General features: G+C 46.2%; 2 protein-coding genes across 6 annotated transcripts in view; both read left to right on the plus strand.

Annotated features, from left to right (window-relative positions):
- shisa4 (shisa family member 4) overlaps positions 1-6,187 on the plus strand; it is a 105,880-nt gene extending 99,693 nt beyond the window's left edge. For both annotated transcript variants that reach the window (XM_080210113.1, XM_080210114.1), the window contains exon 6: positions 1-6,187. This exon is cut by the window's left edge and continues 40 nt beyond it. The gene's annotated coding sequence lies outside the window, so the exon portion shown is untranslated.
- Positions 6,188-60,267: 54,080 nt separating this feature from the next.
- LOC145356913 (beta-nerve growth factor-like) lies at positions 60,268-119,652 on the plus strand. Of its 4 annotated transcripts, none has more exons than XR_013889221.1 (2): positions 60,268-60,721; positions 72,888-73,545. XR_013889221.1 is itself a non-coding variant. In XM_080209912.1 (2 exons), exon 2 carries the CDS (start codon positions 118,949-118,951, stop codon positions 119,636-119,638), a length of 690 nt encoding a protein of 229 aa, XP_080066038.1. In that variant the 5' UTR covers positions 60,268-60,721; positions 118,938-118,948; the 3' UTR covers positions 119,639-119,652. The 4 variants fall into 4 exon arrangements, 2 of the variants coding, with proteins under 2 accessions (XP_080066038.1, XP_080066039.1); XR_013889220.1 differs by having other exon boundaries at positions 72,915-73,545; XM_080209912.1 differs by lacking the exon at positions 72,888-73,545 and adding an exon at positions 118,938-119,652.
- The last annotated feature ends 24,527 nt before the right edge of the window (positions 119,653-144,179 follow it).

The following is a 144,179-nucleotide window of genomic DNA, read 5'->3' on the forward strand; positions in this document are numbered from 1 at the left end:
TGGCCCGTCCCTATTGCCATGGTCAGGTTAACTGGGATACCCACAGTGTTGTCTGACACTGGAATACATCAGTCTGGTGATTGTCTTCAATTCCTTGCCTCTGTTAGTTTAATTTTGAACTTGCAATCGTACTCAGTATTCTTTTGCCTGGATCCGCTCAAAGGTTCACTGCACTTTATCTATTGATGTTATTTCACCCTATGCCATTGTGCAGAATTGTTTACCTATAATGTGCCAAGATATTGGAAGTGTTCTGAATGGAGTGTGCAGTTTCTATCGTACAATGTTAATTTCAGGTTTAATAAAATCAAGTACTATTTATTTTGACAAAGCTTTGAGAATGTTGAAGGCAGGCTGGACTTGATGCAAACAATGTGAGAAGGTTCATTCAAAGTATAATGTGTTGGTTGAATGATTGAAGGGTGAGACTGAGGGAGTGTTTGAGTGTGTGTGGATATGACTGTGAGAGTGTGGACATGAGTGTGTGACTGTGTGCGTGTGTGGTTATAAGTGTGTGTGTGGATATGAGTGTGTGAGAGTATGTGTCTGTGGATATGTGTGTGAGAGTGTGTATGTGTGTGGATAGAAGTGTGTGAGACCATGTGGATGTGTGTGTGGATATGGGTGTGTGGATATGTGTGTGTGAGAGAGTGTGTGGATATGAGTGTGTGAGTGTGTGTGTGGATGTGTGTGTGTGTGTGTGGGGATATGTGTGTGTGTGTGGGGATATGCGTGTGTGTGTGTGGGGATATGCGTGTGTGTGTGTGGAGATAGGAGTGTGTGTGTGTGTGGAGATAGGAGTGTGTGTGTGGATATGAGTGTGTGAGTATGGGTTTGTGCGCGTGTGTGTGTGTGGATATGGGTGAGAGAGTGTGTGTGGATATAAGTGTGTGAGTGGATATGAACGTGTGCCTGTGTGTGTGTGTGGATATGAGTGAGAGTGTGTGTACCTGTGTGTGGATATGAGGATGTGTGTGGCTGTGAGTGTGTGTGCGTGTGGAAATGAGTGTGTGAGGGTAGACTGTATGAGTGTGCACATGTGTGTGGACGTGAGTGTGTGTGTGTGGATATAAGTGTGCGTGTGTGTGTGTGTGTGTGTGAAACTGTGTGTGGATAGAAGTGTGTGAGAGCATGTGGATATGTATCTGTGCCTGTGTGTGTGTGTATGTGTGTGTGAGAATGTGTGTGTACATAGAACATAGAACATTACAGCACAGTATAGGCCCTTCGGCCCTCAATGTTGTGCCGAGCTGTGTCCAATCCCAAGATCAAGCTATCCTCTTCCTATAATTCTGGAGTGCTCCATGTGCCTATCCAATAAACGTTTGAAAGTTCCTAAAGTGTCTGACTCCAGTGTCACAGCAGGCAGTCTATTCCACACCCCAACCACTCTCTGGGTGAAGAATCTACCTCGGACATCTCTCCTATATCTCCCTCCATGAACCTTATAGTTATGCCCCCTAGTAACAGCTATATCCACCCGAGGAAATAGTCTCTGCACGTCCACACTCTATCAATCCCTTTCATCATCTTATAAACCTCTATTTAGTCACCTCTCATCCTCCTCAGCTCCAAAAGAGAAAAGCCCCAGCTCCCTCAACCTTTCCTCATAAAACCTACCCTCCGAACCAGGCAGCATCCTGGTAAATCTCCTTTGCACTCTGTCCAATGCTTCCACATCCTTCTTATAAAGAGGTGACCAGAACTGAACACAATATTCCAAATGTGGTCTCACCAACGTTCAGTATAGTTGCAGCGTAACCCTACGGCTCTTAAACTCAAACCCCCTGTCAATAAACACTAACATACTATAAGCCTTCTTCACTGCTCTATCCACTTGAATGGCAACATTCAGAGATCTGTGGATATGAACCCCAAGATCTCTCTGTTCCTTCACATTTCTTAGAACCCTGCCGTTGACCCTGTAATCTGCATTCAAGTTTGTCCTACCAAAATGAATCACCTCACACTTATCAGGGTTAAACTCCATCTGCCACTTTTCGGCCCAGCTTTGCATCCTATCAATGTCTCTTTGCAGCCTGCAAGAGCCTTCCACTTCATCCACTACTCTACCAATCTTGGTGTCATCAGCAAATTTACTAACCCACCCTTCAGCCCCTTGTTCCAAGTCACTGGTAAAAATCACAAAAGGCAGAGGACCCAGCACTGACCTCTGTGGTACACTGCTAGTAACTGGCCTCCAGTCTGAAAATTTTCCCTCCACCACCACCTTCTATGATACAGCCAGTTACTTATCCAATTGGCCAAATTTCCTTCTATCCCACACCTCATCTACTTCATGAACCTACCATGGGGAACCTTATCAAACGCCTTACTAAAATTAAAGTATATGACATCTACTGCTCTACCTTCGTCCACACACTTAGTTACCTCCTCAAAGAATTCAGTCAAATTTGTGTGGAAGGCTTACCCCTCACGAAACCGTGCTGACTATCCCGGATTAAACTGAATCTTTCCAAATGGTAAAAAATCCTATCTCTCAGGATCCTTTCATTAACTTACCGATCACTGAAGTAAGACTAAGTGGCCTATAATTACCAGAGTCATTCCTATTTCCTTTCTTGAAAAGAGGAACAACGCTTGCCACTCTCCAGTCCTCTGGCACTCCTGTGGACAGTGAGGACCCAAAGATCAAAGCTAAAGGCTCCGCAATCTCATCTCTTGCCTCCCAAAGTATCCTAGGATGTATCCCATCTGGCCCAGGGGACTTATCCACCCTCAGGTTTTTCAAATTTGCTAATACATCTTCCCTCAGAACACCTACCTCCTCCATCCTATCAGCCTATATCACACACTCCTCCTCAAAAACATGGCCCCTCTCCTTAGTGAACACTGAAGAGAAGTATTCATTCAATGCCTCTCCGATCTCTTCTGACTCCATGCACAAGTTCCCACTACTATCCTTGACTGGCCCTAATCTCACCCTGGTCATTCTTTTATTTCTCACATGTGTGAGAGTGTGTGTGTGTGTGTGTATGTTTGGATATGAGTATGTGAGAGTGTGGGTGTGTATATGTGAGCATAGAAGTATGTGAGAGTATGTGGATATGTGTGTGTGTTTGTGTGTGTGGATATGAGTGTGTGAGTGTGTGGATGGAACCATAGAAAATTACAGCTCAGAAACAGGCCTTTTGGCCCTTCTTGTCTGTGTCGAACCATTTTTTGCCTAGTCCCACTGACCTGCACTTGGACCATATCCCTCCACACCCCTTCATCCATGAACCCGTCCAAGTTTTTCTTAAATGTTAAAAGTAACCCTGCATTTACTACTTTATCCGGCAGCTCATTCCACACTCCCACTACTCTCTGCGTGAAGAATCCCCCCCCAGTATTCCCTTTAAACTTTTCTCCTTTCACCTTTAACCCATGCCCTCTAGTTTTTTCTCCTCTAGCCTCAAGTGGAAAAAAACTTGCTTGCTTTCACTCTATCTATACCCATCAAAATCTTATACACCTCTATCAAATCTCCCCTCATTCTTCTACGCTCCAGGGAATAAAGTCCTAACCTATTCAATCTCTCTCAGTAACTCAGCTTCTCAAGTCCTGGCAACATCCTTGTGAACCTTCTCTGCACTCTTTCAACCTTATTTACATCCTTCCTGTAACTAGGTGACCAAAACTGTACACAATACTCTAAATTCGGCCTCACCAATGCTTCATATAACCTTATCATAACACTCCAACTTTTATACTTGATACCCCGATTTATAAAGGCCAATGTACCAAAAGCACTCTTTACAACCCTATCCACCTGTGACGTATTCTGTACCTGTATTCCCAGATCCCTCTGTTCAACTGCACTCTTCAGAGTTCTACCATTTACCCTGTACATTCTACTTTGGTTTGTCCTTCCAAAGTGCAATACTCACACTTGTCTGCGTTAAATTCCATTTGCCATTTTTCAGCCCATTTTTCTAGTTGGTCCAAATCCCTCTGCAAGCTTTGAAAACCTTCCTCACTGTCCACTACACCTCCAATCTTTGTATCATCGGCAAATTTGCTGATCCAATTTACCACATTATCATCCCTATCATTGAAATAGATGACAAACAACAATGGATCCAACACCAATCCCTGCGGCACACCACTCGTCACAGGCCTCCACTCAGAGAAGCAATCCTCCACAGCTACTCTCTGGCTCCTTCCATTGAGCCAGTGTCTACTTCAATTTACTACCTCCCCATGTATACCTAGTGACTGAATCTTCCTAACTAACCTCCCCTGAGGGACCTTATCAAAGGCCTTGCTGAAATCCACCGCCTTCCCTTCATCCACTTTCCTGGTAACCTCCTCGAAAAACTCTAATAGATTGGTCAAACACGACCTCCATGCACAAAGCCATGTTGACTCTCCCTAATAAGTCCCTGTCTCTCCAAACATTTGTAGATCCTATCCCTTATTATACCTTCCAATAACTTGCCCACCACCAACATGAAACCTACTGGCCTATAATTTCCCGGATTTCTTTTGGAACCATTTTTAAACAACGGAACAACATGAGCCACCCTCCAATCATCTGGCACCTCCCCCGTGATTACTGACATTTTAAATATGCCTGCCAGGGCCCCTGCAAGTTCAACACTTGCCTCCCTCAAAGTCCGTGGGAATACCATGTCCGGTCCTGGGGATTTATCCACTCTGATTTGCCTCAAGACAGCCAGCACCTTCTCCCCTGTGATCTGTAAAGGTTCCATGACTTCCCTACCTGTTTGCCCTATTTCCGTTGACTTTTTTTTCTGTCCATACTGACGCACACACACATATTCGCACACACACTCATGTATGTCCACATGCTCTCATACACTTCTATCCACACACATACACACACACTCACGTGCATATATGTGTGAGAGTGTGTGAATATGTGTGTGTGTCAGTATGGACATGAGTGTGGGAGGATGTGTGTGTGAACATGAGTGTGTGGACATGTGTGTGAAAATGTGTGTGTGGATGTGTGTGAGAGTGTGTGTATATGTGTGTGTGTGTGGATAGAAGTGTATGAGAGCGTATGGATATATATGAGTGTGTGAGAGTGTGTGAATATGTGTGTGTGTCAGTATGGACATGAGTGTGTATGGATAGAAGTGAGAGAGCATGTGGATATGTGTGAGAGTGTGTGTGAATGTGTGCGTGTGTGTCAGTATGAACATGATATGAGTGTGTAAAAGATTGTGTGAGTGGATATGAGTGTGTGTGTGTGTGAGTGGATATGAGTGTGTGTGAGTGGATATGAGTGTGTGTGTGTGTGAGTGGATATGAGTGTGTGTGTGTGTGAGTGGATATGAGTGTGTGTGTGTGAGTGGATATGAGTGTGTGTGTGAGAGTGGATATGAGTGTGTGTGTGTGAGTGGATATGAGTGAGAGAGTGTGTGCCTGTGTATTTGAATATGAGTATGTGTATGGCTATGAGTGTGTGTGTGTATGTGTGCATGTTGACATGAGTGTGTGAGGATATGGCTTTGTGAGAGTGTGTGTGTGTGGACATGAGTGTGTGGATATCAATGTGTGAGAGTGTGTGTGTGGATATGAGTGCGAGGGAATGTGTATGAGTGTGTGTGTGTAGATATGAGTTTGAGAGCATGTGTGTGGAAATAGTATGTGAGTGTGTGTGGATATGTGTGCGAGAGTGTGTGTGTGGATATGTATGTGTGTATATATGAGTGTGTGAGAGTATGTGTGTGTGGATATCAGTGTGTGAGTGTGTGTGTGGATATGAGAATATATGTGTGTTTATGGACATGAGTGTGTGTTTGGATATGAGTGTGTGAGAGTATGTGTATGGACATGAGTGTGTGTTTGGATATGAGTGTGTGAGAGTATGTGTGTGGATATGAGAATATATGTGTGTTTATGGACATGAGTGTGTGTGTGGATATGACTGTCAGTGTGTGTATGTCTGTGTGGATATGTGTATGTGGATACGAATGCATCTGTGTGCATGTGTCTGGATATGAATGTGTGCGTGTTTGTGTGTGTGGATATGAGAGTGTGTGTGTGGATATGAGTGTGTGAGAGAGTGAGAGTGTGGAAATGAGTTAATGAGCATGTGTGTGTGTGGATATGAGTGCGAGGGAGTGTGTGTGTGAATATGAATGTGTGAGTGTGTGTGTTTAGATATGAGTTTGAGCGCATGTGTGTGGATATAGTATGTGAGAGTGTGAGTGTGTGGAAATGAGTATATGAGCGTGTGTGGATATGAGTGCGAGGGAATGAGTGTGTGTGTGGATATGAATGTGTGAGTGTGTGTATGTTTAGATATGAGTTTGAGAGCGTGTGTGTGGATATAAAGAACAAAGAACAAAATCAGCCCGGGAAACAGGCCCTTCGGCCCAATGAGCCCGCGCCGCCATCTCAACACCACCAGTCCCCCTCTCCCCCTACGACCCCTGTCTAATGTTTTATGGCCATCCAGATTGAGGGAAACTGATTTAGGGACAATTTATTCCTGCCAATCAGCCTAACAGCACACCTTTGGGAGAGTGTGTGTGTGGATATGTATGTGTGTGGTCTGTGTGGATATGAGTGTGCGTGGGTGGATATGAGTATGTGCGTGTGTGGATATGAGACAGAGAGTGTATATGCATAGATATGTATGTGTTTAGGTGTGTGTATATTTGGGATATGAGTATGTGAGAGTGTGTAAGTGTGGATATATGTGTGTGTGGATATGTGTGTATTTGGTTGTGTATGTGTGTGGATATGTGTGTGTGTGTGAGAGAGTATGTGTGTGTGGATACGTTGGTGTGAGTGTGTGTGTGTGTATGGATGGGTATGTGTGTGTTTGTTACTCTTTAACTCACTTTGTTGTTTGTTTTGACTGATAATGTCTGGAAACACCCTGAACAAAGAAACCCAAGAGCGGCAGTGTTATCTGAATTTTGCAGATTGCTGGTTTTTTTAAATTAATTTTCAGTAACGAACTTGGCAAGTGGCAGATGTTTGTGGCATTTTGTACATTTTTCATGAGCTTCAAAATGAATATTGAGTAAATCCCGAGCAGCTGATTTAAATTCCAAATAAAACAAAATCAATGTAATTCCTTCCTGCTTCAGCCGAATCCTATTGTCGCTTTTTTGAAAGACTGAGAAATTGAGACAGGATCTGATGCCTGGCTGCTGCTTCAGGAGTATTAAAACTGCAAACGTTAACTGAATCTTGGTGTGTGAGCATTATTAATGAGGCTCGTATTGACTGCCCATCTGTCCCTGCCCTGGGAATGTGCAAATACACCTTCACCAATGAGTTTCCTGAGCTTGCCCAGCCTGTTCAGAAGCTCAGATTCAAGCACATTGGTATGGGTCTAGGGGAAGACATACAAGCCCGACGTCCTGAAGAGATATTAGTAATAGCAACTGGTGTTTATATAATGCTTTCAAGATGCTTCCCAGGAATATAGAAAGCAGGATTTGGCACTCAGCCCCATGCAGAAACTCGGTCGAAGTAGTAAGGATCATGATGAGGGAGGAGAAAGATGATCAGAGAGGCAATGCCAGAACTTAAGGCTTTGCAAACTGAAGGCACCGCCACCACTGCTGGAATAATTAAAACAAGAGATTAGAGTTAGGAGGAGCACAGTTAACTCCCAGGGACTGCAGGAGGTTGCTGAGATAGAGAGGGACTCCAAGGATGAAAATTTTAGGAATTCAATTGTTGATTATCACCATAAGATATGGCAGTAGAAGTAGGCCATTCGGCCATCGAGTCTCATTACGTCATTCAATGAGATCATGACTGATCCGGTGTGATAATCCTTAACACCATTTTCCCACTCTATCCCCATAACCCTTGATTCCCTTACTGATTAAAAATCTCTGTATCTCAGTCTTGAACATACTTATTGACCCAGCCTCTACAAATCTCTGTGGTAAAAAAATTAGTAAAAAGTCTGACAACACCAGGTTTTAGTCCAACCGATTTATTTGATAATGGACTCACAAGCTTTCGGGTTAGTCCCTTCGTCAGGTGAATGGAGAGTTCTGGCCTCAGACAGAGCATATAACACACAGACACCTGACGAAGGGACTAACCCGAAAGCTTGTGAATCTATTATCAAATAAATCGGTTGGACTAAAACCTGGTGTTGTCAGACTTTTTACTGTGTTTACGCCAGTCCAGTGCCGGCATACCCACATCGTAAAAAAATTACACTGATTCACTCCCCTTTGAAGGAATTTCTCCTCATCTGACTTAAATGGGCACTGAGATTATGTCTTTGGTCCTAGACTCTCCCACAAGGGGAAACAATCTCTCCGCATCTACTTGTCAAACCCCCTGAGAATTCTATATATCTCAATAAAGTCATATCTCATTCTTATAAACTCCAATGAGTACAGACCCAACCTGCTAAATGTCTCTTCATAAGGAGATTCCTCCATACCAAGATTAATGTAGTAAGCCTCTGGTCATCCTCTAATGCCAGTATATCTTTCCTTAGATAAGGGGACCAAAACTGTTCACTATTCTGTGATCTAACTTGTATAGTTTTGACAAGAGTACTCTTTTTTTAATACTCCATTCCCTTTCACGAGCACTGTTGGGAAGGGTTGAAAATAATTTGGCAGGGAGGGGGCAGGGAGACGCGGTTGGATGCACAGCCAAAATTAAGTTTAAATTTATTAGTGTCACAAGTAGGCTCACATTAACACTGCAATGAAGCTATGTGAGAATCCCTCAGTCACCCTGTGCCTGTTCACATACACTGAGGGAGAATTTAGCATAGCCAATGCACCTAACCAGCATGTCTTTCAAACTCCAGGAGGAAACTGGAGCATAGAGTCATAGAGGTTACAGCATGGAAACAGGTCCTTTGGCCCAATTTGTCCATGCTGCCTTTTTTTTAAGACTACCATCTTACTCATGTTGCAGCCTAAACACTTTTTAAAGTCAAAATCGTATCTGCCTCTACTACTGCCTCTGGCAACTTGTTCCAGGCACTCACCACTCTCTGTATGTAAACTCCACCTCTGGACACTTCTATATTTCTCCTTTTTCACCTTAAATGTATGCCCTATAGTTTTAGACTTCCCTACCTTTGGGAAAAGATATTGACTATGTAGCTGATCTATGCCCTCATTATTTTATAGACCTATATAAGATCATCCCTCAGCCTGCTATGCTCCAGGAAAAAAAGTCCCAGTCTATCCAGCCTTATAACTCAAATCATCAAGTCCCGGTAGCATCCTAGTAGATCTTTTCTGCACTCTTTCTAGTTTAATAATACCCTTTCTGTAATAGGGGTGACTAGAACTGGCCTTACCAATGTTTTGTACAGCTTCAACAAGATGTTCCAACTCCTGCATTCGATGTTCTGACCAATGAAACCAAGCATGCCAAATGCCTTCTTCACGACTGTCCAACTGTGACTACATTTTCAAGGAGTTATGAACCTGAATCCCTAGATTTCTTTGTTCTGTAACTCTCCCCAATTCTCTGACATTAACCGAGTAAGTCCTACCCTGGTTCATTCTACCAAAATGCGTCATCTCACATTTATCTAAACTAAATTAAACTCCATCTGACATTCGTCAGCTCACTGGACCAATTGATCCAACATAACCTTCTTCACCGTCCACTATGTCACCAATCTTGGTGTCAGCTGCAAACTTACTAACCATGTCTTCTACATTCTCATTCAAATCATTAAGAAAATGACAAATAACAGTGGACTCAGCACTGATCCCTGAGGCACACCGCTGGTCACAGGTCTCCAGTTTGAAAAACAATGCTCTACAACCACCCTCTGGCTTCTGCCATCAATACAGTAAGAAATCTCACAACACCAGGTTAAAGTCCAACAGGCTTATTTGGTAGCAAATGCCACTAGCCTTTGGGGCTTTTCCCCTTCATCAGATGAGTGGGGAGTTCTGATCACAAGCCAATTTTGTATCCATTTAGCTACCTTAATCTGGATCCCGTGAGAATTAACTGTATGCAACAACCTACCATGCAGTACTTGTCAGAGGCCTTGCTAAGTTGATGTATTCAACATCAACTGCACTGTCCTCTTCTTGGTTATCCCTTCAAAAAACTCAATCAAATTTGGGAGACATGATTTTCCACTCACAAAACACCCAGGAAACTGACACGGGGAGAACGTCCAGACTCTGCATAGACGGTGACCCAAGCCAGGAATCAAACCTGGGTCACTGGGTTCCTGCATTAGATTTTCCAAAGTGCATCATCTTGCATTTGTTCACATTAAATTCCACCCACATTCTGTTTCAAATCATTTACATGTATTATAAACAACTTGAGTCTCAGCACTGATATTTGATTTGATTTATTATTGTCGCATGTATTAGCATACAGTGAAAAGTATTGTTTCTTGCACGCTACACAAAGCATACTGTTCCTAGAGAAGGAAAGGAGAGAGTGCAGAATGTAATGTTACAGTCATAGCTAAGGAGTAGAGAAAGATCAACTTAACACAAGGTAGGTTCATTCAAAAGTCTGATAGCAGCAGGGAAGAAGCTGTTCTTGAGTCGATTGGTACGTGACCTCAGACTTTTGCATCTTTTTCCCAATGGAAGGAAATAGAAGAGAGAATGTCCAGGGTGTGTGGGGTTCTTGATTATCCTAACTGCTTTTCTGAGGCAGCGGGAAGTATAGACAGTCAATGGATTGGAGGCTGGTTTGACTGATGGACTAGGCAACATTCACAGCTTTATACAACCAGAAAGAATGCTTTCTATGGTGCATCTGTAAAAGTTGGTGAGATCCATAGAGGACATGCTGAATTTTCTAGCCTCCTGAGAAAGTAGAGGTGTTGGTGAACTTTCTTCACTATAGTGTCGGCATGGGGAAACCAGGACAGGTTGTTGGTGATTTGGACACTGAGAAACTTGAAGCTGTTGACCATTTAAAATCACAAGTAAGGCTTAGATTAACACTGCAATGAGGTCGCTGTGAAATTCCCCTAGTCCCACAGTCCGTTGCCTGTTCAGGTCAATGCATCTAACCAGCACGTCTTTCAGAATGTGGGAGGAAACCAGAGCACCCAGAGGAAACCCTTGGAGACGTGGAGAATGTGCAAACTCCATACAGACCGTGACCCAAGAAAATAAGAACGTAAGAAATAGGAGCAGGAGTAGGCCATCTAGCCTTGAGCCTGCCCCGCCATTCAATAAGATCATGGCTGATCTGAAGTGGATCAGTTCCACTTTCCCGCCTGCTCCCCGTAACCCTTAATTCCCTTATCTATCAGAAATCTATCTACCCGTGATTTAAACATATTCAACGAGGTAGCCTCCATCACTTCAATGGGCAGAGAACTCCAGAGATTCACCACCCTCTGAGAGAAGAAGTTCCTCCTCAGCTCTGTTCTAAACTGCCCCCTTGAGGCTGTGCCCTCTAGTTCTAGTTTCCTTTCTAAGTGGAAAGAATCTCTCTACCTCTACCCTAGCTAGCCTCTTCATATTTTGTAAGTATCTATAAGATCCCCCCCTCAGCCTTCTAAACTCCGAGTACAGGCCCAGTCTATTCAATCTCTCCTCATAAGCTAACCCCCTCATCTCCGGTATCAGCCTGGTGAACCTTCTCTGCACTCCCTCCAAGGCCAATATACCCTTACGCAAACAAGGGGACCAAAACTGCACACAGTACTCCAGTTGCGGCCTCACCAGTGCCCTGTACAGTTGCAGCAAGACCTCTCTGCTTTTATATTCTATCCCTCTTGCGATAAAGGCCAACATTCCATTCGCCTTCTTGATCACCTGCTGCACCTGCAGGCTGAGTTTTTGTGATTCGTGCACAAGGACCCCCAGGTCCCTCTGCACTGTAGCATGCTGCAACTTTTCACCATTTAAATAATATTCCACCCTACTATTATTTCTTCCAAAGTGGATAACCTCACATTTGCCAACGTTATACTCCAACTGCCAGGTCCTCGCCCACTCAGCCTATCCAGATCTCTCTGCAGACTTTGCGCGTCCTCCACGCAATTTGCTTTTCCACTCATCTTCGTGTCATCAGCAAATTTTGCTACCCTACACTCAGCCCCCTCCTTCAGATTGTCTATGTATATGGTAAACAGTTGAGGCCCCAGCACTGATCCCTGCGGCACTCCACTAGTCACCAACTGCCAACCAGAAAAGTATCCATTTATTCCAACTCTCTGCTTCCTGTTAGATAGCCAATCTTCAATCCACGCTAACACTTTACCCCCAACTCCTTGTACCCTAACCTTCTGCAGCAACCTTTTGTGAGGCACCTTATCGAATGCCTTTTGGAAATCTAAAAACACCACATCTATTGATTCCCCTCTGTCTACCACACTAGTCACACCTTCATAAAAATCCAGTAAATTGGTCAAACACGACTTTCCCTTCATGAATCTGTGCTGCGTTAGCTCGATCAAACTGTTCTTTTCTAGGTGTCCTGCTATTTCTTCTTTAATGGTGGATTCTAGCATTTTCCCAACTACGGACGTTAGGCTAACCAGCCTGTGGTTACCCGCCTTTTGTCTGCTACCTTTTTTAAACAGCAGCATAACAGTAGCTGTTTTCCAATCTGCCGGCACTTCCCCAGAGTCCAGCGAATTTTGATAAATAGCTGCTAATGCATTGCTATTACTTCTGCCATTTCTTTCAGAACCTTGGGATGCATTCCATCTGGTCCCAGGGACTTGTCTACCTTCAGTCCCATTAGCCTACCAAGCACTACCTCTCTAGTGACAGCAATTGTATTAAGGACCTCATCTCCTACCAACCCTCTATATCTTTAATATTCAGTAAGCTATTTGTGTTCTCCGTGAAGACCGACATAAAAAAAAACTTTCCTCGTTTCCTACCCTTAAATCCCCCCTCTTGTCCTCCAAGGGTCCAACATTCACTCTAGCCATTCTCTTCTTTATATATTTATAAAAACTGTTACTATCATTTTTTATAGTTAGAGCTAGTTTAGTTTCATACTCTACTTTTCCTTTATCGCTTTTTTAGTCATTTTGTTGTTTTTAAATCTTTCCCGATCTTCTAATTCCCCACTATTTTTAGCAGCTCTGTATGCATCAGTTTTTAATTTAATACTCTCCTTTATTTCCTTTGATATACACGACTTTTCTTACAGTCCTTCAAGCTGAGAATCGAACCCAGGTCCCTGGAGCTGTAAAGCAGCAGTGCTAACCATGTTACCGTATAGACAGGAGAATGTCCTCCACTGTGCTCCCTGAAGTCAATGACAATCTCCTTCATTTCGTTGACAATAATCTGTCCCCTAATGTCATCGCACCAGTTCACCAGATTCTCTCTCTCTCTTTCCTGTTCTCTGTCTTATCATTGTTTGTGATCCAACCCACTAATGTGGTGTCACAGCAAACTTGAAAATCGAGTTGGAGTGGAATTTGGCCACACAATCATAGATGCATAAAGAGTATAGTAAGGGGCTGAGGACACAGCCTTGTGTGGCAGAATTGAGGATGATTGTGAAGGACGTGTTGTTGCTTATCCTGACTGTGGTCTCTGGGTTAGGAAGTCTAGGATACATAGTCACAGAAGGGAGGTGCCAACCTCTAGGCCATGGAGTTTGGAGATGAGTTTTGTAGGAATAATGGTGTTGAAGGTTGGGTTGTGGTCAATAAATAGGAGTCTGACATAGGTATCTTTGTTATGCAGGCGTTCCAGTGTTGTGTGTAGGGCCAGGGAGATGGCATCTGCTGTGGACCTCTTGTGGCATTAAGTGAACTGTAGTGGATCCAGGCAATCTGGGAAGCCGGAATTGATTTGTGCCATGACTAATCTTTTGCAGCACTTTATAATAATGGATGTCAGAACCACTGGGCCATAGTCATTAAGGCACTCTGCCTGGCTTTTCTTTGGTACCAGGATGATGGTTGGCTTCTTGAAGCAGATACAGAGTAAGGAGAGGTTAATGATGTCTGCAATAATGACCTCAGATACAGGTTTGTCTGAGGCTCCCGGAGTGCAGAGTGTGCTCTTGCTGACCTTTTGGTCAAAATGGGCACAGGATGTATTGAGCTCATCAAGGAGGGATGCATTGGAGCCAGCGATTCTACATACCTTCATCTTGTAGCCTGTTATGTCTTGCAGACCTTGCCTGAGTCACTGGGGGTTCATGTGGGTAGACACTCTAGCTGTGTCTGATACTGTCCATTGGCATTTGTGATGGATCTCTATAGATCATATCTGGATTTTTTGTATAGGTCGGTTTCGTCTAACTTGAATGCCTTAGACTTGGACTTCAGCGAGCAGTGGATATTCCTGTTCATCCATAGTTTCTGGTTGGGAAACACACGGATTTGCTTCTTTGGCATAGTCTTCTACACATTTACTAATGATGTCTGTCACTCTAATGGCGTACTCATTCAGGCTAGTTGCAGAGTTTTTAAATATGATCAGTGACTCCAAGCTGTCCCAGTAGAAGATCATCCAATTCCTCAGACCAACATTGCACAACTTTCTTTATTGGATTCTCCTGTTTCAGTTTTTGCTTCTAAACCGAGAGCAGGAGCAAAGCCTCAGTTTGATTTGCCAAAGTGTGGGTGTGCGATAGAGCAGTAGGCATGTTGGACATTTGAGTAATCTAGGATGTTTGGGCCTGTAGTGGAACAGGAGACATGTTATTTTGGTACCTGGATGTCAGAGAGAGAGAGAGATCGGAGATATGAGAATGAGAGAGAGAAATCAGGCATATGTGGATGAGAGAGAAGGATCGGGGGATATGTGGATGTGAGAGCGAGATCAGGGGATATGTGGATGTGAGAGAGAGATTGGGGGATATGTGGATGTAAGAGAGGGGAGCAAAACTTGCTATGATATATGTCTGGGCACCAAGAGGTATTGATTAGAAGGCAGACCCCACCTCCCCTAGTCTTGCTGTGGTGCTGTACAGTCCATTCAATGGATTGAGAAGTCCTTTGGTGGATGGGCACAGTCTGGTGAAGCAGTAGTGAGCCATGCCTCCACGAAACAGGGGGCACAGAAGTCTCTCTGTTCCCTTTGAAAAGTGAGACTGGCGTTAAGTTTGTCCAGCTTGTTTTCCAGAGATTGAACATTTGCCAGGAGTAAGGTGGGGAGAAGGACTTTGGGATCGCCTGCAGTTTTCCACATATCCAGGAGTGGCTGCTTCTTTTCATGCTTGGGAAACTATGACTAGCATGTGGTATTGAGTGTATTGCTATGTCCAATTGGGCTGTTCACTTTGGTTGGAGTATGCATGAAGGATCTGTTGCCATGGTTGCGGTTCCTGTGTCAATAGTCTGCGCAGTCGGGCATTCTATGTTGTTGTTGGGCTGTGGTTTGGCTTTAGAGGATGTCCAGAACACGCTCCACCGTAGACGGGTCAAAGTGGATGGGGACCCTGGGGTCACAGGCGCAGATGAGTTGATGGCCAGGTCCATATGTTGGGGTCTGATGTGTCACTGCCAGGTCTGGGTCTTCCTTCAGAGGTTGGAGGACCTCTCAACTTGCAAATAAATTTAAAAATGCAGCGTTGTCATTTTCAAGCAGTGAGAGTTGATTTTTTAGGATTGTGGGGCAATTGTCGAAGAGGGGATGGGGATGGAGGGAGTGCTTAGGGCCACAAGGTTGCAGCTCTCCGTGTCAGAGGGGTTGGAGGCCAGTGGAGTGAATGGCAGGGGAGTGAGGGCTCTGATCCCTGAGGTTGGGGGAAAGAGTGAGGGCCCCGGTCCTGGAGATCAGAGGAGCGAGGGCCCCGGTCCTGGAGATCAGAGGAGCGAGGGCCCCGGTCCCCGAAATGGGGGAGTGATGGCCTTGATCCCGGAAGTCGAGGGAAGAGTGAGAGCCATGGTCCCGGAAGTCAAGGGAGTGAGGGCCCCAGTCCTGGAGGTTGGGGAAAGTGAGGGCCCTGGTCCCGGATGTTGTTTATAGAATAAAAAAACTACAGCACAAAAAGGCCCTTCGGCCCACGGGTTGCGCCAATCTTATCTCTGCCTACTAGGCTTCCCTATAACCCTCAATCCTATTAAGTCCCATGTACTCATCCAGAAGTCTCTTAAAAGACCCTAAGGGATTTGCCTCCACCACCACCTATGGCAGCTGATTCCACTCACCTACCACCCTCTGAGTGAAAAACTTACCCCTGACATCTCCTCTGTACCTACTCCCCAGCACCTTAAACCTGTGTCCTCTTGTGGCAGCCATTTCAGCCCTGGGGAAAAGCCTCTGAGAGTCCACCCAATCAATACCTCTCATCATCTTATACACCTCTATCAGGTCCCCTCTCATCCTTCGTCTCTCTAAAGAGAAAAGATCGCGCTCTCTCAACCTATCCTCATAAGGCATGCCACTCAATCCAGGTATCATCCTGGTAAATCTCCTCTGCACCCTTTCAATGGCTTCCACATCCTTCCTGTAATGAGGCAACCAGAACTGAGCACAGTACTCCAAGTGGGGTCTGACCAGGGTCTTATACAGCTGCAGCATTTTCTCCCGACTCCTAAACTCAATTCCTCGATTGATGAAGGCCAGTACACCATACACCTTCTTAACCACATCCTCTACCTGTGAAGCCGATTTGAGAGTCTTATGAATCTGGGCCCCAAGATCCTTCTGATCTTGCACACTGCTAAGAGTCTTATCCTTAATGTTATATTCCTTCATCCCATTTGACCTTCCAAAATGAACCACCACACACTTATCCAGGTTGAAGTCCATCTGCCACTTCTCCACCCAGTCTTGCATCCTATCTATGTCTTGCTGCAACTTCTGACATCCCTCCAAACTATCCATAACACTTCCGAGCTTCGTGTCATTGGCAAACCTATCAACCCATCCCTCCGCTTCCTCATCCAGGTCATTTATAAAGATCACAAAGAGCAAGGGTCCCAGAACAGATCCTTGGGGCACTCCATAACGATTTTTTTCTCAGTATGCAGCTTGAATATATCGCAGCGTAGCATTATTTGTCGAAATGTTTACAACTTTATCGTTATTTTCTTCTGCTACAATTAGAGGACAGAAATGCTGAACCCAGGTTTCATTTCTAGTTGAACGTTTGATCTTATCAACATCCACAAACTGTTCCGTCAACTGCAGAAACAGAAAACAAAACAGGAAAAAGAAACACAATGTCTAAGGCCCAGAGTTTTAGAATAGAAGATTAAAGACTGGCCCAGTGCATAAATGTGCTGCATTTATATATAGAAGAACAAAGAACAAAATCAGCCCGGGAAACAGGCCCTTCGGCCCAACGAGCCCGTGCCGCCATCTCAACACCACCAGTCCACCTCTCTACTCATGACCCCTGTCTAATGTTTTATGGCCATCCAGATTGAGGGAAACTGATTTAGGGACAATTTATTTCTGCCAACCAGCCTAACAGCACATCTTTGGGGTGTGGGAGGAAACCGGAGCACCCGGAGAAAACCCACGCAAGCACGGGGAGAATGCGCAAACTCCCACAGACACCGGCCCAAATCCATGTGTCTGCACAGCAATCGGTGATAGTCACTGAGCTGTCATCTTGCCCAGTATCTTGTCCAGTTTAGGCACACACTAACGACATGAAGCACTAGGCCAATCTCGAACAACCAAGAGCAGCCCCAGTACGACCCATCGCGTGTATGCCCCTCGTTGGACACGAGGTGGACCAACTTAAAACCTGTGACTGAAAAGAGAAAAAACATTATTATCATACTATACCCATTTACATTACCAGGGACGCCCCAATGCTACTGACCCTTATTTAAAAGATTCTCCTATATCCACTCATCTCCAACTCAGTCATATGCCTGTCTAAGTTACTCTTAAAGGACTCTAGCGTGTTTGCCTCCACCACCTTACTTGGCAGAGCATTCCATACCCTCACTACCCTCTGTGTGAAAAACCTCCTTCTAATATCTGTGTTGTACCGCTCCCCCCTCACCTTAAGTCCATGGCCCCTTGTCCTACGTGTCTCTATTATAGGAAATAGCTTACTTCCGTTTACTCTATCTTTACCCTTCATAATCTTATATACCTCGATAAGATCCCCCCTCAGTTGGTATCTTTCAAGGGAAAAGAGCCCCAATTTCTTCAATCTTTCCTCATACCTCAGTCCTTCCATATCAGGCAACATCCTGGTAAACCTCCTCTGCACTCTCTCCAGAGTCTCCACGTCCTTCCGGTAGTAAGGCGACCAGAACTGTACGCAGTACTCCAAATGCGGCCCAACCAACGTTCTGTACAACTGCAACATTAGACTCCAGCTCTTATATTCTATACCCCTTCCTATAAAGGCTAACATACCATAGGCTTTCTTCACCACACTCTCCACTTGCACTGCCACCTTCAAAGACTTGTGCACTTGCACCCCCAGGTCTCGCTGCGACTCTATACTCCTTACGGGCTTACCCTTTATCATAAAACTTCCCCCTACATTATTCCGGCCAAAATGCATCACCTCACATTTATCCGGATTAAACTCCATTTGCCACGTATCTGCCCAATCAACATCCTGCTGTATTGCCAGACACTGCTCCTCACTGCCCGCCAATCCAGCCATCTTGGTGTCATCAGCAAATTTGCTGATCACACCACCTACTCCCTCTTCCAAATCATTTATGTACACTACAAAGAGAAGAGGTCCCAGTACCGAGCCCTGCGGCACACCACTAGTGACAGACCTCCAGCTAGAAAAAGACCCCTCCACTACTACTCTCTGACTCCTCTTAGCAAGCCAGTTCTCTACCCATCTAGATACCTGACCACATATCCCATGAGCTTTAATCTTCTGTACCAACCTACCATGAGGGACTTTGTCAAACGCCTTACTGAAATCCATATAGACGACATCAACGGCTCATCCTTCGTCGACCGTTTTTGTCACCTCTTCAAAGAATTCTACCAGATTCGTAAGGCAAGACTTCCCCTTGACAAAGCCATGCTGCGTATCCTTAATCAGATCGCAACGCTCCAAGTGCGCATACATCCTATCCCCAAGAACCCTCTCCATCAACTTACCTACAACTGACGTTAAGCTCACCGGCCTATAGTTACCTGGGCTATCCCTCCTACCCTTTTTAAACAACGGTACCGCGTTTGCTATCCTCCAGTCCTCTGGGACCTCGCCTGTGTCCAAAGAAGAGACAAAGATTTGCGTCAGAGGCCCAGCAATCTCATCCCTCGCCTCTCTAAGCAGCCTAGATTAAATGCAATCAGGCCCTGGAGATTTATTGGTTTAATGCCCTCTAAGAGCCCTAACACTTCTTCCCTCGTAATCAATAGATCTTTCAATCGGTCTACTGCTCCCTCAATGACCGTACTAGACATCAAGCCCCTCTCCTTCGTGAATACCGACGCAAAGTATTCATTCTGGATCTCCCCCATTCCCTCTGCCTCTAAGCACAGTTCCCCACGTTTGTCCCTCAGAGGACTGATTTTACCCCTAGCCACCCTTTTGTTCTTAAGACAAGAGTAAAACGCCTTTGGATTCTCCTTAACCCTACCTGCCAAAGCCATCTCATGCCCCCTCTTTGCTCTCCTAACTCCCCGTTTGAGATCCCTCCTACTCTCTCTCTGTATTCCTCCAATGCTCTCTCCATTCCCAGCTGCTTAGACCTGACATACGCCTCTCGTTTCTTCCTAACCAGGTCTTCTATATCTCTAGTAATCCACGGTTCCCTAATCCTACCTTTCCCATCCTTTCTCCTAACCGGCACATGCCTTTCCTGCACCTTTTGCAGTTTTCCCTTGAAAGACTCCCACATGCCTAATGTGGTCTTGCCTTCCAATAGCCTATTCCAGTCTGTATCCCTAAGTTCCTGCCTAATCCGGCTGTATCTAGCCTTCCCCCAATTTAGCACCCCCCCCAAGGACAGCACTCATCTTTTTCCATTCGTATCCTAAAGTAGACGGAGTTGTGGTCACTATTAGCCACATGTTCTCCTACCGCAACCTCAACCACCTGACCCGGCTCATTTCCCAGAACTAAATCAAGTATCGCCCCCTCTCTAGTCGGGCTATCTACACAATGTTGCAAGGATCCTTCCAATACACATCTTACAAATTCCTCCCCATCAGACCCCCCAGCTCTAGGCACCTTCCAATCCACCCCAGGGAGATTAAAATCTCCCACTACAACAACCCTATTCTTCCTACACTTATCCAAAATGTCCCTACATATACCCTCTTCCACTGCCCACGGGCTATCGGGCAGCCTATAGTACACTCCTAGCATAGTAATGGCCCCCTTTCTATTCCTCAACTCCACCCACAGCGACTCAATTCACAACCCCCCCCATGTTATCCTCTGGTGACCGACCTCCATGAAGAAAAAGACTCACCTATAACCACGCTCTGCCTTCTGCGGGCAAGCCAGTTCTGGATCCACAAAGCAACGTCCCCTTGGATCCCATGCCCCCTCACTTTCTCAAGAAGTCTTGCATGGGGGACTTTATCGAACGCCTTGCTGAAGTCCACAGAAACCACATCTACCGCTCTTCCTTCATCACTGTGTTTAGTCACATTTTCAAAAAAACTCAACCAGGCTCGTAAGACACGATCTGCCTTTGACAAAGCCATGCTGACTATTTTTGATCATACTATACTTCTCCAAATGTCCATAAATCCTGTCTCTCAGGGTCTTTTCCATCAACTTACCAACCACTGAGGTTAGACTCACCGGTCGATAATTTCCTGGGCTATCTCTATTCCTTTTCTTGAATATAAGAACCACGTCCGCAATCCTCTGGAATCTCTCCCGTCTCCATCGATGACGCAAAGATCATCACCAGAGGCTCTGCAATCTCTTCCCTTGCCTCCCACAGTAACCTGGGGTACTTCCCATCTGGTCCTGGCGACTTATCTACCTTGATGCTATTCAAAACCTCCAACACATCCTCTTTCTTAACATCCACATACTCAAGTATTTCAGCCCTCTGCAAGCCTGCACTACAACCACCAAGATCTCCTTTCACCATGAATACCGAAGTAAAGTATTCATTGAGCATCTCTGCTATTTCTACCGGTTGGCGGAACGAGGGCCCTGGTCCTGGAGGTGGAGGAGTGAGGGCCCCGGTCCCAGAAGTCAAGGGGGCGAGGGCCCCGGTCCCAGTGGTGGGGAGAGTGAAGGCCCTGGTCCCAGCGGTCGGGAGGAATTAGGGACCCGTCCTGCAGGCCGAGGTAGTGAGGGCCCCGGTCCTGGAGGTTGAGGGGGAATTGGGGCCCTTATCCCGGAAGTCAGGGAAGTGAAGGCTCCAATTCCAGGACTGCAGCGCTGGCCGAAAGTCACATGTGATTGGCTGGTGCGAGTCAGCTCCTGGTCAGGATTCTTCTGGGTCCTAAGGATCCCTGCAGAACACCACTCATGTTCCTTCGGGATTTTCATAGTAACTTCATGACAGTGTTAACGTAAGCCTACTTGTGTCATTAATAAATAAACTTTAGATGGGTTACAGATCTCTAGTCAGTAAAACAGCCTTCTACCACTATTCTGTCTTCTATGACCAAGCCAGTTTTATATCCATTTTACCAGCTCACTGCAGATTCCATGGGACCTTGCCAAAGGCCATGATAAAGTTCATGGAGACAACACCCTCCCCTCGTCAATCATTTTTGTCACTTCCTCAATAAACTCAATCAAATTTGAGAGACACAGCCTCCTCTACACAGAGCCATGCTGCCTATCACTAATAAGTCCTTAAGAATCCGCTCCAGTGATTTCTCTACCACTGATATAAGGTTCACCTGTAATTTCCTGGATTATCCCTGTTGCCCTTCTTAAACAAAGGAACAACATTGGCTATCCTCCTGTCCTCTTGGACCACTCCTGTGAGTAAATAGGGTACAAAGATTTTGTACAAGACCCCAGCTTTCGCCTCCCTCCGTATTCTGGAATTCCATTCCAGTCTGCAGATTGTGCACTCAGCCCAGCTTCCGGGATCGATCCCTTCAGGTCCTGTAATGGTTTTCAAAACACCCAACACCTTTTTTATAGCCTTAGAATATCCGCATACCCACTCAGGACTGATCATCTACCATCCACCATGGTGGTTTTTTTAAAATTAGTTAGAAACCGAAAGTCGTCACTAGGACGCTTACCGGTAGTTGTAGTTTTTTTTTAGTTTTATAAGCACCTACCTCCGAGTATCAGCCTCATTGTTCCTGAGGAGCAGCATCGAGAGGCAGCGATTTTTCGGCATGTGAGGAGGTCGCAAGAAAGGTACATTTTCTGTTTATATTTTTTAACGTTTTATTTCTAGTTTAAAGTCGCGAGTAGCGGTGGTTTTTTAAAAATTAGTTAGAAACCGGAAGTCGTCACTAGGACGCTTACCGGTAGTTGTAGTTTTTTTTCTCGGGTCCCTGACCCTATAAATTAGCACAGAGAGGATACCCGATCCTCTACACTGGTAGAGAATCCCACCCTCCCACCTCCTCTAACCAAAATTATAAGTGTGTGGGAAGTTTTTTTTATTTTTTTTTGCTCTGCTGGTAATTGTTTCAGGGATGGCAGTTCAGGCTGTAAGCTGCATCTCCTGTGGGATGTATGTGGTGAGGGACACCAGTAGTGTTTCTGGTGATTTTACCTGTAGGAAGTGTGTTCGATTGCAGCTTCTGGAGGAGCGTGTTAAGGAGCTGGAGTTGGAATTGGAGGAACTCCGCATAATTCGGGAGGCGGAGGCGGACATCGATAGGAGTTATAAGGAGATAGTCACTCCTAGAAATGAGTCTTGGGTAAATGCCTGGAAGAGGGGAAAGAAGCAATTGGGGGGACAATCCCCTAGGGCTGTTCCCCTCCAAAATAGGTTTTCGGTCCTGGAGGCTACAGTTGAGGAGGAATCAACTGGGGATAGCCAAAGGGAGCAGGTCTCTGGTGGTGAGCCTATTGTGAAAGCTCAGGTGGTTAGGGGATGTAAAAGATTGGGCCTAGTGATTGGGGACTCCACAGTTAGGGGGACGGATAGGAGAGTCGGAAGTAATGGTAGGGACTCAGGGCTGGTGTGTTGCCTCCCAGGGGCTGGGGTCCGGGATGTATCGGAAAGGGTATTCAGGACCCTTAGGGGAGAAGGAGATCAACCCCAAGTCATAGTTCATGTGGGGACGCATGACATAGGGAGGTTAAGGGAAGGGGATATTAAGCAGAAATTTATGGAGTTGGGGTGGAAACTAAAGGCCAAGTCAGAAAGAGTGGTTATCTCCGGACTCTTGCCTGTGCCACGGGATAGTTTAGAGCGGAATAGAGAGAGGGAAAGTTTGAACTTATGGCTGAGGGGATGGTGCAGGAGGGAGGGGTTCAGGTACTTGAGCAATTGGGGCTCATTCTGGGGAAGGTGGGACCTCTATAAGAGGGATGGGCTACACCTGAATCAGAGGGGAACCAATATCCTGGGGGGTAAATTTGCAAAGGCTATGCAGGGGGTTTAAACTGATTCGGAGGGGGGGTGGAATCCTGAGTAGAGGGGGTGAAAGTGAGGGGGGCATAGATGGGGACTGCAATGCACGGCATCGTGGGAGTGGGGCGGAGCAGGGTTTGAAATGCATATACTTTAATGCGAGGAGTATTTGCAATAAAGTGGATGAACTTGCAGTGTGGATCAGTACCTGGGACTTTGATGTTGTAGCCATTTCAGAGACATGGATAGAGCAGGGTCAGGAATGGTTGTTGCAGGTTCCGGGGTTCAAATGCTTCAGTCGGAGTAGAGGAGGAGGTAGAAGGGGGGGAGGGGTAGCATTATTAGTCAAGGATTGTATCACTGTGTCAGAGAGGAAGTTTGATGAGGACTTGTCTGTTGAGGTAGTATGGGCTGAGATTAGAAATAGGAAAGGAGAGGTCACCCTGTTGGGAGTCTTTTATAGACCTCCTAAAAGTTCTAGAGAGGTTGAGGAAAGGATTGCGGAGACGATCCTGGTTAGGAGTGAAAGTAATAGGGTAATTGTTATGGGGGACTTTAACTTTACTAATATTGATTGGAATTGCTATAGCTCTAGCTCGTTAGAGGGGTCAGTTTTTGTACAAAGCGTGCAGGAAGGTTTTTTGACTCAGTATGTAGATAGGCCATCTAGAGGTGAGGCTGTGTTGGATTTGGTGCTGGGAAATGAGCCAGACCAGGTGCTGGACTTGGAAGTTGGTGTGCATTTTGGTGATAGTGACCACAATTCGGTTACGTTCACCTTAGTGATGGAAAGTGGATAGTGATAGCCTTTTTCCTCGGATGGAGAAAGCTAGCACGAGGGGGCATGGCTTTAAATTAAGGGGGGGTAGCTACAGGACGGATGTCAGGGGTAGGTTCTTTACCCAGCGGGTGGTGAGGGATTGGAATGCCCTGCCTGCTGCAGTTGTAAATACGTCTAGTTTGGGGGCGTTTAAGAGATCTCTGGATAGGTTTATGGACGAAAAGGGATTGGTATAGGCTAGTGGGTCATTGTTTTTGTAACTGGTCGGCGCAACATCGTGGGCCGAAGGGCCTGTTCTGCGCTGTAATGTTCTATGTTCTATGTTCTATGAACCTCGGGTCAGTAGTTTTAGCTGGGGGAAGGGTAATTATGAGGCTATTAGGAGAGAATTAGGAAGCATAGGTTGGACTAGGAGACTACAGGGACTGGGAACGTCCGAAATGTGGAGTTTTTTCAAGGAGCAGCTACTGCAAGTCCTTGATAGGTATGTCCCTGTCAGGCAAGGAGGAATTGGTCGAGCTAGGGAACCGTGGTGCACTGAAAAAGTTGATTTGTTGGTTAAAAAGAAAAAGGAGGTTTATGTTCGGATGAGACTCAGGTAGTGCACTAGAAAGCTTTAGATTGGCTAGGAGGGAGTTGAAGAGTGAGTTAAGAAGGGCTAAAAGAGGACATGAGGAGACTTTGGCTGATAGGATTAAGGAGAATCCTAAGGCGTTCTATAGATATGTTAAGAACAGAAGGTTGGTTAGGGCAAGATTAGGGCCAGTTACAGACAGCAGAGGGAAGTTGTGTGTGGAACCGGAAGAGATTGGAGAGGCATTGAACCAATATTTCTCTTCGGTGTTCACACAGGGGGACATGAATATAGCTGAGGAGAGCACTGGGTTACAGGGATGTAAACTAGACAGTATTGCAGTTGATAAGGGGGATGTGCTGGATATTCTTGAGGGTTTGAAAATAGATAAGTCCCCTGGGCCGGACGGGATTTATCCTAGGATTCTCTGGGAGGCAAGAGAGGCGATTGCAGAGCCTCTGGCTCTGATCTTCAGGTCGTCGTTGGTCTCAGGTATAGTGCCGGAAGATTGGAGGATAGCGAATGTTGTCCCATTGTTTAAGAAGGGGAACAGAGACTTCCCCGGGAATTATAGACCGTTGAGTCTTACTTCTGTTGTGGGCAAGGTTTTAGAAAAAATTATTAAGGATAGGATTTATAGTTATTTGGAGAGTAATGAATTGATTGGAGATAGTCAGCATGGTTTTGTAGCGGGTAGGTCGTGCCTTACTAACCTTATTGAGTTTTTTGAGAAAGTGACCGAAGAGGTGGATGGGAATAAGGCAGTTGACGTGGTATATATGGATTTTAGTAAGGCGTTTGATAAGGTTCACCATGGAAGGCTTCTGCAGAAAATGCAGATGTATGGGATTGGGGGTAATCTAGGTAATTGGATCAGGAATTGGCTAGCAGATAGGAGACAGAGGGTGGTGGTTGATGATAAGTATTCGTCATGGAGTTCAGTTACGAGTGGTGTGCCTCAGGGATCTGTTTTGGGGCTGCTGCTGTTTGTAATTTTTATTAATGATCTGGATGAGGGTATAGTTGAGTGGATTAGTAAATTTGCTGATGACACCAAAGTCGGAGGTGTGGTAGATTGTGAGGAAGGGTGTCATAGTTTGCAGGGAGACTTGGACAGGTTGCAGAGTTGGGCCGAGAGGTGGCAGATGGAGTTTAATGCGGAGAAGTGTGAGGTAATTCACTTTGGCAGGAATAACAGATGTGTCGAGTATAGGGCTAACGGGAGGACTCTGAATAGTGTGGATGAACAGAGGGATCTAGGTGTATGTGTACATAGATCCCTGAAAGTTGGGAATCAAGTAGATAAGGTTGTTAGGAAGGCATATGGTGTCTTGGCGTTTATTGGTAGGGGGATTGAATTTAGGAGTTGCAGCGTCATGTTGCAACTGTACACAACTCTGGTGCGGCCGCACTTGGAGTATTGTGTGCAGTTCTGGTCCGCACATTATAGGAAGGATGTGGAGGCTTTGGGGAGGGTGCAGGTTTACCAGGATGTTGCCTGGTATGGAGGGGAGGTCCTATGAGGAGAGACTGAGGGATTTGGGGTTGCTTTCGTTAGAAAGAAGGCGGCTAAGAGGGGATCTTATTGAAACATATAAGATGATTAGAGGTTTAGATAGGGTGGACAGTGATAGCCTTTTTCCTTGGATGGAGAAAGCTAGCACGAGGGGGCATGGCTTTAAATTAAGGGGGGGGTAGTTATAGGATGGATATCAGGGGTAGGTTCTTTACCCAGAGGGTGGTGAGGGATTGGAATGCCCTGCGTGCTGCAGTTGTAAATGTGCCTAGTTTGGGGGCGTTTAAGAGATCCGTGGATAGGTTTATGGATGGAGAGGGATTGGTTTAGGTTAGAGGGCATTGGTTTTTTTTAACTGGTCGGCGCAACATCATGGGCCGAAGGGCCTGTTCTGCGCTGTAATGTTCTATGTTCTATGTCCTTCTCCTTTGTGAATACCAATGTAGAGTATTCGTTACAGACTCACCCACTTTCTCCGGCTCCATATCCTTGAGTGGGCCTAGCCTTTCCCTAGCTACCTTTTTGTTCCTTATATATGTATAAAATGCTTTGGAACTTTCCTTAATCCTGTTTTCCAAGGACACTTCATGATACGTTTTAGCCCTCCTAACTACAGGCCAGTCAGTCTTTGTTCAGTGATGGGGAAACCATTGGAAGCACTTCTGAGAGACAGAATTAATCAGCATTCAGAGAAGCAGAGATTGAACAGGAACAGTCAGCATGGTTTTGTTACTTGATTGAATTTTTTGAGGAGATGGCCAGGTGTGTAGTTAAGAGCCCCATTTGATGGGGGTCCTGATTCTCCAACCTTCCCTCATGGCTGGTGAGAATCCAGTTTGACCCAGAGAATGGATTGTCAGCCAAAAAACAGGATTCCTAACAAGCATGAGGACTTTTCCAAATTAACCTCCAAAGGACCTGATTGGGTTCCTATCCAGAATGGACAGCAACCCAATTAATATGCAAATGCATTTGAATATAATTTCTGGGTTTGACAGGCATTCATCAATGTCCGCCACCATTCATTGGCCCCCTGCCCTGCCGCCATTCACCAGGCCTCTCGTCATTCACCAGCCCTCCATCATTCACCAGCAATTCCCTCTCCCCACCCCAGCCACCATACCTTGCAGTTGCTGCCCAAAAGCAGGTCCATGGTGTGCTGGACCTTGAGAGTCCAGGGAAATACTACCCATCACTTGGATCATGAATCACCCACACCTCCCCACTGTGTGGGTGACCTAACCTGACTCTCCCATTCAGTTCCTCCCCTGCCCTTAGATGTACTTCCAGGCCTTGCACCTTGGCAATGCCAACAGTGCACTGCTCCCTGGCCTAGCGCCTTGGGCCACGAGGGGGCTTGAGGTGGTAAGTCAGTGGTCATTTGCCCCTCTGCCAGTGCCAGGTTGCAGAGGAAGGGTCCTTCAAGGGGTTGGGTGGGCTCAGACTGGGGGCAAAGGGTTGAACTCGCCATTCTCACCTGGGATGATGGTCTCATTGCTGAACTGTCCCCTCACCCTGATGACCATTCCTGGCGTGGTAATTTTGGACAGTCCTGTAATCAACATCTGCATCCCTGCCTATCAGCTTTGAAAATTCCAATGTGGCTGGGTCACTTTAAATTCCATGTCCCCTCCCCCCCCGTCACCTGACAAGCTTTTAAATCACTGTAGTACTCCATCTTGCAGCAGAGATTTCTCTTCCTCTCTGTCAGAAGCTGCAGGTGAGAGCAGACCCCTTTGAAGTCCTGACAGAGAGGAGTTGGCAATTTCATCTGGGGGAGGTTTGGAGGTGTGGGGGTTGGGGGCTGGAAATTCCATTCCAGTCCGCAGATTGTGCACTCAGCTCCACTTCATGCACACAGCATTGAGGTTACTCAGGCTTCTTAACAAACTGAAATCTTTGAAACCTTTTCAATTTCATTGGAAAACTTTGATCTCTAACAAAGTAGCAGTGTGCCTTAATGATTATCGCCAGATGGCTATGAAGTGCTGTGAAAAGTTAGTCATGGCATGGATCATTTCCGGCCTCCCAGATTGCCTGGATTTACTGTAGTTCACTTAGCGCCACAATAGGTCCATAGCAGACGCCATCTCCCTGGCTCTATACTCAAGCCTGGAACACCTAGATAACAAAGACACCTATGTCAGACTCCTATTTATCAACTACAGCTCAACCTTCAACACCATTATTCCTATAAAACATTGGGAAAGAGATACATGACCTCAGACTTCTGTACCAACCAACTCAAGAACAGCTTCTTCCCTGCTGCCATCAGACTTTTGAATTGACCTACCATATATTAACACACACTGTGACTGTAACAAACATCTCTTTTCCTTCTCCCCTATGTATTCTATGAACGGTATTTGTCTATATAACATGCAAGAAGCAATACTTTTCACTGCATCCCAGTACATGTGACAAAATTAAATCAAATTCAATGTGCATTACCTTGAAAAAGCCTCAGTTGACAGCTCAATTGTCAATTATTCTCCACCCACCTGTATTTATTTTAATTTCCCTTCATGTTTGAATGCACTTCAATTACCGCAATCTTGACAAAGCCTGCTTGATAATTGTAATTTAACTTCCTCCTCTTTTGCAAACCACAATTGTTCTGAGCTGCACAGGGAGTCTTTCTCAAAGCATCATACATTGAAATTGACAGAGATCAAAGGTTAACATATAATAGACTCTATTTTTCTCAATGACAGATGTTAAGGTAACTGGCCTACAGTTTATATTTCACATTATTTCACTGCCACCACCGCCCCCACCCCCAACTTTTGAATAAGAGTCTTACATTGGCAGTTTTCCAATCATAAGAACATATTGAGAACTAGGAGCAAGAGTAGGCCATCTGGCCCCTCGAGCCTGCTCCGCCATTCAATCACGTCATGGCTGAGCTTTTCATGGACTTAGCTCCACTTACCTGCCCTCTCACCATAACCCTTAATACCTTTACTGTTCAAAAAATCTATCTTGCCTTAAAATCATTCAATGAGGTAGCCTCAACAGCTTCAGTGGCAGGGAATTTCAGATTCACAACCATTTGGGTGAAGAAGTTCTTCCTCAACTCAGTCCTAAAGCTGTAGTACCTACATCCTTTCTCAAGTAAGGAGACCAAAACAGAACAGAGTACACCAATGTGGCCTCAGCAGCACCTTATACAGCTGCACCATAACCTTTGTTGCAAACTCCATCCCTCTAGCAATGAAGGACAAAATTCCATTTGCCTTCTTAATTACCTGCAAAATGTTGCAAATGTTTTAACATTTAAATAATAGTCTATTTTACTGTTATTCCTACCAAAACCCCTCTCTCATCCCATTGTAGACTCCTTTGTTTAAGCACAAGATTTTGGTATTGGATCTTACCTTCTGGCCTCCTTCCTCCCCCTCCCCCCCCTTACCAGAGAATGATCTAGCCTTCCTCCTCTCCTCCAAGGAGGGCTCCCTCCTCCTTCATCCTAGATCGTTCTAGCCAGAGAACGATCTAGCCTCCCTCCACCTCTTCACCTCCGCAACAAGCCATACTGTGATCGCTCCTTCCAAGAGGATCCTGAACTGTAAGAGCATTAATTATTCCCATCTCATTATACAGGACCAGATCTAGGATAGCTTGCTCCCTCGTAGATTCCATTACATACTGTTCAAGGAAACTATCGCGAATACATTCTATGAACTCCTCCTCAAAGCTGCCTTGAACCATCTTTTGACCAATCGACACATAAGGGGCCAGATTTTACCATTTTGATTCTAAATGCTGAATCTGGGTGTGATTCAGATCTGACCTATAATCCCTGTTTTCAGGCACCCCAATATGCACTCAGTCTGAAAAAAAATCAGGGCTGAATTGCACTGTGGGCGGGGCTTAACACACCCAAAATGCTGCTGCTCCAATCGGAGCCTTCAACTGCGCATGTGCAGCAAAACAAAAGTGAAACACGCTCCCCTACCACATCACTCACAGGTCGCAAAAGATGGATAAAGCGGTCTGGAAGTGATGGCCCCCACAGACATTGCCCCACCCCCACAACATAACTATCCCCCTTATCCACCAACCTGCCCCCCCCCCCCACCCAGACCGAACGCAACACCCTGCCCCCCCTTCCTCCCACTGATCGCCTGCAGAGTGGCAGCAGAGCCCTCTGCACCCCCCGCTCTGCCCCCACCCACCAGAGATCCTTCTGGCCTGCCTCCCTCCTCCTCCCCCCCTCCACCAGAGAATGATCTGGTCTCCCTCCTTCCCCCCCCAAGCCAGAGAATGATCTGGCCTTTCTCCTCTCCCCTCCCCACCAGAGGGCAATCTGGCCTTCCTCACTACCAGAGAAGGATCTGGCACTCCTCCTCCTCCTGTTCCCCCCAGCAGAGAATGATCTGGCCTCCCTTCTCCTTCCTCCCCCCCCCACCAGAGAACGATCTAGCCTCCCTCCTCCTCCGCCAACCAGTGATACATCTGGCTTGCCCCCCTCCCCCCCACCACCCTCCCCTCCCCTCCCCACTACCCTCCCCTCCCCTCCACCCTCCCCTCCCCTCCCCACCACCACCCGTCTGAATTAGAGAGCCGCTGGAAACTCTTCAGAAGCTGGAGTGCCCGAAACAGACCTTTGCGGACCATGTCTGTTTCGCGCCGTATCTGGATGGACGATCGCAATGGTAAAGGTCGAAATGCAGGTAAGTTTGGGCATCCAGCCCATTAAGTCAATTTAAATTGATGTCGCACCCCCTCTTGGCCACAGTGCTGATCGTGGCCATTTTTGGGCCTTGATAAAGGGGGAATTGGCACTGAGGTGGGCATGGATCTCACACCTGACTTCGCCAAGTTTTCGCCCCAGAAAATGGGTGCAATGCAATGATAAAATCAGGTCCATGGATTATAATCCTCCATGATAATTGCTGTACCAGTTTTACATGCACCAGTTATTTCTTTGTTTATTGTTCACCCCACTGTGATGTTATTATTTGGCAGCCTATAGACCACGCCTATCAGTGACTTTTTCTCCTTACTATTTCTGATTTCCATCCAAATGGATTCAACCTTTTTCTCCATACAACCTATATCATCTCACTGCTGCCCTGATGTCATCCTTAAATATCAGAGCTACACCACCTCCCTTACATCCCTGTCTGTCCTTTCGAATAGTCTGATACTCTTGGATATTTAGCTCCCAGTTGTGACCATCCTGCAACCACGTCTCTGTAATGGCCACTAAATCAGACTCTTCACGATGATTTGTGGGCTAACAACTGATCAACTTTGTTTCAAATGCTACGAGCATTTAGGTAAGGTGCTGTTATGCTAGTCTTTATATCTTCTTTATGAATCCTATCACCTCCATTAATAATTTCTCTCGAATTCTTCTTTTTAACTTTTCCTGATTTGCGATGCAGTTGAACTCTCTTACCCACACGCTAACCTGCTGCTTTCCTCCCCATTAACCATGATACTTCCCTTCCTCCCACTTGCTAGTTTAAAGTCCTTGTGACTACCCTATTTATCCTTTCCACTAACACTGGTCCCAGATCAGTTCAGGTGAAGACCATCCCAACGGTACAGATCCCTCTTGTTCCAATACTGATGCAAATGCCCCATGATATATTAATGATTTGGATGAGAATATAGGGGGCATGGTTAGTAAGTTTGCAAATGACACCAAGATTGGTGGCATGGTGGACAATGAGGAAGGTTATCTCCAATTGCAGCGGGATCTTGATCAATTGGCCCAGTGGGCTGACGAATGGCAGATGGAGTTTGATTTAGACAAATGCAAGATGATGGATTTTGGTAGATTGACCAGGGCAGGACTTACTCAGTTAATGGTAAGGCGTTGGGGAAGAGTTACAGAACTACATCTAGGTTCATTTTGCTCTCTCTTCCTTTTTATACATTTAATGAAGCTGTCTGTTTTTATATTATGTGCTAGTTTACCCTCATTGTTTCTCTTTTTTTGATCATCTTTTGTTGGTTTTTGGAACTTCCCCAATCCTCGGGGTGAGCACACTTTGCCACGTTATGTGTTTTTTCTTTCAGTTCAGTTCTATCCTTAGCTCCTTGATTAACCATGGTTGATTTATCCCCTTCCTGGAATCCTGCTTCCTCACTGGGATCTCTCTTTGTTGTGAGTCATGAACTATTTTCATAAACACCTGCCATTGCTGATCAACTTTCTGCTGAACTTATTTCCTCGTCCACTCCAGCCAACACTGCCCTCATTCCCTTGTAATTACTATATTGAAGTGTAGCACAGCTGTTTCTGACCCAAGTTTCTCACTCTCAAACTGAATGCTAAATTCTATCATGTAATGGTCACTGTTTCCTAAGGAATCTTTTACTCTGTTTATTAAACCTGCCTCATTACACATTTCCACATCCAGGAATCAGGCTATTTTGGTTGGATCCACAACATATTATCCTAGGAAATATGTCTGTGAACTCTTCCTCATGGCTGCTTTTGCCTATTTGATTTTCCCAAGCCACATTAAGATTAAAGTCATTCATGTACTACCATTTTTACACGTCCTCAAAAAACCAGTGTGGGGTGGCACAGTGGCTAGCACTGCTGCCTCACAATGCCAGGGACCTGGGTTCAATTCTGGCCTTAGGTCACTGTCTGTGTGGAGTTTGCACATTTTCCCCACGTCTGCATGGGTTTCCCCCAGGTGCTCCGGCTTCCTCCCAGTCCAAAGATGTGTAGGTTAGGTGGATTGGTCATGATAAATTACCTCTTTGTATCACAGGGATTAAAAGGGTAAATACGTGGGGTTACAGAGATAGGACCTGGGTGGGATTGTTGCCAGTGTAGGCTCGATGGGCCAAATGGCCTCCTTCTGCACTGCAGGGATTTTATGATTCTATGATCTCCTGGTTTATTGTTCGTTTTACAACACAGCTACCATTCGGGGCTGTATAACAAGGCATGGGAATATACAATGAACAGTTGAATGTTAGGAAGTACAGACAACCAGAGGGACCTTGGGGTGCATGTCCAAAGATCCCTGAAGGTAGCAGGACAGGTAGATAAGGTTGTTAAGATAGCACGTGAGGAAAGTTATTAGCCAAGGCATAGAATATAAAATAACAGAGGTTATGATGGAGTTGTATGAAACACTCGTCAAACCAACAGCTAGAATACTGTGCACAGTTCTGGTCTCCACACATTGCATGCAGACTGGCTACTTTGCTGTTATAGTAACTCTAGCTCCTAACTCTAAATATATGTAACCAAAAGAGAAAATGCTGGAAAATCTCAGCAGGTCTGGCAACATCTGTAGGAACGGAAAAGAACTGATGTTTTGAGTCCCACTGACCCTTTGTGAAAGCTAAAAGACAGAGTGGGGGAGATATTTATACTGCAGGGTGAGGGAATGAAAGATGAGACATTGTCACAGAAACAAGGGGAAAGACTGCTATTGGCAGTCCATAGAGAAAATAGAAGGTGTGAATGGACAAATGGCAGAGAAGCTGAAATCAGAGGGTAAACGGTGACAGATGAAGATGTGGAGGGAGGAGGGAGATGGGTGGGAGAGAGGTAAAATGGAGAAGCGAGGGGGAAAGGGAAGCGATGAGGGAGAAAAGGTAAGAAAAGAGGGGAGAAAATAGGAGAAATAAAGACAAGGAAACAAAAGAAGGAGGGGGAAAATGAAGAAAGAGTAAAGCAATTAAAAAGTAGAGAACAGTTAAAAATTAAATAAAAATTTTAAAAAATTTAATAAAATTAAATAAAGGGGTCAAGGTGGGTAGAGACAACCTTCTGAAGTTGTTGAATTCGATGTTGAGACTGGAAGGCTGTAATGTGCTCAGCCAGAAGATGAGATGCTGTTCCTCCTGTTTGCTTTGAGCTTCACTGGCAGCAGGCCAAGGACTGACATATGGGCATGGGAGCAGAATAGTGTGTTAAAATGGCCAGCAACCAGAAGGTCAGGGTCCTGATTACACACAGTCGGAAGGTGCTCAGCAAAGCGATCACCCTGTCTATGTTTGGTCTCTTCGACATAGAGGAGACCACAATGGGAGCAGTGAATGCAATAAATTGAAAGAGGTGCTAGTGAAATGCTGCTTTCAGTGGAATGAGTATTTTGGACCTTGGACGGTAAGCATGAAAAAGGTAAAAGGCCAGGTGTTATACCTTCTGTGATTGCACGGGAAGGTGCAATGGGTGACAGGAGAGGTGTTGAGTATAGTGGAGGAGTGGACTAGATTATCCCGAAGGGAATGCTCTCTGTGAAATGCTGACAGAGGGAATGAAGGGAAGATGTGTTTAGTGGTGGCATCACGCTGGAGTTGGCGAAAATGGCAGAGGATTATGCTTTGCATGTGGTGCCTAGTGAGGTGAAATGTGAGAACATGGGGGAATCTATCCTTTTTCTGGGAGGGAGGAGGTGAGGGTTGTGGTGCAGAAAATGGACCACAGGCTGTTGAGGACCCTGTCAACAACTGTAGGTAGGAAACCACGTTTGAGAAAGCAGCACTTATTAGAAGCACCGCTTTGGAAAGTGGCATCATTGGAATCAATCAAATGTGATGGAGGCGAAGGAGCTGAAAGAAAGGGATGGAGCCCTTACAGTATGTAGGGTGCAAAAAGCTGCAATCCAGATAGCTGTGAGAGTCAGTGAGCTTGTAATGGATATTGGTAGATAGTCTATTGCCAGAAATGGAGACAGAGGGTCAAGGAAGCGAAGTGCCTGAGATGGACCGGATGAAGGTGATGGAGGGAGTGGAAATTTAGAAGCGAAGTTGATGAATTTTTACAGGTCTGGATGAGAGAATGAAGAGGCACAAAAATAGATGTTAATTACTGGTAAAGGAGTTGTGGGAGGTGACCGGGGTAGGCCTGGAACAAGGTATGTTCCACATACAAAGACAAGCATAGCTAGGACCCATTGCTACAACTTTGATTTGGAGGAAGTGGGATAAGTTAAAGGAGAAGTTGTTGAGAGATAAACCAGGTTCAGCCCAGGCAGAGGAGAGTGGTGGTGGATGGAATTCTTCAGGCCTCTTTTCAAGAAAGATGCAAAGAGCTCTCAGGCTATCCTGTGTGTGATGGCGTTGTTGAAAGATTGCACATCCATGGTGAAAAGGAGGTGGTCAGAGACTGTGAACTGGCTATCAATATGATGCAAGGCATCAGAGGAATCCCGGATGTAGGTGGGGAGGGAATGGACGAGAGGAGTGAGGATGGAACCAAAAGAGAAAATGCTGGAAAGGCTCAGCAGGCCTGGCAGCATCTGTTAGGAGAGCAAAGAGCTGATGTTTCAAGTCTACATGACCCTTTGTCAAAGCTAAACGGCATAGAAAGTGGGAGATATTTATACTGTAGGATGAGGGAATGAAAGATGAGTCATAGCCACAAAAACAAGGAGAAAGGCTCCTAATGGAGTCTATAGAGACAATAAAAAGGTGTGAATGGCCAAACAGCCAAGAAGCTGAAATCAGAGTGTACGTTGTAACAGATGAAGATGTGGGGCAGGGGGGAGATGGGTGAGAGAAAGGTAAAATTGAGAAAAAGGAGAAGCAAAGGGGAGAAAAGGTAAGGAAAGGGGAAATAAAAAAAAGGGAAAGAGTCAGGGGGGGAGGGGAAGAAAAATAAAGGCAATAAAGAAATAAAACAGAACAGTTAAAAATGAAACGAAATGAAAACAAAGAGGTTGTGGTGGGATAGACTTGATCATCTGCAGTTGTTGAATTCGATGTTGAGACTGGAAGGCTGTGATGTTGCCCAGTTGGAAGATGAAATACTGTTCCTCCAGTTTGCATTGAGCTTCACTGGAACATTTCCACAAACGGAGGACAGACATGTGGGCATGGGAGCTGGATCGTGTGTTAAACTGGCAAGCAACGGGGAGATCAGGGTCCTGATTGCTTTGCTGAGCACCTTTGGTCTGTGCGCAATCACCTAATCTATGTTTGGCCTTTCGGATATAGAAGAGACCACATTGGGAGCAGCGAATGCAATAGACAAAATTGAAAGAGGTGCAAGTTAAACATTGCTTAACTGGGAATGAGGGTTTTGGACCTTGGATGGTAAGCATGGAAGAGGTAGAGGGACAGGTGTTACACCTTCTGTGATTGCATGGGAAGGTGCCATGGGTGATGGGTATAGTGGAGGAGTGGACTAGGTCATCCTGGAGGGAACGATTTCTGCAGAATTCTAACAGAGGGAATGAACGGAAGATGTGTTTAGTGGTGGCATCACACAGGAGTTGACGAAAATGGTGGAGGATTTTGCTTTGCATGTGGAGGCTGGTGGGATGAAGTGAGAACAAAGAGGACTCTATTGTTGTTCTGGGAGGGAGGGGAGGATTGTGGCGCAGGAGATGGACCGCACGCTGTTGCAGGTCCTGTCAACAACTGTAGGTGGGAAACCACAGTTGAGGAAGAAGGAGCACATAGCAGAAGCATCACTTTGGAAAGTGGCATCATTGGAACAAACGCAATGGAGGAAAGGAGCTGAGAAAAAGGGATGGAGTCCTTACAGGATGTAGGGTGTGAAGAGCTGTAGTTCAGAAAGCTGTGAGGGGTAGTGGGCTTGTAAGGGATATTGGTAGTTTATTGCCGGAAATGGAGACAGAAAGGTCAAGGAAGGGAAGGGAACTGTCTGAGATGGACTGGATGAATGTGATGGTAATAGTTAGAGGGAATAAAATTAATTGTCTTAAAGTCAGTTTCTCTATGGAATATGCATCAGTGCCTCAATCATTTAAAAATGTTTTCTTACTCTGTGGGCCATGTTAATCACTTCATGTCCACTTATTTGTCAAGTGGCTGAGTGGTTCTGGGGTCAGCTGCATCATTTTAGTTCACAAGATACAAATTCTCCCAAAAAATTCCTCAATGGAATATGTGTCAGTGCCTCAATCATTTAAAAATGTAACTTAATCTGCGGGCCATGTTAATCACTTCATGAGTCAAGTGGCTGAGTGGTTCTGGGGTCAGCTGTACCAGGAACAGTCATGTTAGTTTACAAGTTAGAAATTCTCCCAAAAAGTTCTAAGTGTCGAATTCGTATGAAAACTAGAATAATTCATGTTGGTTTTTTCAGTGGAGGCTCGGAGAAGAATCTCCCACACTCTGTGCACTGCAGAGATCAGCAGTAAGAATATCATTAAAAACTAGTGATCGGAGCCTATTCCCGCTGGAGAGGCTGGTGACAGTGTTCTGTGCAGGCCACTTCGCATGCATTGATCTGTCAGCACTGAGACTGGCGCGTGCGCAGTTGCCCTGTACTAATAGTCTCCCAATTGCTGACCAACCCTATGATTCCTGCAACTCCGGCTCTCCATCCACCCCACGGTCTGATTACTGGCCCCCTGCCATGACCCAGCCCCTCACCAGCATCCCCCACCTGACAGTTAAACAACCCTCCTGCAGTGTTGACCCCCCCACCCCCCCCACCCCCCCAACCCACCCCCCCCACCCCCCACCCCCCCACCCCCCACCCCACCCCCCAGCCCACCCCCCAGCCCACCCCACCCCCCACACCGCCCCCCCCTACCCCCCCACCCCCCCAAACCAACCCCTGGCTGACCTAATCCCTCTAGCCCACCTCGCTCGGTTGCCTCCCTCCCTCTCCCACCAGTCCTGAGTGCAAAGTGGTGGTGGGCCCCCCACACCTATCCCAACTCCACCACCCCTACCCTAACCTCCACGCCCACTGATCATCCCCTAGGCCCCACCCCCTTCAGGCCCCATCCCAGGCCTGCCCCATGTGCCCTGACCCCTTGGCACTGCCCCATGCCTGATGGGTAGTGCCAATGCCCAGGGGACAACCCGCTTCTGGTGGACTCTCTGGAGGCCTCGATTGATCCCCCCATTAGAATTGGACCTCAAGTTCGAAAGGTGGGGAGCTGGTCTGAACCCCGCTGGAGTGAAATACTGGTGGGATAGGGGATGAGTGGGGGGGAGAAAAAGAGTCCCGGCCTGCTAACTGCATTTAAATCACAGACAAAATAAGATCAAAATTACTTCCACACCTCCCTGCCAATTTGTGGAAGGTGAGGGCAGCAGAGGGTTTGAGACCGTGTCCCCCGCGGGCTTGGGACTGGGACTGGGGGCGGGAGAGGCCCGCGGAACCTTCAGCTCCTCACGGTTAAAACCGGGAAGGGGGGGTGGGGGAGGAGAGATCTGAATTCCCATGGACGATTTGGAGATGGATGGGGCAGCGACACATTAGAAAAATCACAAGTACACATTATTGTCGATGGAGTTTGCTGAAGACGGAAAGTAATTCTCACTGACCGTTTGTCTCTGTCAGTTTGTTCTCTCCCCACCCATTGCTGTTTCTTTCCGAAAGAAAGTTTATTCATAAATGCGAAAAATGTCTGTCTAAGTTGTGTATGTTTATTGATGTCTTTTCTTTTACTTCACAGGTGATTCAGTCCGCCTTGTTGACCAACAAGGGGCATACATGTGGTGGGTCGTGCGAGGGCTGCTCTTGGATGTTGCTTCGAGAGTTGCCTAGTGCTTCACGTCGTTAGTGTACGCTTAAACTGGACCAACTGACGGGCAACATGACAGCTCAGTGACTATCACTGTTTGCTGTGCAGATACATGGATTTGGGCCGGTGTCTGCGGGAGTTTGCACATTCTCCCCGTGCCTGCATGGGTTTTCTCCGGGTGCTCCGGTTTCCTCCCACATCCCAAAAACGTGCTCTTAGGCTGATTGGTGTAACAAATTGTCCCTAAATTATTCTTCCCTCAATCTTCCCCAATAGGTGTAGACAAAGGTCATAGGTAGAACAGGGCACTCAACGTTAAAATGGTGGAGTGGGCTTGTTGGGCCGAAGGGCCTGTTTCCCGGGCTGTGTTGTTCTTTTTTCAGCGAAGGCGATTGGCAATTGCAGTTCACATTTGCCTAAGTGTAGTCACTGTGACAAGAAGGTGTCCGGGAGACACCTTCCTGCTTCGAGTGAAGGCAAATGCCTGGGTGAAGGCAGCAGAGTGGTGAAGGTGATTGGAGGTCACGTTTGCATGAGTGCAGTCACTGTGACCAGAAGGTGGTTTGTGGAGGAACTGCTGTAAAGGGACAGTTAAACCTCAACCACTACTTAAATATCTCCTTATCTCCTTCTCTAACCATTAAAAAGCGTGTACTGCCTCTTGGCCAAGATCAAATATGGTATCAACATACTGCACTTGGTGGAAGTCATTGGGTTATGCTTTAGCTTAATTTGAAGCAATTTTTTAAAGTGGCATCTGGGCATTTTGGCTAAGATGCAAATGAGATCGAGCCTTGGAGATGGAGCTATACCTACTTCAAACAGCTTGGATCGTGTAGATCAAACCCAAGACAGGAGGTGAGAGCCCTGTCTTGTCAGCTTGGATCAGGAATGTCCCAACTTGTTGGGTCTCTGAATTGGCTTTAATTTGACTTGATTGGATTGGAATAAAGTTTAAAAAAAGAAAAATAATAAAAAGTGTACTTGGTTGAAGTCATTGGGTTACATTTCAGGATGCCTGGCTGAGTGCCAAGACAGATGAAACAGGGATATGCTGACAGAAATGACTTGAAATGGTTCTATGAAGCTCTTAACACTATGGACCTCAATCTCTCAGGAATTCCCCCCTCTTGAGTACAGACGGTACAACTCTCATTACAGAGAGGGCTCAGATCCTACAGAGATGGACTGAACACTTTGAAGCCGTCCTCAACCAACTGTCATCTATTAACAATGAGACAATAGACGATTCCCCAGGTTGATAGTAGCTGAAGTCACAAAAGCTGTCAGCCAGCTATCCAGTGGCAAAGCCCCAGGGGCAGATGCCATACCCGCAGAGACTTACAAATCTGCTGTTTCTGTACTTAGAGAAGCTCACTGAGTTGTTCCAGTCCTTTTGGAAGCAAGAATCCATTCCTCAGGAACTTAGACGCATCCTATACAAGAGAAAGGGCAATCGGCAAGTATGCGACAACCACCGAGGAATCTCGCTGCTCTCCATCACAGGAAAAGCCCTCACAAGAGTCCTGCTAAATCGTCTGGTCACTCATCTGGAGCTGGGCCTGCTTCCAGAGTCACAGTGTGGATTCCACAAAGGTTGCGGGACTACTGACATGATTTTTGCTGCACGCCAACTTCAGAAGTGTCAGGAGCAGAATCACGAGCTCTACACAATCTTTGTTGACCTCGCAAAAGCCTTTAATACTGTAAGCCAACACGGCCTGTGGAGGATCATGTCAAAGTTTGGCTGCCACCTGCCCCCCCCCCCCCCCCCCCCAACCAATTCATTCAGATGGTACGCCAGTTCCATGATGGCCAGAGTACTGGATGGCAGAGAATCCTCTGAGGCATTCCCAGTCACCAATGGTGTCAAACAGGACTGTGTGCTCACACCCATACTGTTCAGCATGATGTTTACTGCCATGCTGAATGATGCCTTCCAGGACAGTGTTGCTGGGATCAGCCTCAAGTACAGAGTGGATGGGAAGCTCTTCAACCTAAGGAGACTTCAAGCTATTACCAAAGTGAAGGAGACTTCCAAGAGACTTCGTCTTTGCCGATGACTGCACCCTGTATACTGGCTCAGAGCCAGAGATGCAAGTCAGTATGGACAAATTTTCCACAGCCTTGTGACAACTTTGGACCCACCATCAACATTAAAAAGACCAAAGTCATGCACCAACCTGCTTCTCATGCACCCTACACAGAACCCATAATCACAATCAAAAGGCAGAAACTACAGGCAGTGGACCAGTTCACTTATCTTGGCAGCACCCTCTCCCAAGCAGTGACTGTGATACAGAAGTTAACTGCAGAATAGCAAAGGCAAGTTCTGCTTTCGGTAGACTGCACTCCACTGTATGGGAATATTGAGAAATCAGCCCAGCAACAAAACTGATGGTCTACAACGCCGTGGTACTCACTACCCTCCTGTATGCCTGTGAATCGAAGGCATGCAAGACAGCTCAGTCATTTCCACATGACTTGTCTTCGCAGAATATTACACATCAGATGGCAAGACAAAGTACCAGCCACTTATGTTCTCTTTAGAGAAAGTCTACCATCAGTCCACACACTGCTGATTGGAGCGCTGACCCGGTGGGCAGGTCATGTCATCCGTATGCCAGACGAGCGCATAACCAAGCAGCTCCTTTTTGGGGAGCTCTCAGCTGGAAGACGCTCACATGGAGGGCAGAAGAAACATTACAAAGACACACTGAAAGCCTCCTTGAAGTCACGTGACATAGATATGACCATCTGGGAAACGCTGGCACAAAACCGCCCCATCTGGTGCTGCCTCATCCACAAGAGTTGTCAAGCTTATGAAGCAAGGTGCATTGCTGAAGCACAACTTAAGTGCAAGTTGTGCAAGTCCAGAGCAACAACTACAGTGCCTACACAAGTCTGTCCAATATGTGCCAGGACATTCCGTGCCCGAATTGGCCTGATCGGTCACCTTCAGACACACTATATCCAGCCTCGAAATGAGTAATGGTGTCGAGGTCCTCATCGATGATGATGGATGAACAACATAATGGGAAATAGTGCACAGATATCGAAACATGGGAAACAGTGCACAGGTACAGGAAAGGGATCAGTATACAGACATAGAAACAGGCAACATTGTACAGTTATCAAAAATGGAAACAGCATGCAGATATTGAAACAGGAGTCAGACTACTTGTATAGAAAGGAGAAACAGCGTACAGATATAGTAACAGGAAACAATGTTCAGATATAGAAACGGGTAATAGCATACAGATATACAACAGGGGAAACATGAAAAAGTGCACACAGGTATAGGGAAAGGAAGAGCGTACAGATATGGAAACAGGAATCATTATACTGTTCCCCTGACTCTGTACACTTGTCAAAAATAGAAACAGCGTACACTTATTCAGAAGGGGGAAGACCGAATGCCCAGATGTAGGCCCAGGGGAGGGGGGGAACTGAGCACACAGATGTTGAGATGGGGTAACAGTGTAAAACACCTTGAGATCAATGCTCAATTTTTGTGCCTCAGTCTGTTGCTGTTGGACCTTTCCCTCGGGTAAGGATGTTAGAATCGCACCACTTTCTGCTGATGTATCCTCAATAATTATACCCATGCCCATTCACGAACTGGTCTGGAATTGTTTTGTCTAACTGCAATCAGTTCTGGGGCAAAGCTCCCAGCACCATTTTTAAATGCCAGTGCAGCATCCTTGCATCGTGCTCTCTACCCATCTTCACCAGACTGTGCTGGACGTCAGCAATCCAAAGTGAAAGATCTAGCAGCCACAAAACAAAGTCTGTTTCTTGATTCAACAACCGCCCCCCAAGCCCATCAACGGAACCCCTGCCTCCTTCTGACTTCTATCCACCACATCTGTTATCTTTGTGCGTCCATTTCCAGAATACAATATGTATCCCCTTCGACCCCCATGTTTGAGAGCTTTTCGTGCAGTCTTGTCGGGGTCCAGCTTGCTTCCCCTCGGTTTTCCTTTTGCCTTTCATTATTTGTATTCTTCATCCACCTCCTAGCTCCTTTGCCTGCCATCATGAGCCCTCGCTATCCCCAACACCCACCATGCTCAGCCCTCCTTTAGCTGGATGGTGCTGGCTGGATAGACGCTGGTATGTGGCACTGGGGATGGAAATTGCTGTACTCCACAACTCCAGGGGCTGACTGATCTAATTCAGTGACACGGAGGGTCCAAGAGTCCAGCAGCACAGTGCTGTCTGTGAAGACCAGATCTGCATGGAAGCAGGAACTGGTCTGCCCCAGCAGAGTGACGAACAGGAGCAGTGCAGCACCGTGGCAGAGAGTTGCTGCACTCACCGAGGGCTCTGGCATTCTGAGGATCACCTCGTGTACGCCTCAGCACTCAATAGCAATTGGAATTAGCTCTGCTGTGAGTTCGCATGAGTGTGACAGAGATTGAAAGACCTGACAGAATGTCAGCGATCAGCTGTTTTAATGAGCAGTCACGAGATACAAACCAATGCAACGGCATTCATGTTACCAGCCAGTGGCAAGTCCGCCTCACTGTTCATTAACCTGCCATTGGGAGAATTGTTACCTGATTTAAGGCCAATGAGTTTGTGGCTCCAGTTGGATTCTCCAGTCCAGCCCACCACAAAACTTCCCAGGAGAGAGATGGGAAAATTCTGCCTCTTTGTCTGTTGCAGAGGATTACAGCATGGAAACAGACCCTTTGGCCCAACATGTTCATGCTGCCCAATTTTTACTATTAAGCTAGTCCCAATTGCCAGTGTTTGGCCCATACCCCTCTATACCCATCTTAGCCATATAACTTTTTAAGACAAAATTGTACCCGCCTCTACTATTTCCTCTGGCAACTCGTTCCAGCCACTCACCACCTAACAGTTGCTTTCCATAAGCAACTGGCACATTGGTTGTGTGCCCTACACGCAGTGGTTCCCTTGTACAGATCCTTAGTCTTGCCAAAGTCTTGGTTAGGGGTAAGAGTTGGAGTTCAGTGCAAATTTTATTGAACACTATTTCCCCTACCATGGATATGGCTGTGCCTGTGTCGATCTCCATTAAAATCAATCTTAAAGGATAATTTAATAGTTTCCAATTTGGTCATTGCTATGCAAAGTAGTTGTTCCTTTTGGGAGAAAGGTGGAGCCTCCAAGGTGTGCATTCTCCTGTACCCCGATCTACATATCACTTTTTTTGAAATGTCAGTTTTGGAACTTTGTTTTTCTTCTCCGACTCTGAATACTGGCAATAGTTGCAATATCATGCTGGGCCGGATTCTGCAGGGGCTGCTGTCTGTTTAGACCTAATTCAGCTTTGTTTAGGAGCATCTGTGGGCAGACCTGGTTTCCCTTGCATTCAAATTCTTCCTGGGGGTGGCTATATGGTTGCCTACCCTGCAATGTTGGTCCCTCAATGCAGTTGCACTGGTGTGGGTGTCTACCTCCATCAGAATACCCTCTAACTCATGTGCTCTGCTCGCTTTTTCTAAAGAGAAAGCCAGCTGTAATACCTGTGTACAGTCCAGCTAGACCTCTGGCCACAGATGTTTTCATATGGTCATATTCCACTCCAATTCACCTTGAAGCATCTGATTTAACATCAAACTGAATTTGCAAGCCTCTGCCAATTGTCTTAATCTCATCAGAAAACCAGTGATTGCCTCTCCAATTCCTCGGAATACTGAGTAAAACTGTTACCTTTGCAGGATCATAATTATTTTTTAAACCAAGTCCATCAATTCCTGGAGAGTTTGTGTGTCCAGTATCTCTGGAAAGGTTAAACCGTGCACAACTGCAAAAGCTGACGGTCCACAAGTGGTCAGCAAAATCTGAGATTGTCGTTAGCTCTGAAGAAATAACATCCTTTTACATATTCGGCTCATTCTTTCACTGCAAGGTGTTAAACAGCTTTAATTTAAACACTTTCCAAGCATTCCAGTTTAATGAGATAAACAAGGACAGTAATTCAATTATTTCTAATTTAACACTTCCAGTATCAACTCAAATGTAAACAGTTAAAACTCATTAACTCTTTACTAAATTTTTACTCTAACTAAACAGCAACTTTAACTACTTAACTGAAAATAGATACTACCAAGTTTAGAAAAACCTTGGCCAAAAATAGCCTCGATGTAGAATCTATCTTCTTCTGAAGCATTTTTCAGGATACAATTCTTCTTTCTACGGTTGTTCTGAGTTATCACTGCTAAACAAAGAACTCATGTCTTTTATCCACAATTCTCCACTTGCTTCTGGAAGATTCTGTCATCCAGCCAACTGCCACCAGAAACCAATTATATCATTTGAGCATCCAGTGAAACTACTTTTGAACAAAGCCATTACACTGAGTTCAGACTGCATGCTCCATACACAGTATGGATAAATCAGAGCCACACTGTCTCAGTTAATGTAAACAACTTCCCTGATCTGACCAACACGGGAAGCTTCAGATCACAGCCCCAGACCAGGATCTCTTTACAACCTGCATCTGATTTTAATCTAGAAGTTGACCAAAATTCCCAGCATACTTCACTCAGCCAGAATAGCTATTTTAAAAGTCACTATTGCCATTATTGTTGTTAAATTATTGTTGTAGCCGTCCTTTCTCTGTCCACAGTCCCGCCTCTTGACCCTATACTCAAGCACAATCATGGCCATTGATAGTACTCAAAAGGTCAAGGAATTCCAATTTAATTGGATTAAATTGTATTTCAATTTAATCCAATCCAGTTTCCATTTGATTTTAAACTCTGTATCAAACCCACTATTGTAAAATTACAAATGAGGAAGAATATTAAAACATTAAAGCAAACAACAAAAACATCCATGCAATTACTTTCATTATACAAAGATGCACAAATGGAAGCTTCCAGCATTCATTCCACAGCACTTTCTCTCTAATTCAAATTTAACATTTTAAACTGGCATGAAAGTAACATATTGAAAGAAAATAAAGAAAACAGATTAAGACAGTTACTTTCATTCTTCTTTCTGCCAAACTGTAATCAAACTTAAAAACAAAAGTAAGTTCAAGAAATCTTAAATTTTAACAGTTTTACACGCTGCCATGCAGTTGGATCAGCATGCAGCTGTGCAGAGGGATCTGGGTGTCCTTGTGCAAAAATCACAAGGAGTTGGTATGCAGGTGCAGCAGGTAATTAAGAAGGCAAATGGAATTTTGTTCTTCATTGCTAGACGGATGGAGTTTAAAAACAGGGAGGTTATGTTGCAGCTGTATAATGTGCTGGTGAGGCCACACCTGGAGTACTGTGTACAGTTTTGGCCTCCTTACTTGAGAAAGGATATACTGGCACTGGAGGCGGTGCAAAGGAGATTCTTTAGGTTGATTCTGGAGTAGAGGGTTGGCTTAGGAGGAGAGACTGAGCAGACTGGGGCTTCCCTGCCCAGTGAAGCAGTTGAGGTTATCTCATTGAATGTTTTTAAGGCAAGGATAGATACATTTTTGAACACTAAAGGAATTAATGGTTATGGTGAGCGAGCAGATAAGTGAAGCCTATTCCTGCTCCTAATTATGTTCTTATGTTCATACTTTCTCACAACCCTTTGAAGCTAAACCAAAATATAAAGCATTGCAATAAATACTCCACAAGAACATAGCAATGGCTTTAACAACTCCTGCTCTCACTCTAATGCAACAACCATCTACATTCAACAAGCAACCAGACCACACAAACACACTAAAAATACAAAAACTACTTAAATTAACAGCTCAACTTCAGATTTCCTCGAATCAATTTTTTAAATCTTGCCAATTAATTTACAATATTGCCCTAGTAAGGTGAAAGAACATAGTTCCCTTCTCAATTCTGTAACATCACCCTGCACACTCATGCCCTTTTTTAAAGAAATAAAAGGCTCCCTTGGCATTCTTTGTGACATTAGAGGAAGTTTAAGCTCCTTGCCCCACATGATCTGTTTTAATGAGGTTAAAGGCACACCATTTTCTAATAATGCAAGACTATCCATTGGTGGGTATGGTTAAGTCTGCATTCAGAACTGCATACAGTTGTGGGATTTTTTTGAAACATGCATTCCTTTCCAATCAACAGCTCCTGATAATTCTGTGGCCTCCACGCAACTAAAAGTCACAGGATTCATCAGACCAGGGGCAAATTCTAGATTTACTGCGGGATTAGGCACCTCTGGCAAAGGAGGTGGGGTTCTCCAGTCAACAGGCAAAACAGGCATTGTCTTCAGGATACAATCCACAGCACACTCCATAAACAGCATTTCCCTCAGACTCAACTGAGCGAAATACAGATACCATCCCTATCTGCATTGACAACTGAGATTTTAGTGTATTAATCTCCTAGTGGAACTTAGAGTAATCAGAACTTTGATTCACTTCACTAACTTGATATACTTTAAATAGAATCATAGACAATATGGTTACCTCATTCTTTTGTTCCTGCTTTTCTCAATTTTCCACATAACTACTCATTTTCTTCTCAATGAACTCTCAATTTCTAACCCATCTTTTAACTTAATTTTCTTTGATTTCTCACTCTAACTTTTCTAAAACCAATAATTGCAAAAACTTTACTCAATTTCAATATAAATTTCCCTTTTTCTGTTTCTTTCATTAAAAGATCTGACCCAATTAACCTACATTCTCCCCATTTCTCTGCTTAGTCCAAAGGCACGAGGAGTGACTGAAAGGGTACAGCTCCTGTGAAATTACCAGTCCGTCTAAGTCAGTTGGTAATGAGAGCGCAATGAACACCCCCTCTTTACTCCAGAGTTAGGCTTTAGCCTTTCCTATGTTTATCGATGGAGTTCACCCTTCCCCTTGACTAACCTTACTTCAAAATCCCATATCTAGATTAATTAAGGAAGGAAGCCAAGTGCTCAGGAATAATGCTCACGCTAAAAAAATTCCTATTCCCCCTCTGCCTGGCATATCAGGAATGTAAATCAATCTACCCTCCCACAATACTACCGAAAGATAAATCTTTAATCCTCCTTATGGCCAACTATAGGGTCACTATCTCCCCTGTTTAAATTAGTTCTGCTGTTTCATCACACCAGATGAAATCCCTGGATCATTTTTAATCACTTTACAAAAATGGTTCGATCTTGGGGTAACCACTTACTGAGCTCCCATCTGGGTGCAACTCCATTATACAGTTTTAATTTAAACACCTTCCAAGCATTAACGAGACAAGGACAGTAATTCACATTTCTTTATTTAACACTTCTAGTATCAACTCAAACATAAACAGTTGCGACTCATTAACTCTTTACTGAACATCAACTTTACCCAAACATCAACTTTAATCAATTCACTGAAAATAGATGCTACCAAGTTTAGGAAAATCTTGGCCATGAAATATCCTCAATGTAGAATCTATCTTCTTGTCTCTAAAGTATCCCTTCATGGTACAATTCTTCTTGCAATGGTTATTGTCTTCAAGTTATCACTGCTGAACAAAGGACTCATCTGTCTTTTATCCACAATTCTCCACTTGCTGCCAGAAGATTCCCTGTCATCCAGCCAACTGTGTCACCAGGAACCAATCCAATGAAACTACTTTTGAATGAAACCATTACACTTAGTTCAAATTACGTACTCCATACACAGCAGCCATTAAAATCAGTGTCTCAGTTAATGCAAACAACTTCTCTGATCTGACCAACACGGGAAGTTTCAGATCACAGCTCCCAGACCAGAGTCTCTTTACGACCTGCATCTGGTTTTAATCAATAAGTTGACCAAAATTCCCAGCATGCTTAGTTCTCAGTCAGAATAGCCATTTTAAAGCCACTATTGCCATTATTATTGTTAAATTATTGTTGTAGCCATTCTTTTTCCGTGTAAAGGGTCAAAAGAATCCAATTTCCTGAATAGAGGCATGTTTGCCAGGCAGTGGCTTACCCCCACTGTGTAGCAGCTGATAGCAAACAAATTCCTTTCAATCATTCCTTTATCCTCGTCACCATTGTAATAAGTCCTCACAGGCAGAAGTTCCTTCACCAAAAGTTAGCAGTTTACACTACAAGTCCCAGAGGAACTGACAGGCCTGGTTAAATACAAAGCAAGAGGCTCCCTGATTGGCTCATCAATCAGGCCCTTGATCAGGGAGCTCATATTCTAACAGACCCACCTCAATTGCCTGATTAAGTCATTACAAGGAGTCTAAAACCAGAGGGCATAGGTTTAAGGCGAAAGGGGAGAGATACAAAAGGGCCCAGAGAGGCGATCCTTTCACACAAAGGGTGGTGAGTGTCTGGAATGAAAGGTAGTAGTAGAGGTGGGTACAATTTTGTCTTTTGAAAAACATTTAGACAGTTACATGGGTAAGATGGTAATAGAGGTATATGGGCCAAATGCAAGCAATTGGGACTAGATGGTGGTTAAAAAGGGGTAGCATAGACAAGTTGGGCCTAAGGGCCTATTTCCATACTATAAACCTCTGTGCTCTATGACTCTACTTCCTAGGGGATTTTTACTCTAAGGCCATTTATTAAACCTGTCTTATTGCTCTAGAAAACTATCCCTAAAACTCTCTATGAATTAGTCGTCATAGCTAGCCTTTCCAATTTGATTAACCCAATCAAGTGAAGATTATAGTCACCCATAATTACTGCTGTATTCTTTTTACATACTGCTATTATTTCATGATTTATTCACCAGAATTGTATTACCCCGCCCACCACAGAATCAGTGTATGAGGGGCGGATGATGGAAATGTCGGGGAATTTCCAGTCTTGCTCAAGTGAAGCCATAAAATCCTGTCCATACAATTTCCGGCAGTGTGGCTACTGTTTGGTAATCCATATGTTACTCTCTCCCTTGCTCCTCTAGCCAAATCTTCCAAGCCTAGATTATCTCTCACAACTGACCTCATTTCAGCTCTTACTAATAGTGTTACCCAACTACCTTTTGCTTCTTTTCTATCCTGAAAGGTTAAATGTCCCTGGATGTTAAGTTCCCAGTTTGGATCTCCTTTTAACCATGTCAGTAATGGCTTTGCAATCATATCCATTTACCCTGATTGACACTGTCAGTTCATCTGCCTCATTCTGAGTGTTTTGTGCATTAAGATAGAAAGCCTTTTTGCCATTCTTAATCATCCTAACTTTGCTTTGCACTGTGGCATTATTTGTATCTCCCCCTGATTACCCTGTCTGCTGCTTTTGCACTTTACTGTTCTTACTTTTATTACTGTCCTTCTTTCACTTTCCCTTGTCACCCTGCTTAGGTTCCCATCCACTGCTATTCTAGTTTAAACCCTCCCCAGCCACACTAGCAAATATTCACCTGAGGATATTAGTCTTGGTCTTGCCCAGGCATAACCCATCCAGCTGTAGTGACCTCATCTCCCCTAGAAAAGGTCTCAATGTCCCAGAAACCCTTGCACTATGTTTCCAACTACATATTCATCCAATATATCCGGCTGTTTCCACTCTGACTAGCATGTGACTCTGTTGTATTCCTGAGATCCTGATCTTTGAGGTCCTACTTTTCAACTTGTTGCCTGTGAAATATTCTGTTCAGACACTTTGACCAGTTTAATACTCAAAATCCAGATGCTCTTACTTTATGAGACAGACAAAGAACTGGAGCTCTTTGTGGAAAGGGTTTACCTGCTGATTGGCAAAGCTCAGAACGGAGTGAGTGGACCTGACTGGCTTGTCTCTAAAGGCAAATGAATGTTAATTGATGAGTGGGTTCCCAGTGTACCAGGCAGGCGCGAGCGGGTTCCCAGTGTAACAGGCAGGCGCGAGCGGGTTCCTAGTGTAACAGGCAGGCGCGAGCGGGTTCCTAGTGTACCAGGCAGGCGCAAGCGGGTTCCTAGTGTAACAGGCAGGCGCGAGCGGGTTCCTAGTGTACCAGGCAGGCGCGAGCGGGTTCCTAGTGTAACATGCAGGCGCGAGCGGGTTCCTAGTGTACCAGGCAGGCGCGAGCGGGTTCCTAGTGTACCAGGCAGGCGCGAGCGGGTTCCTAGTGTACCAGGCAGGCGCGAGCGGGTTCCTAGTGTACCAGGCAGGCGCGAGCGGGTTCCTAGTGTACCAGGCAGGCGCGAGCGGGTTCCTAGTGTAACAGGCAGGCGCGAGCGGGTTCCTAGTGTACCAGGCAGGCGCGAGCGGGTTCCTAGTGTAACATGCAGGCGCGAGCAGGTTCCTAGTGTAACAGGCAGGCGCGAGCGGGTTCCTAGTGTAACAGGCAGGCGCGAGCAGGTTCCTAGTGTACCAGGCAGGCGCGAGCGGGTTCCTAGTGTAACAGGCAGGCGCGAGCGGGTTCCTAGTGTAACAGGCAGGCGCGAGCGGGTTCCTAGTGTAACAGGCAGGCGCGAGCAGGTTCCTAGTGTAACAGGCAGGCGCGAGCGGGTTCCTAGTGTAACAGGCAGGCGCGAGCGGGTTCCTAGTGTAACAGGCAGGCGCGAGCGGGTTCCTAGTGTACCAGGCAGGCGCGAGCGGGTTCCTAGTGTAACAGGCAGGCGCGAGCGGGTTCCTAGTGTAACAGGCAGGCACTAGTGGGTTCCTAGTGTAACAGGCAGGCGCGAGCAGGTTCCTAGTGTAACAGGCAGGCGCGAGCGGGTTCCTAGTGTAACAGGCAGGCGCGAGCGGGTTCCTAGTGTAACAGGCAGGCGCGAGCGGGTTCCTAGTGTACCAGGCGGGCGCGAGCGGGTTCCTAGTGTAACAGGCAGGCGCGAGCGGGTTCCTAGTGTAACATGCAGGCGCGAGCGGGTTCCTAGTGTACCAGGCGGGCGCGAGCGGGTTCCTAGTGTAACAGGCAGGCGCGAGCGGGTTCCCAGTGTAACAGGCAGGCGCGAGCGGGTTCCTAGTGTACCAGGCAGGCGCAAGCGGGTTCCTAGTGTAACAGGCAGGCGCGAGCGGGTTCCTAGTGTACCAGGCAGGCGCGAGCGGGTTCCTAGTGTACCAGGCAGGCGCGAGCGGGTTCCTAGTGTACCAGGCAGGCACGAGCGGGTTCCTAGTGTACCAGGCAGGCACGAGCGGGTTCCTAGTGTACCAGGCAGGCGCGAGCGGGTTCCTAGTGTACCAGGCAGGCGCGAGCGGGTTCCTAGTGTAACAGGCAGGCGCGAGCGGGTTCCTAGTGTAACAGGCAGGCGCGAGCGGGTTCCTAGTGTAACATGCAGGCGCGAGCGGGTTCCTAGTGTACCAGGCAGGCGCGAGCGGGTTCCTAGTGTACCAGGCAGGCGCGAGCGGGTTCCTAGTGTACCAGGCAGGCGCGAGCGGGTTCCTAGTGTACCAGGCAGGCGCGAGCGGGTTCCTAGTGTACCAGGCAGGCGCGAGCGGGTTCCTAGTGTAACAGGCAGGCGCGAGCGGGTTCCTAGTGTAACAGGCAGGCGCGAGCGGGTTCCTAGTGTACCAGGCAGGCGCGAGCGGGTTCCTAGTGTAACAGGCAGGCGCGAGCGGGTTCCTAGTGTAACAGGCAGGCGCGAGCAGGTTCCTAGTGTAACAGGCAGGCGCGAGCGGGTTCCTAGTGTAACAGGCAGGCGCGAGCGGGTTCCTAGTGTACCAGGCAGGCGCGAGCGGGTTCCTAGTGTACCAGGCAGGCGCGAGCGGGTTCCTAGTGTAACAGGCAGGCGCGAGCAGGTTCCTAGTGTAACAGGCAGGCGCGAGCGGGTTCCTAGTGTACCAGGCAGGCGCGAGCGGGTTCCTAGTGTAACAGGCAGGCGCGAGCGGGTTCCTAGTGTAACAGGCAGGCGCGAGCGGGTTCCTAGTGTACCAGGCAGGCGCGAGCGGGTTCCTAGTGTACCAGGCAGGCGCGAGCGGGTTCCTAGTGTAACAGGCAGGCGCGAGCGGGTTCCTAGTGTACCAGGCAGGCGCGAGCGGGTTCCTAGTGTAACAGGCAGGCACTAGTGGGTTCCTAGTGTAACAGGCAGGCGCGAGCAGGTTCCTAGTGTAACAGGCAGGCGCGAGCGGGTTCCTAGTGTAACAGGCAGGCGCGAGCGGGTTCCTAGTGTAACAGGCAGGCGCGAGCGGGTTCCTAGTGTAACAGGCAGGCGCGAGCGGGTTCCTAGTGTAACAGGCAGGCGCGAGCGGGTTCCTAGTGTACCAGGCAGGCGCGAGCGGGTTCCTAGTGTAACATGCAGGCGCGAGCGGGTTCCTAGTGTACCAGGCGGGCGCGAGCGGGTTCCTAGTGTAACAGGCAGGCGCGAGCGGGTTCCTAGTGTAACAGGCAGGCGCGAGCGGGTTCCTAGTGTAACAGGCAGGCGCGAGCGGGTTCCTAGTGTAACAGGCAGGCGCGAGCGGGTTCCTAGTGTAACAGGCAGGCGCGAGCGGGTTCCTAGTGTACCAGGCAGGCGCGAGCGGGTTCCTAGTGTACCAGGCAGGCGCGAGCGGGTTCCTAGTGTACCAGGCAGGCGCGAGCGGGTTCCTAGTGTAACAGGCAGGCGCGAGCGGGTTCCTAGTGTACCAGGCAGGCGCGAGCGGGTTCCTAGTGTACCAGGCAGGCGCGAGCGGGTTCCTAGTGTACCAGGCAGGCGCGAGCGGGTTCCTAGTGTAACAGGCAGGCGCGAGCGGGTTCCTAGTGTACCAGGCAGGCGCGAGCGGGTTCCTAGTGTACCAGGCAGGCGCGAGCGGGTTCCTAATGTACCAGGCAGGCGCGAGCGGGTTCCTAGTGTAACAGGCAGGCGCGAGCGGGTTCCTAGTGTACCAGGCAGGCGCGAGCGGGTTCCTAGTGTACCAGGCAGGCGCGAGCGGGTTCCTAGTGTACCAGGCAGGCGCGAGCGGGTTCCTAGTGTAACAGGCAGGCGCGAGCGGGTTCCTAGTGTACCAGGCAGGCGCGAGCGGGTTCCTAGTGTAACAGGCAGGCGCGAGCGGGTTCCTAGTGTACCAGGCAGGCGCGAGCGGGTTCCTAGTGTACCAGGCAGGTGCGAGCGGGTTCCTAGTGTACCAGGCAGGCGCGAGCGGGTTCCTAGTGTAACAGGCAGGCGCGAGCGGGTTCCTAGTGTAACAGGCAGGCACTAATGGGTTCCTAGTGTACCAGGCAAGTGCAAGCTTTCGCTATTATGGTGCCATATTAAAGTTCACATGATCAGCCATTACATGACTGATATTCAGCCCAGATACTCAGCCAGATACCTAACCAAATGCCCACCCAATTACCCAGCCAGATACCCAGCCAGAGGGGAGAAACCATTTCCCCCTCTCAATCATGTCAATGGCAGGCCCCCACCCCCTGTATAAACATTGTCTTGCTGCCCCGTTCTTGTCCCCTCGACTGCCACCCCCCACCCCTGCAGCTCTCTGATGCCTTCCCCCACCCCCCTTCCTGTGGACTCCATGGTGGGTAGTGATGACCTGTGCACCCACCCCCACCGCTCCCCCCAATCCCCATCCGAGATGAGCTCGTAAGGTTGCCATGTAAGCTGCAGTGGTGAGATGTCACACTGGGGGCTGGATTTTGCAATGGGTTGGGGGGGCATGGTGATGACATTGGGACAGCTTGCTGATGATATTGAAATTCATTAAAATGAGGTTCCTAACCCTCCTGATGTAAACTGCATTATGACACCAGGTGGTGGGGGAGGGGTGACACAGACACAGACTTGGAAATGTATTACTGTTCATTCACTGTCGCTGAGCTAAAATCCTGGGACTCCCTCCCTAACAACACTGTGGGTGTACTTACCCAGCATGGACTGCAGCGGTTCAAGATGGCAGCTCACCACCACCTTCTCAAGGGGCAATTAGAGAAGGGCAATAAATGCTTATCTAACTAGCAATGCCCATATCCCACAAACGACTAAAAAATACCCCACAGAGCTACGAAATTCATGGAGCAGGATTTTACAGAAAAATTCCAAGTGCTGAACATACAAGATTGCAGGAGAGTTACAGCCCTATTTTTGAGCCTTGATTTTAGAGCCTGAACTCGCCGGGAAGCCGGCTGCTGTACTCTCGGGGCATCATTGTGCAGATGCCCCAATCTCCCAGTGAACTGGGATTTTTCTTGCTATCCCCATACCTGTCCAACTGTGATCCCCCCTCCCCATGCCAATCACCCCTGTGCCAATCTCCCACACCCCACTTGCCCCACAGACATCGCCATCCCCGCCGCACCCTCCTGCTGATCACCACCCCATCTACAGATTTCCATTCCCTCTAAGCCTAATCTTGCCAGGGAAACTGGCTTCAGAGCACTCAGGCACCATTGCGCAGGGCATCCTGATCTCTCAGTGAATGGAACACCTTCTCCCCCAAGTAGACATCAGACCTCCTGCCATCATTGGCAGCATGTTTCACCCCCCCAACACCAACACAGGCCACTGAAATTGGGGTCATCAGGACCCTCCTAATGTGTGCACTGAGAGATCGCCTATGCCCTCACCCCCTGCATCTCCCCTTTGGGAGCAGTGCCAGGCTGCCAGGTGGCTACTGTCAGGCTGGTATTGCCCATTGGGCATTGTCTGGACTTGCCCCTGACCACAGAGGACTTCAATCGCCCCAGTCTGGCCATCATATCTGCTCTCTGCTGGTGGGGAGCAGTAGTGAGCTGGCATGAGAGAAAGCGTCCATGAGGGTGTGAGATACCATGTGGGTTATGTTAATATCATGCAAATTATAACTTAATCTGCTAATCGACTTCTGGCAGAACAGGGCGGGGAGCTATGCGTGCAGTGCCAAACTGGGCCTGAACCCGATTCCTGGCCTCACACGCAATCGGGCGCAGCAAGCTGATAAGATCATGGCCAGTACCTGACATCTTTCCAGCAACCATCTTTATGGCTTGCTTTTCGAATTTCCAGTAAAATGCTTGTGTGCAAAGTAACTTTGCTTATTCTGCTTTCTCCATACTTGTGACATTCATTAAATCATCCTAGAATCCCTATAGTGCAGAAGGAGGCCATTCAGCCCATCGAGCTTGCACCAACCACAATCTCACCCAGGCCCTATTCCCGTAACCCCACTTATTTATTCTGCTAATCCCCCCCGACACAAGGGTCAATTTATCATGGCCAATGCACCTAACCTGCACATTTTTGGACTGTGAGGGGAAATCGGAGCACCTGGAGGAAACCCAGATAGACGCAAGGTGAACATGCAGACTCCACACAGACAGTGACATGAGGCCAGAATTGAACCCGGGTCCCTGGCTCTGTGAGGCAGAAGTGCTAGCCACTATGCTACTGTGCCATGTTCCTCACAACAATTCCATCCACTATCTGAGCTGGAACTTCCTGCTGTCCCCGCAGGAAAGAGTTCTTCCTTTTCCCCACTGTCCAATATGGGAAGGCCTGAGCTACCTCTGCAGTACAAAGCCTCCTCACTTCTCCAATCATTACTCTGCGGCTGATGATTGGCCACTTCAGACCTTCTGTGCATGTCAGTAACTTCTCTCAACATACATAGTTTTGTTCCTCTGACAATCCTGTCTCTAATCAGATCATCCTTCACTTGCTCAAACTCATAGATTCAACTTGACACCGCAATCCAGTCATATCAATGTTCTTTCCTCTTCCTGGGCTGGAGTGTCAAACATCTCATTAATAAATAACAAAGTGATCTTCACAAGGCTGTCTTTTCTGTTCCTTGGTAAGATGTAGGTAGGATGCAATAAAATTTGTAGGCCTCTATCCCAGCATTGGTAACAGAGATACTGCTTGAATTTATTCAGCTTGCTTGTCTAACTCTGCAATCTCAGACTTCTACCATTGAGACTAAAATAATTCTAAAGTAATCTCTTCTTCTCCATACTAATAATACTAGAATATACAAAGCCATACTGACACACCCAGCAGGCAATGTCCCGTACAAAGTTGGATACTGATGTTATCTCTGTTGTTTCTTACATTGGCTGGCTCTCTTCCAGCAACCAAAATCTGTCCAATTTCAGCCGCATATTCCTGACACCAGATGGTTCCCCTATAACCTTTCCTCACAAAGGATGGCATCTGTGGTCACATGATTCAGAAGACCCAGTCCACAACTTACCCAAAGGAAAAGGCATTTCTCTAACAGCATCAACAAAAATACTCTCAATGCTGACCCTAGTTTTCTTGTTGTGTTTGTAACAGCTTCCAGTGATTACGTTTTCATTCCTGGAGATTACAGGACCATTCGTAATGTTAGCAAGTGTGAGGTTATCCACTTTGGCAGGAATAATAGTAGGAGGGATTACTATTTAAAGGGTGAAAAGCTGCATCATGCTATGGTGCAGAGGGACCTGGGGGTCCTTGTGCACGAGTCGCAAAAACCCAGTCTGCAGGTGCAGCAGGTGATCAAGAAGGCGAATGGGATGCTGGCCTTCATAGCGAAGGGGATAGAATATAAAAGCAGGGAGGTCTTGCTGCAACTGTACAGGGCACTGGTGAGGCCGCAGCTGGAGTACTGTGTGCAGTTTTGGTCGCCGCACTTGCGCAAGGATATTTTGGCCTTGGAGGGAGTGCAGAGGAGGTTCACTAAGCTGATATCGGAGGTGAGGGGGTTGGACTATGAAGAGAGACTAAATAGACTGGGTCTGTACTCGTTGGAGTTTAGAAGGATGAGGGGGGATCTTATAGAGACGTATAAGATAATGAAGGGGATGGATAGAGTAGAGGTAGAGAGATTCTTCCCGCTCAGAAAGGATAGCAGGACTAGACGACACAGCCTCAAGATAAGGGGGCGAGGGCACAGTTTAGATCGGAGTTGAGGAGGAACTTCTTCACTCAAAGGGTGGTGAATCTCTGGAATTCTCTGTGGTGGAAGCTACCTCACTAAATATATTTAAGACACGGGTAGATAGGTTTTTGATAGACAAGGGAATTAAGGGTTATGGGGAGAAAGCGGGAAAGTGGAACTGATCCACTTCAGATCAGCCATGATCTTATTGAATGGCGGGGCAGGCTCGAAGGGCTAGATGGCCTACTCCTTCTCCTATTTCTTCTGTTCTTATGGTTGGTCTCTCTATTCTGTAACAAAGCTTTCAAAATGGCAGCCTCAGCTGGATAGTCCTGAGTACTGAATCTAGGCTCAGACTGGACTGTACTGAGCCTGAGCTTGGACTGGACTGGATCTGGGCTTGGATTGGACTGGACTGGACCTGGGCTCAGACTGGACTGGACTGGACTTGGACCTAGGCTCAGGCTGGACTGCTCTGGGCCTGGGCTCAGACTGGACTGGACTGGGCCTGGGCTCAGACTGGACTGGACCTGGGCTCAGACTGGACTGGACCTGGGCCTGGGCTTAGATTGGATTGGACTGGACCTGGGTTCAGACTGGACTAGACTGGACTTGGGCTTGGACTGGACTGGAGTGGAGTGGACCTGTCTTAGGCTGGACTGGATTGGATCTGGTCCTAGACTGAACTGGATGGGGCCTGGGCTCAGACTGGCGACTGGACCTGGGCTCAGATGGGACTGGGTCTGCACCTGGGCTCAGAGTGGACTGGATTGGACCTGGTCCTAGACTGGACTGGACTGTGCCTGTGCCTGGGCTCAGACTGGACTAGACTGGACTGGACCTGGGTTCAGACTGGACTGGATGGACTAGACCTAAACACAGACTGGATTGGACAGGACCTAGGCCTAGGCTCAAACTGAACTGAGCAGGGCCTGGGTCTGGGCCCAGACTGGACTGGATTGGACCTAGGCTCAGACTGGACTGGACTGGACTGGGCTAGGCTCAGGCAGACTGGGTTGGACTGGACCTAGGCTCAGACTGGACTGGGCCTGGGCCTTGTCCTAGACTGGACTGGATTGGACCTGGCTCAGACTGGACTGGGCTGGACTGGGCTCAGACTGGGTTGGACTGGGCCTGGGCTCAGACTAGATTGATTGGACCTGGGTGGCACAGTGACACAGTGGTTATCACTGCTGCCTCACAGCGACCTGGGTTCGATTAGCAGCCATGGGTTACTGTCTGTGTGGAGTTTGCACATTCTCCCAGTGTCTGTGTGGGTTTCCTGCAGGTACTCAGTTTCCTCCCACGCTCCAAAGATATGCAGGTTAGGTTGATTGGCCATGCTAAATTGCCCTTAGTGTCAGGGGGATTAGCAGGGTAAATGCATGGATTTCTGGGGATAGGTCCTGGGTGGGATTATTGTTGTTGCAGACCCAATGGGCTGAATGGCCACCTTCTATACTGTGAGATGCTATGCTTCTATAACTGGGCCTGTCCTGGGCTCAGACTGGACTGGACTGGGTCTGGGTTGAGACTGGACTGGGCTGGGTTTGGGCTGGACTGGACTGGATTGGGTGGACTGGGCATGTGCTCAGACTGGACTGGACTGGAGTAGACTCATACTGGACTGGGCTCAGACTGGGCTGAACTGGAGTAGACTCATACTGGACTGGGCTCAGACTGGGCTGAACTGGAGTAGACTCATACTGGACTGGACTCACACTGGACTGAACTGGAGTAGGCTCAGACTGGACTGGACTCACACTGGACTGAACTGGAGTAGGCTCATACTGGACTGGGCTCAGACTGGACTGAACTGGAGTTGGCTCATACTGGACTGGTCTCAGACTGGGCTGAACTGGAGTAGGCTCATACTGGACTGGGTTCAGACTGGGCTGAACTGGAGTAGGCTCATACTGGACTGGGCTCAGACTGGATTGGACTGGAGTAGGCTCATACTGGACTGGGCTCAGACTGGACACTCAGACTGGGCTGAACTGGAGTAGGCTCATACTGGACTGGGCTCAGACTGGGCTGAACTGGAGTAGGCTCAGACTGGACTGGGCTCAGACTGGGCTGAACTGGAGTTGGCTCATACTGGACTGGGCTCAGACTGGGCTGAACTGGAGTTGGCTCATACTGGACTGGGCTCAGACTGGGCTGAACTGGAGTTGGCTCATACTGGACTGGGCTCAGACTGGGCTGGACTGGAGTAGACTCATACTGGACTGGGCTCAGACTGGGCTGAACTGGAGTAGACTCATACTGGACTGGGCTCAGACTGGACTGAACTGGAGTAGACTCATACTGGACTGGGCTCAGACTGGACTGGACTGGAGTAGGCTCATACTGGACTGGGCTCAGACTGGGTTGAACTGGAGTTGGCTCATACTGGACTGGAATCAGACTGGACTGGACTGGAGTAGGCTCAGACTGGACTGGACTGGAGTAGGCTCATACTGGACTGGGCTCAGACTGGACTGGACTGGACTGGAGTAGGCTCATACTGGACTGGACTCACATGGGGCTGAACTGGGCCTGTGCTCAGACTGGACTGAACTGGAGTAGGCTCATACTGGACTGGACTCACATGGGGCTGAACTGGGCCTGTGCTCAGACTGGACTGAACTGGAGTAGGCTCAGACTGGACTGGGCTCAGACTGGACTGGACTGGAGTAGGCTCAGACTGGACTGGACTGGAGTAGGCTCATACTGGACTGGGCTCAGACTGGACTGGACTGGACTGGAGTAGGCTCATACTAGACTGGACTGGCCCTGGGCTCAGACAGGCTGGGATTGAGACTGAGGCTGCTAGACCTGGGATGGGACACACAGGCTGGGGCCCACTGATGGACCTACCCAGGTTGCTGTTCAGGCAGGGTGAGACGTTCTTATTTGCTTCTGTGTTGTACTGAGTGAAGTCCCAGTGAATAATTTATTCTGAAACTAGTCACTCTGGATCCAAAATCTTGCTGCAGGGTGAGCTTGACACTGGGAACAAAGCAGCACTTCCAGTAACTGTGTGAGTGTCATGGAAACAGGCGCAGGAGCTGACTCCACCCTGCCCAAGAGCAGGCATGGCCCATGGAAAGGCCAGTGCTCCTGTGTGGATCCCTACACCCCAACAAGCCCTGCATGTCCAGACACTCCACCCTTGGGAAATGGTGCAAGAGATGATGGAGACCCTCAGGGGGAGGGAGCAGGGAGGACTGGCTAGAGACCACAGTTACAACAGCAAAGCAAATCAAAGAAAGAATCCTCGGCTGGAATTGTTTATTTGAAAGAGACTTACATTTTTAAACTGTTTAAAATATCTCCGGCACGCAATCAGCACTTGTAGACTAAGCACGTGAGCAAGCTGCCTGTGAATTGACAGAGAGAAAGAGACAGAGAGAGCAAGGCCCCACACAAAACAGGAGACATACTTTTTTAATAAATGGGACTATCGACTGCACTCACTGTGCACCTCGTGTAAAAATTCCCCGGCAGAAGAACCCGGAGAGCAACTTTACCAAGTACCGAAAAGGTGAGTGTTACAATCTGGAAGAGGCACCAGGGGACACAGTGAAGTGTGAGGTGGAGGGGAGATTGGGGTCTATGTGAAGAATTGGGATGGGGAAGCAATGTGATGAGGAAGGTGAGGAGGGGAGCGGGAAGACGTGAAAGGACAATGGGAAACAGAGAGAGGTGGAGATGGAGACAGCTAGACAGAGGCTGGGAACAGAGAGAGAGAGAGAGAGGAAGAGATTGTCAGGTAGAAATGCAGCAAAGTATGCCAGAGGCAAAAGGCAGAGAGACAGACAACAAAGAGAGACAGGGAGAGAGAGAGAGATGGAGAAATAGACAGAGAGAAAAGAGAGACAGAGATAAAAGGGAAGACAGGGAGAGAGGGATAGATGCAATGCAATGGATTGGGGAGATGCTGAGATAGAAAGACAGAGAATGATAGAGGGAGGGGGAGAGCAACAGATACATAGGCAGACGGACAGACGTAGAAAGAGAGAGATAAAGAGATAGTGAGAGTATAAGAGAAGGAGACATAGAGAGAAGGAGAGAAATAGGGTGAGAGACAGAAATAGTGAGAGGGAGATAGGAAGTGGTGGACAGGGAGTAAAGAAGGATCGAGAGTGTGAAATGGAAAGGGAGAAGAAAGGCAGTGAGTGAAAGAGGGAGAAGAAGAAAGAAAAATAATACAGTTAATCAAGGAGCATTGAAAGGGACAGACAGAAATAGAGGGAGAAAAACACAGGTGGATAAACAGACTCAGCTTTGCGGATGGGAAATGATGAATTATAAATTTGATAGAATTTTTTGAAGGGGTGACCAAGAAAATAGATGAAGGCATTGTGGTGGACGTTGTCTATATGGACTTTAGCAAGGCCTAAACAAGTTATTGCATGGTAGGCCAGTCAGTAAGGCTAGATCGCATGGAATCCAGAGAGAACTAGACAAATGGACAGAAAATTGGCTTTCCAGTAGGAAACAGAGGGTGGTGATAGAGGGTTGTTTTTCAGACTGGAGGCCTGTGACCAGCGGTGTGCCACGGGGATCGATGCTGGGTCTACTGTTGTTTGTCATTTGGATGAGAATATAGGAGATAAGTTTATAGATGACATCAAAATTGATGGCATAGTGAACAGTAAAGACTACAATGGGAGCTTGGTCAACTGGACCAGTGGGATGAGGTATGGAAGATAGAATTTAATTCAGATAAATACGATGTGTTCCATTTTGTTAAGACAAACCATGGCAGGACTTACACAGTTAATGTTAGGGCCCTGGAAAGTGTCATTTAACAGAGACACCTAGGGGTGCATAGTTTCTTACAAGTGGCGTCACAGGTACACAGGGTGGTGAAGAAGGCATTTGACACACTTTCCTTCATTGGTCAGAACATGGAGTACAGGAGTTGGACATTATGTACAAGACATTGGTAAGGCCACATTTGGAGTATTATGGACAATTCTGGTCGCCCTGCTATAGAAAGAACATTATTAAACGGGAAAGGGTGCAAAAAAGATTTACAAGGATGTTACTGGAACTGGAAGGTTTGAATTAGAAAGGAAGGCTGGATAGGCTAGGACTGTTTTTCCTGGAGTGTGGGAGATGAGGGGTGACCTTATAGAAGTTTATAAAATCATGAGGGGCATAGATATGGTGAATAGCCAAGGCCTTTTCCCAAGAGTGCAGGAGTTCAAAACTAGAGCACAAAGGTATAAAGTATGAGGGACAAATTTATATGGGACTGAGGGGCAACTTTTTCACACAGAGGGTGGTGCACATATAGAATGAGCTACCAGAGTAGGTGGTAGACGTGGGTACAATTACAACATGTAAAATACATTTGGACAGGTACAAGGATGGGAAAGGTTTAGAGGGATAACAGGCAAATAGGACTAGTTCAGGTTAAAAAATCTAGTCAGCATGAACAAGTTGGGCTGAAGGGCCTGCTTTGTGCTGTATATCCCTGTGAGTCTATGACTGAGAGACAAATAGAATCAAAGATGGAGCGAGAGGCAGAGAAAAATGGAAAAAGAAAGAGAGTGAAATGGACAAAGACAGACAGTGAGATAGAGAAAGAGAGGTAGAGAAGTAGAGAGATTGAGAGAAGCAGAGATAGAGGAAAGAGAGATGGATAGAGAGAGAGGTGATGGATGGCTGTGACTGACAGGTCATTACCCATGGGATTGTTCCGGATTGTGAGAAGAATTGAGAGGAATTGATACGGGTTGCAGTGGGGAGCCAGTGCTGCAGTGGGCAGTAACCTTTCCCAGGAGCTGTTCAGTGAAGTAGGCACTGAGGGCTGAGTATTACAACAGGAAGATGGAAGTCCTATATTCAGAGATATGGCCCCCTCTGTGGAGAATTAGAGTCAAAAGCAGGAGCTGGCAAATGTGAACTGGCTAGAGGGAGAGAGGAGACTTTGTGGGGAAGGAGCTGACACAAAATTGGTAAGAGCATGTGCTAGCCAAAAGGTAGACGGACAGACATAGAAAGAGAGAGAAAGTGCAGCACAAATGGTCTGCCCTTCATGAATGATCAAATTACTTGTGAGCATCAGTGAAGGAAATTCCAGCTGTGCATGTACTGTCCAGGACGTTCCATTATTGAGACAGTCCTAGGTGTGTGTATAGTTCAGGACACTCCGTTATTGAGTGAGTTCCTGGTGTGTGTGTGTATGGTTCAGGACACTCTGTTATTGAGTGAGTTCCTGGTGTGTGTGTGTATGGTTCAGGACACTCCGTCATTGAGTGAGTCCCAGGTGTGTGTGTGTATGGTTCAGGACACTCTGTTATTGAGTGAGTCCCAGGTGTGTGTGTGTATGGTTCAGGACGCTCCGTTATTGAGTGAGTCCCAGGTGTGTGTGTGTATGGTTCAGGGCACTCCGTTATTCAGTGAGTCCCAGGTGTGTGTGTGTATGGTTCAGGACACTCCGTTATTGAGTGAGTCCCAGGTGTGTGTGTGTATGGTTCAGGACACTCCGTTATTGAGTGAGTCCCAGGTGTGTGTGTGTATGTTTCAGGACGCTCTGTTATTGAGTGAGTCCCAGGTGTGTGTGTGTATGGTTCAGGGCACTCCGTTATTGAGTGAGTCCCAGGTGTGTGTGTGTATGGTTCAGGGCACTCCGTTATTGAGTGAGTCCCAGGTGTGTGTGTGTATGGTTCAGGACACTGTGTTATTGAGTGAGTCCCAGGTGTGTGTGTGTATGGTTCAGGACACTCCGTTATTGAGTGAGTCCCAGGTGTGTGTGTGTATGGTTCAGGACACTGTGTTATTGAGTGAGTCCCAGGTGTGTGTGTGTATGGTTCAGGACACTCCGTTATTGAGTGAGTCCCAGGTGTCTGTGTGTATGGTTCAGGACACTCTGTTATTGAGTGAGTCCCAGGTGTGTGTGTGTATGGTTCAGGACACTCTGTTATTGAGTGAGTCCCAGGTGTGTGTGTGTATGGTTCAGGACATTCCGTTATTGTGTGAGTCCCAGGTGTGTGTGTGTATGGTTCAGGACACTCCGTTATTGAGTGAGTCCCGGGTGTGTGTGTGTATGGTTCAGGACACTCTGTTATTGAGTGAGTCCCGGGTGTGTGTGTGTATGGTTCAGGACACTCTGTTATTGAGTGAGTCCCAGGTGTGTGTGTGTATGGTTCAGGACATTCCGTTATTGTGTGAGTCCCAGGTGTGTGTGTGTATGGTTCAGGACACTCTGTTATTGAGTGAGTCCCGGGTGTGTGTGTGTATGGTTCAGGACACTCTGTTATTGAGTGAGTCCCAGGTGTGTGTGTGTATGGTTCAGGACATTCCGTTATTGTGTGAGTCCCAGGTGTGTGTGTGTATGGTTCAGGACGCTCCGTTATTGAGTGAGTCCCAGGTGTGTGTGTGTATGGTTCAGGACACTGTGTTATTGAGTGAGTCCCAGGTGTGTGTGTGTATGGTTCAGGACGCTCTGTTATTGAGTGAGTCCCAGGTGTGTGTGTGTATGGTTCAGGACACTGTGTTATTGAGTGAGTCCCAGGTGTGTGTGTGTATGGTTCAGGACACTCTGTTATTGAGTGAGTCCCAGGTGTGTGTGTGTATGGTTCAGGACACTCTGTTATTGAGTGAGTCCCAGGTGTGTGTGTGTATGGTTCAGGACACTCTGTTATTGAGTGAGTCCCAGGTGTGTGTGTGTATGGTTCAGGACACTCTGTTATTGAGTGAGTCCCAGGTGTGTGTGTGTATGGTTCAGGACGCTCTGTTATTGAGTGAGTCCCAGGTGTGTGTGTGTATGGTTCAGGACACTCTGTTATTGAGTGAGTCCCAGGTGTGTGTGTGTATGGTTCAGGACACTCTGTTATTGAGTGAGTCCCAGGTGTGTGTGTGTATGGTTCAGGACACTCTGTTATTGAGTGAGTCCCAGGTGTGTGTGTGTATGGTTCAGGACACTCTGTTATTGAGTGAGTCCCAGGTGTGTGTGTGTATGGTTCAGGACACTCCGTTATTGAGTGAGTCCCAGGTGTGTGTGTGTATGGTTCAGGACACTCTGTTATTGAGTGAGTCCCAGGTGTGTGTGTGTATGGTTCAGGACACTCTGTTATTGAGTGAGTCCCAGGTGTGTGTGTGTATGGTTCAGGACACTCCGTTATTGAGTGAGTCCCAGGTGTGTGTGTGTATGGTTCAGGACACTCTGTTATTGAGTGAGTCCCAGGTGTGTGTGTGTATGGTTCAGGACACTCTGTTATTGAGTGAGTCCCAGGTGTGTGTGTGTATGGTTCAGGACACTCTGTTATTGAGTGAGTCCCAGGTGTGTGTGTGTATGGTTCAGGACGCTGTCTTATTGAGTGAGTCCCAGGTGTGTGTGTGTATGGTTCAGGACACTCCGTTATTGAGTGAGTCCCAGGTGTGTGTGTGTATGGTTCAGGACACTCCGTTATTGAGTGAGTCCCAGGTGTGTGTGTGTATGGTTCAGGACACTCCGTTATTGTGTGAGTCCCAGGTGTGTGTGTGTATGGTTCAGGACACTCTGTTATTGAGTGAGTCCCAGGTGTGTGTGTGTATGGTTCAGGACACTCTGTTATTGAGTGAGTCCCAGGTGTGTGTGTGTATGGTTCAGGACACTCTGTTATTGAGTGAGTCCCAGGTGTGTGTGTGTATGGTTCAGGACACTCCGTTATTGAGCGAGTCCCAGGTGTGTGTGTGTATGGTTCAGGACACTCTGTTATTGAGTGAGTCCCAGGTGTGTGTGTGTATGGTTCAGGACACTCTGTTATTGAGTGAGTCCCAGGTGTGTGTGTGTATGGTTCAGGACACTCTGTTATTGAGTGAGTCCCAGGTGTGTGTGTGTATGGTTCAGGACACTCCGTTATTGAGTGAGTCCCAGGTGTGTGTGTGTATGGTTCAGGACACTCTGTTATTGAGTGAGTCCCAGGTGTGTGTGTGTATGGTTCAGGATGCTTCATTATTGAGTGAGTCTCAGGTGTGTGTGTGTATGGTTCAGGACACTCTGTTATTGAGTGAGTCCCAGGTGTGTGTGTGTATGGTTCAGGGCACTCCGTTATTGAGTGAGTCCCAGGTGTGTGTGTGTATGGTTCAGGACACTCCGTTATTGAGTGAGTCCCAGGTGTGTGTGTGTATGGTTCAGGACACTCCGTTATTGAGTGAGTCCCAGGTGTGTGTGTGTATGGTTCAGGACACTCCGTTATTGAGTGAGTCCCAGGTGTGTGTGTGTATGGTTCAGGACACTCCGTTATTGAGTGAGTCCCAGGTGTGTGTGTGTATGGTTCAGGACACTCCGTTATTGAGTGAGTCCCAGGTGTGTGTGTGTATGGTTCAGGACACTCCATTATTGAGTGAGTCCCAGGTGTCTGTGTGTATGGTTCAGGACACTCTGTTATTGAGTGAGTCCCAGGTGTGTGTGTGTATGGTTCAGGACACTCCGTTATTGAGTGAGTCCCAGGTGTGTGTGTGTATGGTTCAGGACACTCCGTTATTGAGTGAGTCCCAGGTGTGTGTGTGTATGGTTCAGGACACTCCGTTATTGAGTGAGTCCCAGGTGTGTGGGGACATGAATGTAGCTGAGGAGGACACTGGGGTGCAGGGGTGTAAAATAGAAAGTATTGCAGTTGATATCTGGGATGTGCTGATATTCTAGAGGGCTTGAAAATAGATAAGTCCCCTGGTCCGGACGGGATTTACCCTAGGATTCTCTGGGAGGCAAGAGAGGTGATTGCAGAGCCTCTGGCTCTGATCTTCAGGTCATCGTTGGTCTCTGGTATAGTACCAGAAGATTGGAGGACAGCGAATGTTGTCCCATTGTTTAAGAAGGGGAACAGAGACTGCCCTGGGAATTATAGACCGGTGAGTCTTACTTCTGTTGTGGGCAAGGTTTTAGAAAAAATTATTAGGGATAGGATTTGTAGTTATTTGGAGAGTAATGAATTGATTAGAGACAGTCAGCATGGTTTTGTGGCGGGTAGGTCGTGCCTTACTAACCTTATTGAGTTCTTTGAGAAAGTGACCAAAGAGGTGGATGGGGGTAAGGCAGTTGACGTGGTATATATGGATTTTAGTAAGGCGTTCGATAAGGTTCACCATGGTAGGCTTCTGCAGAAAATGCAGATGTATGGGATTGGGGGTAATCTAGGTACTTGGATCAGGAATTGGCTAGCAGATAGGAGACAGAGTGTGGTGGTTGATGGTGAATATTCGTCATGGAGTTCGGTTACGAGTGGTGTGCCTCAGGGATCTGTTTTGGGGCCACTGCTGTTTGTAATTTTTATTAATGATCTGGATGAGGGTATAGTTGGGTGGATTCGTAAGTTTGCTGATGACACCAAAGTCGGAGGTGTGGTAGATTGTGAGGAAGGGTGTCATAGTTTGCAGGGTGACTTAGACAGGTTGCAGAGCTGGGCGGCGAGGTGGCGGATGGAGTTTAATGCGGAGAAGTGTGAGGTAATTCATTTCGGTAGGAGTAACAGATGTGTTGAGTATAGGGCTAACGGGAGGACTTTGAATAGTGTGGAGGAGCAGAGGGATCTAGGTGTATGTTTACATAGATCCCTGAAAGTTGGGAATCAAGTAGATAAGGTTGTTAAGAAGGCATACGGTGTCTTGGCGTTTATTGGTAGGGGGATTGAATTTAGGAGTCGCAGCGTCATGTTGCAACTGTACACAACTCTGGTGCGGCCGCACTTGGAGTACTGTGTGCAGTTCTGGTCCCCACATTACAGGAAGGACGTGGAGGCTTTGGAGAGGGTGCAGAGGAGGTTTACCAGGATGTTGCCTCGTATGGAGGGGAGGTCCTAGGAGGAGAGACTGAGGGATTTGGGGTTGTTTTCGCTGGAAAGAAGGAGGCTAAGAGGGGATCTTATTGAAACATATAAGATGATTAGAGGTTTAGATAGGGTGGATAGTGATAGCCTGTTTCCTCGGATGGAGAAAGCTAGCACGAGGGGGCATGGCTTTAAATTAAGGGGGGGTAGTTATAGGACGGATGTCAGGGGTAGGTTCTTTACCCAGAGGGTGGTGAGGGATTGGAATGCCCTGCCTGCTGCAGTTGTAAATGCGCCTAGTTTGCGGGCGTTTAAGAGATCTGTGGATAGGTTTATGGACGAAAAGGGATTGGTTTAGATTAGTGGGTCAGTGTTTTTTTTTAAAAGACTGGTCGGCGCAACATCGTGGGCCGAAGGGCCTGTTCTGCGCTTTAATGTTCTATGTTCTATGTTCTATGTGTGTGTGTGTGGTTCAGGACACTCCGTTATTGAGTGAGTCCCAGGTGTGTGTGTGTATGGTTCAGGACACTCTGTTATTGAGTGAGTCCCAGGTGTGTGTGTGTATGGTTCAGGACACTCTGTTATTGAGCGAGTCCCAGGTGTGTGTGTGTATGGTTCAGGACACTCTGTTATTGAGTGAGTCCCAGGTGTGTGTGTGTATGGTTCAGGACACTCCGTTATTGAGTGAGTCCCAGGTGTGTGTGTGTATGGTTCAGGACACTCTGTTATTGAGTGAGTCCCAGGTGTGTGTGTGTGTATGGTTCAGGACACTCCGTTATTGAGCGAGTCCCAGGTGTGTGTGTGTATGGTTCAGGACACTTCATTATTGAGTGAGTCCCAGGTGTGTGTGTGTATGGTTCAGGACACTCCGTTATTGAGCGAGTCCCAGGTGTGTGTGTGTATGGTTCAGGACACTCTGTTATTGAGTGAGTCCCAGGTGTTTGTGTGTATGGTTCAGGACACTCCATTATTGAGTGAGTCCCAGGTGTGTGTGTGTATGGTTCAGGACACTCTGTTATTGAGTGAGTCCCAGGTGTGTGTGTGTATGGTTCAGGACACTCTGTTATTGAGTGAGTCCCAGGTGTGTGTGTGTATGGTTCAGGACACTCTGTTATTGAGTGAGTCCCAGGTGTGTGTGTGTATGGTTCAGGACACTCTGTTATTGAGTGAGTCCCAGGTGTGTGTGTGTATGGTTCAGGACACTCTGTTATTGAGTGAGTCCCAGGTGTGTGTGTGTATGGTTCAGGACACTCTGTTATTGAGTGAGTCCCAGGTGTGTGTGTGTATGGTTCAGGACACTCTGTTATTGAGTGAGTCCCAGGTGTGTGTGTGTATGGTTCAGGACACTCCGTTATTGAGTGAGTCCCAGGTGTGTGTGTGTATGGTTCAGGACACTCCGTTATTGAGTGAGTCCCAGGTGTGGGATGGTCCATTATTGAGCGAGTCCCTGGTGTGTGTATGGTTCAGGACACTCCGTTATTGAGACAGTCCCTGGTGTCTGTACGGTTCAGAATGATCCATTATTGAGAATCACAGTTATATGTATGGTTCAGAACATTCCATTATTGAGACATTCCCAGGTGTGTGTCGGGTTCTTGACACTCGTTGACTTAGACAGTCGCAGGTGTCTGTATCGTTCAGGGAGCTCCAAATCTGAGACAGCCTCAGGTTATGTGTACAGTTCAGGATGCTCCATTATTGAGATAGTCCCAGGTGTGTGTATGGTTTTGGACATTCCATTATTTGGATAGTTCCAGGTTTGCATACAGTTCAGGATGCTCCATCGCTGAGAATACCAGGTATGTGTAAGGTTGAGGACGCTCCATTATTGAAACAGTTATGGGTGGCTGTACGGTTCAGGGAGTTCCAATATTGTGACAGCCCCATGATATGTGTACAGATCCTGATGCTCCATTATTGAGACAATCACAGGTGTGTGTATGGTTCAGGACAATCCATTTTTGAGACAGTCCCAGGCATGTATATGGTTCAGAGTGCTCCAGTTGGGATAGTCACAAGTGACTATACGGTTCAGGGAGCTCCAATATTGTGACAGTCCCAGGATATGTGTACAGTTCCTGATGCTTCATTATTGAGACATTCCCAAGTATGTACGGTTCAAGACACTCCATTATTGAGAAAGTCCCTGGTGGTTCGTATGGTTCAGAATGCTCCAGTATTGAGATGGATCCTGGTGTGTGTATGGGTCAGCATGCTCCATTACTGTGACAGTCCCAGGTGTATGTATGATTCTGGACACTCCATTATTGAGCACATCCCAGATGTGTCTATGGTTCAGGATGCTCCATTTCTGAGACTGTCGCAGGTGTGTGTACAGTTCTGGATGGCTATTATTAAGACAGTTGCAATTGTGTTTACAATTCTGGACTCTCTATTATTTAGACAGTCCCTGATGTGTGTATGCTTCAGGATGCTCCATGATTGAGGCAGTCCCAGATTGGTTTACTGTTCAGGATGCTCCATTATTGATACAGTCCTGGGTTTGTGTACAGTTCAGGAGTATCCCTTTTTGAGAATGTCCCTGGTGTGTGTACGGTTCAAGGCGTTCCATTTCTGTGACAGTCCAAGGTGTATTTATGGTTCAGGATGCTCTATTATTGGGCAAGTTGCAGGTGTATGTACGGTTCAGGACACTCCAGTTTTGAGATTCTCAGGTATGTGTATGATTCAGGATGTTCCATTATTGAGACATCCCAGGTATGTGTACGGTTCTGGATGCTTCATTGAGACAGTCCCAGGTCTGTGTACGGTTCTGGATGCTGCATTGAGACAGTCCCAGGTCTGTGTACGGTTCTGGATGCTGCACTGAGACAGTCCCAGGTCTGTGTACGGTTCTGGATGCTCCATTGAGACAGTCCCAGGTCTGTGTACGGTTCTGGATGCTGCATTGAGACAGTCCCAGGTCTGTGTACGGTTCTGGATGCTGCACTGAGACAGTCCCAGGTCTGTGTACGGTTCTGGATGCTGCACTGAGACAGTCCCAGGTCTGTGTACGGTTCTGGATGCTGCATTGAGACAGTCTCAGGTCTGTGTACGGTTCTGGATGCTGCACTGAGACAGTCCCAGGTCTGTGTACGGTTCTGGATGCTGCACTGAGACAGTCCCAGGTCTGTGTACGGTTCTGGATGTTGCATTGAGACAGTCCCAGGTCTGTGTACGGTTCTGGATGCTGCATTGAGATAGTCCCACGTCTGTGTACGGTTCTGGATGCTGCACTGAGACAGTCCCAGGTCTGTGTACGGTTCTGGATGCTGCACTGAGACAGTCCCAGGTCTGTGTACGGTTCTGGATGCTGCATTGAGACAGTCCCAGGTCTGTGTACGGTTCTGGATGCTGCATTGAGACAGTCTCAGGTCTGTGTACGGTTCTGGATGCTGCATTGAGACAGTCTCAGGTCTGTGTACGGTTCTGGATGCTGCACTGAGACAGTCCCAGGTCTGTGTACGGTTCTGGATGCTGCACTGAGACAGTCCCAGGTCTGTGTACGGTTCTGGATGCTGCATTGAGACAGTCCCAGGTCTGTGTACGGTTCTGGATGCTGCATTGAGACAGTCTCAGGTGTGTACGTGGTTCAAGATGTTCCATTATTGAGACTGTCCCACCTGTGTGTATGGTTCAGGACGTTCCATTATTGAGACAGTCCCAGGTGTGTGTGCACATATTGTGACAGTCCAAGATGTATATATGGTTCAAAGCTCTCTATTATTTAGACACTACCACGAGTGTATATGGTTCAGGACGTTCCATTATTGAGGCGGTACCAGGTGTGTGTGTGGTCCAGGACGCTCCGTTATTGAGACAGTCCCAGCCGTGTCTACAGTCCAGAATGCACTGGACAATTCCAGGTGTACGTATGGTTCAGGATGCTCCAGTGAGACAATCCTAGGTCTGTATGCAGTTCTGGACCCTGCATTGAGACATTCCCAGTGTGTGTATGGTTTAGGACACTCCATTATTGAGACAGTCCCAGGTGTATGTGTATATTATTGTGACAGTCCAAGATGTACATATGGTTCAAGGCTTTTTATTATTTAGACACTACCACGTGTGTGTACGGTTCAGGATGTTCCATTATTGAGACAGTACCAGGTGTGTGTATGGTCCAGGATGTTCCACTTTTAAGGTAGTCCCATCTGTGTCTATGGTCCAGGATGCTCCGTTACTGAGACAGTTCCAGATGTGCGTATCATGATGCTCCATTATTAAGACAGTGTGTGTGGTTCAGGATGATCCATTATTCAAACAGTCCCAGGTATGAGCACTTCAGGACACCCCATTATTGAGACAGTACCAGATGTGTATGGTTCAGGACTTTCCATGATTGAAACAATCCTGGTTATGTGTAGGATTCAGGACACTCCAATATTGAGACAGTCCCAGGACTGTGCATGGTTTACCATGCTCCATTATTGAGTGAGTACCAGGTGTGGGCACAGTTCAGGAAGCTCTCTTATTGAGGCAGTCCCTTGTGCATATATGATTCAGATACCCAATCATTGAGACAGTGCCAACTGTGTGTACAGTTCTGGAGGCTCATTATTGCGACAGTCTGAGGTGTGTACGGTCCAGGGCCCTCCAATATTGAGACAGTCCTACGTGTGTGTAGGTTCAAGACATTCCATTATTGAGACAGTCCCATGTGTATCTAAGGTTTAGGTGCTCCATTATTGTGTGAGTCACAGGTGTGTGTATGCTTCAAGAAGCATAATGGAGAACATGTCCACTGTAATGGGGACGAAATAGAAATGGTTGCGAGCATTTTTCGGTGTCCAGATTACCAAGTCTCACATTTTGGACTCTCGAGTTAAGAAAGCCCATTAGCACCTCTACCTTCTTAGGAGACTAAGCAAATTTGGCATGTCAAGCACGACTATCGCCAACTTTACTGGTGTGCCATAAAAAGCATTCTTTCTGGTTGTATCACAGCTTGATTTGGCTCCTGCTCTGCCCTAGGCTGCAAGAAACTACAAAGGAATGAAGCCCAGTCTATCACGCAAACCAGCCTCCCATCCATGGACTCTGTCTACATTTCCCGCTGCCTCGGAACAGCAGCCAGCATGGACCCCACATATTCCGGAGATACTTTTTTACAAGTTCTTCAGTTGGAAAAAAGTCTGAGGTCATGTACCAACTGACTCAAGAGCAGGTTCTTCCCTGCTGCCATCAGATTTTTGAATGAACTCACCTTGCATTAAGTTGATCTTTTTGTACATCCTAGCTATGACTGTAACACTACATTCTCCACTCATTCTCTATGAACCATATGCTTTGACTGTATAGGGCGTAATAAATAATGCTTTTCAGTGTATATGAATACGTGTGACAAGACTAAATCAAATCAACTCAAGTCAATATCATTGAGACAGTCCCAGTTATGCGTACGGATCAGGATGCTACGTTATTGAGACAGTCCCAGTTTGTGTACAGTTCAGGTGCTCCATTATTGAGCGAGTCCCAGGTGAGTGTATGCTTCAGGAAGCATAGTGAAGAACATGATCTTATTTACATCAATGGGGATGAAATAGAAATGGTCGAGAGCAGTTTTTTTGATGTTCAGATCACCAACAACCTGTCCTGGTCTCAACTTGTGGACACTAGAATTAAGAAAGCCATCAATGCCTTTACTTTCTCAGGAGACTGAGGAAATTAGGCATGTCAGCCACAATTATTGCTAACTTTACAGGTGCGCCATTAAAAAACATTTCCTCCGGTTGTATCACAGCTTGGTATGGCTCCTGCTCTGCCCAAGACTGCAAGAAACTACAAAGGGTTGTGAATGAAGTCCAGGCAATCATGCAAACCAACCTCCCATCCATTGACTCTGTCTACACTTCCCACTGCCTCGAAACAGCAGCTGGCATAATCATGGACCCCACACACTCCAGAGATACTCTCTGATACCATCTTCAGTTAGAAAAAGGTCTGAAGTCACATACCAACCGACGCAAGAGTAGGTTCTTCCCTGCTGCGGTCAGACATTTGCATTAAGTTCACTTTTCTGTACACCCCAGCTATTACTATAACATCATTACTATACATTTTCCACTCTCTCATTCTCTCTGAAACATTTGCTTTTTCTGTACAGTGTGCAAAAAACAATGCTTTTCACTGTATTCTAATAATAAGAAGAATAAATAAAATCAACCCAAGTCAAATTCATTGAGACATTCCCAAGTATGTGTATGGATCAGGATGCTCTATTGTTGAGTGAGACTCAGGTGTGAATATGGTTCCAGATGTTCCATTATTGAGACAGTCCCAGTGCGTGTACGGTTCAGGACTCTCCATTATTGAGACAGTCACAAGTGTGTGTACGGTTCAGGATGCTCCAATATTGAGACAGTCCCAGGTGTTTGTACAGTTCAGGATGCTGCAATATTGACACTGTGCCAGGCGGGTGTCCAGTTCAGGACGCATCATTATTCGCAGTACCAGGTGTGTGTATGGTTCAGGAAGCTCCATATTGAGGTTTATGTATGGTTCTGGATGCTCCATTACTGAGACTGTCCCTGATGTGTATTGTTCAGGATGCTCCCTTATTGAGACAGACTCATGTGTTTACGATTAGGGGCAATCCAATATTGAGACGACCTCACGAGCGTGTAGATTCATGACACTCCATTATTGAGACAGTGTCAGGTCTGTGTACAGTTCAGGACATCCCATTATTGAGACAGTCCCAGGAGTGTGAATGGTTCATGACACTCCATTATTTGAACAGCCCCACATGTGCATATGGTCTCATATGCTCCATTATTGAGACAGTTCCAGTGTGTGTATGGTTCAGGATGGTCCATTATTGAGACAGTCCCAGGTGTGTGTATTTTTTGGGGCCCTCCAATGTTGAGGTAGCATTTGGTGTGTGTACAGTGCAGGACACTCCATTATCGAGACAGTCCCAGGTGCATGTACGGTTTAGGACGCTCCAACATTGAGACAGCCCCATCTGTGTGTACAGTTCAGGATGTTCCATTACTGAAATAGTCCCAGGTGTGTGTATGGTTCAGGATGCTCCATTATTGAGACAGCCCCATGTGTGTGTACAGTTCAGGATGCTCCATTACTGAAACAGTCCAGGTGTGTATACTGTTCAGGACATTCCATTATTGAGCAAGTACCAGGTATGTGAACAGTTCATGATGCTCCATTTTTGAAACAGTTCCCGGTATGTGAACGGTTCAGGAAGCTGCATTATTGAGACAGTCCCAGTTGTGTGTACAGTTCAGGACTCTCCATTATTGGGAGGGTCCTGGGTGAGTGCACAGTTCAGGATGCTCCATTATGGACATAGTCACAGGTTTGTGTACGGTTCAGGACACTCCATTATTGAGAGTCCCAGCTGTGTCTACAGTTTAGGATGATCCATTATTGAGACAGTCCTAGGTGTGTATATGAATCAGGATGCCCCACTATTGAGACAGTCCCAGTTGTGTGTGCAGTTCAGGACGCTCCATTATTGAGACAGTCCCAGGTATGCAAAAGTTTCTACAAATATGTAAAAGACAGATAGCAGAAGTTTCTATACATTTATAAAATGAAAAAGAGTGGCTAAAGTAAACATTGATCCTTTAGAGGATGAGAAGGGGGATTTAATAACTGGAAATGAGAAAATGGCTTGAGGCATTGAACAAGTATTTTGAATCAGTTTTCACAGCGAAAGACACAAATAACGTGCCAAAAATTGAAGGAAGGCTATGGCAGGTAAGGACCTAGAAACTATCATTGTCATGAAAATGGTAGTATTGGGCTAGCTAATGGGGCCAAAGGTTGACAAGTCTCCTGGCCCTGATGGAATGCACCCCAAGGTGTTAAAAGACATGGTGAGGGAAATAGCAAATGCACTAGTGGTAATTTACCAAAATTCGTTGGATTCTGGAGTGGTTCCTGCAGATTGGAAAACAGCAGATGTGAAGCCACTGTTTGAAAAAAGAGGTAAGCAAAATATGGGTAACTGTAGGCCAGTTAGCTTAACTTCTGCAGTAGGGAAAATGCTTGAATCTATCATCAAGGAAGAAATAGCGAGACATCTGGATATAAATTGTCCCATTGGTAAGACACAGCATGGGTTCATGAAGGGCAGGTCATGTTTGACTAATTTGGTGGAATTCTTTGAGAACATTACATCTGCAGTGGACAATGGGGAACCTGTGAATGTGGTTTATCTGGACTTTCAGAAGGCATTTGACAAGGTGCCGCACCAAAGACTGCTGCATAAGATAAAGATGCACGGTGTTACGGGTAATGAATTAGCATGGATAGAACATAGAACATAGAACATTACAGCGCAGAACAGGCCCTTCGGCCCACGATGTTGCGCCGACCAGTTAAAAAACAATGACCCACTAACCTAAACCAATCCCTTTTCGTCCATAAACCTATCCACGGATCTTTTAAACGCCCCCAAACTAGGTGCATTTACAACCGCAGCAGGCAGGGCATTCCAGTCCCTCACCACCCTCTGGGTAAAGAACCTACCCCTGACATCCGTCCTATAACTACCCCCCCTTAATTTAAAGCCATGCCCCCTCGTGCTAGCTTTCTCCATCCGAGGAAAAAGGCTATCACTGTCCACCCTATCTAAACCTCTAATCATCTTATATGTTTCAATAAGATCCCCTCTTAGCCGCCTTCTTTCCAGCGAAAACAACCCCAAATCCCTCAGTGTCTCCTCATAGGACCTCCCCTCCATACCAGGCAACATCCTGGTAAACCTCCTCTGCACCCTCTCCAAAGACTCCACATCCTTCCTGTAATGTGGGGACCAGAACTGCACACAGTACTCCAAGTGCGGCCGCACCAGAGTTGTGTACAGTTGCAACATAATGCTGCGACTCCTAAATTCAATCCCCCTACCAATGAACGCCAAGACTTAGTTATTATTATTATTATTAGAGGATTAGTTAACTAACAAAAAGCAAAGAATGGGGGTAAATGGGTGTTTTTCTGGTTGGCGATTAGTGACTAGTGGTGTGCCTCAGGGATCAGTGTTGGGAATGCGATTGTTTACGATTTACATAGATGATTTAGAGTTGGGGACCAAGTGTATTGTGGCAAAATTTGCAGATGACACTGAGGTGAGTGGCAGAGCAAAATGTGCAGAGGATGTTGGAGTTTAATGTGGAGAAGTGTGAGGTAATTCATTTCGGTAGGAATAACAGATGTGTTGAGTATAGGGCTAACAGGAGGACTTTGAATAGTGTGGAGGAGCAGAGGGATCTAGGTGTATGTGTACATAGATCCCTGAAAGTTGGGAATCAAGTAGATAAGGTTGTTAAGAAGGCATACGGTGTCTTGGCGTTTATTGGTAGGGGGATTGAATTTAGGAGTCGCAGCGTCATGTTGCAACTGTACACAACTCTGGTGCGGCCGCACTTGGAGTATTGTGTGCAGTTCTGGTCCCCACATTACAGGAAGGATGTAGAGGCTTTGGAGAGGGTGCAGAGGAGGTTTACCAGGATGTTGCCTGGTATGGAGGGGAGATCCTATGAGGAGAGACTGAGAGATTTGGGGTTGTTTTCGCTGGAAAGAAGGCGGCTAAGAGGGGACCTTATTGAAACATATAAGATGATTAGAGGTTTAGACAGGGTGGATAGTGATAGCCTTTTTCCTAGGATGGAGAAAGCTAGCACGAGGGGGCACGGCTTTAAATTAAGGGGGGGTAGTTATAGGACGGATGTCAGGGGTAGGTTCTTTACCCAGAGGGTGGTGAGGGACTGGAATGCCCTGCCAGCTGCAGTTGTAAATGTGCCTAGTTTGGGGGCGTTTAAGAGATCTGTGGATAGGTTTATGGACGAAATGGGATTGGTTTAGATTAGTGGGTTAGTGTTGTTTTTTTAAAAGCTGGTCGGCGCAACATCGTGGGCCGAAGGGCCTGTTCTGCGCTGTAATGTTCTATGTTCTATGTTCTTGACACTGAAAGTCTGCAAAGGGATATTGATAGTCTAAGTGAGTAGGCGATGGAGTACAATGTTGGTAAATGTGGAGTCATCCATTTTGGGAGCAATAACAGCAAAATGGTAAGCATTCTCCAAGGCGGCCTTCATGACACACAACAGTGCAGTTAGCTTAACTTCTTTTACCATTTAAATGGTAAAAATTGCAGCATGCTTCTGTGCAAAGGGACCTGGGTGTCCTGTGCAAGAATCACAAGGAGTTGGTTTGCAGGTGCAGCAGGTGATTAAGAAGGCAAATGGAATTTTGTCCTTCATTGCTAGGGAGTTGGAGTTTAAAAACAGTGAGGTTATGTTGCAGCTGTATAGGATGCTGGTGAGGCCAGACCTGGAGTATTGTGTACAGCTTTGGTTTTACTTGAGAAAAGATATACTGACACTGGAGGGAGTGCAGAGGAGATTCCCTAGGTTGATTCCGGAGTTGAGAGGGTTGGCTTATGAGGAGAGACTGAGTAGACTGAGTATGTATGATTCAGGGCGCTCCATTATTTTTAGACAATCTTAGGTGTGTGTGTACAGTTCAGGACGCTCATATATTGAGACAGCCCCAGGTATGTGTACGGTTCAGGATGCACCATTACTGAGACAGTCCCAGTTGTGTGTACTGTTCAGGACACTCCATTATTGAGACAATTCCAGGCGTGTGTGTCATTCAGGACTCTCCATTACTGAGACAGCCCAAGGTGTGTGTACGGTTCTGGCTACTCCATAATTGAGACAGTTCCAAGCATGTGTACAGTTCAAGATGCTCCATTATTGAGACAGTCCCAGGCTTGTCCAGGTAAGCCAGGTAATTACAGGCTGGTGAGCCTGTAATTGTTATCATTGTTATCATTGTAGCATCATTGTTAGGGAAATTATTGTAGAGGATTCTTCAAGACAGATTTATTCCCACTTGGAAATAACTGGACGTGTTAGTGAGAGGCAACATGGTTTTCTAAGGGGAGGCCACGTCTCACAGGCTTGATCAAGTTTTTTGAGGAAGAGACGAAGATGATTGATGAGGGTAGGGCAGTGGATGTTGTCTATATAGACTTTAGTAAGGCCTTTGACAAGGTCCCTCATGGCAGACTGGTGCAGAAGGTGAAATTGCATGGGATCAGAGGTGAGCTGGCAATGCGGATACAAAACTGGCTCAGTCAAAGAAGAGTAAGAAGTCTCACAATACCAGGTTAAAGTCCAACAGGTTTCTTTGGTAGCAAATGCCTCCAGCTTTCAGGGCTCTGCCCCTTTGTCAGGTGAGTGGCTCGGTCAAAGAACACAGTAAGAAGTCTCACAACACCACGTTAAAGTCCAACAGGTTTATTTGGTAGCAAATGCCACTAGCTTTCGAGTGCTGCTCCTTCGTCAGGTGAGTAGGGAGTTCTGATCACAAACAGGGCATATAAAGACACAAACTCAATTTACGGAATAATGATTAGAATGCGAGTCTTTACAGCTAATCAAGTCTTAAAGGTACAGACAATGTGAGTGGAGAGAGCGTTAAGCACAGGTTAAAGAGACGTGTATTGTCACCAGACAGAACAGTTAATGAGATTTTGCAAGCCCAGGCAAGTCATGGGGGTTACAGATAGTGTGACATGAACTCAAGATCCTGGTTGAGGCCATCCTTGTGTGCAGAACTTGGCTATCAGTCTCTGCTCAGCAACTCTGCGCTGTTGTGTGTCGTGAAAGCTGCCTTGGAGAATGCTTGCCCATGACCGCTGAAGTGTTCCCCAACAGGAAGAGAACACTCCTGCCTGGTGATTGTCAAGCGGTGTTCATTCATCCTTTGTCGTAGCGTCTGCATGGTCTCCCCAGTGTACCATGCCTGGGGACATCCTTTCCTGCAGCATATCAGGTAGACAATGTTGGCCGAGTTGCAAGAATATGTACCGTGTACCTGGTGGATGGTGTTCTGACATGAGATGATGGCATCCGTGTCGATGATCAGCACACCTTGCAGAGGTTGCTGTGGCAGGGTTGTGTGGTGTTGTGGTCACTTCTTCTGAAGGCTGGGTAGTTGCTGCGGACAATGGTTTGTTTGAGGTTGTGCGGTTGTTTGAAGGGAAGAAATGGGGGTGTGGGGAGGACCTTGGCGAGATGACATTTCCTTTTTCCCTATTTATTCTGTTTGAATATGTGGTGCCATTTGATGTTTTCTGTTCTGCCTCTAACTAAACATTATCTCTGTCCCCAGAATGCTTCTTTCTTTATTTTAGAACATAGAACATTACAGCGCAGTACAGGCCCTTCGGCCCTCGATGTTGCACCGACCTGTGGAACCAATCTAATGACCCTCTAACCTAAACTATTCCAATGTTATCCATACGCCTATCCACTGATAATTTGAATGCCCTTAAAGTTGGTGAGTCCACAGCTGCTGCAGGCAGGCATTCCACGCCCTTACTACCCTCTGAGTAAAGAACCTACCTCTGACATCCGTCCTATAATTACCACCCCTTAATTTAAAGCTATGTCCCCTTGTGTTAGTCGTCACCATCCAAGGAAAATGGCTCTCACTATCCACCCTATCTAACCCTCTGATCATCTTGTATGCCTCAATTAGGTCACCTCTCAACCTTCTTCTTCCTAATGAAAACAACCTCAAGTCCCTCAGCCTTTCCTCATAAGACCTTCCCATCATACCAGGCAACATCCCGGTAAACCTCCTCTGCACCCTTTCCAATGCCTCCACATCTTTCTTATAATGCATTATAATATTTTGATATATTCAGATTTGAACATTTTTTTTTAATTGTTGGTATACTGAATAGTGTGACTTTAACTCCCCCAGTTAATTCAAGTTATTCTATTGTTTGGTCAATGGTTGGTAAATTCAAGTCCGGTAGTGATATAGTTGTCCTCGTATCAATTAACTTGATACAATTCTGTTTGTCTAGCACTCTGTCCGCATATATCCGGAAATCTATATCATCTATATCACCATCAGACTCTAGGGGTGCCAATTGTCATTTTTCAGTTAAGAATTTATGAAGTTTCTCTGCTGTGAAATTAACTTCTATAACCTAATAAAATATTTGAAACAGAAATCAAACCTTTCAATTTGATTCCAGATAGTAACTTATTTTGATTATTCATTCTTCATCTCAAATAACATTGTTGTATTAAAATAGGTTGGTTTGACACATTCTTCCTATGTTAGTGATATGGGCTTTCTAATGTCAATTAATCACCCTGTTTACCTCCTTCAATGTTTATTTATTCTGCTGAATTAATTCTCTTTTGAGCCCACCTTATATCTGTTGTGATTTTCAACTTTCCCATACTTAAAATTTATATCTAAATGTACTCTGCATTTTGGACTAATCTCATTCTCATGATTAGTTTGCTGATTTTAAACTTCCACTCCTCACAATCTGATCAAAATACTGTTAAGTCACTGCCATCGTTGAATAGCCCTAACTTAGTTGGCGCTCTTATCACAAAATATCCAATAGGGGCAAATGTAAACTTCACATTTCCCCACCCACTCTATTTTGTCTAATTTCCATGAAACATTCTCCCCCTATTGTATTTTGATTTGGATTAACAATTCATATTAATTGCTGCAATTTTTTGAAATACAAATATGTCTCAAACTTGGCTTGTTTACAGAAATCTTTGGTGATACGCCATTTTTACACAAAGCATTTTTTGATCTTGGAGCCACATCTTTTTAAACCCATTTTTGTTTAAAAATGATTTCAGCTATAATTTTTTTTACAAGTTCTGCATTATTAAATTACTGTTTAACTCTTATTTCTCTTTTTCTTTAAGTGGTATCTTCTATATTTTACAACTTATCCATCTTTTAACTACCATTTAATTCTCCAGCATTTTAAATGGTCTGTTTTAACTAATAAGAGCATTGTTGCACCATTGTCTCAGTGAAACTAACTCCCTTTATCTTAGTTTCCTGTTTTACGCACTCCTCACTACTCCTATATCATCAATACGTCCTTGTGGAATCTGTGGATAAGTTGCTATCCTGACCCACACTTTTGCACTGATACTCTTTAAAACTCTGTAATTTTTTTTCAGAACCTGCTGCAGGTGGGTAAATTGCTTTCCTTACCCCCACCTCTGTGCAAATACTCTTTAATAACTCTATTCAAACAGCACGCCTTTCTTTCAGAACCTGATGTAGATGATAAGTTGCTATCCTTACCCTCACTTTTGCGCCAATAAACCTCTTTTTAAAATTTTTTCTTGCCTTTGTGACCCACAAAGGGTCCAGATGTCTGACGGATCGAATGATTCAGAGTGCCTCCCCCTCTACTAAAGAAAGGTGACCAATATAAAGTGTGTATTCACCGTTCCAGGGAAGTGTTCACCCGACCATCGGCTCCAAGGTCATTCCATATCATTGTCAAATTGTTGTGGGAAATTCTTTTAGGTAGCCTGATTAATTTAAAGACTTTTTATTAAACATTTCATTTCACAAAGGCAAAAACGTTTATTCGGTTCAATGAAATTCTTCAATTAAACTAGTTTTTATTAAAACTTTGGAATGTTAGAATCAAAAATCATTACAAATTAACAATATTCAGACAAAGGTACAATTAGGACAGGGCAAATCTCATTATGGGCCAAATGGGGATCAATATGAAACCATCAGGCAGGAAATTAGAGACGTAAATTGGAAGGAGGTTTTCTCAGGGAAATGTACCGAAGTAAGGTGACAGATTTTCAAGGAATGTTTATCTGGACCTCTGCACGACAACGTTCCAATGAAACAGGGAGGTTATGGTAGGTGCATGAAAGTTGTAACAAATCTAGTCAAAAAGAAAAGAAAAGCGTACAAAAGGTTCAGGGAGCTAGGTAATGTTAGGGATCTAGAGGAGTACACGGCTTGTAGGAAAGAACTTAAGAAGGAAATTAAGGCAGCCAGAAGGGGTCATGAGAAGGCCTTGGCAGGTAAGATTAAGGAAAACCCTAAGGCTTTCTACAAATAGGTGAAGAGTAAAAGGATGAGGTGCGAAGGAATAGGGCCTATAAAAAGTGACGGTGGGAAAGTTTGTATAGAACTGGCAGAAATAGCAGAGATGCTCAGTGAATACTTTACTTCGGTATTCATGGTGGAAAAAGATCTTGGTGGTTGTAGTGCAGGCTTGCAGCAGACTGAAAAGCTTGAGTATGTGGACATTAGGAAAGAAGATGTGTTGGAGGTTTTGAATAGCATCAAGTTAGATAAGTTGCTGGGACTGGATGGGATGTACCCCAGGTTACTGTGGGAGGCGAGGGAAGAGATTGCAGAGACTCTGGCGATGATCTTTGCGTCATCGATGGAGACGGGAGAGGTTCCGGAGGATTGGAGGATTGCGGATGTGGTTCCTATATTCAAGTAAGGGAATAGAGATAGCCCAGGAAATTATCAAATGGTGAGTCTAACCTCAGTGCTTGGTAAGTTGATGGAAAAGATCCTGAGAGACAGGATTTATGGATATTTAGAGAAGTATAGTATGATCAAAAATAGTCAGCATGGCTTTGTTAAAGGCAGATCGTGTCTTACGAGCCTGGTTGTGTTTTTTGAAAATGCGACTAAACACATTGACAAAGGAAGAGCGGTGGATGTGGTTTATATGGATTTCAACAAGGTGTTCGATAAGGTCCCCCATGCAAGGCTTATTGAAAAGGTGAGGTGTGTGTATAGTTCAGGACATCACATTATTGACACTGTTGCCCGTATTAACCCTTATAAGGTGGACAAATAACTACAAGTAGACGTCTTATTAGTGCAACCCTTATTTATTTAAGCCCACACAACCGATAATCACCCACCCAACAAACAATACGTTATCTTACAGGAAAATACTAAATTCAAATCCAATAAGAGATCTTGACTTAACTTTGTGTGACTGGCAAGTACCTGAGCAGATATTGGCCTTTATATGTGCGCTGGTCTCGGTAGTTGTCTGCGTAATCTGGTCTGGCACTCTGGCTCTGGTCTTCCTTCCTTCTCAGGTGTGGTGGCTCTCCTCCTGCTGGTCTTCGCTGACGATGGTCACCATTGTTGTAGCCTGTTTGTGGGGTCAGAGAGAGAGAGAGAGATTCCTGGTTGCGCAGTATCCTTTATACCCCGTTGGGTTTCACGCCCCTTTTGGCCATTGCCAATCAATTGATCAGGACTTGATCCCCCTGATCGATAAGAGTCCTATCAGGTGCTACCACACCGATCTCTGGGTGTGTCCCCAAAGGCCATGTCTGTTGGTGCTGGAGGCACATTGGTCACATACCTACCTCCTAAATAAGGATTCACGGTGCCCCTATGTTTGTTACACAATCGAGTGTGATCATAAAGTCCCTTTCATCCTGGAGATGACCCATATCTGGGACTCACTCAATAATGGAGCGTCCAGATGATGAGAGGTATTGATCAAGTGGATTCTGAGAGGCTTTTCCCCAGGGCTGAAACGGTTGCCACAAGCGGACACAGGTTTAAGGTGCTGGGGAGTAGGTACAGAGGAGATGTCAGGGGTAAGTTTTTCACTCAGAGAGTGGTGGATGCGTGGAATCGGCTGCCGACAGTGGTTGGTGGAGGTGGATTTCATAGGGTATTTTAAGAGACTTTTGGATAAGTACATGGAACTTAGTAAGGGTTATAGGTAAGCTTAGTAGGTAGGGACATGTTCGGTGCAACTTGTGGGCCGAAGGGCCTGTTTGTGCTGTAGTTTTTCTATGTTTCTATATCCTGTTTATTCACTCATCAGGATTGCAGCCTGTTTGTCTCTGTCTTTAAACTGCAGCCTGTCATTTTAGTTCTTGCTCAATTGTCCCAGAGTGCTTTACAAATCGCCATTTTAGATGACCCATTTGGCCACAAGACTGACCAGGTGTGTATACGGTTCACGACGCCACATTATAGAGACATTCCCAGGTGTGAATACAGCTCGGAATGTGCAATTATTGAACCTGTCCCGTGTGTGTGCGATTCAAGGCGCTCCAATTTTGAGTGAGTTGCAAGTGTGTGTAGGGCTCAGCATGTTCCATATTTTGAGTCCCAAGTGTGTGTGCCTTTGAGGACACTCCATTATTGATATAGTCCCAAGTGTGTCTGCGATTCAGAATGCACCATTATTGAAACAGTCCCAAGTGTGTTCATGGCTCAGAACCCTCCATTCTTGAGTGAGTCCCAGGTTTGCACATGATTCAGGATGCCCCACATTTGAGACAGTCCCATGTGTGGGTACAGTTCAGAATGCTCCATTCTTGAATGCGTCCCAGATGTGCGTGCTGTCTGAATGCTCCATTATTGAGATAGTCCCAGGTGTGTGTACGGTTCTGGACGCTCCATTCTTGAGCGAGTCCCAGATGTGTGCGCAGTTCTGGACGCCCCATTCCTGAGACAGTTGCAACATTCTGAACTGTAAACACACCGGCGCCTGTCTCAATAATGAAGCGTCCTGAGCCGTACACACAAAAGGGACTGTCTCAATAATGGTGTGTCCTGATCTGTAGACACACCCGGGACTGTCTCAATAATGGAGCATCTTGATGCGTAAACAGTTCCCTGAAAGTTGGGAATCAAGTCGATAAGGTTGTTAAGAAGGCATACGGTGTCTTGGCGTTTATTGGTAGGGGGATTGAATTTAGGAGTCGCAGCGTCATGTTGCAACTGTACACAACTCTGGTGCGGCCGCACTTGGAGTACTGTGTGCAGTTCTGGTCCCCACGTTACAGGAAGGATGTGGAGGCTTTGGAGAGGGTGCAGAGGAGGTTTACCAGGATGTTGCCTGGTATGGAGGGGAGGTCCTATGAGGAGAGACTGAGGGATTTGGGGTTGTTTTTCGCTGGAAAGAAGGCGGCTAAGAGGGGATCTTATTGAAACATATAAGATGATTAGAGGTTTAGATAGGGTGGACAGTGATAGCCTTTTTCCTCGGATGGAGAAAGCTAGCACGAGGGGACATGGCTTTAAATTAAGGGGGGGTAGTTATAGGACAGATGTCAGGGGTAGGTTCTTTACCCAGAGGGTGTTGAGGGATTGGAATGCCCTGCCTGCTGCGGTTGTAAATGCGCCTAGTTTGGGGGCGTTTAAGAGATCCGTGGATAGGTTTATGGACGAAAAGGGATTGGTTTAGGTTAGTGGGTCATTGTTTTTTTTAACTGGTCGGCGCAACATCGTGGGCCGAAGGGCCTGTTCTGCGCTGTAATGTTCTATGTTCTATGTTCCATTATTGAGATAGTCCCTTGTGTGTGGGTGGTTACAGGATGCTCCATTCTTGAGCGAGTCCCAGAAGTGTATAAGGTTCTGGATGCTCCTTTATTGAGACAGTCCCAGGCGTCTTTTGAGGTTTAGGATGCTCTGATTTTGTGACCGTCCCAGCTGTGTGTACAGTTCGGGTCATTTTTAATGGGACATTATTGAAACTGTCCCGGGTGTGTGTACAGTTCAGGACGCCCCATTAATAAGACTGTCCCAGGTATGTGTATCTTTCAGAGAGCTTCACTATTGAATGAGTCCCAGGTGTTTGTGTGTGTGTACGGTTCAGGGTGCTCCAATTCTGATACAGGCCCAGGTGTGTGTGTGTGTACGGTTCAGGGTGCTCCAATTCTGATACAGTCCCAGGTGTGTGTACGTTTCAGGATGCTGCATTACTGAGACAGTCCCAGGTGTGTGTACAGCTCAGGATGCTCCAATTTTGAGACAGTCACAAATTATTGTACGGTTCAGGATGCTCCATTATTGACACAGTCCCAGGTGCATATATGGTTCAGGACACTCCATTATTGAGAAAGGGACTGTTTCAATACTGCAGTGTACTGAACAGTTCTCATACCTGGGTCTCATTCAATAATGCAGCATCCTGAACCATGCACAGCTACATCTGTGCAAGGTCTTTAATTACTGGTGCGCAAGGAGAACCCTTAAACAGCCAACACCGAATGACCGGAGCAGTTCTAAGGTCACAGGGAAACAGCTCAGCAGTTACAGTCAATTACAGCAAATCAGGAACAAGAGATTTTTCATATCTTTCATTGACATATCCACCAATCATCTCATAGCCCTTTTGCCCTTTCTTATCCAATAGAAAACCAATCCTTCATTAGCATAATATGTCCCCATATCTTATTATTTGGTTTTCACCATGGTAACTTGTTCTTTGTTTTCATCCTACTGTCCTGACCTGGAATGCAGTGTTTATGGAACAAGCTTTTAGATATACTCACTTATGCTGCACATGTCAGTGTTGGCCTTACTGAAGACCTGACTTGAAGGTCGTGTCTGGTGAATAATCATTTCCCATAACTTGACAGAATTTTTTTACAATTATGAAACTTTAATTTTCACAATTGTTGTAACCTAATTTCCACACTTCCCTGTTTTTACCCTTTAAGGACAACCTTTTGGTCCCTCCATCAGCTCTATGCTCATTAGTTTTCTAAATTCTCCCTCAACTGATTTGTAGGCCAGGAAGAGACAGAGAACTGAGCTGTGGATACGATCACGAGGATGGCAAATAGAATGCATGTAACAAGAGACAAGTTAGACAACTATGGGGGCTTTGAGCTGCTCCGTTTCCAACCTGGGCCGATTCTACTGACTGAGCTAGTCTTGGTAATATAGCCATGTAGTCGTACAGGACAATGAACAAGGCCAAGCCCACAACAAGGTATTTGAGAAGAGTCTCGAGAAAGCCTCCAAACTGCCAACAATGTTAGAGAGCCAACCCCATCATTCAAAAGGCTTTTTCTGTGCAATTGAGTGCAGGACGTGCACCTGCTCCTGAATAGTTTGGACATCGGTCTCAATCCTATAATCCTCATAGAAGCAGCATGTCTCACTGACAGCCACACACACTCCCCCTTGTGCCACTTGCAAGAAATCAAGCGCCATGTGGTTCTGGAGCACCACTTTAGAAAGGGACTGAATCTTCGACTGCAGGCCCTGAATGGCATCCATTGTGCAGTTTTCAATTATTTCCATAGTAGCAGAATTATTAATAATGGCCTTTTCTAATTCTGAGACTCCAAGCCCTGGGAGGAGGGCTCAGACAAATAGTGAAAGCCGGTGTTACGGGTGACCAGCAGGTTTAGAACTGACTGCTCCTGATGCCTCATGAATCCTAGGTGGCTGTAGAGGCAATGAATGGATAGGTACTTAGAACACAGAACATAGAACATAGAACATAATGACCCACTAACCTAAACCAATCCCTTTTCGTCCATAAACCTATCCACGGATCTCTTAAACGCCCCCAAACTAGGTGCATTTACAACCGCAGCAGGCAGGGCATTCCAATACCTCGGGGATCATTTGACCTACGGTACAGCTACCGACCCAATCGATGAAGAGGGTCTTGTAGACTCCATCCCCACAAAGCCAGAACGAGAAAATGCGAACAAGGGTTGGGGTACCAGATTGTGGAGTTGTGGCAAAAGGTGAGCCAATACTGGGTATAGGGAGATTTCTCCTGGGCATAGCAATGGATATGATAAATCTGGCTGAGATGTAGAGCCCTAAGAGCTACTTGGTCTGCATACCTGGACCAATCCCCATGGTTACAAGGCCCTGAACCCTTGGGGTAGATGCTGTCCGAAGGCCAGACAATGAGACCACTGAGAGTGAGGTTGTGTGACTGCTGGCAATCACAATCACCTTTAGTACAGTGGAGTTTGGCCTCGGATGTGGGGGCCTGAGCAATGCATGAGGGATTGTTAGTCGTGCAATCCCTAAAGGATGTCATGGGACCAGACAAATTGTAGAAGCAAAATTGGGCTTCCCAGTAGTCATAATCAGCAAGGTAAGTACAGGACCTCAATCTTCCCATGGATATAATTCCTCCTAACACACAGCCATGCTGGTGTCTTAATGGCCACAGGGGTAGGCTGTTGCCTCCAAGTAGGCGCCCGTTGGATGAGGGTCACCATGGCTTCCGCAGATCATTTAAGGTTTGGAAGGGGAACACAAAAATGCATTTGTGATGAGGCGGGGCTGACAGGGAGGTGAGTACAGATCTAACATTGGGTCTGATTGCTCTGTGAAGCAACTGCCTGCATCCTTCGAATTGTGGAATTGCTAATCCATGCTTCTGCAAAAGGTAGTACAATCAATGACAATAAAAGATTCACATTTCAAACAGTATCAAGCCCATCTTCCAAGGATACCCACTTGCTGTGGGTCGTGTATATCCACAAATGTTTCCTTTCCACCTTCGTGGCAGTGTGAGTTGTCAGCAGGACAACCCACTGAGCTTCCAGACAATGCTTTCTTCGGAAGATCTAAATGAGATTAAGTCTCTTGCTTGGTGGGTAAGGCAGCCCTCAGTGATGACTTGCTCCTGAACTTCGATGACCTGGTTAGAGCTATGCAATAGTCCATCATTCCTTCATCCATGGAGTGGATATTTGTTTATTTAATAGTGAGGGATGGGGAGATAGGTAAGAGCAAGGGATGTCCCATTACAATCTCATAAGGTGTCAAAGAGGTGGTACAATTGGGATGAGGGTGCATGACCATGGAGGCCAGGGGTAGGGCTTCAGGACACTGTTGCCATATAGTGTCTCGGGAATCTTGAATCGAAGAACACATTGACATGACAACAACTTAGTTACAGTAACAGCGTCATTCTTTCTCGTTGGGAATGCTTCTATCCATCAGGATAATAAACTTACAATAACAAACACATAGCTATATCCCATATATTTGGGCATTTATATGAAGTCCATTTATAGTTGAACAAAAGGGCTCCATGGATGTGGGCCTGCTGCTGCAGCCACTGGGGGCTTCTCTCCAGGCTTACTGCTATGACAGAGTAGGCATCGAACAGGAACTTTTCCTGCAAAGGTGGAAAATCCTGATGTGAACTGTGACTGCTGCACTCTCCTGATCATCCCCCCCTTTACCAAATGGGTAAAATCATGTAACATGCGGGCAAGCCAGGGCAGGAGTACAATAGTATGATCCCACCCTGTGAAATTGGGTGGGTACAGCCTTGAAAAACCTTTTTACTCGTGGATATAAAAGGTTAAAAGGTTTATCATAGTTTTGTAGCACTAATACTGTTGGAGAGGATCCAGTGGCCTCTGAATCAAGGAGGGATTGTGGGATCCTCTGTATGATTTGCCCAGTTAAAAGGCTTCATTTCAAGGCATTTCTGTCTTATTTAACTAATTGTGCTCTGCTTTAAGCTAATTTGGCCACATCAGCCTGGAATTATGGATCCAGCCTGGGAATCTTGCTGCATTCTTTGGAAGTACAGTGTGAGGTAAACAAGCTTGCTCATGGCCATTGAAGCAAGTTGTGCCTGCGTGCAGCTTTCAACAATATAAGTATTCAGTTATTGTGGACACAGATCGATGTTTAGTTAGCTTGATCCAGGCTATGCTTTGAGTTGTTCGATCCAGTGCTAGCCTTTGGCTGCTCTCTCTCCTCTCTGTCTCTCTCTGTTAAGTGATCCCCATTTTGTTGGGGGAGAAAAGAGTCCCAGAGGACATTGTCAGGGGCTAAGGGGAGAGCGAGGTCCTTCAGGGGATGGCTGATTTCAGCACATTTGGGAATCCATGCAAATATTTGATAGAATCTTTGTAGCAGTGGCACTCTGAACTTTTGATACAAACTAATAAACATTATGGCAACTGAAGTTAGTTCCAATTAATACCAGATATTTATTTCATTCTCTTAATTTTGGTATCTTCCATTTAATTGGTTTTATACTTTTAAAACTAATTTATTTACTCTGATTATTTATTTTTGTATTAGAATCTAGAATCCCTACAGTACAGAAAGAGGCCATTTAGCCCATCAAGTCTGCACCGACCACAATCCCACCCAGGCCTACACCCATATCCCTATATATTTACCCACTAATCCCTCTAACCTATGCATCTCAGGACACTAAGGGCAATTTTAGCATGGCCAATCAACCTAACCCACACATCTTTGGACTGTGGGAGGAAACTGGAGCACCCGGAAGAAACCCACGCAGACATGAGGAGAATGTGCAAATTCCACACAGACAGTGACCCGAGCCGGGAATCGAACACAGATCCCTGAAGCTGTGAAGCAACAGTGCTAACCACTGTGCTACCATCCTGTACTTATGTTTTATATTAGAGATTAGGTTATAGCTATGATTCCCATGGGGATCTGAATAGCTAATTTACTGAGCAACCCCATCCCCCAAATGACTGCAGGTTTTTCCTTACTGTAATCGTTAAAGCATACTCCTTTCTGTCGCAGCAGTTATAAACAAATGTTCACACATGAAAAAGATGAAATTACATACATCAAATGCAAGAATTAAAGTAAACAGCAAAATAAATTGCCAGTTGTATTAGATTACAATTTCATAAACCCTGCAGAGTTATTGTTGCAAAAATGAAGACAGACTTTGCTGGCAGCTAGCGAATGGAAATTCCAGAACAATACTGGGTACTGATAACAACACAACAAAACTGAAGCTTCACAGGGTCAAGAAACAAGCAAAAAGCAAAAAATGCTATCAGAGGAATAACATTACATAGCAAATTATACAAGTAAATTCAACAATATTTTAAACAGCAGTCACATATTGACATTTATGGCTAAATTAAATGCCGATGCATGGAATAGGGAGTTATTGGGGGTGCAGGCAGTGGGGAAGGCAGGGATGGCGCAGCTGAAGATCTCAGGATATGGTCTCGGGACCAGTGTCCCTGGAAACCGCAGGTGAAACAGGCACTTGTGTTTCTGCCTCGGCCAGCTGACTGCCTTATCCCCAGCCTGCATCCTCCACCTCTACCCCAACTGGATAATGTCTAATCTGTCATTTTACTTCTCAGTTTTGGCTTCTGGTATTGGAACTGGTGTTAAGAGTGCTGGGGGGCTTTAACAAGCTTGGGTAGATCCTGTCTTCCCGCCTACCCAACACAAGTCATCGCAAGCATTTTCTTCAGATCAGGGTGCAATCCTGGTACAAGAATATTTACAAGCACTGACCTTCCAGTGTTTTGAGATATACTCAAACAATTCATGAACACTGAGCAAAACTTCCCTACATAATACGTCCTTATCAGGTTCCTGTACCATGCTATGTATCCTCTGCCAATGCACATTTAGAGGCTGGACTATTAAAATACAGCCTAGGGAAAAAAAACTAAGGGAACTAAGGATATTCCCTGGGGTCCAGGAAAGGCACGGAGGGGCAATTGTCGCACCAGTGCAGGGGGCCGGAGGGGGTGGGGGTGGGGGTGGGGATGCCTGGGATCTGGTTCGGGGTGAGATGAGGGTTCTTGGAGATGCAGCTGCTATGAATCCCGAGGGGCCTGTCGCTGCGAGGTGGGGGTGGGGGAGGGAACCCCTGCATTTAATACTGTCAGGAACATCGGCAGGGAGAATCGACCCAAATGGAGGTGGGCAGGGGGGATTTGTGTGGCCTCAGCTGGACATGGCTGTGAATCGATGAAGGAGGATATGGGAGCGACCAATCTTCCTCCTCATCATCCTGCTCAGCAGGAAGTGATTTCTTTTGTTCGTGAAGATGCTGTGCAATGAAGATGTTGGCTTTAACATCTCTCTTACTGTTCCTTAGTTCCTCAGGCCTTCTAACATTCTCTAAACCCATTTTCCTGGACTTATCTAACTGCTCCTGCATCTCCATTCACCACTGGAAATATGCAAACCACCCCACATTTCTCTTATCTTTCTTCTCCTTTACTCTTAACCAGTGGTGTAGCCAGGTTCAAAGGTTAGGGGGAGCAAACACATAAAAAAGGTGTCACAAAATAAAAAATCTCTCATTACTGTTCCACCAATCCCCGCCTGCCCTGTCCAGGCCCCGCCCTGTGCTGATGTCATCACAGTCTGGCGTCACCACGCCGCACACAAAACAACCGTCCTTTTCTCAGTAACTTATTTTCTTCCCCTCAAAAAAAAATTTACTTTTGAAAAGGCGCTACTTCTGAAAAATGACTGCTGTTAATCCCGATATTCATCCGTAAACCGGGCCGTCCCACTGACGGAGCGGGGCTGAGGAGCCGTGTCCGGATTGGCAGAGCTTGTGGCAGCGCCGTGCTGTGATTGGTGAACTCAGCTGTCAGTCAGCACTAAGCGAGGTCCCGTGTTCCGGATTGGCGGAGCAGGTTGGGGGGGGGTGGTGGGGTGGGGGGGGGTTGGTGGTGGTGGTGGTGGTGGTGGGGGGCGGGTGGTGGGGGGGGGCGGGGGGTGGTGGGGGGGCGCGGGTGGTGGCGGGTGACGTATCGTCCTGGGATTGATTTATCAAGCCGTTAGGGGGTTGGGTGTGGATCTTCCCCATAAACCCCAATATATAACCACAAAATATATATATATTTTTAAAAAATCAATAATTACAGGTAGACTGTAATTAATAAATTCCGTGCACAAAGTTCGAAAGGCATTCAAAATCCCCTCATATGGACACTTGCAGACAGTAGGAAGGACAATGAATATTTCTCTCTGACACTATAATCTCAGGAGAGCTGCGAGATAGAACATAGAACATAGAACATTACAGCGCAGAACAGGCCCTTCGGCCCACGATGTTGCGCCGACCAGTTAAAAAGCAATGACCCTCTAACCTAAACCAAACCCTTTCCATCCATAAACCTATCCACGGATCTATTAAACGCCCCCAAACTAGGCGCATTTACAACTGCAGCAGGCAGGGCATTCCAATCCCTCACCACCCTCTGGGTAAAGAACCTACCCCTGACATCCGTCCTATAACTACCACCCCTTAATTTAAAGCTATGCCCCCTCGTGCTAGCTTTCTCCATCCGAGGAAAAAGGCTATCACTGTCCACCCTATCTAAACCTCTAATCATCTTATATGTTTCAATAAGGTCCCCTCTTAGCCGCCTTCTTTCTAACGAAAACAACCTCAAATCCCTCAGTCTCTCCTCATAGGATCTCCCCTCCATACCAGGCAACGTCCTGGTAAACCTCCTCTGCACCCTCTCCAATGCCTCCACTTCCTTCCTATAATGTGGGGACCAGAACTGCACACAATACTCCAAGTGCGGCTGCACCAGAGTCTTGTACAGTTGCAACATGACGCTACGGCTCCTAAATTCAATCCCCCTACCAATAAACGCCAAGACACCGTATGCCTTCCTAACAACCCTATCCACTTGATTCCCAACTTTCAGGGATCTATGTACACATACACCTAGATCCCTCTGTTCATCCACACTATTCAGAGTCCTACAGTTAGTCCTATACTCTACACATCTGTTATTCCTGCCAAAGTGAATTACCTCACACTTTTCCACATTAAACTCCATCCGCCACCTCTCGGCCCAGCTCTGCAACTTGTCCAAGTCCCTCTGTAAACTAAGACACCCTTCCTCACTATCTACCACACCTCCGACTTTGGTGTCATCAGCAAATTTACTAATCCACCCAACTATACCCTCATCCAGATCATTTATAAAAATTACAAACAGCAGTGGCCCCAAAACAGATCCCTGAGGCACACCACTCGTAACTGAACTCCATGATGAATACTTACCATCAACCACCACCCTCTGTCTCCTATCTGCCAGCCAATTCCTGATCCAATTACCTAAATCACCCTCAATCCCATACATCTGCATTTTCTGCAGAAGCCTTCCATGGTGAACCTTATCAAACGCCTTACTAAAGTCCATATATACCATGTCAACTGCCTTACCCCCATCCACCTCTTTGGTCACTTTCTCAAAAAACTCAATAAGGTTAGTAAGGCACAACCTACCCTCCACAAAACCATGCTGACTATCTCCAATCAATTCATTACTCTCCAAATAACTATAAATCCTATCCCTAATAATTTTTTCTAAAACCTTACCCACAACAGAAGTAAGACTCACCGGTCTATAATTCCCGGGGAAGTCTCTGTTCCCCTTCTTAAACAATGGGACAACATTCGCTATCCTCCAATCTTCTGGCACTATACCTGTGACCAACGACGACCTGAAGATCAGAGCCAGAGGCTCTGCAATCGCCTCTCTTGCCTCCCAGAGAATCCTAGGGTAAATCCCGTCCGGCCCAGGGGACTTATCTATTTTCAAACCCTCAAGAATATCTAGCACATCCTCCTTATCAACTGCAATACTGTCCCGTTTACAACCCTGCAACCCAGTGTTCTCCACAGCTAGTTAATTTCAACAGAGAAATGGGACATTTCAACTTCATAACTTCTGGCTCAACTTTGTGACAGAATTAAAAGATACAGTGTAATTAACAAACAATTACTGGTGTGTTTATCGGCTCATCTCACTGCACTCTACTTGGGTGTTTCTGCCATTCAGTTCCTAGGTTATGTACATTCCCAATAAAGGTTCCAGCCTCTCTGTAAACCTATCAGTTAGTGAGTGAGGAGTCATTCTCCCGATTGGTTTATCAAGCTATCAGTCAAGGGGTTGGGTGTGGGTGGGAGTTAGTGAGTATAAAAGGCGCCACTTCTGAAAAATGTGCTCAGAGGGAGCGGTCACTCCCTCCTGCACCCCCTCCCTAGGTACACCACTGCTCTTAACTCACATCCCAAAGTCTCAATGTGGTCTCCTTGAAGGAGGCTCATACGCTTTCCCTAATGAATTTCCCATGATCAAAGAGGGAATTTGTTCTATCCTGCCGACCGGCGTGGGACACGGTTACACACAGACAGACAAAAAAACCAACACACAGACAGGCATTCAATACTAATGAAAAAGGCTAACAAAGGGTTAAACACTTATGATTCAAACAGCGTGACATCATTTAGCTCAGCGCCATCAAGTGGCAGAAAAGGGTATAACAGCATAAAGATCTGAATCAATTTGGAATCAGGTGATCGATCAAATTGGGACCACGATTTTCCATGGACTCAAAACCTGAAAAAATGCCTATGCAGGGGGTCCAACCCCCAACCCTTAGCTGTACCCTCAAGAGACTTGAAGCTTCACCTCATGCTTACCCTGGTAATGCCCACACAGGACAATGTGTGCATGCCCCTGGCCAAATTGGCTCAATGCCCAAAACTCAGGCAGCCACAGTCTCCGAGCCCTTGGTCAGCGAGGCACCACGCTTCCTTCCTGTGTAGACACTCCAGGGGTTTTTAATCTCAGTGGAACCTCTAAAAACTGTTTGCGTTCTCTTGGGCAATCTAAAGGCATTCAGTCGATTCTAAACACAAACAGCGCTGGACATCATGCATCCAATACAACCTCTTTAATTACTGGTGTGCAAGGAAAATCCTCAAAGGCCAACACCGAATGACCGGCCAGTTCTAAGGTCACAGGGAAACAGCTCAGTTACAGTCAATTACAGCAAATCAGGAACAAGAGATTTTTCATATCTTTCATTGACATATCCACCAATCATCTCATAGCCCTTTTGCCCTTTCTTATCCAATAGAAAACCAATCCTTCATTAGCATAATATCTTATTATTTGGCGATCACCATGGCAACTTGTTCTTTGTTTTCATCCTGCTGTTCTGACCTGGAATGCAGTGTTTATGGAAAAGGTTTTAGATATACTCGCTCATGCTGCATTTGTCAGTGTTGACCTTACTGAAGACCTGTCTGAAGGTCGTGTTTGGCTAATAATCATTTCCTATTACTCGACCGAGTTTTTATTTACAATTATGAAACATTAATTTTCACAATTGTTATAACCTAACGTCCACAACTCAAATTTTAAGACAGTCCCAGATGTGTGTATGGTTCTGGCCGCTGCATTATTGAGACAGTCCCTGGCATCTGTTCAGTTCAGAATGATCCAATTTTGAGACGGCTCCAGTGCGTGTATGGTTCAGGCTGCTCCATTATTGGGAAAGGCCCAGGTGTGTGCATGGTTCAGTACATTTCATTCTTGAGTGGGTCCCAGTTTTGAGTACAGTTCAGGACGCTCCAGTTTTGAGACATTTCCATGTGTGTGATCGGTTCAGGATGCTCCATTATTGAGACAGTCCCAGGTGCGTGTACTGTTTAGGAAGCTCCATTAGCCAGACTGTCCCATGTGTGAATGGTTGATCACAGGTGTGTGTATGGTCCTAAATGTTCCATTTTTGAGATAGGTGTGTGTATCGTTCAAGACTCACCATTGTTGAGACAGTCCCAGGTGAGTGTATAGTTCAGGATGTTCAATTATATGAGCATGTCCTGGGGGGGGGGTCTTTCGGGTCTGAGCATGTCCCAGGTGTGTGTACAGATCACGATGCTCCATTATTGAGAGAGTCACAGGTGTGTGTATGGTTTAGGATGCTTAATCATTGAGACAGTACCGGGTGAGTATTCGGTGCAGGACACTGAATTAGTGAGCAGGTCCCAGGTATACGTATGGTTCAGGATGTCCGTTTTTTTTTGAGAGTCCCAGGTGTGTGTAGGGTTGAGGACGCTTCATTATTGAAACAGTCTCAGGTCTGTGTATGGTTCTGGATGCTCCATTATTGAGACAGTGCGAGGAGTGTGTGTACGATTCAGGAGACTCCAGTTTTGAGCAGTCCCAGGTGTGTGTACAGTTCAGGACATCCCATTATCCAGACAGTCCCAGCCACGTGTCCAGTTCAGGATGCTTCTACTTCGAGGCAGTCTCAGGTATGTGTATGATTCAGGAAGCTCCATTATTGACACAGTCTCAGGATTGTGTAAGCTTCTGGATGATCTATTATTGAGACATTCCCAGACGTGTGTGTAGGGTTTAGAACTCTCCAATATCAACAGAGTCCTAGGCATGTGTACCGTTCTGGACACTCCATTATTGAGACTGCCCCAGGTGTGTGTATGGTTCAGGATGCTCCATTATTGAGGCATTCCCAGGTGTGTCTACAGTTCTGGACACTCAATTAGTGAGCAGATCCCAGGTATGTAAACGGTTCAGGACGCTCCAATATAGAGCGAGTCACAGGTGTGTGTATACATTTTAGCACACTCCATTATTGAGAGTTACAGGTGTGTGTATGGATCATGACATTGCACTATTGAGAGAGTCCCATGTGTGTGTATGGCTCAGGGCGCTCCACTATTAAGACAGTTATCACAGTTATTATCACAGTTGAGGATGCTCCGTTATTGAGACAGTCCCAGGTGTGCGTACGATTCAGGATGTTCCATTATTGAGACAGTCCCACACACTTGGGACTAAGGAGCAGATTTAGGGTTGAGTTGAGGAGGAACTTCTTCACACAAAGGATTGTGAATCTGTGGAATTCCCTGTCCAGTGAGGTTATCTCATTGAATGTTTTTAAGGCAAGGATAGATAAAGTTTTGAACAGTGAAGGAATTAAGGGTTATAGTGAGTGGGCGGGTGAGTAGAACTGAGTCCACAAAAAGATCAGCCATGATGCTATCGAATGGCGGAGCAGGCTCGAGGGGTCAGATGACCTACTCCTGTTCCTAATTCTTATGTTCTCATGTGTGTTCGGTTCAGGACATTCTGTTATGGAGATGTTCCCAGTTGTTTGTATGGTTCTGGATGCTTCACTATCCAGACAATCCAGCCGTGTGTATGGTTCAAGACAATCCATTGTTGGGTCAGCCCCATGTGTGTGTCCTGTTCAGGAAGCTCCATTTGCCAGACTGTCCCTGGTGTGTCTACAGCTCAGAACACTCCAATATTGAGGCAGAGCCAGGTGTGTGTGCTGTTCAGGACACTCCATTAGCCAGATAGCCCCAGGTGTAAGGTTCAGAATGCTCCATTAGTGAAACAGTCTCAGATGTGTGTACGGTTCTGGACCCTCCATTGTTGAGATAATCCCTGTGTGATTATGTTTGAGGACTCTTCATTATTGAGACAGTCACTGGTGTGTATATGGTTCAAGAAGCTCCTTTATTGAAATAGTATCAAGTGTGTGCACAGTTCAGGAAGCTCTGCCATTGAGACAGTCCTAGGTATGTGTATGATTTAGGATGCTCCAATATCCATAGTCCCAACTGTGTGTGTAATATTCAGGAAAATCCGTTAGCCAGACAGCCCCAGATATGTGTATATTACAGAACTCTCCAATATTAAGAGGGTCCCATGTGTGTGTATGGTTCAGGATGCTCCTTTATTGTGACATCCCAATGTGTGTGTGTGTGTGTACGTTTCAGTTTGCTCCATTCTTGAGGCAGTCCCAGGTTTGTGTACAATTTGGAATGCTCTATACTTTTGAAAGTCACATGTATGTATCCAGTTCACAACGCTCCATTCTTGAGCAAGTCCCAGATGTGTGTACAGTTCTCAACACTCCACCTTTGAGACAGTCCCAGGAGTGGACACGTTCAGGATGCACAAACTTTGAGACAGTCCAGGTGTGTATACGATTCAGTACATTCCATTATTAAGACAGTCCCAGGTCTGTGTATGGATCAGGACGCCCCATTATTGAGAGAGTCCCAGTTTGTGAACAGTTCACCATGCTCCATTGTTGACAGTCCCAGGTGTGTGTATGGTTCAGGACATTCCATTCAGAGACAGTCCCAGGCCTGTGTACGGTTCAGGATCCCCATTACTGAGAATCCCAGTTGTGAATACAATTATCCATGCGGCATTGAGAGTACCAGGTATGTGTATGTTTCAGAATGCTTCATTATTGAGACAGTCCCAGGTGTGCGTACATTTCAGGACGCTCCAGTTTCCAGACAATCGCAGCCGTGTGTACTGTTCAGGATGCTCCAATCCTGAGACAGTACCAGGTTTGTAAGAGGTTCAAGATGCTCCATTGATGAGACAGTCCCATGTGTGTATGCTGTTCAGGAATCTCCATTAACTAGATAGTCCCAGGTGTGTGTACAGTTCAGGATGCTCCTTTTATTGAGACAATGCCAGGTGCGTGTATAGTTCACCATGCTCCATTATGGATAGCCCTGCGTGTGTGTACATTTCAGGATGCTCCATTACTGAAATGGTCCCAGGTGGGTGTATGGTTCAGGACACACCAATTTTGAGACAGTCCCATGTGTGTGTACAGTTCAGGATGCTCCATTATTGAGACATTGCCAGGTATATCTATGATTCTGAATGCTCAATTAGTAAGCAGATCCCAGGTGCATATCCAGTTCAGGACACTCCATTATTGAGAGTCGCAGGTGTGTGTATGGTTCCAGATGCTCCATTATTGAGATAGTCCCTGATGTTCCAGGATGCTCCTTTATTGAGTCATCCCAATGTGTTTGTACAGTTCAGTTTCCTCCATTCTTGAGACCATCCCAGGTTTGTGTACAATTCAGAAAGCTCCATACTTTGACAGTCACATGTATGTATACAATTCAGAATGTTCCATATTTTAGACAGTCACATATGTGTCACAAATTTGACTGTTTTGAAGGGATAACCAAGGAGGTAGATGAGAGCAGTGTAGTTGAATTTGTCTACATGGACTTTCCAAAACTTTGACAAGGCACTGCATGTAGGTTGTTGCATAAGCTTAAATCTCACAGGATCCAGGGTCAGTGTCTAAATGGATACAAAATTGGCTTCTTGACAGAAGTCAAAATGGCTTCTTGACAGAAGGGTGGTTGTAGAGGGTTGTTTTTCAAACTTCTTACCAGAGGTGTTAGAAATCTCACAACACCAGGTTAAACACCAGGTCTCCACACCATTACCAGTGTATGTCTCAGGGATCAATGTTGGTCTATTGTTATTTGTCATTTACATTAATGATTTGGATGAGAATATAGGGGGCATGGTTAGTAAGTTTGCAGATGACACCAAGATTGGTGGCATGGTGGACAGTGAAGAAAGCTATCTCCGATTGCAAGGGGATCTTGATCAATTGGGCCAATGGGCTGACGAATGGCAGATGGAGTTTAATTTAGACAAATGCAAGGTGGTGCATTTTGGTAGATTGAACCAGGGCAGGACTTACTCAGTTAATGGTACAGCACTGGGGAGAGTTACAGAGCAAAGAGATCTAGGAGTACATCTTCATAACTCCTTGAGAGTGGAGCCACATGTGGACAGAGTGGTGAAGAAGGCATTCGGCATGCTTGGTTTCATCGGACAGAACATTGAATACAAGAGTAGGGACATCTTGTTGAAGTTACACAAGACATTGGTAAGGCCACACTTGGAATACTGTATACAGTTCTGCTCACCCTATTATAGAAAGGATATTATTAAAGTAGAAAGAGTGCAGAAAAGATTTACTAGGATGCTACTGGGACTTGATGGATTGAGTTATAAGGAGAGGCTGGATAGACTGGGACTTTTTTCTCTGGAGCGTAGGAGGCTGAGGGACGATCTTATAGAGATCTATAAAATAATGAGAGCGTAGATCAGCTAGATAGTCAATATCTTTTCCCAAAGGTAGGGGAGTCTAAAACTAGAGGGCATAGATTTAAGGTGAGAGGGGAGAGATACAAAAGTGTCCGGAGGAGCAGTTTTTTCACACAGGCTGGTACAATTTTGTCTTTTAAAATGCATTTAGACGGTTACGTAGGTAAGATGGGTATAGAGGGATTTGGGCCAAATATGGGAAATTGGGATTAGCTTAGGGGTTTTCAAAAAGAAATAGGGCAGCATGGACAAGTTGGGCCGAAGGGCCTGTTTCCGTGCTGTAAACCTCTATGACTCTACGTGTGTGTACGGTTTAGGATGAAGAACAAAGAACAAAGAACAAAAAAAATTACAGCACAGGAACAGGCCCTTCACCCTTCCAAGCCTGCACTGACCATGCTGCCCGACTGAACTAAAATCCCCTACCCTTCCGAGGATCATATCCTTCTATTCCCATCCTATTCATGTATTTGTTAAGACGCCCCTTAAAAGTCACTACCGTATCCGTTTCCACTACCTCACCTGGCAACAAATAAAATCTGCCTTGTACATCTCTTTAAATCTTGCCCCTTGTACCTTAAACCTGTGCCCACTAGTAATTGACTCTTCCACCCTGGGAGAAAACCTCTCACTATCCACTCTGTCCATGCCTCTCATAATCTTGTCGACTTCTATCAGGTCTCCCCTCAACCTCCGTCATTCCAGTGAGAACAAACCAAGTTTCTCCAACCTCTCCTCATAACTAATGCCCTCCATATCAGGCAATATCCTTGTAAATCTTTTCTGTACCTTCTCCAAAGCCTCCACATCTTTCTGGTAGTGTGGTGACCAGAATTGAACACTATAATCCAAGTGCGGCCTAACTAAGGTTCTATAAATCTGCAACATGACTTACCAATTTTTAAATGTAATGCCCTGGCTGATGAAGGCAAGCATGCTGATTGCTTTCTTGACTACCTTCTCCACCTGCATTGCCACTTTCAGTGACTTGTGTACCTGCACACCCAGATTCCTTTGCCTATCAATACTCTTAAGGTTCTCCCATTTACTGTATATTTCCTATCTGTATTAGATCATTATTGAGACATTCCCATGTTTTTGTGCAGTTCTGGACGCTCCGTTCTTGAGACAGTCCCAAGTGTTCGATCGGTTCAGGATGCTCCATTATTGAGTGAGTTGCAGGTCAGTGTATGCTGCAGGATGTCTGATTATTGAGACAGTCCCAGGTCGGTATACAGTTTAGATAGGTCCATTATGAAGAGCCTGAGGTATATGTATGGTTCAGGTCGCTCCAATATCTAGACAGTTCTAACTGTGTGTGTAATGTTCAGGAAGATCCATTAGCCAGACAGTGCCAGATACGTGTATATTACAGAACTCTCCAATATTAAGAGGGTCCCAGGTGTGTGTACAGTTCAGGGCATTCCTTTATTGAGACATCCTGATGTGTGTGTACAGTTCAGTTTGCTCCATTCTTGAGACAATCCCAGGTTTGTGCACAATTAGGAACGTTCCATACTTTTGACAGTCATGTGTGTGTACAGTTCACAATGCTCCATTCTTGAGCAAGTCCCAGAGGTTCTCGACGTTCCACTGTTGAGACAGTCCCAGGCTTGGACATGGTTCAGGATGCATAAATTTTGAGACAGTCCCAAGTGTGTTTACGATTCAGGACATTCTGTTATTGAGACAGTCCCAGGTCTGTGTATGGTTCAGGATACTCCTTTGTTGAGAGAGTCCCAAGTGCATGTATGGTTCAGGACACTCCAATTTTGAGATGATCTCAGATGTGTGTATGGTTCAGGACACACTTTTATTGAGACAGTCCCAGGTGAGTGTACAGTTCAGGACACTCATTTAATGAGCATGTCCCAGGTGTGTGTACGGTTCAGGATGCTCCATTATTCAGACAGTCCCAGGAGTGTGTATAGAACATAGAACATAGAACATTACAGCGCAGAACAGGCCCTTCGGCCCACGATGTTGCGCCGACCAATTAAAAAAGCAATGACCCTCTAACCTAAACCAATCCCTTTCCATCCATAAACCTATCCACGGATTTCTTAAACGCCCCCAAACTAGGCGCATCTACAACTGCAGCAGGCAGGGCATTCCGATCCCTCACCACCCTCTGGGTAAAGAACCTACCTCTGACATCCGTCCTATAACTACCACCCCTTAATTTAAAGCAATGCCCCCTCGTGCTAGCTTTCTCCATCCGAGGAAAAAGGCTATCACTGTCCACCCTATCTAAACCTCTAATCATCTTGTATGTTTCAATAAGGTCCCCTCTTAGCCGCCTTCTTTCTAACGAAAACAACCTCAAATCCTTCAGTCTCTCCTCATAGGACCTTCCCTCCATACCAGGCAACATCCTGGTAAACCTCCTCTGCACCCTCTCCAATGCCTCCATATACTTTCTATAATGTGGGGACCGAAATGCACACAATACTCCAAGTGCGGATGCACGAGAGTTTTGTACAGTTGCAACATGACGTTGCGGCTCCTAAATTCAATCCCCCTACCAATAAATGCCAAGGCACCGTATGCCCTCCTAACAACCCTATCTACTTGATTCCCAACTTTCAGGGATCTATGTACACATACACCTAGATCCCTCTGTTCATCAACACTATTCAGAGTCCTACCATTAGCCCTATAGTCAACGCCGTGTATGGTTCAGGATGCTCCATTATTGAGACAGTTCCAGGTGTGTGTATGGTTCAGGATTCTCCATTATTGAGACAGTTCCAGGTGTGTGTATGGTTCAGGATGCTCCATTATTCAGACAGTTCCAGGTGTGTGTATGGTTCAGGATGCTCCATTATTCAGACAGTCCCAGGTGTGTGTATGGTTCAGGATGCTCCATTATTCAGACAGTCCCAGGTGTGTGCATGGTTCAGGATGCTCCATTATTCAGACAGTCCCAGGTGTGTGTATGGTTCAGGATGCTCCATTATTCAGACAGTTCCAGGTGTGTGTATGGTTCAGGATGCTCCATTATTCAGACAGTTCCAGGTGTGTGTATGGTTCAGGACGCTCCATTATTCAGACAGTCCCAGGTGTGTGCATGGTTCAGGATGCTCCATTATTCAGACAGTCCCAGGTGTGTGTATGGTTCAGGATGCTCCATTATTCAGACAGTTCCAGGTGTGTGTATGGTTCAGGATGCTCCATTATTCAGACAGTCCCAGGTGTGTGTATGGTTCAGGATGCTCCATTATTGAGATAGTCCCAGGTGTGTGTATGGTTCAGGATGCTCCATTATTCAGACAGTTCCAGGTGTGTGTATGGTTCAGGATGCTCCATTATTCAGACAGTCCCAGGTGTGTGTATGGTTCAGGACGCTCCATTATTCAGACAGTCCCAGGTGTCTGTATGGTTCAGGATGCTCCATTATTGAGATAGTTCCAGGTGTGTGTATGGTTCAGGGTGCTCCATTATTCAGACAGTCCCAGGTGTGTGTTTGGTTCAGGATGCTCCATTATTGAGATAGTCCCAGGTGTGTGTATGGTTCAGGATGCTCCATTATTCAGACAGTTCCAGGTGTGTGTATGGTTCAGGATGCTCCATTATTCAGACAGTCCCAGGTGTGTGTATGGTTCAGGACGCTCCATTATTCAGACAGTCCCAGGTGTGTGTATGGTTCAGGATGCTCCATTATTCAGACAGTCCCAGGTGTGTGTATGGTTCAGGACGCTCCATTATTCAGACAGTCCCAGGTGTGTGTATGGTTCAGGATGCTCCATTACTCAGACAGTCCCAGGTGTGTGTATGGTTCAGGATGCTCCATTATTGAGACAGTCCCAGGTGTGTGTATGGTTCAGGACGCTCCATTATTCAGACAGTCCCAGGTGTGTGTATGGTTCAGGATGCTCCATTACTCAGACAGTTCCAGGTGTGTGTATGGTTCAGGACGCTCCATTATTGAGATAGTCCCAGGTGTGTGTATGGTTCAGGATGCTCCATTATTCAGACAGTCCCAGGTGTGTGTATGGTTCAGGATGCTCCATTATTCAGACAGAGAGTCTGCAGAAGGATCTAGATAGGCTGGGCGAATGGGCCAGGAAATGGCAAATGGAATTTAATGTTGGCAAGTGTGAGGTGGTCCACTTTGGAAGGAAGAATGGTAGGAAGGACTATTACTTACGTGGCGAAAAACTGCAGCAGGCGACCGTGCAGAGGGACCTCGGGGTCCTTGTGCATGAGTCGCAAAAACCCAGCTTGCAGGTGCAGCAGGTGGTCAGGAAGGCGAATGGGATGCTGGCCTTCATAGCGAAGGGGATTGAATATAAAAGTAGGGAGGTCTTGCTGCAGCTGTATAGGGCATTGGTGAGGCCGCAGCTGGGGTACTGTGTGCAGTTTTGGGCGCTGCACCTGCGCAAAGATATTTTGGTCTTGGAGGGAGTGCAGAGGAGGTTTACTAGGCTGATACCGGAGCTGAGGGGGTTGAGCTATGAGGAGAGGCTGAATGAACTAGGCTTGTACTCGTTGGAGTTTAGAAGAATGAGGGGAGATCTCATTGAGACGTATAAGATGATGAATGGGATGGATAGGATAGAGGTGGAGAGACTCTTCCCGCTCAAAAAAGACAGTAGGACGAGGGGGCACAGCCTCAAGATAAAGGGGGGGCGTTTTAGAACGGAATTGAGGAGGAGCTTCTTCACTCAAAGGGTGGTGAATCTCTGGAATTCTCTACCCGTTGAAGTGGTGGAGGCTGCCTCGCTAAATATTTTCAAGAAGCGGGTTGATGGGTTTTTGATAAGAGAGGGGATTAAGGGTTATGGGGAGAGGGCCGGAAAGTGGAACTGAGCCACGACAGATCAGCCATGATGTTATTGAATGGCGGGGCAGGCTCGAAGGGCCAGATGGCCTACTCCTGCTCCAATTTCTTATGTTCTTATGTTCTTAGTTCCAGGCGTGTGTATGGTTCGGGACGCTCCATTATTGAGACAGTCCCAGGTGTGTGTACGGTTCAGGATGCTCCATTATTCAGACAGTTCCAGGTGTGTGTATGGTTCAGGATTCTCCATTATTGAGACAGTTCCAGGTGTGTGTATGGTTCAGGATGCTCCATTACTCAGACAGTCCCAGGTGTGTGTATGGTTCAGGATTCTCCATTATTGAGACAGTTCCAGGTGTGTGTATGATTCAGGGTGCTCCATTATTCAGACAGTCCCAGGTGTGTGTATGGTTCAGGATGCTCCATTATTCAGACAGTTCTAGGTGTGTGTATGGTTCAGGATGCTCCATTATTCAGACAGTTCCCGGTGTGTGTATGGTTCAGGGTGCTCCATTATTCAGACAGTCCCAGGTGTGTGTATGGTTCAGGATGCTCCATTATTGAGATAGTCCCAGGTGTGTGTATGGTTCAGGATGCTCCATTATTCAGACAGTCCCAGGTGTGTGTATGGTTCAGGATTCTCCATTATTGAGACAGTTCCAGGTGTGTGTATGATTCAGGGTGCTCCATTATTCAGACAGTCCCAGGTGTGTGTATGGTTCAGGATGCTCCATTATTCAGACAGTTCTAGGTGTGTGTATGGTTCAGGATGCTCCATTATTCAGACAGTTCCCGGTGTGTGTATGGTTCAGGGTGCTCCATTATTCAGACAGTCCCAGGTGTGTGTATGGTTCAGGATGCTCCATTATTCAGACAGTTCCCGGTGTGTGTATGGTTCAGGGTGCTCCATTATTCAGACAGTCCCAGGTGTGTGTATGGTTCAGGATGCTCCATTATTCAGACAGTTCCAGGTGTGTGTATGGTTCAGGATGCTCCATTATTCAGACAGTCCCAGGTGTGTGTATGGTTCAGGGTGCTCCATTATTCAGACAGTCCCAGGTGTGTATATGGTTCAGGGTGCTCCATTATTGAGATAGTCCCAGGTGTGTGTATGGTTCAGGATGCTCCATTATTGAGACAGTTCCAGGTGTGTGTATGGTTCAGGATGATCCATTATTCAGACAGTCCCAGGTGTGTGTATGGTTCAGGATGCTCCATTATTCAGACAGTCCCAGGTGTGTGTATGGTTCAGGATGATCCATTATTCAGACAGTCCCAGGTGTGTGTATGGTTCAGGATGCTCCATTATTCAGACAGTCCCAGGTGTGTGTATGGTTCAGGACGCTCCATTATTCAGACAGTCCCAGGTGTGTGTATGGTTCAGGATGCTCCATTACTCAGACAGTCCCAGGTGTGTGTATGGTTCAGGATGCTCCATTATTCAGACAGTTCCAGGTGTGTGTATGGTTCAGGACGCTCCATTATTGAGATAGTCCCAGGTGTGTGTATGGTTCAGGATGCTCCATTATTCAGACAGTCCCAGGTGTGTGTATGGTTCAGGATGCTCCATAATTCAGACAGTTCCAGGTGTGTGTATGGTTCAGGATGCTCCATTATTGAGACAGTCCCAGGTGTGTGTATGGTTCAGGATGCTCCATTATTCAGACAGTCCCAGGTGTGTGTATGGTTCAGGATGCTCCATTATTGAGATAGTCCCAGGTGTGTGTATGGTTCAGGACGCTTCATTATTCAGACAGTCCCAGGTGTGTGTATGGTTCAGGATGCTCCATTATTCAGACAGTTCCAGGTGTGTGTATGGTTCAGGATGCTCCATTATTCAGACAGAGAGTCTGCAGAAGGATCTAGATAGGCTGGGCGAATGGGCCAGGCAATGGCAAATGGAATTTAATGTTGGCAAGTGTGAGGTGGTCCACTTTGGAAGGAAGAATGGTAGGAAGGACTATTACTTACGTGGCGAAAAACTGCAGCAGGCGACCGTGCAGAGGGACCTCGGGGTCCTTGTGCATGAGTCGCAAAAACCCAGCTTGCAGGTGCAGCAGGTGGTCAGGAAGGCGAATGGGATGCTGGCCTTCATAGCGAAGGGGATTGAATATAAAAGTAGGGAGGTCTTGCTGCAGCTGTATAGGGCATTGGTGAGGCCACAGCTGGAGTACTGTGTGCAGTTTTGGGCGCTGCACCTGTGCAAAGATATTTTGGCCTTGGAGGGAGTGCAGAGGAGGTTTACTAGGCTGATACCGGAGTTGAGGGGGTTGAGCTATGAGGAGAGGCTGAATGAACTAGGCTTGTACTCGTTGGAGTTTAGAAGAATGAGGGGAGATCTCATTGAGACGTATAAGATGATGAATGGGATGGATAGGATAGAGGTGGAGAGACTCTTCCCGCTCAAAAAAGACAGTAGGACGAGGGGGCACAGCCGCAAGATAAAGGGGGGGCGTTTTAGAACGGAATTGAGGAGGAGCTTATTCACTCAAAGGGTGGTGAATCTCTGGAATTCTCTACCCGTTGAAGTGGTGGAGGCTGCCTCGCTAAATATTTTCAAGAAGCGGGTTGATGGGTTTTTGATAAGAGAGGGGATTAAGGGTTATGGGGAGAGGGCCGGAAAGTGGAACTGAGCCACAACAGATCAGCCATGATCTTATTGAATGGCGGGACAGGCTCGAAGGGCCAGATGGCCTACTCCTGCTCCTATTTCTTATGTTCTTATGTTCTTAGTTCCAGGCGTGTGTATGGTTTGGGACGCTCCATTATTGAGATAGTCCCAGGTGTGTGTACGGTTCAGGATGCTCCATTATTCAGACAGTTCCAGGTGTGTGTATGGTTCAGGATTCTCCATTATTGAGACAGTTCCAGGTGTGTGTATGGTTCAGGATTCTCCATTATTCAGACAGTCCCAGGTGTGTGTATGGTTCAGGATTCTCCATTATTGAGACAGTTCCAGGTGTGTGTATGGTTCAGGGTGCTCCATTATTCAGACAGTTCCAGGTGTGTGTATGGTTCAGGATGCTCCATTATTCAGACAGTTCCAGGTGTGTGTATGGTTCAGGATGCTCCATTATTCAGACAGTTCCAGGTGTGTGTATGGTTCAGGATGCTCCATTATTCAGACAGTCCCAGGTGTGTGTATGGTTCAGGATGCTCCATTATTCAGACAGTCCCAGGTGTGTGTATGGTTCAGGATGCTCCATTATTCAGACAGTCCCAGGTGTGTGTATGGTTCAGGATGCTCCATTATTGAGACAGTCCCAGGTGTGTGTATGGTTCAGGATGCTTCATTATTGAGGCACTCACAGATGATTGAACTGTTCAGGGCGCTCAGTTATATCAGCATGTCCCAGGAGTGTGTACGGATCACGACACTTCATCATTGAGAGAGTCGGAGGTGCGTGTACAGTTCTGGATGCTGCATTATTGAGACATCCCAGGTGTGTGTTTGGTTCAGGACACTCAATTACTGAGCGGATCCCAGATGTGTGTATGGTTAAGGACAAACCATTTTTTTAGACAGTCCCAGGTCTGTGTAGGGTTCAGGACTCTCCAGTGTCAGCAGAGTCCCAGGGGTGTGTACCAGTCAGAACGTTCCATTATTGAGACAGACCCATGTGTGCGTACTGTTCAGGAAGCTCCATTAGCCAGACTGTCCCATTTGTGTGTACAGTTTGGGAACCTCCAATATTAAGAGGGTCACAAGTGTGTTTATGGTTTGGAATGCCCCATTATTGAGAATCCCAGATGTGTGTATGGTCCTGGAGGCTTTTTGAGATAGGTGTGTGTACACCGTTTAAGGCTCCCATCATTGAGACATTCCCAGGTGTGCGCAAGATTCAGGATTCTCCATTACTGAGACAGTCCCACGTGTGTGTACAGTTCAGCATGCTCCATTAGTAAGACAGTCCCAGACGTGTATACAGTTTAGGACTCTGCACATGAGACAGTTGCAGCTTTGTACGTGCCATGATGCTGCATTACTGAGACAGTCCCAGCTGTGTGTACAATAATGCATCATTATTGAGAGAGTCCCAGATATTTGTACGGTTAAGAATGCTCCATTATTGAGACAGTTGCAGGTGTGTGCGTGATCCAGGATATCTCATTATTGAGACAGTCCCAGGTATATGTACAGTTCTGGAGAGTTCATTACTGAGACAGCCCCAGGTGTGTCTATGGCTCTGGAGAGGTCATTACTGAGACAGTTCCAGATGTCTGTACGGTTCAGGCCTCACCGCTATTGACACAGTCCCATGTTTGTGTCCGTTTCAGGATGCTCCATTATTGAGACTGTCCCAGGTGTGTGTATGGTTCAGGACGCTGCGTTATTGGGAGAGACCCAGATGTTGCCTGGTTCAGGATGCTCAATTACTGAGCGAGTCGTAAGGGTGTGTATGGTTCTGGACACTTCATAATTGAGAGTCTCAGATGTGTGTACGTTTTAGGATGATCCACTATTGAGACAGTCCCAAGTGTGTGTCCTATTCGGAATGTTCAAATTTCCAGGCAGTCCCAGGTGTGTGTACGGATCTGGATGTACCATGACAGAGACAGTCCCAGGCGATGTACAGTTCAGGATGATCCATTATTAAGACAGCCCCAGGGTATGTACGGTTAAGTTCGCTCCATTATTGAGACAGTTCTAGGTGTGTGTACGATTCTGGAAGCTCCATGTTTGAGACTGTTTCAGGACATTCCATTATTGAGACAGTCCCAGGTGTGTGTATGGTTCTGGATCCTCCATAATTGGGACAGTTGCAGAAGTGTGTACATTTCAGGATGCTCCACTATTGAGACAGTCCCAGGTATGTGCATAGTTCTGGACGCTCCATTTTTGAGACAATCCCAGGGGTGTGTCTGGTTCAGGATGCTCCATTATTGAGAAAGTTGCAAGTATGTGTATGGTTCTGCACACTGCATTATTGAGGCTGTCTGAGGTGTGTGCATGGTTCTGGATGCTTCATTGTTGAGACTGTTCCTGGTGAAGGCACTCCATTATTGAGATGTTGCCAGTGTGTACGTGTTTCAGGATGTTCCATCATTGAGACAGTCCCAGGTTTGTGCGTGGTTCTGAATGCTCCATTGTTGAGACTGTTCCTGGCAAGTGGACGGGTCAGGATGCTCCATTATTGAGACATGCCAAGTGTGTGTGTATTTCAGGATGCTCCAATATTGAGACAGAACATAAGAACATAAGAAATAGGAGCAGGAGTAGGCCATCTAGCCCTTCGAGCCTGCCCCGCCATTCAATAAGATCATGGCTGATCTGTCGTGGCTCAGTTCCACATTCCCGCCCTCTCCCCATAACCCTTAATCTTATCAAAAACCCATCAACCCGCGTCTTAAAAATATTTAATGAGGCAGCCTCCACCACTTCAACAGGCAGAGAATTCCAGAGATTCACCACCCTTTGAGTGAAGAAGTTCCTCCTCAACTCCGTTCTAAACTGCCCCCCCTTTATCTTGAGGCTGTGCCCTCTAGTCCTACTGTCCTTTCTGAGCAGGAAGAGCCTCTCCACCTCTATCCTATCCATCCCATTCATCATCTTATATGTCTCAATGAGATCTCCCCTCATTCTTCGAAACTCTAACGAGTACAAGCCTAGTTTATTCAGCCTCTCCTCATAGCTCAACCCCCTCAACTCTGGTATCAGCCTAGTAAACCTCCTCTGCACTCCCTCCAAGGCCAAAATATCCTTGCGTAAGTGCGGCGACCAAAACTGCACACAGTACTCCAGCTGCGGCCTCACCAGTGCCCTATACAGCTGCAGCAAGACCTCCCTACTTTTATATTCAATCCCCCTCGCTATGAAGGCCAGCACCCCATTTGCCTTCCTGACCACCTGCTGCACCTGCAGGCTGGGTTTTTGCGACTCATGCACAAGGACCCCGAGGTCCCTCTGCGCCGTCGCCTGCTGCAGTTTTTCGTCACGTAAGTAATAGTCCTTCCTACCATTATTCCTACCAAAGTGGACAACTTCACATTTGCCAACATTAAATTCCATTTGCCAGTTCCTGGCCCATTCGCCCAGCCTATCTAGATCCTTCTGCAGACTCTCCACACCCTCCGCACAATTTGCCATTCCACCAATCTTGGTGTCATCAGCAAATTTCGACACCATACACTCGGTTCCCTCCTCCAGATCATCTATATAAATGGTAAATAGCTGAGGCCCCAGCACCGACCCCTGGAGCACTCCACTAGTCACCAACCGCCAATCCGAATAGCACCCATTAACCCCCACTCTCTGCCTCCTATTTGACAACCAATCCTCTATCCACGCTAACACCCTACCCCCAACTCCATGCCCCCTTACCTTCTGCAATAACCTCTTGTGAGGTACCTTGTCAAACGCCTTCTGAAAATCAAGAAAGACCACATCCACCGGCTCTCCTCTATCCACCGCCCTAGACACATCCTCATAGAACTCCAGTAAATTTGTCAGACACGACTTCCCCTTAACGAAACCGTGCTGCGTCTGCTCTATCAAGCAGTCCCGGGGGTTGTACGGTTCTGGAATCTCCATTACTGAGACACTCTCAGATGTGTGTACGGCAGAGGACGCTCCATTAATGAGATGGTCGCAGTCATCTGTACGGTTCATGATGCTCCAATTTTCAAACAGCCCTTCATGTATGTACAGTTTATGAGGCTCCAATCTTGAAACAGACTCAGAGCGTCTGTCTTGTTCAGGATGCTCAAATTTTCAGGCAGTCCCAGGTATGTGTACAGGTCTGGAAGCACCATGACTGAGTCAGTCCCAGGTGTATGTACAGTTCACAATGCTCCATTATTGAGACAGTGTATGCACAGTTTTGGATGCTCCATTATTGTGACATTTTCCAGTGTGTGTCTGGTTCAGGACGCTCCATTATTGAGACACTTGAAGCTGTGTGTCTGGTTCAGGATGCTCCATTATTGTCACAGTCCCAAGCGTCAGCAGATCAAAATAGTGCATTATTGAGGTAGTCCTAGGTGTGTGTATGGTTCAGGGCGTTCCATTCCTGAGATAGTCGCAAGTGTGTGTACTGTTCTGGATGCCCCATTACTGAGACAGTCCCAGGTGTGTGTATGCTTCAGGATGATCCATTGTTGAGAATGTCCCACATGTGTGTCTGGTTCAGGACACACCATTATTGAGACTGTCCCAAGTCTCTGTATGCTTAGAACATAGAACAGAGAAAAACTACAGCACAAACAGGCCCTTCGGCCCACAAATTGCACCGATCATACCCCTACCTACCAGGCTTACCTATAACCCTCAATCCTATTAAGTCCTATGCACTCATCCAGAAGTCTCTTAAAAGACCCTATCGGAGTTACCTCCACCACCACCGACAGCAGCCAATTCCATTCACCCACCACCCTCTGAGTGAAAAACTTACCCCTGACATCTCCTCTGTACCTACTCCCCAGCACCCTAAAACTGTGTCCTCTCGTAGCGATCATTTCGACCCTGGGAAATAGCCTCTGAGAATCCACCCAATCAATACCTCTCAATATCTTATACACCTCTATCAGGTCACCTCTCATCCTTCGTTCTCTCCAAGGAGAAAAGACCGAGCTCCCTCAACCTATCCTCATAAGGCATGCCACCCAATCCAGGCAACACCCTTGTAAATCTCTTCTGCACCCTTTCAATAGCTTCTATATCCCTCCTGTAATGAGGCAATCAGAACTGAGCATCGTACTCCAAGAGGGGTCTGACCAGGGTCTTATAAAGCTGCAGCATCATCTCCTGACTCTTAAACTCAATCCCTTGATTGATGAAGGCCAGTACACCATACGCCTTCTTAACATCCTCTACCTGCGAGGCTGATTTAAGAGTCTTATGGACCCGGACCCCAAGGTCCTTCTGATCCTCTACACTGCTAAGAGTCTTACCCTTGATATTATATTCCTTCATCCCATTTGACCTGCCAAAATGGACCACTACACATTTAGGACATAAGAACATAAGAACATAAGAAATAGGAGCAGGAGTAGGCCAACTAGCCCTTCGAGCCTGCCCCGCCATTCAATAAGATCATGGCTGATCTGTCGTGGCTCAGTTCCACATTCCTGCCCTCTCCCCATAACCCTTAATCCCCTCTCTCATCAAAAACCCATCAACCCGCGTCTTAAAAATATTTAGCAAGGCAGCCTCCACCACTTCAGCGGGCAGAGAATTCCAGAGATTCACCACCCTTTGAGTGAAGAAGTTCCTCCTCAACTCTGTTCTAAACCGCCCCCCCTTTATCTTGAGGCTATACCCCCTAGTCCTACTATCCTTTCTGAGCAGGAAGAGCCTCTCCACCTCTATCCTATCCATCCCATTCATCATCTTATACGTCTCAATGAGATCTCCCCTCATTCTTCTAAACTCTAACGAGTACAAGCCTAATCTATTCAGCCTCTCCTCATAGCTCAACCCCCTCAACTCCGGAATCAGCCTAGTAAACCTCCTCTGCACTCCCTCCAAGGCTAAAATATCCTTGCGCAAGTACGGCGCCCAAAACTGCACATAGTACTCCATCTGCGGCCTCACCAACGCCCTATACAGCCGCAGCAAGACCTCCCTACTTTTATATTCAATCCCCCTCGCGATGAAAGCCAGCATCCCATTCGCCTTCCTGACCACCTGCTGCACCTGCAAGCTGGGTTTTTGCGACTCATGCACAAGGACCCCGAGGTCCCACTGCACCGTCGCCTGCTGCAGTTTTTCTCTTTATCTGGGTTGAAGTCCATCTCCACTTCTCCGTCCAGTGTTGCATCCTATCTATGTCATGTTGCAACTTCTGACTTCCCTCTAAACTATCCACAACACCACCAACCTTCATGGAGTGCCCCAGGGATCTGTTCTGGGACCCTTGCTGTTTGTAATTTTCATAAATGACCAGGATGAGGAAGTGGAGGGATGTGTTGGTAATCCCTTGCTGAAGTCCATATAAACCACATCTACCGCTCTTCCTTCGTCAATGTGTTTTGTCACATTTTCAAAGAACTCAACCAGGCTCTTAAGGCACGAAACGCCTTTGACAAAGCCATGCTGACTACTTTTGATCAGACTAAATTTCTCTAAATGTTCATGAATCCTGTCCCTCAGGATCTTCTCCATCAACTTACCAACCACTGAGGTTAGATTCACCGGTCGGTAATTTCCTGGGCTATCCCTATTTCCTTTCTTGAATGTAGGAACCACATCCGCAATCCTCCAATCCTCCGGAATGCTTCTGGGCCCTGCATTATTGAGGTAGTCCCAGGTGTTTGTCCGCTTCTGAAAGCTCCATTATTGAGACAGTCTCAGGTGTATGTATGGTTTAGGATGTCCCATTATTGAGACAGTCCCAGGTTCGTCTCCAGTGAAGGACGTTCCATTATTGATACAATCCCAGGGATGTGTATGTTTTAGGATATTCTATTATTGAGACAGTCTCAGATGTTTGTGTGGTTCAGGATGCTCCATTATTGAGATGGTTGGAGGTGTCTGTACTGTTCAGAATGCTCCAATTTTGAGACAGACCTAGGTGTGTGTAAGGTTCAGCACAATCAAGTATTGAGCCTGTCCCAGGTGTGTGTATGGATCAGGAAACCGCACAGTGATTCAGTCCCAGGTGTAAGTAGGGCCTGGGAGCTCCATTATTGAGGCAGACCCAGGTGTGTACAGTTCAAGATACTCCGTTATTGAAACAGTCCCAGGTGTATGTACTATTCAGAACGTTCCATTATTAGGAGAGTCCCAGGTGCATGTACAATTCATGACACTCCATTATTGAGACAGTTGCAGGTTTGTCTACTGTTCAAGAGGTTGCATTATTGTGGCAGTATCTTGTGTGTGTACGGTTCTGAATACTCCATTATTGAGAGAGTCCCAGGTGTATGTACCATTCAACACATTCCATTATTGAGACAGTCCTAATTGTGTGTGTGCGGCTCGGGAAGCTTTCTTATTGATACAGTCCCAAGTGTATATACGGTTCAGGAAACTCCATTATTTAGGCAGTCATGTGTGTGTACTGTTCTGGGAGCTCCATTATTGAGATAGACCCAGATGTGTGTACGGTTCTGGGAGCTCCATTATTGAGACAGTACTGATCAAGATGGGGCATTATTGAGATAGTCCCAGGTGTGTGTACAGTTCAGGATGCTCCATTATTGAGAGCCCAGGTATGTGTACATTTCTGGACGTACCATTACTGAGACAGTCCCAGCATGCATATGGTTCAGGACGCTCCATTACTGAGACAGTCCCCAAGTGTGTGTATGGTTCAGGATGCTCCATTACTGGGACAGCTCCCAGTGTGTGTACAGTTCAAGATGCTCCATTATTGAGAACGTCCCAGTTGTGTGGCTGGTTCAGGCCGCTCCATTATTGAGACAGCCCCAAGCGTCAGTACGGATCAAGATAGTACCAAGTGCGTGTACAGTTCGGGACGCTCCAATATTGAGACAGTTCTCGGTGTGTGTACGGTTCAGAATGTTGCATTATTGAGACAGTCCCAGGTGTGCGTATGGTTCTCGACCCTCCATTATTGAGAAAGTTCCTAGTGTATGTATGGTTCAGGATGCTCCAATATTGAGACACTCCTAAATGTGTTCACCGTTCTGGAGACTCCATCATTGAGACTGCTCCAGGTGTGTGTACGGTTCAGGACGCTCCATTATTGAGACAGTCCGAGGTGTGTGCACGGTTCAGGATAGTCCATTATTGAGACAGTCCCAGGTGTGCGTATGGTTCTTGACCCTCCATTATTGAGAAAGTCCCTAGTGTATGTATGGTTCAGGATGCTCCATTATTGAGACAGTCCCAGCTGTGCCCATGCTTCAGAATGCGCCACTATTTGAGACAGTCACAGATACATCCAAGCTGCGGGACGCCCAATTATTGAGATAGTCCCATGTGTGTGTGTATGGTTCATGTTTTTATGTTCTAAGATGATGAGTTCAGTATACATTGAGGAAGGTGTACAGATAATGAGTGGAGTATACACAGAGCTAGGGAGGTGTACAGATGATGAGTGGAGTGTACACAGAGCGAGGAAGGTGTACACGGAGAGAGGGAGGTGTACACAGAGTGAGGGAGGTTTACAGATGATGAGTGCTGTGTGCACAGAGTGAGGGAGGAATACAGATGATGAGTGGTGCATACACAGAGGGAGGGAGGTATACACAGAATGAGAGAAGTGTACAGATGATGAGTTCAATATGCACAGATGTACACAGTGAGGGACGTGTATTGATGATGAGTTCAGTATGCACAGAGTGAGGGAGGTGTACAGATGATGAGTGGTATGTATATTGACTGAGCGAGGTGTATGAATGATGCGTTCAGTATGCATACAGTGAGGAAGGTGTACAAATGATGAGTGGAGTGTACACAGTCTGAGAGATGAATACACAGCGTGAAGGAGGTATACAGATGTTGAGTGGAGTATACACAGAATAAGGGAGGTGTACAGATGATGAGTTCAGTATGCACGGGGTGAGGGAGGTGTACAGATGATGAATTCAGTATGCACAGATTGAGGGAGGTGTACACAGAGTTATGGAGGTGTATAGATGATGAGTGGAGTGTACATAGAGTGAGGAAGGTGTACACAGAGAAAGGGATGTGTACACAAACTGTGGGAGGTGTACAGATGATGAATTCAGTATTCACAGATTGAGGGAGATGTACACAGAGTTAGGGAGGTGTACAGATGATGAGTGGGGTGTACACAAAGTGGGGAAGGAGTATACAGAGTGAGGGATGTGTAGACCGAGTGAGAGTTTTATAGATGATGAGTGCTGTATGCGCAGAGTGAGTCAGAGTGGTGTACAGATGATGAGTGGAGTGTACACAGTGAGAGAGGTGTACACAGAGTGAGGGAGGTGTACAGATGATGAGTTCAGTATGCACAGAGAGAGCAAGGTGTACAGATGATGAGCGGAGTGTACACAGAGTGAGGGAAGTGTACAGATGATGAGTGTAGTATGCACAGTGAGGATGGTGTACAGATAATCAGTTCAATACGCAGAGAGTGAGAGAGGAATACAGATGATGAGTGTGAGAAACGCAGCTCACAGTCAAACAATTTAGTCAAGTCAAGTTCTGAAGGAGCAAGATATTTTATTTAACATTCTTGCAAGACCGGGTGTCCAAAAAAATAGGCACATCTTACATAGATTTGCAGCACATTTTATACTTTTTTACAAGCATTGTATTGGCTTTGCAATGTGTTGTTCTCCCCTAATTGGTGGTCCCTGTCCCATCTATGTGTTGTCATTCCCCTATTGGCTCGCGGTGCCCCAAGTTTCCATCCCCTCTACTCCCCATCTAACAATGTCTCCTGTTATCACAAGAGTGCATTAGTAAACTCATCCGTCTTATCCAACACTGTTACATGTCCAGTTCAGATTGGCGGTAATCAATCCTTTGCCAACTTAATCACTGCTGTCCCGACTATCTCAGTGACCTTTTTCCCCCTTTTATGCTCAGTTGTAGAAACAACACATCTTGTATACCATTTGCTTTTTATAACTTGGACCTCGTACATTCCTTCAGGATGTGGTGTATGCTTCACTGCACACCACACATCTGGTGTTATTCCTACACCACAGGCAGTCTTTTTATTGTCCCTGACTATTGCTCTGTTGGCAGCAGCGAATTTTATGCCCTATGTTTGTGACTAAAATCACAGTTGTTTCCATAATGTGGGTTATCAATGTGCCTGACTATATCCAGTCTACCTAACTTTATGCTATTTTTCTATGGTGTACAGATATATGTATTAACAGCATCTTTACCTGTTGCTCACAATGAGTGATGTGCACACAGAGTGACGGTTCCGTGAGCACAGGGTGAGGGAGATGTGCAAATGGTGATTTCAGTTCAATATGCTCAGATGTACACAGAGTGAGGGAGGTGTACGGATGATGGGTGGAATGTACACATAGTGAAGGAGATGTACAGATGATGAGTGCAGATGATGAATTCAGTATGCACAGATTGAGGGAGGTGTACACAGAGCTAGGGAGGTGTACAGATGATGAGTGGAGTGTACATAGAGTGAGGAAGAAGTACACAGGGTGAGGGACATTCTTCAAGTTTCTGACCGGTCTTCTTTTCTTTTCCAGCTGAGTGAGTGATGTCCACCTTTGGCAGTTTTGTTATTGTTTATCTCAGTGTGATTCCGACTGCAACAATGATTGGCAATGCCATGTTGAAACTTCCCTCCACCCCTGGGGAGACTTGGCTTGGGTCCCCCCCTGACAGTGCCCAGGAGACTCACCCCCTAGCTGGAAGGATCAGTGCAAGTTTGGACGATGTGCTGCCTCTCACAGTTGAAGCTGATTTATTCAGAAAGCGACCAGTTCATTCCAGTCGAGTTCGATTTCAGAGCAAATGCCTGGGTGAGCTTGCAGCCAGGAATCCCAGAGCATGGCAAGCAGCAAGCAGCCTAAGCCCCCGTCTCAAGCGGCATGCCGGGAGAGTGAGACACTCGGGTCAGTTCTCAGTGTGTGACAAGGAACACCGCTGGGTCTTGAATAAGGAAGTGGCCCTGGACATTCGGGGCCGAGAGGTGAATGTGCTGTCACATTTCTACGTGAATGGAACACTCATTCGACAGATGTTTTTTGAGACCACGTGCAAGAAGAGGAAGCCCACCAGACAGGGGTGTCGGGGCATTGACAGCCGTCACTGGAATTCTCACTGTGACACCACTGACAGCCATGTCCATGCACTGGTACGAGATAACAATTTCATCAGGTGGAATTTCATTCGCATCAGGACCGCCTGTGTCTGCGTTCTCACCAGGAAAACATGGAAACCATGACACAGCAGCCTCCACGTCCATCCTACCTCAATGTAAATTATTCCCTTAACTTATACCAACTGCAGAGCGATTTTTATATCTGACAGTTACCCTTAATTTATTAAACGTTTTTGGAAAGGTTCCATGTGCATTGATTATTGAACTCTGTGTAGTATTTGCCCAATCTTTTATAATCCTGATCCTTTCCATTCACTAATATCTGATATTACCCCTTCAAACTCCTTCAATCTGTAGCTGCTTTACCTGGTTTACTGGTCGCATCATTCGGTGTCTTAACAAGAAAGCTTTTCTGTTTCTTGCAGATGTGAGGGAATCCAAACTTCAACAACTCATCGACATCACTGCCCATCCACGGCCCCTCCACCAGTCCCAATCCCTCCAACCCCATCTCTTCTAGTCCCAGCCCTTGCCGCGTGTTCACTATAACCTTCGACATTCCCCTCTCTGAGGCTGAGCGTGCTGTTCTCAGCAAAGGACTCAGCTTTGTGCCCTTACCTGCTTCAGCTTTGACAAAGGTTCATTTGGACTCGAAACGTCAGCTCATTTCTCTCCTTACAGATGCTGCCAGATCTGCTGAGATGTTCCAGCATTTCCTCTTTTGGTTTACCTGCTAAGAGCCACTTTCACTTGTGTTTTGAATGGTGTGTGACCTCCATTAACCTGCAATGAGGAGACTGAACCTTCGTAAAACCAATTGCACAGATATGAAGGCCCAGGTTAGGAAAATTGATGAAAAAGTAGTGATGGTGAAACAGTGGCAACTTTTAAAGAAATGCTTCAAAAAATCAAAAACCAAAGATCCAGGGGTAAGAAATCCAGCCATTGGCTAATCAGAAGTTAATGACAGTATTAGATTAAAACTTATATTATTTCCAGTTGTGGTAATACTGAGGATTGGTTGTGTTTTAGACAAATGATGACCAGTAAATTGATAGGAGGGAGAAAATAGAGGTAAATTATTTGTATTCCAATGCGCTCAAAAACGCTGAGTGATCTTTGACATCAAATTTATACACAGACATCAGGGTCTTGCTATCTCTGACATCAAATGGCAAAATGTGCCCGAAACTATCAAAGGTGTCCAAAGGTGGCAGATAGGCTTCACAACCAGCACTGAGAAAGAACAGGGAGTGCACAGAGTGTAGTGGGGGAGGGGGAAGGGAAAGGTTGTGGGGGTGGGGGGAGGGGTGCCAGGGAATGGAAGGAAAAAAAGGAACAAGGGGAGAGGGGGAAGGTGGGTGAAATAACTCCTCAGATGCCAGTGTCGCTTCACCAGGTTCCCTTTATTTACAAATTCAATTCCACTCCCAAGAGTTCTCCAGTTAGAAAATCAGAATCCAAAGTTTCAGTAACTCTGACACACCATATATACAGAGGTGACTTCCTGATTAGGCAGGCCGTCATTACTTCAATCAGGGAGCTCATACTCTGAGGCCAACCTCATGGGCCTCATTGAGGTTATTACCCCCCCCTCCTCCCCTTAAGACTAAGGAGTCTTAGTTGTTCACATCCCTCGTGGGTCTCTTGCAGCGTTTCAGCACTGAGTCCTCATCCTGTTGGCATGGTGTATAGACTAGATGCCCATCTCTAACGACGCGAGTTTTGATTCTCTCTTTTCCTCGGGAGGCAGAGGAGTGGTCGTGGTGTCTATTATGGACTCCGAGGTCCTAACTGTGAGTGACGGATAGCTGGGGGAGGCCAGTCTGGGAGGATTCTCCTCAGTTCTCAGCCCACTGGACATAATTGGCTCCAGGACATGCAGTGATTTTGAGCCTCACACCGCTCCCATACATATTCTGTAGGATACTGGCCCTGTCTGAGAGTTAATTGTTCCTGGTAATCACCCTGATGGTTGGCATCATTCTTTACCCAAACCTTTTCACTGGCCTCCAGTTGTCTCGCCCGGCTGCTGTTGACATGCCTTCTGCATTGGGCTTCTTGTGCCAGGGATGGGGGTTTTGTCCCATGATCAACTAACCAATGGGGGAGCTTGTTGTCCATTGACGTTGCCAGCCATTTTGTTAACTAGTTTTGAAAGTCTGCAGTGCTCGCTATGTGAGACCATTCAGTGCTGGATGGTATGGTACAATTCTGATATGCTGAATCCCATTTGTCTTCATGAACCTGGTGAGCTCCTACCTGGAGAAAGTTGGTCCATTGTCAGAGACAAAGAACAAAGAAAATTACAGCACAGGAACAGATCTTTGGCCCTCCAAGCCTGCACTGACCATGCTGCCCAACTGAACTAAAACCCTCTCCTGCGACATTATCCCTCTATTCCTACCCTATTCACGTATTTGTCCACACGCCCCTTAAAACTCACTATCGTATCTACTTCCACTGCCTCCCGGTAGCAAGTTCCAGTCATCCACCATCCTCTTCATGAAAAACTTACCTCGTACGTCTCCTTTAAACCTTGCCCCTCGCACCTTAAATCTATATCTCCCAGTAATTGACTCTTCCACCCTGGGGAAATTACTTCTGACTATCTACTCTGTCCATACCTCTCATAATCTTGTAGACTTCTATCAGGTCATCCCTCAACCTTCATCATTCCAGTGAAAACAACCCAAGTTTCTCCAACTTTTCTTCTTATCTAATGCCCACCATACCAGGCAACATCCTGGTAAATCTTTTCTGTACGCTCTCCAAAGCCTCCACACCTTTCTGGTAGTGTGGCAACCAGAATTGAACATTATATTTCAAGTGTGGCCTAACTAAAGTTCTATAAAGTTGCAACATGACTTGCCAATTTTTAACGTCAATGCCCCAGCCGATGAAAGCAAGCATGCCGCATGCTTTCTTATCTATCTTCTGCACTTGCTTTCAGTGACCCAGATCCCCCTGCCTATCAATACTCTTAAGGGTTCAGCCATGTACTGTATATTTCCTATCTGTATTAGACCCTCCAAAATGCATTACCTCACATTTGTCAGGATTAAACTCCATCTGCCATCTCTCCACCCAAGCCTCCAACCGATCTATATCCTGCTGTATCCTCTGATGTCCTCATTGTTATCTGCAAATCCACCAATCTTAGTGTCATCCACAAACATACTAATCAATCCAGTTACATTTTCCTCCAAATCATTTATGTATATTACAAACAGCAACGATCCCAGCACTGATCCCTGAGGAACGCCACTTGTCACAGCCCTCCATTCAAAAACACACCCTTCCACTGCTACCCCCTGTCTTTTACGATCGAGCGAGTTCTGTATCCACCTTGCCAGCTCATCTCCGATCTCATGCAACTTCACCTTCTACACCAGTATGCCATGAGGGATCTTGTCAAAGGACTTGCTGAAATCCATGTAGACAACATCCACTGTCTTAGCCTCGTCAATCATCTTCGTCACTTCCTCGAAAACCTTGATCAAGTTAGTGAGACATGACCTCCCCTTCACAAAACCATGTTGCTTCTCGCTAATATGTCCACTTATTTTCAAGTGGGGGTAAATGCTGTTTTGAAGAATCCTCTCCAATAATTTCCCTGCAACTGATGTAAGGCTTGCTGGCCTGTAATTACCAGGATTATTCTTGCTATCCTTCTTAAACAGAGGAATAACATAGGCTATTCTCCAATGCTCTAGGACCTTCTCTGTAGCCAGTGAAGATGCTAAGATTTCTCTCAAGGCCCTAGCAATTTCCTCCCTTGCCTCTCTCAGTATTTTGGGGTATATCCCATCAGGCCCTGAGGACTTGTCTACCTTAATATTTCTCGAGAACCCTAATACCTCCTCTTTTTTGATCTCAACATGACTCAAACTATCTACACACCCTTTCCCAGATTCATCATCCACCAAGTCCTTCTCTTTGGTGAATACTGACGCAAAGTCCTCATTTAATATTTTACCTATTTCTTCTGGCTCCATGCATAGATTCTCTCCCCTGTCCTTGAGTGGGCCAACCCTCTCCCTGGCTACCCTCTTGCTTTTTATATGTGTATAAAATGCCTTGGGATTTTCCTTAATCCTGCCAGCCAATGATTTTTCGTGACCCCTTTTAGTCCGCCTTTCTCCTTGCTTAAGTTTCTTTTTACTTTCCTTGTATTCCACACTTGCTTCGTGTGTTCCCAGCCTCCTAGCTTTGACAAATGTTTCCTTCCATGTTCTTGAAATTTCAAGAGTAGCCTAGTGCTTCATGTCGTTAGTGTGTGCTTAAACTGGACCAGATACTGGGCAACTGGATAGGTTTATGGACGAAAAGGGATTGGTATAGGCTAGTGGGTCATTGTTTTTGTAACTGGTCGGCGCAACATCGTGGGCCGAAGGGCCTGTTCTGCGCTGTAATGTTCTATGTTCTATGTTCTATAACACGACAGCTCAGTGACTATCACTGATTGCTGTGCAGACACATGGATTTGGGCCAGTGTCTGTGGGAGTTTGCGCATTCTCCCCGTGCTTGCGTGGATTTTCTCCGGGTGCTCCGGTTTCCTCCCACACCCCAAAGATGTGCTGTTAGGCTGATTTGGAGGTAATAAATTGTCCCTAAATTCGTTTCCCTCAATGTGGATTGCCATAAAAACAATAGATAAGGGTCATGGGTGGAGGGGGGGACTGGTAATGTTAAAATGGCGGCGTGGGCTCGTTGGGCTGAAAGGCCTGTTTCCCGGGCTGTTTTTGTTCTTTATTCTTTGTTCTTTTCCTCTTTGACTCGGCTCACAATATCTCTCGTTATCCAAGGTTCCCAAAACTTGCCACACTTATCCTTTATCGTTACAGGAATGTGCCAGTCCTGAATCTCTATCAACTTACACACTTGAAAGCCTCCCATATGCCAGATGCCTTTTGTCCTCAAACATCTGCTCCCAATCCACATTCTTCAGGTCCTACTAATATTGTTGGAATTAGCCTTCCCCCAGTTTAGCACCTTAACTTGAGGGCTACATTTTTCTTTATCCATCAGTACCTTAAAGCTTACTGAATTGTGGTCATTGCTCCTGAACTGCTCTCCTACTGAAACATCAACCACCTGGCCGGGCTTATTCCCCAATACCAGGTCCGGCATGGCCCCTTCTCTAGTTGGACTATCTACATACAGTTCCAAGAAGCCCTCCTAGATGATCCTTATAAACTCTGCCCCATTCACGCCCCTACCACTGAGTCCCAGTCAATATAGAGGAAGTTAAAATTTCCGACCACAACAACCTTGTTACTTTTACACCTTGCCAAAATCTGCCTACATAATCTGTTCCTCTATCTCCTGCTGGCTGTTGGGCAGCCTATGGTAAACCCCCAACATTGTGACTACACTCTTCCTATCCCTGAGCTCTACCCATATCACCTTGCTGTATGAGCCTTCCGAGGTGTCCTCCACAGTACAGTTGTGATATTCTCCTTAATCAGTAGTGCAACTCCCCACCCCTTTTACATCCTCCTCTATCCCACCTAAAACATTTGTATCCTGGAATGTTAAGCTGCCAGTCCTGTCCTTCCCTTAACCAAGTCTCTGTAATAGCAACAACATCATAATTCCAAGTACTAATCCAAGCTCTAAGTTCATCTGCCTAATCTGTTATGCTTCTTGCATTGAAACAAATGCACTTCAGTCCACCTGCCTGCTCTTTCTCTGTGTCTTTCTGGCCCTACTCTCTGGTTTTCCCTTCTGTTAATTCACCTTTGCTTTGGTTCCCACCTCTGGGATTCCATTTGTTGCATATGAGATATAAAGTTTCTTTACCATTATTATGTGCAGCCACTGGGAGGGTATCCCAAAAATTCATGATCATTACTATCTCTTCTACTTGTGTAACCATCGTTGGGGTATCTGCTGAAGGCAGCCGACCCAATGGGGTGTCTGCTGAAGGCAGCCGACTCAATGGGGTGTCTGCTGAAGGCAGCCGACCCAATGGGGTGTCTGCTGAAGGCAGCCGACCCAATGGGGTGTCTGCTGAAGGCAGCCGACTCAATGGGGTGTCTGCTGAAGGCAGCCGACCCAATGGGGTGTCTGCTGAAGGCAGCCGACCCAATGGGGTGTCTGCTGAAGGCAGCCGACTCAATGGGGTGTCTGCTGAAGGCAGCCGACCCAATGGGGTGTCTGCTGAAGGCAGCCGACCCAATGGGGTGTCTGCTGAAGGCAGCCGACTCAATGGGGTGTCTGCTGAAGGCAGCCGACCCAATGGGGTGTCTGCTGAAGGCAGCCGACTCAATGGGGTGTCTGCTGAAGGCAGCCGACCCAATGGGGTGTCTGCTGAAGGCAGCCGACTCAATGGGGTGTCTGCTGAAGGCAGCCGACTCAATGGGGTGTCTGCTGAAGGCAGCCGACCCAATGGGGTGTCTGCTGAAGGCAGCCGACCCAATGGGGTGTCTGCTGAAGGCAGCCGACTCAATGGGGTGTCTGCTGAAGGCAGCCGACCCAATGGGGTGTCTGCTGAAGGCAGCCGACCCAATGGGGTGTCTGCTGAAGGCAGCCGACCCAATGGGGTGTCTGCTGAAGGCAGCCGACTCAATGGGGTGTCTGCATTTGCCACTTGCAGACTTGCAGTGTTCCAAATCTTAGGCGTAAGCTGCCAATAATAATGCCCACCCCTGGATACGGACCAATGCTATTGGTGGCACCATTTTGACCTCTCATAGTAATCCCAATCACAGCTTGTGCTTGATAACAATTACCAATTGCCGCCCATAATGGTGGAATTTCTTTTACTCCAAATGTTATCACCAACCCTTCTTTATCAATGTGGGTATACTTCCTTTCTGTTGTAGCCAGGGTCCTGGAGGCATATGCTATTGGGCATTGTTCTCCATTTGGCCACATATGTGCTCATACCACCCCTTGAAAAGTGACTGTGAACTTCCTCCAGGTTGTGTAGGTGTTCCACCTTTGTCTTACCTGTGATGAGAATGTTATCCAGATAAAAGACCACCTGGGGTAAACATTGTAAGATGTTCCCAAGTGTTCTCTGAAAGACCAAGCAGGCTGACAACACTCCAAAAGTTAACCTTGTGTGTTGATAGAGGCCCTTTAGAGTATTGATGGAATATTTCTGCAAATCCACCATATACCAGCAACAATTAAACAGTTTAGGCCTATATTCTATACAATTTAGAAGAATGAGGGGAAATTGAATTGAGGTCTTCAAGATGATAAAAGTTATGGATAAAATAGATGTGGAATGATGCTTCCATTGGTGGGGTATTCTGAAATGAGAGGTCATAGTCTTAGGATGAGGAATAGCAAACTTAAAACAGAGTTGAAGAGAAACTACTTCTCCCAAAGGATTGTGAATCTGGAATTTGCTACCCCAAAGTGTGGTGGATGCTGGGACAGTGAGTAAATTTAAGGAGGAGTTAGATAGATTTTTAATTGGTAATGGGTTGAAGGGTTATGGGGAGAAGACAGGAGAATGGGGATGAGGAGCATATCAGCCATATTGAATGGCAAAGCAGACTCAATGGCTTAATTCTGCTCCTATATCTTATGAAGGTATGAATTACAATGCCATGCTGGCAGGATTCTGAAGGGACTGTTGACCATCTGGTCAAAGCTTGGTTTTGCTTTGGGGCTATACTACAGGCAAACCTGGGATTACTTGTGTCTGCATGCTTCCCGAGGGAGACTATGTAATTGCTTGTACTTAAATGGTGGTTCCCCAAACTCAGTGGGACTGGTGTGGGTGTCCACCTCCATTGGGATACCTTGCAACTCATTTGCAGCATTTTCCACCAAGAGGGCCAGCTATGGCGCCTTTTGATATCCAGTTGTGTTTCAGCCAACAGGTGTTTTTGGATAGTTACATTATTTATCACGTATACCAAATGGTCTCTAAGCATCTTGTTAAGTGTAGCCTGAATTCACATGCTTTCACCATCATCTCAACCTTGTTAGGAAACTCAAGACAGACTCTCCTGTTTCCCAGAGTGCCGAATAAAACTGGTACTTTATCAGGATCAGAGGTGGCTTCAGTCACAATATTCCCTCACTAGGTCCACAAATTCCTGGTGCCTCTGAGGGGGAGAAATATGTGTTTATGACAAGTGTTTTAAACCTGAATAAAGGGTAGGAAGGCAGCGCTAGCTAAAGTGAGTTGAAAAACCAGGTTAAAAGTAGCACAGTAGAGTTGTGGTGACAGTGGCAGATATTTAATAACTAGTCCCAATGAGGAAGAAAGGCTGTGAGAAGGATGCTTCTTCTGTGGCTGTTGTGGGGTTAATTAAAATGACCGGTACTGTCTTTAACCACAGACAATACAAAACTCATGAGGCAGATATTTCTGTATAAAGATGTAACATTTATTTAACAAAGACACAACAAGCAGCTGCTCAGAGATCACCAAGAAAGTTCAATAGTTATGGAATAGAGAAGCAGAACCTTTCTAATGAGTCTAAAGTGTATAATCAAAAACAGATCAATTATAGATTTTCTAATCAACCTTTCCCACCCAATATTAGTTTAAAATCAATTACATTTAATGAACACACATCAATAATAATTCCTGTCAAGTTACTCAGCCAATCGCATTTTACCATCCAGCATAATGGTATCTTATTCATCCACTTAATCCGGACACTGACTCTCATTTTGGCTGAACTCACTTCCCTGTTGCTATATAACTATGGATGCTCATCAAGGAGGTCAAAATGAACATTTCCACTGGCTCATTGCTAAAACTGGATAGACATGTGATCTTGCATCCGGGTACGTGTTTAGCATTTGTCTAGACAATGAAGGTCCTTACTCATGAAGTTGCAAAATGTGTTTCCTTTCCAGAAACTTTCTGATATGAATTCTGCCAACTACCAAGGTCTCCAAGCCTTTGGCTCTGAACTCTTCGTCTTTACCATCATTCCTTGCAGGAAATTGGTTTTGGTTGAAATGAACAACAATTCATTCAATACTTAAAATACATTTAAAATATCAGCAAATATGTTTTTAAAATCATAATTACTAATTTAATCCTCTTATTGCATCCATGTTGTTTCATTAGCTTATCTTTGTTTCAAGAATCATTTAACTCTTTACTGGTAGAGCTGTCAGTGCCTCATGTATTCTGTCTAAAACCTGATTAGCCACTTAGTAATTTCCTGCTTTAGTGGCTTAATCAGATTAAATTGAGAGAAACATTGTACAAATCTGTGAAGGTCCATGGTAGGCTTGAAGATTGGTCAGATCTTCAGAACCACTAAAGAATGACAAAAAAACAATAAAATGGCAGACAGAAAGGTGGCTAGTGATATAAAAACAAATAGTAAAAGTTTCTACAAGTATTTTAAAAGGAAATGAGTAACTGAAGTTAGTATTGATCCTCTAGAGTGTCAGCCTGGTAATGGCAAACAAGGAAATAGCGGAGATTTGAACAGATATTAAGGAGCAAATTTTCCCATTCCCCCGCCACGGGAATCATAGTGGATGAAGAATCGACCATGGAAAAGTCCAGTAACTTCAAGTGGGATTTTCCAGTTTCTGGGCGAGCATGGATGGAAAATCCTGCTGCCCTCTGTATCTTTTTTGGTGTAGAACACAGAGAAAATTTCCCAAAAGGTATTTGTGAATCAAACAGTGAACTGGAGGAAGGAATTTTAAACAATCACTAGGGAAAAGGTACTGGGAAAATTATTTGGCCTAAAGGCTGAAAAATCTCCAGGGTCTGATGACCCGCATCCTAGTGTCTAATAAGGAATGGCTGCAAAGATAGTAGATGCCTTGCTTATAATCTTCCAAAATTCCTCAGATTCTAGAATGGCCCCAATGGATTGGAAAACAGTGCAAAACTTTTATTCAGAAAGGGACGGAAACAGAAAGCAGGACACTACAGGTCAGTTAACCTTTCTACTATCACAGAAAGTATTAGAATCCATCATTATGGAGTGGTTAGCAGGGTACTTAGAAAATCATAATGTGATCAGACAGTCAACATAGGTTTATGAAAGAGAAATCATGTTGAGCTAATTTATTAGGGATTTTTTGATGAATTAACAAGCGGATAAATCGGGACCTATAGGTGTGGTGTACTTGGATTTCCAAAGGGCTTTTGATAAGTTGCCACATCAAAGGTTACTACAAGATTACATGTTCACATGAATAAAGGATTGTTTGCTAATGGTGCAGAGAGTAAGGATAAACAGGTCTTTTTTTATTTGTAAGATGTAACTAGTGAAGCCCCAATACTGAGATGCCACCTATTTACAATCGATATCAATGATTGGCCCAATGTATGGTGACTGCCGATAGTACTGAAGACTTGTGCTTCAGAACTTGCCATGCCTCTAGCCAAGGTCTTCCAGTACGGCTACAAAACTGGCAACTACCCGACAATGTGGAAAATTACGCAGGCATATCCTGTACACACAAAGCAAGACAAATCCAACCTGGTCAATTACCACCCAGTCTATTCTTGATCGTCAGTAATGTGAGCACTGATGCCAGTGCTCCAGGAATCAAATCCCATTTCTCCCACACCAAGATTTGAGCCAGGAATATTCTCTTATTTACACTATACCAATTTGTTTGTGACTCAGGTAATCGGAGATTATTTGAGGTTCTGCTTTTTTAACTACCCTGTACCTTCTCGGAATCCCTCAGTAGAAATTCATTCCTAGCCCTACCTATGTTGTTGGTACCCATATGGACACTGAACCGGATCATTCACCTCCTACTATAAGTCCAGCCTCGATCTAGTATCCCAAACCTGGCAGTGGACAGGTCAGGTCAGAGCTTTCGATTTTCCTTAGATATTGGGATGATGCCAGAGGACTGGACAGTGAATTTGATATAGTTATTGAAGAAAGTGTGTAACATTGACTATTGACTACAATTTAACATCAAAGGGATGTCGAATTAGAGGGTAAACTGGTGAGAAATATTAAAACTGACAATGAAAACTTCTTTAAATATATAAAATGGAAAAGATTTCAAAGTGAACATAGACCTCTTAGAAAATCAATCTGGAGAGATTGTTATGGGGAACAAGGAAATGGCAGAGGAGTTAAACAGATATTTTGCATTAGTCTTTACGATGGAAGATCCTTTGAATATCCCATTAATACTATAGGATACATGGTAGGAATTAATTACCATCACTAGTGAAGCAGTATTAGACAAACTAATGAGATGAAGGCAGATAACTCCCCTGACCCCGATGGCTTGTAGTCTAGGATCTTAAAAGAAGTCCAAAGGTGTGCAGGTTAGGTGGATTCGGACAGTTGTTACTTACTCACCTGGATAGTTACCTGGGAAATGTTAGACAGAAAATTCTAACAACTAACATTCCCCAAATTTTCACCACTGACCAATCATTTTCCTCGATCCTTAACTCCCCCTGACCTGACATGACTAGTCCCCACCCTTTGACTCCCTTCACCTCTGACTCCCAACCACATCCTCCGAAAACTTGGCTCCCCCACTGATCCCCTGACAACACCCCCCAACTATGGCTGAGTAGACCCACTACCCAACTGCCTTCTGATTCCCCCTGTCTCCCACACCCCCCACTTGACCTGATCCACCCTACTCCTTTTCCCACTTCCTTCACCTGACTTACTTCCCTTTCTGAAATCTCAGAAGATTGATTGAAGGAGGGCTGGGGTGTGGGGTGGCGGGGTGAATAAAACAAGATTTTGTGCTCTGGAATTCTCTCTTCTCCAGTCTCTCAGTTGCTTTCTCCACTGCAAGCTTGGGTTAAAGATTGTTGCACTAGCAAGAGTAACTCCAAGCAGCCAGTTCATTAATGATTTTAAATCAGCTCTGACAATGAGCAAATCTGGCAATTTCTATCATGATATAAGGATAAGTATTCTCACTGCTGTGACAATTCAACGTTCAAACTATTACACTATTAGCTCTGGTATTTTTTAATAATCTATAATTATTAATTATATAGGTCAGATAATACTAGGGCGAGAATGCTGTCTGAATGGTTTATTAAGATTGGAAATGAGAAAGGAGGAAGCAAATCTGAGTGGTCATGAAAGAACAAATATAAAACGGACTTTTACATGAGGCAGATGGAATAGGGACTCGCACAGTGAAAGCTTCCTCTTCTAGACATCCTGTTTATTCTGACACTGTATTGGGAATGAATGTCCCCTATAAAAATAGAAAAACAGATTTGCTCAAATAACTTTAGACAATAATTTTCTCTGTCTTCTTTGACTGAGCCAGTTTTGTATCCACCTTGCAGCTCACCTCTGATCCCATGTGACTTCACCTTCTGCACCAGTCTGCCATGAGGGATCTTGTCAAAGGCCTTACTGAAGCCTATATAGACAACATCCACTGTCCTACCCTCATCAATCATCTTCGTCACTTCCTCGAAAAACTCGATCAAGTTCGTGAGACACAATCGCCCCTTCACAAAACCATATTGCCTCTCACTAACACGTCCTCTTATTTCCAAGTGGGAATAAATCCTGTCTCGAAGAATCCTCTCCAATAATTTCCCTACCACTGATGTAAAGCTCACCGGCCTGTAATTACCTGGATTATTCTTGCTACCCTTTTTAAACAAAGGAACAACATTGGCTATTCTCCAATCTTCTGGGACCTCCCTTGTAGCCAGTGAGAATACAAAGATTTCTCTCAAGGCCGCAGCAATTTTCTCCCTTGTCTGTCTCAGTATTCTGGGGTACATCCCATCAGGTCCTGGGGACTTGTCTACCTTGATGTTTTTCAAGAACCCCAATATCTCCTTCTTTTTGATCTCAATATGACTCAAACTATCCACACATCCTTTCCCAGACTCATCATCCACCAAGACCTTCTCTTTGGTCAATACTGACACAAAGTATTTATTTAATACATCACCCATTTCCTCTGGCTCTACACATAGATTCCCTCCCTTGTCCTTGAGTGGGCCAACCGTCTCCCTTTTGCTCTTTATATATGTGTAAAAAGCCTTGGGATTTTCCTTAATCCTGTTGGCCAATGCTTTTTCATGACCCCTTTTAGCTCTTCTTAATCCTTGCTTAAGTTTCTTTATACCTTCCTTGTATTCCACACTTGCTTCATGTGTTCCCAGTCTTTTAGCTTTGACAAATGCATTAGTCAGCCAATTTTGTATCCATGTTGCTACTGTCCCTTTTATGCCATGAGTTATAACTTTTCTTGCAAGTCTGTTGTTTGGCATTGTATCAAATGCCTTCTAAAAGTCCATGTACATAGGAAGGTAGGTACAGGAGTAGGCCATTCAGCCTCTTGAGTCTGCTCTGCTATTTAACAAGATCATGGCAGATTTGTGGCCTAACTCCATGTACCTGCCCAAGGCACATATCCCTTGATATCCCTGCTGAATAAAAATGTGTCAATCTCAGACTTAAATCTAACAATTGAAACAGCATCCACCACTGTTTGAGGAAGAGAGTTTCAAACTTCTCTCACTCTGCGTGTGGAAGTGTTTTCTAACGTCTCTCCTGAATGGCTTGACCTTAATGTTTAGATTATGGCTTCTGGTTCTAGAGCCTTCAATTAGCCTTTAACAGCCAGGGCAGCACGGTGGCACAGTGGTTAGCACTGCTTCCTCACAGCACCAAGGGCACAGGTTTGATTCCTGGCTTGGTCACTGTCTGTGTGGAGTCTACATGTTTTTCCCATGTCTGTGCAGGTTTCTCCCAGATGCTCTGGTTTCCTCCCATGGTCTGAAAGATGTGCTGGTTCGGTGCATTGGCCATGCTGAATTCTCCCTCAGTGTACTCGAACAAGCACCAGAGAGGGGCACCGGGGGGATTTTCATTTTCACAGTAATTTCATTGCAGTGTTAATGTAAGCCTACTTTTGATATTAATAAATAAACTTAGCAAATGGAAACAGTTTATCCCTATTCATCCTATCCTTCCCTGTAAATATTTTGTAGATTTCTATCAGATCACTCTTCAATCTTCTGACTTTGAGAGAAGAAAGGCCTAATTTGTCTAATCTCTCCATGTAAGATCCTACAGCTGAATGCGTGGCTGAGGGATTGGTGCAGGACAGAGGGTTTTAGTTTTGTAGACCATTGGAAAGTCTTTGTGAGGGAAGGACACTTGTACAAGTGGGAAGGGGAACACTTAAATGGGAAGGGTACACATATTTTAGCAGGGAGGTTAGCTGGAGTGTTTCGGCGAGGTTTAAACTAATATGGGGGGGGGGTGGGGAGGACACAGACAGCTCAGGCACTGGGAGTGGGAATGAGTTGGGTGACAGGGTAAGTCTGGTATAGAATCGCAGTGAGACCGGGGGGTGTAAGTGCACAAGTCTTTGAAGGTGGCAGTACAAGTGGAGAAGGTTGTGAAGAAAGCCTACGGTATGTTAGCCTTTATAGGAAGGGGTATAGAATATAAGAGCTGGAGTCTAATGTTGCAGTTGTATAGAACGTTGGTTAGGCCGCATTTAGAGTACTGCGTCCAGTTCTGGTCGCCTTACTACCGGAAGGACGTGGAGACTCTGGACAGAGTGCAGAGGAGGTTTACCAGGATGTTGCCTGGTATGGGAGGACTGGGTTATGAGGAAAGATTGAACAAATTGGGGCTCTTTTCCCTTGAAAGACGGCGACTGAGGGAGGGATCTAATAGAGGTATATAAGATTATGAAGGGTATAAATAGAGTAAACAGAGGTAAGCTATTTCCTATGATAGAGACACACAATACGAGGAGCCATGGGCTTAAGGTGAGGGGGGAGAGGTATAACACAGATATTAGAGGGAGGTTTTTCACACAGAGGGTAGTGGGGGTATGGAATGCTCTGCCAAGTAAGGTAGTGGAGGCAAGCACGCTAGAGTTGTTTAAGAGTAACTTAGACAGGCACGTGAGTGGGTTGGAGATGGTGGATATAGGAGATTGTTTTAAATAAGGTTCATTAGCATTGGGGCGTCCCTGGTAAGGTAAATGGATATGGTATGATGATAATGTTTTTTCTCTTTTCATTCACAGGTTTTAAGTCGGTCCGCTTTGTTGTCCGACGAGGGGCATACACGCGATGGGTCGTACTGGGGCTGCTTTTGGTTGTTCGAGATTGGCCTAGTGCTTCATGTCGTTAGTGTGTGCTTAAACTGGACCAGATACTGGGCAAGACAACAGCTCAGTGACTATCACTGATTGCTGTGCAGACACATGGATTTGGGCCGGTGTCTGTGGGAATTTGCGCATTCTCCCCGTGCTTGCGTGGGTTTTCTCCGGGTGCTCCGGTTTCCTCCCACACCCCAAAGATGTGCTATTAGGCTGATTGGCAGGAATAAATTGTCCCTAAATTAGTTTCCCTCAAGGTGGATGGCCATAAACAATAGATAAGGGTCATGGGTGGAGGAGGGGGGGACTGGTAATGTTAAAATGGCGGTGCGGGCTCATTGGGCCGAAGGGCCTGTTTCCCGGGCTGTTTTTGTTCTTTGTTCTTTGTAACTTTTCCCTGAAGTCCAGGTATCATTCCTGTAAGCCTGCGTTGAATACCCTTTGGGGCCGAAGCATCCTTCCTAAGCTGTGAGGGCCGTACCTGCTCACAGTGTTCTAAATGAGTCTAATTAGGGTTTTGTACAACTGCAGCATGGCACTTGTATCCCGATGCTTCAGCCCTTTAGATATCAAGGCCAGCATTCCACTCGCCTTCTTGACTATTTTCTGCACCTATCTGGAGCATTTTAAGGAGCTGTGCACCTGAACCCATGAATCTTGTTGGGCATGTACAGAATTTAGTTTTGTGCCTTCTAAAAATTTCCCTGATCTTGCTTTTTTGATCTGATTTGGATAACCTCATATTTGTTTATATTAAAATCCATTTGCCACAGCTTGCTCCATTCACCCAACCTATCAACATCCTGTTGTCCTCAACACTATCTAAAATGCTGTCCAATTTTGTGTTGTCTGCAAATTTGGATATTTTACTTTTTACAACACATCAAAAGTATTGCCCTCAAAAAGCTCCAGCAAGTTTTGTCTATCTCAAACTTAAACCTAATAATTGAACCAGCATACACTATCGTTTGAGGATGAGAGTATAGCTTCAAAGTGCCAGGGACGGGGATTTGATTCCTGGTTTGGGTCACTGACTGTGTAGAGTTTGCACAATCTTCCTGTATCTGCGTGGGTTTCCTCGGGGTGCTCCAGTTTCCTCCCATACTCCAAAGATTCATGGGTTAGGTGGATTGGCCATGCTAAATTGACCCTTAATGTCAGGTGGATTAGCAGGGTAAACGTATGGGCTATGGGGATGGGCCTGAGTGGAATTGTGTTCGGTGCAGACTCAATGGGCCAAATGGCCTGCACTGTCTAGTTCTATGAAGTTAAAGATTTTAATTTCCCATATAGATATCCTTGCTAATTCTTCCTAATCAATTACATTTTTCCATGTGATGATTAATTTTGAAGAAGTGCAGATTCAGTGGATTGGTCATGGTAAATGTGTGGGGTAACAGGGATAGGATGGGGGAGTGGGCCTGGGTAAAGTACTTTGTCAGCGAGCTAGTGCAGACTTGATGAGCTGAATGGTCTCCTTCTGCACTGTAGGAATTCTTTGGTTCTATGATAAATTTTTCCAAAAGGTTCCATAAATGCAGCTGTTTTCCCACTAGTTTCCACCTTACGTCCCCACACTGCAAGGCCAGCCCAGGCTAGAGGCTGCAGCAGGAGGACGGGGGGACATCACTCAGGGGCAGGAAGTGTGCTCCCATCAGCCCAAGGGAAGGGGGGTGTGGGCAGTGCACAAAGGAGATGGAGACCTCGGCATTTTGGGACCCACACATCCTTCAAGGAGCTATCGGCCAGTGTCGGAGACTCCGGGCTCAGCAAGGAGATGGTGTGGCAGCTCGGAGCATGGGGGACACTCACTCCCAGTGGTGTTGAAGGTAATGGCGGCCCTCAACCTTTAATCCACCGGATCCTTCCAGGGTCACCAGCAGGGACCTTTCCGGGATTTCTCAGTCCTTGGTCCACAGTATGTCCGTGAGGTGACAGATGCCCTATTTACCCAGGTCCAGCAGGAAGCCTGAGCCAAAGGCTTTGCCGCCATTGTTCACATACTAAAAGTGCAGGGGCTAATTAATTGGACGCACATCACCTTGCACTCCCCAAAACATCAGACATCGCAGAATGTGGATAGAAGGAGGTTCCACTCATAGAGTCATAGAGGTTTACAGCAGGGAAACAGGCCCTTCGGCCCAAATTGTCCATGCTGCCCTTTTTTTTAAAACCCCTAAGCTAATCCCAATTGCCCGCATTTGACCCATATCCTTCTATATCCATTGTACCCATTTAACTATCTAAATGCTTTTTAAAAGAGAAAATTGTACCTGCCTCTACTACTACCTCTGGCAGCCTGTTCCAGACATTCACCACCCTCTGTGAAAAAATTGCCCCTGTGGACATATTTATATCTCTCCCCTCTCACCTGAAACCTATGCCCTCTTATTTTAGACTCCCCTACCTTTGGGAAAAGATATTGACTATCTAGCTGATCCGTGCCCTACATTATTTTATAGACCTCTATAAGATCACCCCTCAACCTCCAGAGAAAAAAGTCCCAGTCTATCCAACCTCTCCTTATAACTCAATCCTTCAAGTCCCAGAACATCTTAGTAAATCTTTTCTTTACTCTTTCTAGTTTAACAATATCCTTTCTATAATAGGATGACGAGAATTGCATACAGTATTCCAAGTGTGGCCTTACCAATGTTTTGTACAACTTCAACAAGACATCCCAACTCCTGTATTCAATGCTCTGGCCGATGAAACCAAGCATGCCGAATGCCTTCTTCACCACTCTGTCCACCTGTGACTCCACTTTCAAGGAGCTATGAACATGTCCTCCTAGATCTCTTTGTTCTGTGACTCTCCCCAATGCCCTACCACTAACTGAGTAAGTCCTGCCCTGGATTAATCTATCAAAATGCATCACCTCGCATTTGTTTAAAATGCCATTCATCTCCATCTGCCATTCATCAGCCCACTGGCCCAATTGATCAAGATCCCGTTGCAATTGGAGATAGCTTTCTTCACTGTCCACTATGCCACCAAACTTAGTGTCACCTGCAAATTTACTAACCATGCCTTCTCATCCAAATCATTAATATAAATGACAAATAACAGTGGACCCAACACTGATCCCTGAGGCACACCACTAGTCACAGGCCTCCAGTTTGAAAAACAACTCTCTACAACCACCCTCTGGCTTCTGTCAAGAAGCCAATTTTGTATCCCTGAATGTTGAGTGCAGATACATTTTCTAGGAGTGACGAGGATCATGCCCAAACTTGGTGAAACATGGATTTGCATCTGCATGTATATCAGTATCATTTCTGAGTTCAGCACAAAATTGTCCCCTCACTGGTGTTAGCCACCTCACCAGTGAGGAAAACTGTTTCAGCCTCGGCTGTGATGAAGGAGAGTGAGGAGGTCAGTGCCACTGAGCAGCAGCCTCTGGAGTGCGTGGGGGGGGGGGGTCTCAGCTGTGGCCGTAGTGCCTGGTGGGGGAGTGCTGCATGATGAATGGTTGTGGGGGCTCATCCAGTGCAGCATTGGGTGAAATATACACCACTAAAAATAGCCTGAGATGAAACATCCTGAGGACTTGTTCACCACGGCCGGGGGCTTCAATCAGGCCAAGCTCAAGAGCTTCCTACCAAGATACCACTAACACATCTTTTGTTCCACTAAAGGCCCAAACATCCTCGACCACTGCTACACAAATATCAAACATGCCTACTGCTCTATCACCTGCCCTCATTTTGGCAAATCAGACCACAAGGCTGTGCTCCCGCTCCAGCTTGTAAGTAAAAACTGAAATGAGAGAATCTGTCAAAGAAAGTCATGCATCGTTGGTCTGAGGAATCGGATGATCTCTTAAGGGGCTGCTTGGAGTAGATGGACAGGTCAGTATTTACAGGCTCTGTGACCAGCCTGAACAGGTACGCCACTACACTAACTGACTTCATTAGTAAGTTTGTAGAAGGCTGTGTGCCAAAGAAGCAAATCCGTGTGTTCCCCCACCGGAAACCATGGATGAACAAGGATATGCATTGCTTGTTGAAGTCCAAGTCTGAGGCGTTTAAGACAGGTGACAAGAAAGCCAGATATGATATAAAGCGATTCATCAAAGATGTCAAAAGACAATACTGGACCAAGCTTGAGCCCCAGACTAGCCACACAGACCTCCGCCAATTGTGGCAAGGTCTGCAAGACATAATCGGTTGTAAGATGAAGGCATGTAAAATCTCTGGCTCCAACACACTCCTCCTCAATGAGCTCAATGCATTTTATACCGGTTTTGAGCAAGAGATCAGTTAGAGCATGCCCTCCACCTGGAAGCCTCAGATGAACCTATATCCGAGGCCAGCATCGCAGATATCAGAGCAGCCTTCTCAAACCTACGGAAAGTGACTTGGCCTGGACAAACACTCAAATCCTTTACAGATCAGCTGGCGGGGGTATTTGCAGACATCGTCAACCTCTCTGTACAACAACCTGAGATCCCAAGCTGCTTCAAGAAGATGACCAACATTCCGGTACTAAAAAAAAGCCAGGCATCGTGCCTTAATGACTGTTGTCCGGTGGCTCTGACATCTATCATTATGAAGTGCTTCGAAAGGCTAATCATGGCACAAATCAATTCCAGCCTCCTGGACAGCCTAGATCCACTGGAGGTAAGCCTGCAACAAGTCCAAGCAGATACCATCTCCCTGGCCCTGCACTCAACCCTGGAACACCTAGATAACAAAGACACTTATGACAGACTCATAGATTACAGCTCAGCCTTTGACACCAATATTCCGATTATACTCATCTCCAAACTTCATGGCCTGGAGCTCGACTCCTCCCTTGGCAATTGGGTCCTTGACTTCTTAACCCACAGTCTGCAATCAGTAAGGACAGACAATAACACCTCCTCCATGATCATGCTCAACACCGGTGGCCCACAAGACTGTGTCCTTAGCCCCTTAGCATACTTTTAGACACCTTTGATTATATGGCAAATACCCTCCAATTTGATTTTCAAGTTTGCTGATAACACCACAGCAATGGGTTGGATTTGGGTTGGATTTCAAACAATGATGAGGTGGAGTATGGAAAAGGGAGAATCTGGTGAACTGGTGCAACGACAATAATATCTCCCTCATTGTCAACAAAACTAAGGAGATAGTCATCAACTTCAGGAAGTATAGTGGAAGACATGCCCCTGTCTCCATCAATGGGCCGAAATAGAAATGGTCGAGAGCTTCGGGTTTCTAGTATCCAGATCACCAAAAACCTAGCCTGGTTTCTCTACTGCAACACTATAGTGAAGGAAGCCCACCAACAACTTTACTTTCTCAGGAGACTAAAAAAATTTGGCATGTCTGCAACAACTCCCAACAATTAGAATATAATCCAGGTAACATTGTATACTAAAGAGACCACTTAAAATCCCATCCATTGATCTTTGGAATAGGGCTAGCACGGATGTTGGGGGCGATTCTCTCAGGTTGCTGCGCTGTTTGAGTGGTGCAGTGGGCTGGGAGGCATCAGTGTGGGCCATTTCACAGGCTTCCCACTGGGCATCATGGCCTGTGCAAGTTACCAGCACTAAGAAGTCTTTGGGCCTGTTATCATCTCTACTGCTACCGGGAGCGATTCACTCCATCTGGATTAACTCCTGCTCCCCACTGGGGGGAGGGGAGATCAATGAGCATCCCCTGGAGGTTGTAGGTAAAAGATGGGTGACCTGTAGGCTGTGCTGGCTTGGCAGTGCCAGCCTGGCCTCCTGGCACTGCTAAAGGGGGTGATTTGGCACTGCCCATTGGGAATGGAAGAGTGTCAAAGGAGTGGGGCTAGAAGGGGGAAGGGCTTATTAGGGGCATGATCAATGAGGCAGGGGGTGAGCCGCTGTCCTTGGCAAGACTGGGAGAGGGAAGGTCGAGGCTGGTCGTTGAGATTGGGGGGGGGGGGGGGGGGGGTGGGGGGGCGGTGGCCAGGATAAGGCCAGGAGGTAAGCGATTGGAGGGGGTGGGAGGGGGATCAGAAGACCAGCAATGGGGGATTGCAGACCTGGCCAGCAATCTGGAGGCCAGCAATGCGGGGCCACTGCACATGCACCAAGCTCTGCTCTGACAGATTGGTGCATGCGCAGTGGCCCACTCAGCGCTATACTGCCGGCCTCATGGGTGAACATAGAATATAATTAGAATTATATTAGAATTATATAGAATTAGGGTTTCACAACTTTTCAGAGTGAATCCTGCTGGGTCACTTTGTGATGTACAGTGTTGTAGATTTAATCTGGAAATCGCACTATTAAAACCAGTGGGATTAACTCCCATTTTCCCACACGTTAAGGACTTAGAATTCTTTTGGGAGAATCCCAGCCATTATGCCAAAAGGCAATCTTTAAGAATGAAAAAGACCTTTATGGGTAATGACATTAAGCAATGGTTGAGATTCATCAGCTACATTCAACTATAAAGATGCTTATGAAGATCAATCTTGCTGAATTTCTGTCCACTTGATAACCCATCAAACAAATCTCCAATTGAAGAAAGCTGATATTGATCAGTACACAACACTGGGTTTATGACTGTTTTAAGATCACCACAAATACAAATGGAACCATCTGGTTTCATGACAGGTACGATAGGAGTAGCCCTGATACCCATTGTAACTGGCTCTAACACACTGTGTTTACAAGTTGTACTAATTCCTCTTCGGTCTTGGGATGACTTACATATGGCACCGCACTTGCTTTGAAACATTTTGGTTGACTATTAGGCTTTATCTTGATTTTCACTTGAACTTCCTTCATTGAGTCAAATGTCCCTTTAAATAGAGTCTTGTATCTATCCAGAAGATGCTACAGGTCTGATCTGGCAATGATCAATCTGCTAACAGCACTCCAGTTAAGCTGTATCTTCTCCAACCATCTCCCAAATAGGGACCACCTCATTTCCAAGAGCCAGGTCCAACAGTGCATCCTTTCTTTTTGGACCGGGCACATACTGCTATGAAACATTTTCCTGAACTCAGTCTGAAAACTTTTGCCCCTCTCTGAACTTTACGTTGCCACTGTCCCAGTCTACTTCTGGGTGATTAAAATCTCAAATGTTTTTTCCCTGCAGACTTGATCCACATCCTTTTCACAAGTTGGTGGTCTATAGATTACACCAAGCAATGTAATTGCACCCTTTTGATCCTTGGCTCTATCCAAACTGATTCTGTCTTGGAACCCTCTGGGATGTTCTCTTTCAACAGCACTTCAATGGTCTCCCAAACCAACACCACGACCCCTTCCCTTCTTTGCCTATCTTTTCTGAACATGTTGTATCTTGTAAATGCGAAGTGGTGCATTTTGGTAGATCGAACCAGGGCAGAACTTACTCAATTAATAGTAGGGCATTAGGGTGAGTTCGAGAACACAGTGATCTAGGGGTTTAGGTTCATTGAAAGTGGAGTGACAGGTGGGCAGAGTGGTGAAGAAGGGATTCAGCATGCTTGGTTTTCATTGGTCACAGCATTGAATACAGGAATTGGGGCGTCTGGTTGAAGTTGTACAAGGCATGGATAAGGCCATACTTGGAATATTGTGTACGGTCCTGGTCACCCTATTATAGAAAGGATATTGTTAAATTAGAAAGAATGCAGAAAAGACAGTTATATGAGCAAGATTTATATAGAGGGATATGGGTCAAATGTGGGCAATTGCGACTAGCTTAGTGGTAAAAAAACTGGGTGGCATGGACAAGTTATGCTGAAGGGTCTGTTTCCATGCTGTAAACCCCTGTGATTCCAGAATATTTAACTGCCCTTCCCTAAGTCAGCTCTGTTTTATTACCACAACATCATTTTTACATCTCTATTAGCGCCTGTAATTCACCATTCTTATTAACTAAACTCTGCATTCACGTATATACACAGTAACCCTAATTAGACATCTTTACTTTCTGCCTTACTTTGACTTCACCTAGTTACTTACTATTCTCCTCCTGGTGATGTCAGTTTCTCCAATATTTTGTGCATGCTGGTAATTCCTTTTGAATCATTCCTCTTGGTTCTCACACCCCTGTCGAGTTCGATTAAAGCTCTCCCAACACTTGCAGAACTCTGCAAGGAACTCATCCGCAGTTCTTGAGATGCCACCCATCCAGATTGTACAGGTACCATCCTCCCTTGATGCCAGTCCCAGTGTTGAGGAACCTAAAGCTCTTCCTCCAGCACCATATTGCCAGCCCACATTCATCAGCCTTATCCTCCTATATCTGTACTCATATTCCTCTTCCGGACCCCAAAACGAACCCTAGCCCTGATCTGAACTCTGACCTGATCCTGGCCCAGACCCCACATGAACCCTGACCTTGACCTGAACCCTTACCTGACCCCTGACCTGACTCTGGCCTAGACCCCCACATGAATCTTGAACTCTGATCTGAGTCCGGATCTGACCCCTGACCTGACCCCGGTATGGATCCCCACATGAACACTAACCCTGACCTGAGCTCCGATCTGACCCTTGACCTAACCTTGGCTGGAGTCCCAAACCTTGAGCCCAAACATCAACCCTGACATAAAATCTGACCTGGGGCTGAACCCTGACCCCGCTCCAAACCCATCCTTCCCCTTTTTGCTCCCCCCCTCAAACAATCCCACTAATGCCTCCAACTCACCCCTCCTTTAGACCCTCACCCTCCCTCCTTCCCATTCCCACCCTTCCCCTTATGGCTGTGCACCTCCTCTCCCCTCACCCTGTCCCTTTGTCTCCCACCCCTTTTACTCCAAACCAATTCCCCCATTCCTTCCCCCTCCCCGTCAACATTTGATCTCCTCGCCTTCCCTCCTCTGCTCCCTCCCCCATACCAACCTCTACTCCCACCTCATCCTCAACTCTCTCTTCTTGCTCCCTCACAGCCCATCCACTTCCCCACTGCCTCCTCTCTCTTCACAACCCAAATCCCCTTCCTCAACTCATAGCCTTCCCAAACATCTTCCCTTCCACCTACCCAGTCCCTCCACTCTCCTGTACTCCCTCCATTTTCTTCATGACCCCTCTCCACAATCCTTGGCCTTGACCTCCCAATTTACTCCTCCTGCTTCCCAAAACTCGCCTCCCTTCCCCCTCCCTCCAACTCACTCATAGAACAGAATCATAGAATGCTTACAGTGCAGAAAGAGGCCATTCGGCCCATTGAGTTTGCATAGTCTCTAGGTTGATTGGCCATGCTAAGAAATTGTCCCTTAGTGTCCAGGGATGTGTAGGTTAGAGGGATTAGTGGGTATAATATGTAGGGATATGGGGGTAGGGACTGGATGGGATTGTGTTTGGTGCAGACTCGATAGGCCGAAGGGCCTCTTTCTGTAATGTAGGGTTCTACGATTCTATGATTCCACACAGACAGTGACCCAAGTCGGGAATCAAACCTGGGTCCCTGGCGCTATGTACCAGCAGTGCTAACCACCTTGCCACCCCAACTTCTGCCCCAAATCCCTCCTCGCCTCCACCCTTCCCTTCTACTCCACTTTCCTCCCCCAAACTGATACCTCTCCGCCCAGCCCTTTCTCTCCTCCTGTTCACCCACCCCCTTCCCCTCCTCTCCTTCTCTTCATTCACACCATTTCTCTCTTCCCCCTATCACTGATTAGCTCTGCTGCCCCACAGTGCCAGGGACTCAGGTTCGATTCC

Source organism: Carcharhinus amblyrhynchos, chromosome 22, assembly GCF_965287045.1.
Source record: "Carcharhinus amblyrhynchos chromosome 22, sCarAmb.v2.hapA, whole genome shotgun sequence".
In the NCBI taxonomy this organism is placed as follows: domain Eukaryota; kingdom Metazoa; phylum Chordata; class Chondrichthyes; order Carcharhiniformes; family Carcharhinidae; genus Carcharhinus; species Carcharhinus amblyrhynchos.

Excerpts from the sequence above, each read along its gene's own strand:
- LOC145356913 (XM_080209912.1), top strand. The coding sequence starts at position 118,949 with ATGTCCACCTTTGGCAGTTTTGTTATTGTTTATCTCAGTGTGATTCCG.